This window comes from Giraffa tippelskirchi, chromosome 12 (assembly GCF_054371585.1).
Source record: "Giraffa tippelskirchi isolate mGirTip1 chromosome 12, T2T-mGirTip1v1.2.pri, whole genome shotgun sequence".
Lineage (NCBI taxonomy): Eukaryota > Metazoa > Chordata > Mammalia > Artiodactyla > Giraffidae > Giraffa > Giraffa tippelskirchi.
The window spans coordinates 9,033,084-9,177,262 of NC_137286.1; the positions used below are offsets into that span (position 1 = coordinate 9,033,084).

Genomic DNA, 144,179 nt, shown 5'->3' on the forward strand with positions numbered 1-144,179 from the left:
AGATCCCCTGGAGTAGGAAATGGCAACCCACTCCAGTATTCTTGCCTGGAAAATCCCATGCACAGAGGAGCCTGGCAGGCTACAGTCCATGGGGTCGCAAACAGTCGGACACAACTGAGCGACTACACTTTCTTTCCCAGCATCCTTGCTCCCTCCTTGTTCCAGACTCTGTGCTCCTCTCTCTGAGGACCAGACCTGCTTGGGTACAGCTGATGGCAGCCCACAGCCTACCATGACCCTCACCCTGACATTCGGGCCCCTTCAAGCTGGCTTGATCCCCAACACAGCCTTGACCTCCAGGCTCCAGCCTGAACTCTCACTCCCACCCTAGGATCCATGGACCCCTCTGCTATGGACGTGCTTCTCCAGATTTTATGCAAGGTTGAATTTTGCCTCCTCCAGGCAGCCTGCTGTGATTTACTTGGCTTTGTCTGCCCCCTTAGGAGCCCGTGAAGACTTACATTTGGAACCCCTTCTTTCCCTTGGCTCACTCACCTGTGGGGCAGTTGACAGGCTGTCGGCTGGGACAGAGGGCCGCCTGGGCCCTGGGCTCCCCTCCTCACGCAGGTTAATCTCAGCTCTGCAAGGTTCCAAGGTCATCAGGAGAGAAAGCTGTAAACCTTCCCGAGGCCCATGCCCAGGACTGGCCCAGTGTCCATAGTATCAACCCCTCTTGGTGGACACAGGTTACAAGGCCAGTCCATCGAGTCAGATGTTGGGGAGACAGGGCGCTCCCCCACCCTCAAATAGGGCAGCTGTGAAGTCATACTGGGAAAGGAGGTTGCATGCAGGCGTGGGAATGGTTTCTGGCCCTTTCTGCATCTCCCACAAGCAGTCAACATGAGTTTCCCTGAAGAGCAGCCTGGGGGAGAGGATTACACAGTGTGATGTGAAGCAAGTTATTGTGCCCCTTTATTCCCCTGGCTGCGGGGTTCAGAGCAGTGGTGGCCAGGCCAGGCCTGGCCTAGTGGGCAGGTAATCCTTGTCATCAAGCTCAGAAGGGCCCCACACTTGGTTTAATGCCCTGCGGTCGCCATCTTGATTCTTCATAACTCTGAACAAGAGCTCTGCATTTTCACTCTACAATGGGTTCTGCAAATGAGGTAACTGGACCTGAGGGTGGCAGGTGTTGGTTATCTGGCCAGCACTGAATGACCCTGCTCTGAGAGGGCTCTTCCTGCCAGACAGAGACTAGAAGAGCTGGAACCAGTCCAAGGCGATGGTTGAGGGAGGGGGACTCTGTGCAGCCCAAGGCTTCCTGATCATAAGAGCCTGACACTCAACCCATAAATCTTTTGACTGGTCTGCCCCCTCCTGTGACGGCCCCATGGGTAGCCCCTCCTATATTTTAGGATGTCTGGATGACCTCGATACAAGCTCAGTCACTCATGTCTGACTCTTGGCGACCCCATGGACTGTAGCCCGGCAGTCCATGGAAGGGACTCTGTCCGTGGAATTTTCCAGGCAAGAATACTGGAGTGGGTTGCCATTTCCTACTCCAAGAGATCTTTCTGACCTAGGGATTGAACCCGAGGCTCTTGCATCTCCTACATTAGCAGGCAGATTCTTTACCACTAGCGCCACCTGGGAAGCCCAGAAGCCACTGTAGCTGTCCCCAGCTGTGCACACCAGGGGACTCAGGATGGAAAAAAACCAGAATACTGACCCTAGATAGCTGAAGTTCACATCAAAGGAATGACTCAATGTGCCTAGACTCTTGCATCTTCCAGTCCATAGAAAAGTGCTGAATTTATTAACTTGAAATGCCTGGTTTTCTTTAATTAGCATTAATCTTTTGATGTTCGACTACCTGGTTTTCACGACAAAACTTCCTGTATATCCTGGCTCCCCCCTCACCTCTACAGAGCAATCTCCCGGGGTATCTTAGAGGCTTTCTTCCAGGCTTCAGTCCTCACTTTTGTCTGCTAAATAACACATAATTCTCAACTTTCAGGTTGTACATTTTTTCCAGTCGACAAGGTAACAACAGTACCTACTTTATACAACTGCTGTGGAGATCAAATGAGCTAATATACATGGGAAGAGCTCAGAACTGCACAGAATACCTAGTCAGTGCCACATGTTTGATGTTACCAGTGAATGAATGAATAAAGCTGTTATACAACTGCACATTCACTGTGCCAGGTAGTGCTGAAATTTCCTGGGCTGGTCCTTCAGATACCATTCATTTATTACTTGTATGTCTGTTTCGTGTTTACCATAAGTCTGGCACTGTGCTAGGTGCAGGGAATAAAAAATTGAGTAAGATAAATTTTGCTCACAGATGACTCAGAGTGGGAAAACTGAAAGCTAAGTGAATGTAGCTTCTGTGATTTGCTGCAGGTGATGTGATGGGGCGGAGGTGTGGGACAGGGGAAGAGGGACTCTGTTCTGCCTGGGGAAGTGGGGGGGCGGGGAGAAATGCTTCTGGGATGGGGGGGTCCGAGTAGCTCCAGTCCTTTATGTTTCATCACAGAACAAATTTGGCAAGAGGCAAAATGATACATAAGTGATTCATTAGAAAAGGACGTTTATGCTTTCCAGGTGGCACAGTGGTAAAGAATCTGCCTGCCAATGCAGGACATGTGCGAGACATGGATTTGATCCCTGGGTCAGGAAGATCCCCTGGAGTAGGAAATGGCAACCCACTCCAGCGCTCTTGCCTGGAAAATCCCATGAACAGAGGAGCGTGGCGGGCTACAGTCCATGGGGTCACAAAGAGTCAGACACGACTGAGCACACACACCCATGAGGTTTATAAGGGGGTGGGCAAGAGAGTGCGGCCCCGAGAACTTCGTGGGCTATGGTTTTATAATCAAAGGAAAAGTGGGGAGGGGGAGAAGACCATCTCCTCTCCCTCATTCTTGAGTAGACGTCACTCTTCCAGAGGTCACCCTCCATCATCAGTTCCTCCTCCATGTCAGACAGGGGAAGTTTCTTGTCTCTACAAGGTCAAACTGAGTCTGTCGTGGCACAGTGGAAATGAGCAAAAAGGCAGCGGACTGTGCTAAAATCCTCAGTCATATGGTTTCAGCGTCATGTCACCTTTTACTTACACTATTGTTTTTAGTTTCTGCAGAGAAGCCTGTCATAGGAATCATTAACTTACTGACCTCCTGGGCAAAATGTGGGTCTCAGGCCACCATCGTTTTACTGTTCTGGGGGGCATGCCTCCTGCTTCTGTTGCATGATGTCGTGGTTAAGCAAGCCTGCTTTCTTGAGTGGTTATTAGTTTATGGGGGTCTCCCATACTTTTTCCTTTACCTATGATCCCTTAGTGGGATTGACTATGTAATTACCTACTTTGTCCCTTTGCTCTGTCCCTACGAGAAGGAGCACCAGAAGGGAGACAACGTCGGTGACGAACCTCTCAAAAAGATGAGTCGACAGCATCCCTCAGACAAAGCACAGATTGGATTCAGACACAGAGGAATTAACTGTTTTCTTTTCTGTTTTTAATTATCATAATATAAAATGACAACAACAGCAACAGTGCCAATGGTCAAAGGGACACGATCCCACAGGGCCACATTTTTTACATCCATTAAGGTTATAGGTTTTGAATCAAAAGAGCATATTGAAACCGTACATTAAGAAATAGCCTTTTCACTGTAGTAAAAGCTAGTGATCCCATTGTGAAGCCTGGGGGCTTCAGTAGCAAAGAACTAAAAGAATAGTTAAAATACCTTTTCATTAAGTAAACTACTTACATGTACAAGTTGAATACGAAAGCATTAGTAAGACACAGAAATATTTCCGATTTTGTCGGCATGAAGAATTGGCATCTGGACGGTGGCTAGTTCCAAGAATAAGGTTTAAAACTTTAAATAGTAGAAAGTTTAAACAGTAGAAAGAGTGTCGGTATGGTTTCAGCTGGGGGAAACAGCGTGAGAAAAGGTCAGAAACAAGAGAGGGTGTAGATTTGTCCAAGTCTGTTAGCCAGCTCCCCCATCTCCACCCCTTCTAAGATTTTCCCCAAGAGGCACCTCTCATATACACTGACGAGGGATCGGGTGCCCCAGCGTCCCGAGACTCAGTTACTGGCTAAGTGGGGACACAGGACAAGCTCAGCCCTACTGCCACATCCACTTTGTACAGCGCTCCATCCAGGGTGACTCCCCATGAAAGCCCAAGACGATGGAAAGCGAGAGGACGAGGATTTTCGAACAAATTGCTAGATTCCAATTTGCTGCCTTCCAACTGGAATTTTCTTAACTTGAGGCAGCAACCCTGATCACTTCTATAGCTCAGAAGACTTTTGATTTATTCAGTGACTCACAATCGGGGAAAGAGGCGCTTTGGAAGATTCCCCCAGTTTGGGAACTAGAGACAGCATGGTCCGGCGCTGGGTTTCCCAACCTTAGCACTTGGGGGGATGGACACTTCCTTGTCCCGGGGGCTGGTCAGTGGCATCCCTGGCTTCCAGCTTCCACCCACTAGGTGCTATCAGAGCACACCCACCGTGTCAAGAAAATCAAAACTGTCTCCAGACATTGCCAACGGTCCCTTGGGAGATGAAACTGCTCCCAGATGAGAACCACAGTCCTAGTGGTTGAGAAGCTTCATAGATAGAAGCCCTGGACTCCAGACCCCACTCTCCTGCTCACCAAGGTGACCTGGCAATGCTACCAAGCCTCTGGGGGACTCAATTTCCTGGAGGAAAGTGTGAAAATTTGGAAGTCGCTTCCTGCCAACTTACAGAGCCCAGGTCAGAACCATTTGGATTGCTGGGACAATACTTTAAACTATGTTGATGTTTTTGTTCAGTTGCTCAGTTGTGTCTTGACTCTTTGCGACCCCACAGACAGTGGCACGCCAGTCTCCCCTGTCCTTCACTATCTCCTGGAATTTACTCATATTCCTTTCCATTGAGTCAGTGATGCTATCTAACTATCCCATCCTCTGCCTCTCTATAAGCTATGCACGCAGTGATTCTCTGGTTCATAATGACATTAGGGGAAAGAGAGCTGATGAAATTGACACTGAGGCCACTGGTGGCCGCTCAGCCACGTGGAGGGGGCTCGGTGGCGGGGAGCGCTCTGGATCCCCCCAGTAGTCACAAATTCCCTTTGGATGTGCCTTGTACTTCTGTCAGGACTCCTTCCCAAGGTGGCAGGGGTCTCAAACCTCCTCCTGGGAAGGCGGAAGTCAGCTCGCAAAAAAGCCCAGTAGTAGATGAAAGGCTTCATCAGACAGTTGGCTGGAGCGGTCTGGGCAGGCACGAGTGTGCACAGTGGTCAAAAAGCAGGTGCCCGCACATCCTTGGAACTGTGCAGCCCGACCAACCTCTCCAAGGGCTTTCTCTGCCTTTATTCTCTATCTTGACAAAAAATATATGACTTTTACCGTGACTCAGAACAAGCCATGCGGACTTATATTCCAAAATTTACATAGTCAGTTTTAGGTACTCTTGACCATTCACTCCATTGCAGTCCCAATAGCTGCTGTCTTCTCACTCTGGGAGGAATGTTCCTCCCTGTAGTCACTATGGTCCGCACTGCTTTGCCCCTGCCCACCTCCACCCTCCATCCAAAAACAGGGCAAGATAAGGCTCAAGATCTGATCTCAGAAGCGACTTGCTGGGGACACCCAGCCACCGCTGAATTCTGATTTCCTGGGTTTCTTAGAGGGGCTTCTTTTTCCACGTGGAGATTTTCGACTCCAGCCCTGTGCGCTCCCCGTGCTCCATCCCCTGGCTGTCCTCCACCCTCTCACTGCTGACCAAGACCAGAGCCCCGTGGAGCAGGTGAGGCAGGACGGGTGTACACAGGAGAGCCAGGCTCGCTGCGCTCTTGGGCCAGAGGCGCAGTTCCCAGGGCATCTCCATCAGGGGCAGCCCAGCGCATCCAGGACTTGCTCTGTGTGTGTGTGTGTGCGCGTGTGTGTGTTAGCGGCTGTCATGTCTGACTCTTCACCCCCATGGACCTTGGCACACCAAGCTCCTCTGTCCATGGGATTCTGCATATTTATTTTTGAGGGCAGACCCAGATACGGAATTCCCCAGTCAATGGGGGGTATGGCTGTTTCAGAGCTTCTAGTGCTCAGGGACAAAATTCTCAGAAGAGTGACTAATTCCCCAGCCCTGCTTTACTGCCCAGGAAGATGCCACATATTTGCACTCCAGAGATCAGAGCTTCTCCTTCCATTTGTAAAGGCTTTTGCTCCTGAGACTTGGTGGTGGTGAGGGGGCGGTGGGGTGTTGGGGAGGTGGGTTGCTCAAGGGGAGGGCTTGGCTCTGGATACAGTCCAGAAGATCAATGTCCAGGCCATCCAGACCCTTCCAGACATGTTTACAGGCTGATATGCCTTAAGTGTCAGAGTTGGCTTTGGCAGCTATTGCTATTGTTTAGACTGTAGCCCACCAGGCTCCTCTGCCTATGAGGTTTCTCAGGCAAGAAGACTGGAGTGGGATGCCATTTCCTTCTCCAGGGGATCTTCCTGACCCAGGGATCAAACCCAGGACTCCCGCATTGCAGTCAGACTCTACCAGCTGAGCCATGATGGAAGCCCCAGAAGACAAAGGGGTGAAGGGGGCCAGGTGACAGCTGGCTAATACGATGGATGCCCTTCCTAAGGCTCGGGCAGGCAGTCTGGGGTCCCTCAATGATCCTGGGTGAATGCACAACACACTCAGCCTGGCACCCATCCAGGGGCCTGTCAGCTCTCCATTAACTTACAGCCTGGCCCCAGCTGACCTCCCTAAAGTCCTGATTAAACACTCTCTAAGGCCTCTTGCTGCTGCGAGGTTCTCAGACTGACAAATACCTGCACATTGCCGTCTGCCCCTTTCTAGGATTTACGTGGAAATCCACGCTCTGGGACCAGCCAAGCTCAGCCTCAGAGGCCCGTCCGAGTTTGCTCCATTCCAGAGGGCTTGTCACAGGGGGTGTGGACGCAGGGAGACGCGAGGTAAACAGCGAGCCTACAGTCTGAATCACAGCTGCTCGGCCACAAGGCCTGGCCTCAGCTTCCTCTACAAAAAAAATGACGCTAATCCCCGTGCACCTCTCTGCACCCTCACTCCTGCCGAGGGGTGGTTTGAGAAGTAAATGAGATATGGCTCACGGCACAAGGAAGGTGCGTAGGCTGACAGCAGGAAGAATAATCATGGTTAATGGTGTCACTACTAATAAGGAGAGAAGGTCAGTTTCTTGCAGGAGCAGAGGACCATTTGTCTGGAAGGAGTCGGGCAGCAGTGCAGACAGTGGCCGAGTCTCTCCAGTCTCCAAGGACAGCTTCCAAGGGATGCTAGTGGGCTGGCGGGCAGCCAGGCCTTCCATTTAGAACAAGCTGGAAAGTGGCCTATTGTCTCTCGATCCCAGCGGTACTAGCCAGTTCTCCCCTTGGATCCCGGGGGACTCCCTCAAGGAGATACAAGCTTCTTTCTCTGGGGGGTAGATGGGCAGATGGGGCCAAGGGAGCCTCATTTGCCTCTTGATCTTGGACTCAGGGAAAGGGCAGCGATGACAGAGCAGGAGCCCGAAGAGCGATCGTCTTCCCCGGGGGCCTACGAATCCCCTGGGGACACGCCCGGCTCCAGTGTCCTCTGGCCTGGCCGCTCCTCCAAAGCTCCAAGGACCCCGACTCCTGCCCTCCCAAAGCAAATGTTGCTGCACAAACGCAAACACACACAGGTGTGGGATGTGGGACACCCGTGGCTTGCAGAGGGGAAATGGAGGGGTATAGGGAGGGTCAAGTACAGAGAACATTCCAGAACGTGTAGAATGCCTTCTCCGAGGAGCACCCACTAAAGAGGCAAGTCCCCCCTTCCTTAGCACGGGCCTGTCAAGCCAGGGTGGGCTCAGGGGCCAGCCTCACCAGGGAGAAGCCAGAACGGGAGCCCCAGGCTGGGGTCCAAGGGAGGAGCATCCGTCCCCCTTGCTCAGGAGAGTCTTGGCGCTCAGCGGAAGGCCTGAGCCTGGGGTTGGGGCCCAACCTGCAGCGCTGACCGTCCCAGAATTGTCCTTATCGATTCCGGCTGTGTGAGCCCCTCCTCATGTGGGCCCCCCCCACCTTGGGGCTCTGAGTCAGGGCCCTTCTGCATGTGTCCTGAGAATGCTGGTCTCTGGGCACTTCTCTGGCCAAGGAAAGAGACTTGAGTTCAACTTACTGAGGCAGGCAGGCAACAGGGACCCCCTCTCCAAGAAGGCTGAGCATGCCCCAGCCCAGGATCGTCTGTCCCTCAGACCCTTCCACCTGCAGAGCTAGCCAGGCCACACCACGATGTGGGACATCGGGAAATGGCCTCTAGAGACTCAGGGTCTGGTTTAAAGGTGCCCAGAGATGCCCTGCAGCCACTAAAGGCAGCATGGCGTTCCAGAAAGAGCCTGGCTTTGGGACCAGATAGTTCAGGTTCATCCTGATCGTCACTTTGCTGCTGTGGCCTCAGGCAAGTTATTCCACTCCTCTGAGCTTCCGGTCCCTTATCTGTGCATCGGAGCAATGATGCTCTATAGTAATGCCTGCATGCTCAGTCACTTCAGTCGTGTCTGACTCTTCGCAACCCCGGGGACTGGAGCCCGCCAGGCTCCTCTGTCCATGGAATTCTCCAGGCAAGAATACTGGAGTGGGTTGCCATGCCTTCTTGCAGGGGGTCTTCCTGACCCAGGAATTGAACCCGCATCTCTTAGGTCTCCTGCACTGGCAGGTGGGTTCTTTACCATTAGTGCCGCCAAGGGTAATGATGAAGATTAAATCTGTGCCTGTTAACAGGGCACAAGGGTTGGACAGACTCAAGCAATATGGCCTTTTCTTAACATCCAAGACAGATCCCCTTCTGTGGCCAGAGGGAGAAGACAGCGAGCTCTGCCTGGAAATCTAACAGGCACATCGATCCCCGATGTTATCTGAGTGAAGTTGGAAAAAAATTAACAAAATCACAGCAGATGGAAATGGGCTGACCCTGGATAAGACACCGTGATCCATATGCATGCAAAATTTGGACAAGAAGGTCCCTGAAACTCCTGATCATCTCTAGCCCTGACATTAAGAAGAGAGAGAGACTTGAAAGTTGAATTTAACTAACATTCACGTTAGGGGAAAGAAGACCTCCACAAGGGAGACTCCTGTGCCCAGAAACGCCTAATGAACATGGGGCCCCCCAGGGCTGCCCTGGAAGGTTGGAGGCCTCCTTAGAACTAAAAGTCAACCTTTTCTCTCTTCCCCTCTCTGCCCTGTGTTACCAAACATAGAACCTTCTCACCCAGGGCTGAACCACAGGCCATTTGACAACAGGGAGCTGCTACCTGCCTGGGACAGGGCTGTAGGCTTCCAGGGGATGTGAGGTCAGAAGGCAAAGAATGGGGGTGTTTGGACGGGAGTGAGCCCCATGAAGATAGCTTGTCTCCCCAACCCTGGCTCTGGACCTCACTCCTTGGGTTTGCTCATAAAGACCCATGTCTATCTAAGGAAGACCTTGCTCACGGGGCAGGGCCCGGGTCTTGAGAGAGAAGGTTACTGGAGAAGCAGCTGAGATGCTGTGGCCACCACCCAGCCCTGCCTCTGAGCTGGTCCTGCCTGCAGACGGCAAGGCCAGCTCCACTCAGTGGTTCCAGAAAGAGTCCAGGCAGGGGTGCCACACCCCTTCTCCCGATCCACAAAGGCCATGCTAACGCACAGCACGCGTGACCGCCACTTGAGCTGAAGGTTACGTGAAGGTCAAAGCCCTCTGGAGGTCAGGCTGGTAACCCCATTAACACAGCAGCCCGGGGCCAGCCTCCCAGAGAAGGGTGGCTGCCTCCAGACATTTAAGATGTCCCTTTATCTGTCATCAAGAACATTCCTTTTCTCCTGAGACCACAGCGACAAATTCAGCCTTCTTTTTTTACAATTGTCCCCAAATATGCACGAGGGCTTCTTTACCAGTCTTTGAAGTTTCTCAGCCACAGAGAGGGAGTTTATGGCATTTGTTTCCTTTTGTACAACTGCAGGCAGGAAGCAAGGAAAAAGCCACTCTGGGCTCATGGGCAAGCCAGCCTGTGTCCTAGCTCCTCCTACTCTTGGGGGGACAGGGAGGGCTGTCTTGGGGAGGGGGGTGCTTTGCCATGAACTTTCCTAAGAACGGGAGAAAAGCGAGTCCTTTGCGGTGTGAGTCTCCCCCGGCATGTGGGTGCAGCCAAAGGCCAATGGCTCTGCAGTCTTGAGAGGGCTCCCAGGTTTGCCAAGACTCCCCAGCCACTGATTTTTAAGCCTATCAGGAAACTGACTCAGGCAGACCACAATTACACCTGCAAGAGTGCACGGTAGCCTAGTGGAGTTTAAAGTGTGGGTGTCTTACCGCCCTGCCACCCTGCACACAGCTGCAGAATCATCTGGATAGTCCCTCCCCACCCAGGGCAGCTGAGAAGGCAGGAGTGTGCTCAAGAAAGGGCTGAGGTGGGGCAGAGACAGCCTTGAATCACAGTCAGGAAATGTCCCTCTTGCTCTGACTCCTGCCCTTCCATACTCTGGGACCACAGGCAAGTCACATCCCTCTCTCTCCCACCCACCAATTCACGAGATGCACAGACCCCATCTCTAGAGTTCCGTGACTTCTCAGAGAAGAAAGAGCATCTGGAGCGGGTAGCCAGCATCCACCTGGCAGGTCTAATTTTTAAAGGCGCCTTCTCTTCTGTTTACAAAGACGAGCAAGTCCATCTGGCAGATAAAAATCACCACCACTACCACCCCTGAGATCCATGTCACCAGGAATTCCCCCCATCCTTGGGTTTCATAAGGGGCCAGGTGTCTGGCATCAAAGACGCCATTTCCAGGTCAAAGGAGGAATGTTCTATGATGCTTCCAGGGACCACTGCCAATATTCCGAGGGGCCGAGTGGGAAATCAGATTGGGGTGGAAACACTCGGATCCTGAGGGCCGCCCTTGCCCCAGCACCCCACACCCCAGGTGTGATATTAATACCTCTGGGTGAAAACAAGACATGTAAGTGATGATTTAGTGCCAGCAAGGGATCACCCAATCATGTCTGTATTTTAAACCAAACTTGGCTGCTCCCTCCGTTCTCATGTTCTTGGAATGCAGTTTCAAGAATTTTCCAACCTGATCCTCGAAGGTTTTGCCTTGTCATGCCTCCAGGGGCCCGATGCCCAGGCTTCCACATTTTTCTGGATCAGCAGAACCACAGCAGGGGGTTTTTGAAATCAGGGCGGCTTGGGGGAAATTCCGGATGCATGGTTGCTCCGCCTGAGAGGCTGTGCTCCCGGTCAGAACTCCTGGTTCTGGAACATGGGTGCAGTCAAAGGCCAGCGGGGACAGCGCCCGCGGGGAGCCCAGCACAGGCGGGCCGCCCCGGAGCTCCCGAGGCTCAGAAGGTGAAGGCGTACACCACTCCCACCACCACGATGTTCCCCAGCGTCGCTATGATGGCGATCCAGAGCAGGACCGCGTCGTTGGAGGACCTGGGCGGCTCCTCCAGCTGACCTTGGCCGTTGGAGGCCGCGTGCACGTTGGTGGAGGAGTTAAAGAGGGAGTACTCGGTGCTGAAGTCCTCGTTGGGCGAGTCCATGAAGGCGCCTCCCATCATGGGGAGCTGGGAAGAAGGAGAGAGAGAGAATTAACCAGGGCCGAGGGCTGAAGGCTGCCCGCAGAGGGGAGGGTGGCTGGTCGGGCAGCCCCGCGTGAAGATACAGCGCTAAACTGGCCTTTGCGTCTGGCTTTTTAAAAAAATGACAGTGCATCTTTTCATCTAGAAAAATGAGCACTCACAGCAACCTTCTGAGGCAGATGTTCATGGCAACCTTGCACGTGAAAATATTAAGGTTCCCAGCTGTTCAGCAGACAATCCCGTAGCTAGTTGGCAACCCACTGGGACGTACAGACCCTCCCTCTCTAAACACCAGGCCCGCCGTGACAGCACACATCCTCACATGTCTTTATTCCTCTTCTAACTCTAAAAGTAATATGGGCTCAGCACAGAACATTAAGAACATACAAAAGAAGAGAAAAAAAGAGACTCTCAATTTCACCACTTTGGGATAATCACTTAATATTGTGAAATCTTCCTTTCCAATCTTTTGCATGTGGGCATGAGAGAGAAAACCTTTAAACATGTCATTTTATACTCCTGTATTAAAAAGCCTATCAAAATGCCATTTCACAGTTGTATAATATTCTATCCTAGATACAAGCCATAATTTTATCATTTCCCCAGAACTGGAGATTAAGGAATTTGGATGTTTTCCTATTATAAATATGACAAACCTAGATAGTGTGTTAAAAAGCAAAGACATCACTTTGCTGACAAAGGTCGGGAGAGTCAAGGCTATGATCTTTCCAGTAGTCATACGGATGTGAGAGTTGGACAATAAGGAAGGCAGAACGCCGAAGAAGTGATGCTTTTGAACTGTGGTGCTGAGAAGACTCTTGAGAGTCCATTGGAAAGCAAGGAGATCTAACCAGTCAGTCTTAAAGGAAATCAACCCTGAATAGTGGAAGGACTGATACTGAAGCTGAAGCTCCAATACTTTGGCCACCGGATGTGAACAGCTGATCATTGGAAAAGACCCTGATGCTGGGAAAGGCTGAAGGCAGGAGGAGAAGAGGGTGACAGAGGGTGAGACGGTTGGAAGGCATCACTGATTCAATGGACATGAACGTGGGCAAACTTCGGGAAGTGGTGAAGGACACGGAGGCCTGGCATGATGCAGTCCATGGGGTCACGAAGAGTTGGGCATGACTTGGCGACTGAACAACAACGACAACCATCCTTGTGCATACACTTGTCCATCCGTACACGCTTGCATGTGCGTATGTATTTTTTGGAGCAGACCCAGATACAGAATTTCCCAGTCAATGGGTATGACTGTTTCAGAGTTTCTACTGCTCAGGGAGAAAATTCTCAGAAGAGTGACTAATTCCCCCGCCCTGCTTTACTGCACAGGAAGATGCCACATGTTTGCACTCCAGGGATCAGAGCTTCTCCTTCCATCTGTAAAGGCTTTTGCTCCTGAGACTTGGCAATGGGCAGGTTGGGGGGGAGGCCGCAGGGGGAGTGTTGGGGAAGTGAGTTGCACAAAGGGAGGGCTTGGCCCTGGATACAGTCCAGAAGATCAATATCCAGGCCGTCCAGACCCTTCCAGACATATTTACAGGCTGATATGCCTTAAGTGTCAGAGTTGGCTTTGGCAGCTATTGCTATTGTTTAGACTGTAGCCCACCAGGCTCCTCTGTCCATGAGATTTCTCAGGCAAGAAGACTGGAGTGGGATGCCATTTCCTTCTCCAGGGGATATTCCTGACCCAGGGATCGAACCTGAGTCAGCTCCATTGGCAGGTGGGTTCTATACCACTGAGCCACCAGGGAAACCCCTTGGCAACTTTTAGGCCCATAATAAACTTTTTTTAATGGCACATGAATGAATGAGCACTACACAGTTAAGCCTTCCTTGGATAACATTTACTGAGCTACTACTACTGCCCATGCAGAAACCCAGCTATGGTCAGGCAATGTGCTGGAGATCTTAAAAAACTTTCATTTAATCATTCAGTTCTCCAGCTGCAGGGTACTATGGCACCCCCATTTCACAGATGGGTAAGTAAAGGTCAAGACCACTGCACTCATCTGTGCTGGGGTCAAGTCTGAGAGCAGTGTGTCTGACTATGGGGCCAGGGTGCTTCCCCTTATCTCCACAGCCTTCCCCATTCCTGGATCAGACTCAGTACTGTGTCCCGGCACAGTCACTGCCCCCTGGGACCACGCTCCAGCGGGGACGTGTGTACTGCCCGGGGGACAACGGGAGCAGAGCAGGGACCGCCTCACTCAGCCGCTCGTCTGACTTGTACCAAGGGCTATTAATTAGGGGCCACAGTTCTAGACTCTGCAGTGGTGAGCCAGATGGGGGAGGCCCCTGCTTCTGGGGGTCCACGCTCCAGCTGGGGATGAGAGCAGGAAAGGAGAAGGAGCAAAAAAGAGGGGCAGGAGGGAGGGAAGGAATAAAAAAGAAAGAGTATCTGAGGGGAACCTGAACCATTAGCGAATTCACACAGAGAGGCTGCTTGCAGGCAGTTCCGTGTGCGGCCTGCTCTGAATCCCAGTGGCCTCCTTTTAAAGGATGCCCATGACTGGGGCAACAGGTGCTTTTGAGCACCTGCGTGGGCTGAGAAGAGCAGCCTTTCAGCGGCTCGTGCTCAGAGGAGCTCGGCATTTCATCCCACAGCTCAGTCCTTTATTTAGGTGGGGACTGGACAGTTGTCAATCTGGGAGCTGTAGTGACAAACAGAGGCCACCAGGGGGCGACCAGGACAGGCCTCCTGCTGATCCTTGGTGAGGGTTGCAGGTCACAGGGGTGAGTTCCCTTTGCGAGAATTCATCTGGGGCTGCATTTATATATGGGGCCTCCTTTCTTAGACCTTGCAGTTCTATTTCTAGAACTTTATCCTAGGGAAACAATTATACCAGAGATACACAAAGATGTTGTCTAAATATTACACAAAATGTTCAGTGGAGGGAATTAAATAAATTCTGGTGTATCTATCCAGCAGATTACACAGTCTTAATGATACAGGCCTATACACAAGTCAAGTAAAATACAGATACTACAAACATCATAAATGGTATTAACAGTATTATATTTTTGTAAAAATATTTATACATGTATGTGTGTGTGTGTGTATTAGTTGCTCGGTCATGTCCGACTTTTTGCAACACCATGGACTGTAGCCCACCAGGGTCCTCTGTCCATGGGGATTCTCTAGGCAAGGATGCCGGAGTGGGTTGCCATTCCCTTCTCCAGGGGATGTTCCCGACCCAGGGATCGAACCCAGGTCTCCCATATTACAGGCAGATTCTCTACCATATGAGCCACCAGGGAAGCCCTATACGTGTACACGTGCATCAAAAAAATCTGGAAAGACACTAGATGCGAACTGGTTAACCGAACAGTGGGATTAACTGACATGATCTTTCTACTTATACGTATATTTCTTTCTGGGCTTCCCTGGTGACTCGTATATTTCTTTCTGGGCTTCCCGCCTGCCAATGCAGGAGACGTGGTTCCATCCCTGGGTCGGGAAGATCCCCTGGAGAAGGAAATGGCAACCCACTCCAGTATTCTTGTCTGGGAAATTCCATGGACAGAGGAGCCTGGTGGGCTACAATCCATGGGGTTGAAAAGAGTCAGACACGACATAGCGATTAAACATTAACCTCTTTACATGTGTCTATTATAACAGTGTATTAAATTAACATACTTAGTATATTTTAATAGACAGGATGACAAACACAAATGAGAATAATAATTAACGTATCTTCTATTAAAAATACAATAAAAAGTTTAAATAAAAGAGCTGTGACCTTGTTTTGCCCCTCAGCTGGTGATATAGATGAGACGGGTTACAGATGAATCACACACATCCATCCTAGGGGGTCAGCAGAGGCAGTGATTGACTGTCCTGCAGGGAGGGGCCCAGGCTTTCCCATGAACCTACTCACCCTTCAGATCTTAGCCAATGAGCCTTCTATCCTGTGTACTCCCAAGACCACAACCACTCCTTGGGGCTCCTGTCCCAAGATGCAGTTCTTATCTGCATCCCCCAATGGTCTGGAAGCTTTGAGGGGAGAGCAGACAAGTTACTTCTCATCGAGGAATTCCCAGAGCCTTGCCCAGGGCCTAGGCACAGTGGTGCCTGATAAATCCTGCTGACTGACCGATGAGTAACAACCACCCTCAACCTGGACCAACAATGCTGCTGGCCTATTCTCCCCCTCCAGCATCTCCCCACTGATCCCACCCCGACCTGGGGGAGTACCCTCTCCTCCAGCAGCCCTGACAGGGCTTCTCTAGGGCCTTCATCCGACCCGCCCACAGCACAGAATCACTCAGGTGAGGCCGCAGACACTATTAGCTGGTGGCCTCTTAGAAGGTGGGGCTCAGGCCAGGCCAGAAGCTGTATTTCTCCCTCCCGAGCAAGCCTGGACTTCGAGGTTGGTTCAGCCCCCTTCCCTGACACCTCTGCTGCACGCCCCTCCCCGGAATTAATCACACACCCATTGTCCTCTGCCCAGAGACCATCTCCGCTTCTCCTCCCTCCCCCAGGGCCCTGGGTTCTTAGACAGACCACTCCCTGCCCCCTGACTCCACTTCTGTTGAGATCTCTGGACGTTAGCCTGTTCCCCCGTCTCCTCTCTTCAGGGCATACGGAGGTTCAGTGGGTATTTTCATCCAAATCATTGGGGGAAAAGGCGGGGCACTGGGCAGAACCTTTGGTGGGGGGAGGAGCCAGCAGCCCCCCAGGCTGACAGCCCTGCCACCTGCCTGCAAAGGGGCTGTTAACTTACTCGGTACAGAGGCCTCACCTGTGCCCCTGTCCAGTTCGGTGGGTAGTTAATGCCGTTTCAGTTTCCTATTGCCACAAACTCAGTGGCTTACAATGACACACATCTGACTTCCCTGGTTCTCTAGTGGTTAAGATTCCAGGCTACCCCTGCAGAGGGCACGGGTTCAATCCCAGCCCGCCCACCCTGGTCAGGGAAGTTCCCCTGGGCACTCAGTGTGGCAAAAATAAAAAAATTAAAATGACACACATTTATTATCTTACAGTTCTGGAGGTCAGAAGTCTGACCGCACTCATTATACTGGGCTCCCTCAGACCATCTCCCATCTCAAGACCCTTAACCTTCCTCACGCCCACAAGGTCTCTGGCCACGAACGGTGACCGCCACAGGCCTGGCTAACTGAGGTGGATCTCCCACCACACAGGGGACTCTTGAAGGCAAGGCCACTAATCCCAGGCTCCCTCACCCTCATTCGTAATACAGAAAAGGAGACAAGGACAACTGTGTGGAATTACCGAACTTGAAATCAGATTTCCTACACCTGATCCCAGAGCTCCCGGGCGATGGGACAGCTCGTTCTCCACGGGGAGCCCCTCTCTGCCCTGCACCTCAGGGACAGACAGCTCAGCATCGCAGGAGGTCACAGCTGGTGTCTGATTCTGCTGCCTCAGGGTGCAAGGGAGGGGGTGGGCTCTGGTGTCAGAAAGACTGGGGGGTGAACCCTGCTTCGTTACAGAGAGTACAGCTGAGCGAATCATCTACCCAACTCGCCCCCATTTCCTTCCCTGTAAGTGATGGAGATAATACGGTGGAACCGCTGCATTCTCCCAAGGAGGGAATCCGGTCATCTAAGATACATAGAATGTGGCGCCGGTCACTCAGTCATTCCGAATCTTCTTTTCTTCTCCGGTTTGTGCAGTAATTCAAGACCGAGAGTATGACGTGTATCTCTTATCCAGCTGCTTCAGCTAAAGGGAGGGGGTCGAGAACCTGGCCTTTCCGGGTGTGCGTTTTTGCGCGATCAGCTAATCAGATGCTCCTTTTGTGACTGTACAGACCACCCTCCACGCCCCCACAGGTTCTGTCGAGACCGCCTGCCAAGAGAGGCTCTGAGTCCGGCCAGCACTGTAGCTCAATCCATCTCCTCAGGTTTGTTGGTTTGGATGGTTTTTTCCCCTTTGTGAAACAGAGTCTACTTCAAAGTGCCAGGTAAGACATGAAAATAACTATAGGCAGCAAAATCCCAAGAACAGAAAACCAAAACAGGTGGGCCTCAATTCCACCGTCTGGGAGCTGGGAAGATCTGACCAGAAACTGACTCACGGTGAGGAGGAGGGAACGGTGGCTGACGTCACTTCAAAGTCAGGGGCCCCAGAAGCCTCTGGAAGGTCTTTCTGAAAGCCCCTCCCGCCGGCCAGGTCTGATTTTAAGCCGCTTTCGGAACTGACCTCTGGATGCCACACCTTTGTGGAGATGAGTAACTGGGCCTTCTCACACCCGTGGGCAGGTGCCGTCACTGGACCCCTGAGGAGCGGATGAGTGGCCTGGATGAGGTCACGGCTCAGCTCTGGGGGTGATGATTCCTAACTTCAAACACCAGGAGGTCCATCTTGCAGAAAAGAGCATGAGGAGAAAGAACAAGAGAAGAAGTCTTCTCTTGCTCAGTTGTTTAGATGCTAAGTCGTGTTCAGCCCTCTTGCGACCCCATGGACTGGAGCCTACCAAACTCCTCTGTCCATGGGATTTCCCAGGCAAGAATACTGAAGCGGCTTGCCATTTCCTTCTTCAGGGGATCTTCCCAACCCAGGGATTGAACCCGCGTCTCCTGCTTGGCAGGTGGGTTCTTTACTACTGAGCCACCCGGGAAGCCCCTGGCTCAGTTAGATGCGAAGAATCAGAAGGACACTGCATGGGGTGAGGATTGGGGTGGGAGCAGGGGACTCATTTCCTCATCACATCAGAGATGATCTTGTCAAGATGAGAAAAAGTCTTGTTGGCTTATTGACACGGGGACACCAGAACAGTGTGTTCAAGGTCAGTGTTACCCACACAGACTTCCTGACCGTAACTGCCAGGAAGGTGGGGCCCTTCCCTCTTTCCCACAATATCTTGGAGCCTAGAGCAGAGCAGACACTCCAAACTGTAATACTTGGTGCATGAATGAATTCGAGGGCCATCGGCCGAGAATCCTACAGGCATGCTGAGATTGGGGCCTGGAGCCAACATTTCCTTTTTTGTGGGCTCAAGGCCCATTTCTTCATCTGAGGTTCAGATTTTTCATTTAAAACTGGGGAAGGGCTTCTCTGGTGGTCCCGTCGTTAAGAATCTGCCTACAGTGCAGGGAACACGGGTTTGATCCCTGGTCCGAGAAGATTCCACATGCTTCGGAGCAACTAAGCCCATGTACCACAACTACTAAACCTGTGTTCTAGAGCCGGAGAGTCACAACTACTGAAGCCCGCGTGCCCTAGCGCCTGGCTCCTCAGCAAGAGAAGCCACCACAGTAAGAAGCCACAGCTAAAGAAAGCCGGCACCAGCAGCGAAGACCCAGCACAGCCAAAAATTAATGAATTAATTAAAAAAAATTAAAACGGGGGCAAAAAATGCAGACAGCCTCACAGAAGAAAGGAGATGCTGGGAGGGCCTTATACTATGTGAAAAATACTTTTTGGGAGGAAAAAGCGAGTCTCAAGATAAACTTAGTTATCACCCCTGAAATTAAAAACATGCCTTAAAAATAATCCTATATGTTACGCATGGATCCACACATAGGCAAATGTACCAACAAGGATGGTAAATATATCAGCCAGATTTACAACAGCAGCAGCAGCTGTAATTTATCTGACAAAGGAGGAGATGGGGGGAAAGAGAGTGATTCTGTTTGCAATATGTTATTCTAAGAAATGAAGGATGAGGAAGCATGATTAAATATTAAAAGGGATCTGTTCTGGTTGGTGGGCATATGGATATTGGTCGCCTTCTGGTGTCTTAAACTTCATTACATCAGTTCAATGCTTCGAACACTGGAGAGCACCACACACGAGATGGTGAGGAGCAGACACCCTCGGAAGTCAGGATGGTGCCTCCGCCGTGGGGTACCCGTCCTTCAGTGCTGGGGTCACCATGGGGCAAGTGCCCCCCAGGGTCCACGCAGCGCCCACCCCACCCCCTACAGCAGTGCTGCTTCGGGGAGGCAAGGCCTCCAGGTCCCATCTGTTTCCGCCGACAAGTCAGAAGTGATATAAATCTCCCCTAAGCTAGGCTCCTCCCGGGGAAGGAACAGGAGATGCTTTCAAAAGAAAATCTTCAAAGCGCGGTCACCAGAGCCCAGCCAGACACTCCTGAATAAGGAGCACCCTGCATAGGAGGGGACATGTGTTGGTGGTGGCTCATGAGGGGAGCTTGCTGGCCATACCCTGGGCTCCACCGGACTCTGCCCCCTCAAAGGCCCCCCTCAGGGCCCTGGCACTGCAGGGTCCCGGCCCAGGCACACGTAGATTCAACTAGACTCTGGAGGATGGGGCCCCAGTGTTCACCGCAGCCACGCCCCCCTGGAGCCGGTCCACGCCATGCTTGGCCACACGTGCCACACGGTGACCCCAACACTGGGGATGTAAAAGTTAAATCTGTACTAGACTCAAAACATTCCCGGTAGCTCAGAGGGTAAAGAATCTGCCTGCAATGCAGGAGAGCAGGGTTCGATCGCTGGGTCAGGAATATCCCCTGGAGAAGGAATTGGCAACCCACTCCAGTACGCTTGCCAGGAGAATCCCATGGACAGAGGAGCCTGGCAGGCTACAGTCGATGGGGTCGCAAAGAGTCGGACACAACTGAGCAACTAACACACTAAAACATTCCTATTGTCCTATGTCCCTTTGGGGCCAGGAGACTTGGGGTCTGGCTGCTGCAGCCCTGCCCCCCTTTCCAAGCCTCATTCACCAGGAAGCAGCTCAGATAAGCCATCGCCAAGGTTCAAGCCCAGTGCTCAGAAGTCTGGCAGATACTAAGAAGCCCAGAGTCAGTTATAAATGGCCATAAAGTGAGAGCCTGAGTGGTGAGATTGTCAGATAATCACTTAGATAAAGTCCTTGGAACTAATAAGGACCTCCTGCACAGCACAGGAACTTGACAATATACTCTGTAATAGCCTACATGGAAGAAGAATCTAGAAAAAGAGCAGATATATGTATATATATAACTGATAAACTTCGCTGTCCACCTAAAACTAACACAGCATTGTAAATCAACTAGACTCCAATAAAATTTTTAAAATATTCCTCAGATAAAAGGAATAGGGCACCCAGTTAAATGTGAATCTCAGATAAACAACAAAATAATTTTTTTGTATAATAGTAGTAAAATACTCCGGGAGTTGGTGATGGACAAGGAGGCCTGGTGTGCTTCAGTCCATGGGGTCGCAAAGAATCGGACACAACTGAGTGACTGAACTGAACTGAACTGAGTAAAATAATTTTGTGTATGTGTCTGTGTGTGTGAAGTCGCTTCAGTCGTGTCTGACTATGTGACCCTGTGGACTGTAGCCCACCAGGCTCCTCTGTCCACGGGATTCTGCAGGCAAGAATACTGGAGTGGGCTGTCATGCCCTCCTCCAAGGGATCTTCTGGACCTAGGGATCAAACCCATATCTCTTCTGTCTCCTGCATTGGCAGGCAGATTCTTTACCACTAGCACCACCTAGGAAGCCCTAAATAATTTTAGTATATCTCAAATATTGTAATAGACATACTTTGAGCAAAAAAATTATATTTGTAGTAAAAACTTATCTGACATTCAAATTTAACTGGGCTAACAACCACAGCTGTGTTCTGCTCACCTTCTCCACCAGCCGTGCCAACCAGCAGATGCCCCACATGACCCCAGACACATGTTGTTCTGATGCAGGCAGAAACTAAGAGCTCCAGACAGACCTGCTTTGGGCTCCCTGGAAAGTGGGAAATCCTTTTCTCCTCCCGCTGTGGGTATCAGCGGGAGGGCTCCGCCTCCTTCTACAGAAGCTCAGGGTCAAAATCAGTGGCAGGGCTAGTCTGCAATGACCGCCCCCAGCCCCAGGCTTTGGGCATCTTGTCTATGCATCACATACCTGGGACTGGCATCCAGGTCTCCGGGCCACCAAGCCCGAGAGCCGTCTCATGAAGTCACGTGACACCTGGGGATGCTATCCCGGCAGAGAACTGGCCTCCACACTTGGCTCTTTTGTTCAAAGAGCATAAGGCAAAAGAGCAGCCCTGCCCTTTCATCGCCTGGAAAATCCCATGGACGGAGGAGCCTAGTAGGCTGCAGTCCATGGGGTCGCAAAGAGTCGGACAGGACTGAGCGACTTCACTTTCACTTTTCACTTTCACGCATTGGCGAAGGAAATGGCAACCCACTCCAGTGTTCTTGCCTGGAGAATCCCAGGGACGGTGGAGCCTGGTGGGCTGCCGTCTATGGGGTTGCACAGAGTCGGACTTAGCAGCTCTTTCATCAAACTTGAGAGTGCACAGACCGCCACCTCCTTATGTGTTTCTTCCGTGGAAGCTGAAGTTAATGGCAGTATTTGCCACTTTTGTTGGCTAGTGTTTACACACTGAAGAGTTTTTAATTAAAGACAAACTGGAGGAAATAAAAATAATAGCTACCATTGATTTAGAGCCTGCTCTATGCCAGGTATGCCCTGGACATCTTAAGGGCATGGTTGCATTTTTATCATGAACAACAAACCCCTTGGGTTGGGTATCATCCTCATGTATGTTTGATAGGCAAGGAGAGGAAATGGAGGCAGGTGCTGAGAGAGGGGAGAGGGGTGAAGCATCGTCCCACAGCCAACTCCACAGCCACCGTACGTGGATGCTGATGCTGTGCAGGATCAAGAGGAGAGATGCTTTATTCCCTCAGAGGGGGGAGCCATGCGGCGCCCCCAAATGTGACCGGTCACAATGCCATCCCGGCCAGTGCTGCGTGCACACAGAGAACTTCTTTTTTAAAAGATTTTTTTTAATGTAGGCAATTTTTAAAGTCTTCATTGAATTTGTTGCAGTATTTCTTCTGTTTTATGTTTTGGCTTTTTTGGTTTCGAGGCACGTGGGATCTTAGTTCCCTAACCAGGGATCAAACCTGCGTCTCCCACACTGGAAGGTGAAAACTTAACCACTGGACCATCAGGGAAGTTCCGACATGCGGAGAACCTTTAGAGCAACCTCTGCGTTTATTTGGTGCCTCCCTCGTAGCACGGGACCGCTGTGACATTAGTCTTATGCAGCGGTGACTCTCAAAAAGTTTCCTGACCAGGAATGGTGATGGGTCAGATCCCACCAACTGCAGGGGCCACACTGTCCTTCTAACTTACCCCTGAGCTCTATGTTCCAGGCATTTTCATGAAGCCACCTTGAGGCTCAGGCTGCTCACCTGCCTACAGGTCCTCTACCTGTGCTCACGTTCTCTCCTGCGGCTCTCCTGAGCACCCAGGGGCCCGGCAGGGATGAGCAGGAAGTCCCAATGAAGAGCTATTTCACCCTCACACCAGCCCAGCACCAGGGGGATGGCTGGGGGCTCAGAGAGGGGTAGTCTTTTCCCTGAGCTTGCACAACTACAAGTAACTAATCAGCAACCAGCAACGTCTGCCAACTCCTAACCCCTACTGTCACTCTAGGCTTCATGGCTTTCTCCACTGGGGCCCCACACTAATTCATTCCCACAGCTGATGAAATATTTATTATGTTAAATCTACATTTATTACACTATATTTTATTTATTATATCATGTTGCATTACACTATATCATAGTTAGCTATGTACTAACATTACATGAGGGCTTCCCAGGTGGTGCTAGCGGTAAAGAACCTGCGGGCCAATGCAGGAGACGTAAGAGACGTGGGTTTGATCCCTGGGTCAGGAAGATTCCCTGGAGGAGGGGATGGCAGCCAGCTCCAGTATTCTTGCCTGGAGAATCCCATGGACAGAAAAGCCTGGCAGGCTGCCGTCCATGGGGTCAAAAGAGTTAGGCACAACTGAAGCAACTTAGCACACAAGACTTAGCACATTACATCATGTTATGTTACATTACATTACATTATATTATAGTTAGCTCTGTAATTGGGTTACATTATAGTACATAATGTTAAGTTCGCTATACTATCAGTACACTGTATTATGGCTAGCTGTGTGCTTGTACATCTTTCTTAAGGGCTGAGCTTTTTAAGGACACAAGCTGAGTTTAATTTCTCTTTGAATCCCCGGTGCCAAGCACATCGATTCATACAGACTAGAGGCTAAAACTATTTTTTTATTAAAAAAATATTTTCTCAATTACTTGCTGCACCTTGCACTCTTTGATACAATAGCTACATGGGGGGCGAGGTGGTCCACTTGCTGTGGCTGAATATTTCTAGACCCACAGAAGGCCCAGGAAAATAAGGATATTTTTGGAAAGCCTGAAAGCATTACAGAATTAAGAGGAAAAATCAAATTCACCATCTTTGAAACCGTTGCCATAGAAACTCAGCACAATGCAGCAGGAGAAAACACTGTCTCGTCAGAACCCATCATCTTTGATTACTAGGAATAAAGAGAACACTTGCCTTGGAGACAGAAGAGCCAGACAGCAGTGTGGGGGTCCAGACTTCCAGGACCCTGTCCACAGTGAGAACTCAGAGGCCATCACTTGCTTTTAGAGGAGGCTGGCTAAGAACCTTAAGGAGAAATAGCCAAGACCAGTTCAAGTTGATGCTACCTTACTGACTATTTGTAGTTGAGCAAACACGAAATGATGGGCAGTTTTGAAATTCTCCCTGAGGGAATAGCAGGCAAAGTTTGTCATAAATTAGTACCTATTTTTCCCCAGTGAATTCAATAGCATCTTCTGAGTAATTCCATAGCATCTCAACAACCAACTGAGCGTCCCCTGTCGGGGCCCACACCCTCTCCTGAAGGGGCCCTCACTGTATCAAATTCTCTTTTATCCAGTAGAATAAAATCTCAGGGCCTGAGGGTGATGGCGAGAAATTTATGCTACTGTTCATTCATTCATTCATTCATTCATTGGCTAAACAAGCATCTACTATTCGCCAGGGGGCAGGGGTGAAAGCCTGAGGTGCAAAGAGAAAAAACACGTATCCCTATTTTGGAGGAAAAGAGAAGAAGAAAGGAAAAGAGAGAGAAGGCAGGAGAAAGAGAGGGAGGGAGGGAGGTGGGGACAGAATTAACTAATGAAATAAAATTTGAATAGAGTGCCTTGTACATCAGGGAGCGTGTACATCCCAGAGAGATGGTGGGACGGGGCGACAGCACACCAGCATCTTTACCCCCCTAAGTGGGCCCTTTTGGATGATTTTTAAAACCTCCCCTCCTCTATGTGACAAAATGACAAAGTCATTTTCAGAGTGCTCCCGACAAGAAACAATAACAACAGCATTGGCAGGAGAGACTGCCATCTCCAGGGAATGTTTTTAGTGTTTTAAGACACCAGAGTCTCCTTCAACCTATAAAGGTCCCGGTGAATCGCCACACCCCTCCTCCCCAGGGACATCTGTGTGTGCGGGAGAAAGGGGCAGACATAGCACAAGACAGTTCAGTTCAGTTGCTCAATCGTGTCCAACTCTTTGTGACTCCATGAACTGCAGCACGCCAGGCCTCCCTGTCCATCACCAACTCCCAGAGTCCACCCAAACCCACGTCCATTGAGTCGGGTAATGCCATCCAACCATCTCATCCTCTTTCGTCCCCTTCTCCTCCTGCCCTCAATCTTTCCCAGCATCAGGGTCTTTTCCAATGAGTCATCTCTTCGCATAAGGTGGCCAAAGTATTGGAGTTTCATCTTCAACATCAGTCCTTCCAATGAACACCCAGGACTGATCTCCTTTAGGATGGACTGGTTGAATCTCCTTGCAGTCCAAGGGACTCTCAAGAGTCTTCTCCAACACCACAGTTCAAAAGCATCAATTCTTCAGCGCTCAGCTTTCTTTATAGTCCAACTCTCACATCCATATATGACCACTGGAAAAACCATAGCCTTGACTAGACGGGCCTTTGTTGACAAAGTAATGTCTCTGCTTTTTAATATGCTGTCTAGGTTGGTCATAACTTTTCTTCCAAGAAGTAAGCGTCCTTTAATTTCATGGCTGCAATCACCATCTGCAGTGATTTTGGACAAGGAATGACTAATGTCCTGGGAAGCTTCCAGAAGGTTTTCACGAGGAGCTGTCCCTTGATACGGGTCCTGATAGATGGACAGGGAGGAGTCTGTCAGACAGAGAGAAAGGGTTGATCTGTCCAAATTCTTCTGATATTATGAGATAGGACCTAGTTCACAGTAATCTCACCCCATCCTTCATTGGCTGTGTCGGGTACCATCTTGGAAAGCTGGTGGTGGCTCGCAGCAGCCCACTCCAGACACGTGAAGCTGTGATGACAGGTGTTCCTGTCTGAAGACAAAGACTCATCTCGACATTGAGAAGCCATATCAAAGCCCCCTGCCTGGGCACAGGAGAGAAAGAGCCCAGTGTGGTGTGAAGAAAACAAGGCAGAGAAGATATAAGAAAGTGAAAGTGAAGTCGCTCAGTCGCTCTTTGCGACCCCATGGACTGTAGCCTACCAGGCTCCTCCATCCATGGGATTTTCCAGGCAAGAATACTGGAGTGGGTTGCCATTTCCTTCTCCAGGAGATCTTCCCAACCCAGGGACTGAACCCGGGTCTCCCGCATTGTGGGCAGATACTTTACCATCTAGCTACCAGGGAAGTCGAAGATATAAGAAGCCAAGGCCAAATGCCTAATTCCTTCCAGAGAGCACAGCAGTTCCAGAGGTGGCCTGAACAGTGTCCCAGATTGCCAGGAAAGCAAGTCAAGACCCAGGTGTGACTTCTGTTATTCCCCCAAAGTCCCCACAGACCTGTTTTTGGATCAAGAGGACTTTTTAAGAAGTAACTGCTCATAAGGAAGCCTAATTCCTGATCGGCTGGCATGGCCAAGAGGGCTACTCCATCATGATCCTCTGTCCCTGAGGGTAATATCCACCATCCGCAGGCTTGCGGGGACCAAGAGGGCTGGGACCTTGTCCACAGCTGCAAATCAACAGGTGCTTAAGAACCTCTCTGGCTTCAGCTTAACAAACAAACATCTCTCACCTCCTGACCGCCGCTTCGTAACCTCCCAGAGATTTTTCAAACAGTAGATAAAAAAATTTTCTTTCTATGCGCTAACAGTCAGGGTTTTACTGTGTACTGACACCTTCTTGTTTTGAGATTCAGAAGCACTTGTGCTCTCTTTGAACCTGAGCGCTTTGCACACAGTAGGTACTCAATAAATACTCACTGGCTTGTTTGGGAAAAATCAAGTCTGTATTACGCGCCACGGGCAACCTGTCTGTTGGAGACAAGTCATCTTGGAAATGAGGTTGTATTCTTCCCGAGTATTTAAGGACACTCCAAGGCTAAGGAGGGTCAGGGTGCCCCCAAGAACGCACTTCAGTCCTCTGTGGAAAAACCCTGGTTCAGTTTCAGCTGAAAAGCTTGGGAAAGGGATCTGGGCTTATTCCCTGCAAGATCTGACAAGGATGCCACTCTGAGGATTGGTGTTAAGAGAATCTGATTGTCACCAGCAGCTGGAGGGAAGGGAGGAGAGAGGGAGGAGGAATTTGCTCTAAGAAGAAGCAGAAAATGCCTCCTTTTCCATCAAAAAAGACAGTCCTCTTGTTTCAAATGAGTACAGTAAAAACATACACAGGTTCATGTGCTCAGTCGTGTCTGACTCTTTACAACCCCGTAGACTGTAGCCCGCCAGGCTCCTCTGTCCATGGGATTTTCCAGGCAAGAATACTGGGTGGGTTGCCATTTCCTTCTCCAGGGGATCTTCCTGACCCAGGGATCGAACCTGTATCTCCTGTAGCCCCTGCATTGGCAGGTGGATTCTTTACCACTGAGCCACTTAAGAAACCTAAAGAGTCACACAGGTGACTGTAATCTCCATGTCAGCTTTTGCAACATGCAGGCAAGAAAGAAGGGCAGGTAAATGAAAGGGTGAGTAAGACAAAGAACCACTGGTCCTTTTGGCTTTCTGTCCTGATGAATTGGGAGCAAAGACTGTGACACTCATCACATAAGTGAAGTGGGAAGAAGGGCTGGGGTTCCGGCCAGGGTGCAGATTCAGGCTCTGTCTCCCGTGGAGGGTGTGGCCACAGGCATACCTCCTCACCCCAAGCCCATTTTCTTCACCTGACCTGTGGGGCAACACCCGGACTCCCAGACCATGGGGAAGGTCAGAGATGAGGCGCACACAGCAGGCACTCAGAAGGGAAGCAACTTGTTGGAGAGAAGCAATGAGCAGATAAGAAAGCTGCCTGCGAGGGCTTTTGACTTCAAAAGGTGCCAGAGGTCCAAGGCACCTGGAGAGAGAATTTATCATCAGGAATTTTCCCTGATGGCTCAGTTGGTAAAGAATCCGCCTGCAATGTAGGAGACCCCAGTTTGATTCGTGGATCAGGAAGATCCACTGGAGAAGGGATAGGCTACCCACTCTAGTATTCTTGGGCTTCCCTTGCAGCTCAGCTGGTAAAGAATCCGCCTGCAATGTGGGAGACCTGGGTTCGATCCCCGGGTTGGGAAGATCCCCTGGAGAAGGGAAAGGCTACCCACTCCAGTATTCTGGCCTGGAGAAATCCATGGACTATATATTCTATGGGGTTGCAAAGAGTCGGACACGACTGAGCGACTTTCACTTTCACTTTTCTCATGAAGGAGATGTGTTGTTACTGACATAGAAGACTCAGTAGGGGGGAATTATCTCTTTGAGAATGAGTGAGAAAGCTGGGGAACTGTGCGAGGCGTTTATTTCTTTAAATCTTGCTCACCCGCAGGAGTCACCTGTAATATACTGGTTATACTGTGGCTAACAAGTTCTACTGAAAAGAAAACACAGTAAATTAACCACACACCCACAAGCATCATATTTGCTACTGTAGCTTTGCTCCTCACACTCAGCCTGAGCCACCGCTCTGGGCTGTCCTGGGGGCCCTGTTTGCTGTTTGTCACTTAACCAAGAACAGGCAGCTCTTTGAGTGAACTCACCGACTTAAATCTGGGGCGACAACACGCATGCCCAATGGCAACAGATTATACCAAACCCCAGCTACCCCAACAGAGAGAAAGGGCAGGACAAGGAGCCAGGCCATGCGGATTTCAACATAGGACTTGGCGACCACAGAGCTGTGTGACCAGACACCAATCTCTCACCCTCTCTGAGCCTTATTTTTCTCAGCTGTAAGATGGGACCAATGAGAACACTGCCCTCCTTGGGATGCTGTGAGGACTTCATGAGCTTTCAGATATAAAGATCTGAGCTCAATGCTTGGCCCAGGGTGTTAAGCACAGGGCCTGGCACCACATGGTTAATAGTTTAATAAGCAACCCACTTTCTGGTAATGAATGTTACCACTACTATTATTAGCAGTAGTAGTTAGTGGTTCTTGCCACTTTAGTTTTACTACTTTAAGATGGTGCATCTCTGAAAAGAACTTTTTTAAATTCTGGAATTAGGAGCTCAGTATTTTCCTTCCAACTCTAGAATCTGTAGCAAACAAGCAAGGAGCTGGGGAAATGGGCTGGAGGGGTGTGCTGGGGCATCTGGGAACCCTTTGCTCACTCCCTCCCCTAGAGAGCATCTTGGACACTCTGATGTTTGAAGGATGGACGGGATGGAGGGCTTATTCCTCTTTGGACAGATGTGTGTTGATTGGCTGGTGGTAGGCAGACTCCCTGGGGCTGGTGGTGAGGGGGAGGGAAGAGATGCCTGGCCAAGGAGGAAAGCAAGTGTGTGGGAGAGGCAGGAGGAGGGGAAGAAAGAGAGAGGACGAGCCGAGCCCCGAATTCCCAGCTCACATCAAGAGAGAAGGCAGGGGATGCAAACCAGCTGCTGGAATAAACTCGACCTGCAGAGAAATATCAATAACCTCAGATACACAGATGACACCACCCTTATGGCAGAAAGAGAAGAAGAACTAAAGAGCCTCTTGATGAAAGTGAAAGAGGAGAGTGAAGAAGTTGGCTTAAAACTCAACAGTCAGAAAACTAAGATCATGGCATCCGGTCCCATCACTTCATGGCAAATAGATGGGGAAACAACGGGAACAGTGAGAGACTTTATTTTTTGGGCTCCAAAATCATTGCAGATGGTGACTGCAGCCATGAAAATGAAAGACACTTGCTCCTTGGAAGAAAAGCTATGACCAACTTAGACAGCATATCAAAAAGCAAAGACATTACTTTGCCAGCAAAGGTCTGTCTAGTCAAAGCTAAGGTTTTTCCAGTAGTCATGTATGGATGTGAGAGTTGGACTGTAAAGAAAGCTGAGTGCCGAAGAATTGATGCTTTTGAACTGTGGTGTTGGAGAGGACTCTTGAGGGTCCCTTGGACTGCACGGAGATCCAACCAGTCCATCCTGAAGGAGATCAGATCTGGGTGTTCATTGGGAAGACTGATGCGGAAGCTGCAACTCCAATACTTTGGCCACCTCATGCGAAGAGCTGACTCATTTGAAAAGACCCTGATGCTGGGAAAGACTGAAAGTGGGAGAGAAGGGGACGACAGAGGATGAGATGGTTGGATGGCATCACCAATGTGATGGACGTGAGTTTGAGTAGGCTCCGGGAGTTGGTGATGAACAGGGAAGCCTCGCGTGCTGCAGTCCATGGGGTCACAAACAGTTGGACACAACTGAGTGACTGAACTTACTTACTGTTTCTCCATGAGACCAATAAACGCGCACAACACTGGAAGCTTCTACACCTTGCAAAGCACATCTCCGCTGGCTCTGCTCATTCTGGGCTCACGGTGTAACACCGGGCCACTCTCCATCGGTACCGGCCAAGAGACTGCGGCCCTGGGGGACAAGGACTTACCTGAGGGCCCCAGTAAGTGTGGTGGTGGCGGGAGGGAGCAGCTCAGAACCACATCCACTACTTTCGCCTTCCCGCCATCCCCACGCCCCGACCTCGGGATAGGATGGGAAAGATGACAGTCTGGGCCACGGAGGCTGCACCTGACGTCTGCCTGCACCGATGCCGGCCCAGCGATGGGAAGGAGCAGCGCCAAGCAGACGGAACAGGAGAGCACTGCCCTGGCCCGCAGAGTTCAGGGCATCTGGCTTCCTGAAGATGGGGTTTGAACATGGCCTTGAAGCAGGGGGCACTCTGGGGAAAGCACAAAGGGTTTGGGCAGCATTTGGTTGAAGCAGGGACCAGGGAGGTGCGTGTGAGGCCCCAGGTGAGAGAGAATGCCTGGGTCTGCTCTTAGGGAGGGAGGTTCAGCCCAAGTATTGGGATGTTATCTCACGGGCCAGCATTTCCAACATCACATGGAAATCTCTGCAGCTTGAGTGCCTGGCTGTGTGGGAAAAACTAAAAGTTAACTTTGATTAAAACCTGTTCCGATAAATCCTGCTTTGCTTTAAAGTGTTCTCGGAGCAGGTGAAGTATTAGAGCCTTTTAAGAAGTCTCAAGCAAGGAGACAGACATTTAAAACCCCCGGCAGCATTTTAACAAGTTGCATAGTTTTCAATAAACCAATATTCACAAGGCTTTTAAAAGTCAGAAGGGAGAGTTAAGGGTTGGGGTCAGGGGAGAGGCAGGCAGCGATGATGTCATGAAGGAACCTTCTTCCAGTGGATAAAGCATTACTGGAATGGGACACAGCTATTTCCAGGAGACAAAAGATGTAAGCTGTGTGCAAAAAAGGGGGATAACTCTTCTGTGTGAAACAGGGATGCGAGGAAGTGGTCGAGTGAGAAGGATGTACCCCAAGAACTACTGTCAGGGATGGAGAGATAGTGAGAGTTGTGGGTAACAAGGATCAAGTCCTTGTGGGGCACTGACTGGGAGAGGACATAAGGAAAGGTTTCACTTCTTGATCTGGGGGGCAGTTACAGGGGTGCCTACATTTGTATGTTGGGGTCCCCTAGAGCACCCCACATTCAGTGATTCTCTGGGAGGAAGCATGATCCCCACTTATTACAGCACAGGACACAACGCCAAACCAGCAAAGGGGAAGGGCTCGTGGAGTGAGGAGGTCACAGGGAACCGGGCACAAGCTTGGAAGCCTCCCTCCCAGAGGAGTCACACAGGACGATCCTAATTCCCCAGCAACGGGTTGTGATGAAATATCTAAGATGTAGCCAACTCAAGTTAGCACCCAGGATGGACCCAATCCCAGACTCCCAGAAGGAAAGCAAGCACTCCGCACAAACTGTATTATTTGCAAGAACAGCACAGGCACAGAGAACCATCCTTATCAGTCAGAATCATGGGGACCCCGACCAAGGCCAACTTTGTAAGCAAAGCTTTCCTAGGATGGCAATCAGGCTTGCTATGTAAATTATCTGCGCGATATGTAGATTCACTGGTCTGGGCGCTTAACAGTCGTGCTCCATATTGCCTGTAAGTTATCCTTCAATTAAAAAAACAAACCCAGAAACAAACAATAAAATAGAATCTACAGCTATGTTTGCATGAAATTTGAGAGACACTGGGCCTCTAATCGTGGTTTAAACGATAAAAGATTATCTAATATTTACATAAGTTACCATAACATTTAAGTTAAAACTGTACTGATCTTGTATCTTGTCCTCAAAAGGTCAAGCTTCTATTTACCAAGAAGAGCCACCAGCTTTGCTGTTATAATGACTCTTTTGTTTTCACAGTTCTAAGGGCTGCTGACTTATAACCTTGAGTCTATGGATATTTGTTATCATTTGTTAGAATATTTGCTGTAGAAAACTCTGGGCACCCAAGGTTATGAACTGTTTGCTTCAGAAGGATTTTTTGCACCAACCCAGCTATATGGCTGCTCATGGCTAATTTCCTAAACTGGTAAGAATGAGCTCAGTGAGGATGGTGCTGCTTGAATTAAAATCAGGACCACAGCTAACAGCTTTTGCTGCCTGGCACACAATTATTTTGCAAGTAAAACAGTGTGGCTGACAGATGAGCTTTCAAATGCAATGTTGATTCTCACCCTTCCACCCAGCACCACCCTTGACCTGCAGAAAGAGCTGAAAAATGGGAGCTGATCACGGTATTTAAGATGATGTTCTGGGAGGAGGGGCTGGCCTGAGTAGGGGGCAGCTGCAGTCAGGCTGGTCAGAGGGAGCACAGGGCAGGTCCAAGCGTGGGTGACAGGTGACCCCAATTCTATGGGTTTGTATCCTTGAAACAGGCAGCCCACCTACAAGGAGGGCTCAAGTGTGCAGAACAGAGCATCAGGAGAGGAAGCCCCATAACGGCAGGCTTGAGATGCCACCTCCTCCAGGAAGCCCTCCTAGAGACTGCTTGCGGTGCCCCCACTCTGTGGCCCAGCCCACCCTTCTCTCTGAGTACTGGCAGCTCTCTTGGCTCCTCCACTATCCCTCTGAATGGCTGGCCTTGGTGGCAAAGACTGTCCTCATCACCTCTTCTCTCAAGTCCCAGCAGGGAGCCAGCCAAGCCCGGGGATGACCGTTGAATGAGTTAAGTGGATTAAGGAATGAAAACAAGGCTTGGCAGGAAGCCGTGAGTGGCATCTTCTGCTTATTCTGTGGTCTGAGTGCCTTTGCTCTGCAGGCCTGGGAACTCGTCTGAATGACCCATGCATGTCCTGTGTTCTGTCCTCGGCGCAGCTCTTGTCTGCCAGCCCCCTTCCTTCTCTGCACGTAGAGAGCACCCTTCAGATGCAGCTCAGGAACCTTCCCAGGGCACTCACCCGACATTTCCTCAGCTCCCATGGAGCGGCTACCTGCGTGTGTCACCTGCTTCCATTGTTATCCCTGTCTATACCCTTCAAAATGGCCAGGATCCAGCCTGGCCCGCAGACTGCATCCTGTGTGGCTAGAGGGGGCCCGATTCTCCCCTCCACACCTTGGTTTCTGCTTTGAAAATAAAGGCGGTAATCCCTGTTCCCCTCTCTCTGGACTCCAAGCTCTGTGTTGCAAATCACGGTGGAAATGTGAGGTCACCTATTACTGCCATGCTCTGATTCTCCGCAGACGCTGACCTCAGATCAAAAAACCAACCAGGCCCAACTGCAGAGCTGCTGAGCTCAGGGAGGAAGCCAACAGAAAGAGTCCGTGGCTGCCTGGTGGCCGGTTCAAATCCCAGTCCGCTACTTACTTCACCTTCCTGAGCCTCAGTTGCTTCATCTGAAAAATGGGCAGAATTGAATTTCCACTTGAGACTTTGATGGTGAGGCTTGGCTGTGTTGATTCAGGTAAGGCTCTCAGCAAGAACCTGGCACCTGGCAAACAGCAAGTGTTATCATGGTCAGGACAGTCACAACGACCCAAGGGACCACCAGATCCTGGACGGTCCATTCCTTCAGCCCAGGTCACGTGACTCAAGAGACAGAAACAGCCTCCTCTGTGACGGATCCAGGACACGGAGGCCACATCCCCCCCACTCCCCAGAATATCCACTTAATTTTCCCAACCGGAAGTATGAAAAACGGGCTTGGCTCCCACGGACCCAGTAAACATCATTTGTCAGGAGGAGTTGAGCACATTTTGCTTTTGCAGAAATGCTGCTCCTCCCCGTCTGCCCATGGGACGGTTCACCTTGCTTGCCACTGGGGTGCCATGAGCTACAGGGTCCAGCAGCCTGAGCTACTCTAGGGGCTCCGAGAACATCCCAAGGACTAATCCCTGGGTCAGGGACAGAGCAACAGGCAGCTCCAGCCATCAGGACCTGCCTGCAGCCCACTTTAACAACTCTGCGTGCTCCTCTGGCCCACCCAATATCCCGTGTGTGTTACGTCTCTACTTGCTACACCTTGAAAGCACGGGGCGCTCTCTGAAGCCAGCAGCCTTGCTGACTGACAAGCTGGGAGCTGAGAGGGCCCTTGAACACTGACCAGGGTCCTGGGCCAGGCATGGTGACGAGTGTTTTCACCAAACATGGTGGAGAGAGGTGTGATGGGTTGGTATTATTCGTGGTGCAGTGCACAGAAGTAAAGTGACTTGTCCAGGAAGCGACCAGCCAGGAAGGCTAAAGAGAATTTGGACCAGGATTCCTTGACCTTGATTCCAGAGTCTTCCATCTCTCCACCTAGTAGGAGATTTTGTGGTCCTACCCTCCCACCCCATTTTCCTAGATCAAGAAACAGAAAATAATGCAATCTCATAAAAGGCACCATTTCCTGGCCAGGATCCACATGGCCTTGTCTGATCCTCCCAAGGATCAGACTCCTCAAAGCAGGAAAGCCCATCATCATCCCACTTTAGAGATGAGGAAACTGAGGCTCAGGAAACCGTATGACATGCTGGAATCTTCCAGCCGGTTTCAAGCTCAGGATTCAAACCCAGGTCTTCCTGACTCTGCATCTCAAACCCTTCACCATCAAGCTACACTGAGCTCCTCAATGGAGTCCAGAGAGGGGGTGTTAGTCATCCCGCCCCAAGGTCACACAGTAGGTGAACAGGTCTCCATCGCCGAGGCCAGAGAGCAGGTCTCCAGAGTTCCAAGCTCCTCAACTCTGGACCCACAGAAGGATGCCTTGGGGAGTTAGTTCTGTACTCCCTGCAGGAGGCAGAGCACAGAGGGTCCTGCCCCATGAATGCCCATAAATGGCTACTGAGTGCTGCAAGGAGCCTGCAAAATAAGCTCATACCCCCAAGCCTTCTTTGTTTTGCTTTCCTAAGGAGCAGCTGCAGGGGCCGCTTTGCTCACCAGGCAGCAAGCTCCTGTGTTCAGCCCCACACTGCGCTCAGCAGTCTCAGGCTCCTGAAACAAAAAGGGATCCTAATGGCTCTGCTGAGCGCTTGACACGTGTTCCACACACTCCGTTTATCATCTCCTTTCATTCTTCCTTCAGTCCTGCGAGGTGGGTTCTGTGTTACAGACAAGAAAGCTGAGGCTCAGACACTAACTCATTCGGGTCCCGGAGCCCTGATGTGATCCAGGCTCTGCTGTCTCTGCCCCAGACCCCTCCATCCCCAGCTTTCCAGGTCCTCGCCACTGGCCAATGGGCTGAGGGCCAGGACAGCGTACTCTATCCCATCTGACAGGAGACCTGAGGACTAGATCAGGGGGGATAGTAAAGATGGAGGGGGAAGGAGGACTTCCAGATAATGGTGACTGTGGATTCAGTGAGTTCTCTCCATGGTCTGCTCGATACCATGCACAGCAAGGGTGCTTCAAGGATACTACTGCAAAGAATTCCTTAGAGCACTCGGGGAAAGTAGGAATTATGTCTTTTTCTGGCTATAGAAACTGAAGATCAGAGAGGCTAGGAATTCGCCCAAGGTGGCACAGCGGCTTGGGAATGGCCAAGGGAGATGCAAGCCCAGATCTGCGCAGTTTCTAGGGATAAGTATAAACACATTGTTGGGAGACAATTCTCGAGTCTTCATGTTCTGTTTGCTTTCTCAGTAAAGGCATGCTAGCTCTTGTTCCAGACTATTTTTTCAATGTCTGTACAGCAATGATGTTTGGACAGCAAGCTTAATCTCCTAAGAGACAGCAACAGCATCCCCTTGGGGGCAGAGAGAACATTTGTTACCCAACCAGGATGATCATCCCCCTCTGAGACAATAGTATCTCCCTCTGAGACGAAGGACAAAGGTTAAGCAGGTTGCTAGCAGCTCCCTTTGAAAGAGCAGGGTTTCCTAAGCATGGGGTTGCTCACTGTTACACAAACCCACTGTACAGAATCCACCAGGGCTCTGTCCAGCCCCTGTGGGCCTTGCAGGGCACCGATGTGAACGTGAAGGTCATGTTGCTGACTGTGCTGTGAGCAATAAAGCCCCCTGTCTGGAAGGCTCACATCTTGGGTCAGCATCTTTTACATCGTGGCAGGCTAGCTTGCAAACAAGGTAAAATTTCAGACCCTTCACAGCTCTTGACATATCTGTGCCGAAGTTCAAAAAAATCAGTTGCACAAATTCTGGGAGGGAGAACTATTGAAGAGTAGCACTCAGGAAAGATGGACCTGTCATTGGCATGAGGTAAAGATATAGCATCGTGCAGGGAAAGATTCAGTGCCCAGTGGCCATATTAATGGGTATATCAGAGGTAGATCCAAGGAGGTAATAGATTCTTCTAGAGCATCATGTCTTATTCTGAGAAGAAGACAGAGTCTGACCTTGTGAAGATTCCAGAGAGATAAGTCATTTGAAAAAACAGTTGAAGGAAATAGCCACATTTAATACTAAAAAAAAAAAAAAAAAAAGGATGATGTAAAAATAGGATACAGGATGATGGTTCAAACATAATAATTATTATTGGGACTTAAGCAATCCTGTACAGTTTTACATCCATCATCTTGTTTCATTCTCCTGCCTATGCTGTGAGATAGGTGATACTATTCCCATTTAACAGACAGAAAAACTGAGGCTCTAAGAAGTTAAGCATCTCACTGCAAGTCATGAAGGGCAGAGCCAGGCCTGGAACTCGGGCATTTGGCCTCCCCATCTCAGATGCTCTCTGTGGCCCTAGACAGTCACAGAACAGGCTACCAAGTGCAGACAGGATTAGACTCTCTTCCGAGGACCAATGGGCAGAGTTAAAGGGAAGATGATTTTTGACTCAAGAGAGGAAGTTCATAATGAGGAATGCCCATTTGCTGACCCCTTACCCGGTGCCACATTACCACATTGAAGTCTCAAAATCCTGACTGATCATAACTTATCACAATGACCGTCATCCCACTGCACAGCTGAGAATGCCGGGGCTTTGGAGAAATGGAGTGATTTCCCCAGATGCACAGTGGCAGGGCCACATCGGAGCCTAAGGTCTCCCATGGAAGTCACTGCCTTGCGAGGTGGTGTGAGCTCCCCGTGATGAAGATACACAGAGGGTGGCTCAACCTTCCCAGGAATGCTGGGGAGGGAGGCTGGCATTTTATGGCAGATCTGCCCAGGTTACGTGGCCAGGGTTCTAGAGCGATGCAAACACACGAGCGAGAACTCATGCAACGCGCACACGGCTGGGGCCGAGGCACCCTGGGGTGGAGGAAGAAGGTGGTAGATGTACTTGAAGATAAACTTGAGCACCTGCTGAGGGTGCTTGATGTTGTACAGGCCCTCTGTGAGGGTCCATCACACACGCATTTCAGAGACGGTAGCGAGGCTCAGAGAGCCCTAGGGTCTGGCCCAAAGTCACCCAGGCAGGAAGGGCTAAAACAGGCTCTCTTGTGCTGAATGGAAAACCCTAGTCCTGGGCCCCACAGGTGGCAGACACTCTGTAGGGGCCAAAGGAGGGTGCTGGGGCCTGGGAGTTTGAAGGACGAGGTGTAGGGTGCAGTGGCAAGACTGGGTGCTGTCAGCAACGGGCACCTTCGGGGGAGGTACGGTGCAGACCAAGAAGCAAGGGCCCAGAGGCTGATGCAGCACACGGTTTTCTACCCAGCTCAGGCTTTTATTGATTCTTTGCTCTCTTTTGATTCATTTATTATTTATTTACCAGCTCTGGCCCTGGGACTAGGCAGCAGCAACCCTGGCATAAATGAGACACAAACGTTTGCCTTCAGGGAACCTCAGACACAGGGATGCTCTGATGGAGATCACGATGGACTCTTGGGGGCTCAGAGGAGGAAAGAGGGCTGATTCCTTCCAGAGGGAGCAAGCCCCCTCCCTCACAGGCTCTTTCAGCCTCCTGTGGGCTCTGCCTTCGCCTCTGGTGCCAGCCTGTCTGAGCTCTGGAAGAGCTTGCTTCAGCCACAATCCACTCTGCCCACACAAGCCCCGGGAAGGAAAACCAGGCTAATAGAGGGCTGGGCTGTGGAGGTTTGTGACACAGAGGCACACCTGTTTGGGGTTCAGGTCCCCCTCCACTTTCCGCTTCAACACTCTGCAATCCATCAGCTGCCACTCAGCATTGGCACCAGGGCCCTGGGCTCAGATCCAGCTTGTCTTAGTCCTTCCTGCCTAGACTTTGGGCCAGACCCTCAGGCTCTCTGAAATGGGCATGTAATAGCCCTGCTCTCATAGGGGCATCACGCAGCACAGATCCTGGCCCTCAGCAGGTGCTCAAGTTCACCAGCACCGTCTGTCCCTTCTTCCACCTGAGGATGGCTCCTGCCTCACCTGTGAGCTCGAGACTGAACATGAAAGACTTGTGAAAGTGAAAGTGTTAGCCTCAGTTGTGTTCAACTCTTTGCCACCCCACGGACTGTAGCCCGCCAGGCTCCTCTCTCCATGGGATTCTCCAGGCAAGAACACTAGAGTGGGTTGCCATGCCCTCCTCCAGGGGACCTTCCCTACCCAGGGATTGAACCCAGGTTCTCCTGCACTGCAGGCAGATTCTTTACTATCTGAGCCACCAGGGAAGCCCATGTATTTAATCCATGCTCATATGATGTTGGTGAGGGTGACAGAGATGACAGAGGCTGGTGATAGCTTTTTTTGGCTCCTTGACATCCCCCAACACAGCACGGGAGATGGTCCATGGCATGCTGCCTGCATCCCACCCGCCCCCTCTACCTGATTGATGTGGTTGCTGGGATACGCAGCGGGGCCCAGGTGGAATCTCCGGTAGGAGTGAAGAAGGGTTGGCAGGATGTCAAGGAGGGGGCAGGAGATGCAGGCAGCCGAGCCTCAGCTCAGGGCAGAGAGGCGGGGGTGCAGGGGGCTGGGGAATGCATTTGTCACCTCCCTGAGGTCCCCCTTAAAGCTGCTGGAAGCCAAGCCTTAATACATTTCTAATCACCTCCAAGAGCTCCGTGTTGAGGAGGCGGATGAGGAGCTGTAATGGGGTCTGGAGAGGACTACCGGTCCCAGCTGCTGGCTGCCACCCTGAGTGGGCCTGGGGCTGGAAAACCCTGCTACCCACCTCCTCACTTTCATCCTCCCGGGGAAGGAGGCTCCTCCGAGTCTAGGTGTCTGGGATGGAGGCGAGAGGGAACCGGCCCTGTTCACGAGGCTGCCCAACTTCTGGCTGCCAGACTCAAGCCCTGGATGACTACCTGGCTCTCTCAACGTCCCCGTGGAGTATTCTGTCACAGGACTCGCTGAAGGAACTTAAGCGGCAGTGCGGTGCAGAAAGGAACTGGGGCAGCCAGGTATGGTCTGGCGAAGTCTGGTATCAGAGACTCACCTGTGAGGTTACATTTTACAGCATTCACAAGAGACAGAGAAGTGCTGACCAAGGTTCCACAGTGGGGATGGGGAGGCAGTGGACCAGATTCAGACTTAGCACTATATTCCTTTTCCCCCAATGGGAGGAAAGGAGGAGGGGTGAAACATACTTGTTAAAAACACAGGGCTAGGAAACACAGGGCTAGGAAAATTCTGCTTCCAGCCAAAATTGAGTAACAGGGACTAGATTTACCCTCCCAAGGGAAACAATAAAAAAGAACAAAACACAGGGAAATGTTTTCCAAGACATTGGATATCAGGCAGTGAGGGACAGTGACCTTGAGAGATGGGAAACAAGGCAAGAAAGCCCTGTGGTTGACTGTTTACTGCCTGGGAAGTTTCCAGGCAGTGGAGCAGGAAAGGGGAATCCAGACATGGACTGCGGCATTGAAGAGATGGGACTGAGCGTCTGGGGAGCCTGGGGGCAGCTGGGGAACCAGGAGGCAGAGGGTGGAGAGGAGAGAGCTGAACAGAGATCTGCAAAAAGACCACTCAAATATTTAGCAGAGGACTGGTGAGCACATGTGTGTGACGCAAACACCCAAGGCAGCAAAAAAAAATCACCAGAAAAGATGACAGGGAATAATGCCTGGCATTCATACAGGCCAGAAATAGTATGTTTCCACCAGCCATTTTGAAAACTCTCATGATTCACAGGGTACTGAGAAGAACGCTCAGAGCAGCCTTACCTCGGTAATGGGAAAATATTCCTCTTGGACTAAAGATGGCTCTGGTCCTGCCTAACAAATCCTAAAAGCAAGACCCAAAAGGATCAAACTGTTTCCAAGTAATATAAGTGCATCTCAGAACAAAGCTTGAGAATACTTACAGGAATACAGAAACATCTAGCATCCAATAAGGCAAAATTCACAATGTTTGGCATCCAATCAAAAATTATCAGGCATGAAAAGCAGCAGGAAAATGTGATTCATGAAAAAGGAAAAGCTATCAATCAAAACCAGCCTAGAGCTGAAGCAGATTTAGAATCAGTATATGATGACATTTGAACATTGTTATAATGGTATCTCATATGTTCAAAGAGCTGTGGGAAAAACTGAACATGCTCAGAAGAGGATGAAAATATTAAAAAAAGACCCAAGTTAAACCTCTAGACACGAAAACTACAATGTCTGAGGTCAAAAATACACTGGATGGGATTGGCAAAGATTAGATATTCAAAAAAAGTGTTGGTGAACTTTAAAGATACATCAATAACAACTATCCAAAATGAAAACACAAACAGAAAAAAAGATTTAAAAAAATGAACAATCATCAGAGAGTTTTGAGACTATATTAGTGAGCCTAATATACATGTAAATAGAATCACCAAAGGAGAAAAGAGAGAGGGAGGGACAGAAAAATGTGTAAAGAAATAATAGGAAACTCAGAACAATGATTAAAAAATAATAATCTAATTAAAAATGGGCAGAGGACCCAAATAGGTATTTTTCCAAAGAAGATATTCAAATGGCTAACAGGTACATGAAGAGGTGTTCAACATCACAGACCATCAGGGAAAAGAAAATCAGACCACAGTGAGACATCACCTCACGCCTATTAGAATGACTAGGATCAAAAACAGAAATAACAAGTGTTGGTGAAGATGTGGAGAAAATGGATCACTTGGGCACCGCTAATGGGAACATAAACTGGTTCAACCACTAAGGAAAACAGCATAGGGATTCCAAAATTAAATTAAAAAATTAAAAATTGAGCTGCATATGACCCAGCAATTCCACTTCTGGGTGTATACCTGAAGGAAATGAAATCTCTATCCTGAAAAGATATCCACACTTGCATGTTCACAGCAGCATGATTTACAATAATAGCCAGGAAACTGAAACAACCTGTCTCTACTGACAGATGAACAGATAAAGAAATATCATATACATTAATACATGTGTATAAGAGATCAAACCAGTCAATCGTAAAGGAAATCAACCCTGACTATGCTAAAGCTGAAGTTCCAATACTTTGGTCACTTGATGCAAAAAGATGACTCATTGGAAGAGACCCTGATGCTGAGAAAGACTGAGAGTAGGAGAAGGGCGCGACACAGCCTGAGATGGTTGTATAACATCACCAACCCAGCGGGCATGAGTCTGAGCAAGCTGCGGGAGATAGTGGAGGACAGGGAAGCTGGCGTGCTGCAGTCCACGGGGTCACAAAGAGTCGGACACAACTTAGTGACTGAACCACAACAAATGTGTGTGTCTGTGCGCTGAGTCGCTCAGTCGTGTCCAACTCTTTGCAGCCCCAGGCTCCTCTGTCCGTGGAATTTTCCCGGCAAGAATACTGGAGTGGGTTGCCACTTCCTACTCCAGGGGATCTTCCCAACCCACAGATCAAACCCACATAGCCTGCATCTCCTGCATTGGCAGGCCAATTCTTTACCACTAGCACCATCTGGGAAGCCCCATGTGCATGTATGTATATATATATAATTCAGCCATTAAAAAAGAAGGAAATCTTGTCATTTGAGACACTTGGAAGGATTTTGAGGGCATCATGCTAAGTGAAACAGACCAGATAGAGAAAGACAAATACTGTATTATCTTTCTTGTACATAGAATCTTAAAAAAAAAAAAAAAAAAAAAACACCTCATATAAACAGACCAGACTGGTGTTTTCCAAAGACAGGGGGTTGGGCAACTGGATGAAGTTAGTTAAAAAGTACAACTTTCAGTTATAAGATAAATAAGTTCTGGAGATATAATGTAAAGGACAGTGACTATAGTTAGCAATACTGCATTGTATATACAAAAGTCGCTAAAAGAGTAGACCTTAAAAGTTCTCATCCCAAGAAAAAAAGAACTGTAAATATGTGAATTGACAGATGTTAACTAAACTTATTGTAGTAATCTTTTTTGCAATATTTACATGTATGAAATAATTGTGTTATACACCGTAAAATTATACAATGTCATATGCCAACTATATCTCAATAAAACTGGGAGGAGGGGAGAGAAAGAATGGCAGAGAACTTTCTAAATTGTGATGAAAAGTATCAACTCACAGATATAAGAAGCTCCCAAACCCTTAAGATAAGAAGCATGAAGAAAAGTACACTAAGGTACATTATAATGAAAGTGCTCAAAATCAATAAGGAGAAAACTGTGAACAGCCAAAGGGGCAAAAAAAGGCACATTATGTTTGAAGGAATAGGATAAGCATGCAGCAGATTTCTCAGCGGAAAGAGAAGAAGCAGGAAGATGGTGGAACAATATTTTTAAAACACTGAAAACCAGTCAACTTAGAATTCTATGCTCAGTAAAAAATAAGTATTCAAATATGAAAGCCAGGGGACTTCCCTGGTGGTCCAGCAGCTAAGACATTGATTGCACTTTCAATGCAGAGAGCCCTGGTTCAATCCCTGGTCAGGGAATGAGATCGCATATACTGCAACTAAAGAGTTTACAAGCTGCAACTAAAGATCCTGCATGAGGCAACAAACATCGAAGATCCCCCACGCTGCAGCTAACACCTGGCTCAGCCAAATAAATAAATGAATTTAAACAAATATGAAAGCCAAAAAAAGACATTTTTTTCCCAGACATACAAAAGCTGAAAGAATCCATCACCAGTGTCTTGCACTACTAGAAATGCTTAAGTCTTTTAGGCAGAAAGAAAATGATTAACGCATAGAAATATGGATTTGCACAAAGCAATAAAGAGCGCTGCAAAGAGTACCCATGTGGGAAAATATTTAAGTTTTTTCCTTACTATTTAAATCTCTTCAAAAGGCAATTGACTTAAAAAAATAATAACAATGTAACACGAGGTTTAAAACACATGTAGAAATGAAATGTGCAACAGTGATTTAATACCACAAAAGCTGAGAGGGGAGAAATAGCAGTGTATTATATGGTTCGTATGCTGCATGTGGAGTGGCGTAAGACCACTTGTAGACGGACTGTGATAAGCTAAAGATAAATCCTATAAACCCTAAAGCAACCATCAAAATAACAAAGCAGTTACAGCTAATGAGCCAAGACAGGAGATAACATGGGAGAATTAAAAACTCGCGTTGAATCCAAAAGAAGGAAGAAAGAGGGAAAGGGAAGCAAAGAACAGATGGGACCAAGAGGAAACAGTAAGAAAGTACATTTAAACCCAACTGTAAAGACGATCAGGCTTCCCTGGAGGCTCCGATGGTCAAGAATCTGCCTGCAGTGCAGGAGACCCGGGTTCGATCCCTGGGTCAGGAAGATCCCCTGGAGGAGGGAATGGCCACCCACTCCAGTATCCCTGCCCAGAGAATTCCATGGACAGAGGAGCCTGGCGGGCTACAGTCCACGGGGTCACAAAGAGTCAGACAGGACTGAGTGACTATAACACTTTCACTTTCATATAGACAATTACATTAAATATAAGCGGTTCATACAGACTCTAGTCAGAAGGCAGAGCTTATGAGACTGGATTAAAAAAAAAAAAGCTGAAGAGGCACAGAGAACTGGGTTTGAATTCTTCCAGTGGGCCCTGGGCACCTGACTTTGCCTCACTAAGCCTCAGGTTTTTTCCCCTAAGAAATGGATCTTAAAATTGCCCATTCCATGGGGCTGTCGTAGGATTAGAAAGTGAGATTCTACGTATTATTCAACCCAGGGTCTGCCTGGTACCTCCTGACCACTTGATCAAGGGTAGCAATGTAAAGCAACTGAGTATATGATGGGAAGGTACCGTGACATCTTGAGAGAAGAGAACCGGGGTAGGGTAAACAGAGGTGGGTTTCCATCATCTCAGAGTAGAAAGAGCTGGGTTCATACCCCCCAAAGCCGGGCGGAGCCCACAGCAGGTGCTCCACAAACACTCCAGTGTTCAGTCGGAAATGTGCAATCCATCTCCAAATATCCTGGTCCTCTTAGCCCTGGGAGGTGCAGTTGTTTCAAGTCAGATGGAATATCTTGACTTAAAACACTGTCTAGAAATTTGGTCTACACAACTTATCACAGATTTTTACATCTTCTTTAACTTGTTACACCACGGCAAAACTGTAGCACTATATGCTCTCCTGAGGCAAGTCTAATTAGAATGATAAAATATTTAAATCTTTTAAATGCGAATTCAAAGCACGCGAAGACAAACCCTCTGGTTAAAAACATCTGAGACGATAGACAATTTGTATTTTAATGATAATTCTTGCTTACAGAAAAAGGAGCAGTCACTGGCTGGGGAAAACATCTTCTAAGCAGCAGACTGCCAGACTCCCTAGAATTCTCTGGGCATCGCGGTGTTTCCTCTGGGGAGGGAAAACGTCTGCTGGCTTCCTGCAGATCTTTCAGAATGCTCCCACAGGACTTTGAGAACAGCTACTACCATTTCAAGAAATAACAGACTCATCTCTTCAGCTTGACCAGAAGCCTTTTGTGGGTTTTTTTTTTCCCCTTCTGTGAAAAATGATTAAAATACAAACTAACTATGAGCATCTCCAGGTCCCGGGGGAGGCAGGCTGGAAGAAGAGGGCTGGCAGTGGATGTTTCAGCATCTCAGCTATGATTAGACCATGCATCTGTCTTCTAGAAAGACTCACCCAATGGAAGATCCATCCAGATGCGACTGTGTCTTCCCACCAGCAAGGCCAAGCTTCTAAAAGCTGGGCTACAGAGGGAGAGAGCGGTGGGGAGGCCTGCGCTCCTCAAACCCAGGAAGCCCCCTCAGGTCTCCCCAGCAGGCAACGATCCTCCTTTCCTAGGTTTCACAGCCCTTTTCCCTCCATAATGCAAAAAACTGACTGTCGTTTGCAGCAACATGGATGGACCTAGAGATTGTCACACTGAGTAAAATAAGTCAGACAGAGAAAGAAAAATACTGGGTGAGGTCTCTTATATGTGGAGCCCAAAACAGTGATACAAATGAATTTACTTACAAAACAGAAAGAGACTCACAGACTTAGAGAACAAACTTAAGGTTGGTAGGGGGAAGGATGGGGGTAAGGTATTGATAGGGAGTTTGGAAAGGTCATGTTCGCACTGCTATGTTTAAAATGGATAGCCAACAAGGACCTACTGTATAGCACACGGAACTCTGCTCAATGTTATGTGGCAGCCTGAATGGGAGGGGGGTTTAGGGGAGAATCAGTTCAGTTCAGTTCAGTCGCTCAGTCATGTCCGACTCTTTGCAACCCCATGAACCGCAGCACGCCAGGCCTCCCTGTCCATCACCAACTCCCTGAGTCCACCCAAACCCATGTCCATTGAGTCGGTGATGCCATCCAACCATCTCATCCTCTGTCGTCCCCTTCTCCTCCAGCCATCAATCTTTCCCAGCATCAGGGTCTTTTCCAATGAGTCAGCTCTTCGCATCAGGTGGCCAAAGGATTGGAGTTTCAGCTTCAACATCAGTCCCTCCAGTGAACACCCGGGACTGATCTCCTTTAGGATGGACTGGTTGGATCTCCTTGCAGTCCAAGGGACTCTAAAGAGTCTTCTCCAACACCACAGTTCAAAAGCATCAATTCTTCGGTGCTCAGCTTTCTTTATAGTCCAACTCTCACATCCATATGTGACCACTGGAAAAACCATAGCCTTGACTAGATGGACCTTTGTTGGCAAAGTAATGTCTCTGCTGTTTAATATGCTTTCTAGGTTGGTCATAATTTTCCTTCCAAGGAGTAAGCGTCTTTTAATTTCATGGCTGCAATCACCACCTGCAGTGATTTTAGAACCCAGAAAAATAAAGTCTGACACTGTTTCCACTGTTTCCCCATCTATCTACCATGAAGTGATGGGACCAGATGCCATGATTTTAGTTTTCTGAATGTTGAGCTTTAAGCCAACTTTTTCACTCTCCTCTTTCACTTTCATCAAGAGGCTCTTTAGTTCTTCTTCACTTTCTGCCATAAGGGTGGTGTCATCCGCATATCTGAGGTTATTGATATTTCTCCTGGCAATCTTGATTCCAGCTTGTGCTTCTTCCAGCCCAACGTTTCTCATGATGTACTCTGCATATAAGTTAAATAAGCAGGGTGACAATATACAGCCTTGACGTACTCCTTTTCCTATTTGGAACCAGTCTGTTGTTCCATGTCCAGTTCTAACTGTTGCTTCCTGACCTGCATACAGGTTTCTCAAGAGGCAGGTCAGGTGGTCTGGTATTCCCACCTCTTTCAGAATTTTCCACAGCTTATTGTGATCCACACAGTCAAAGACTTTGGCATAGTTAGTAAAGCAGAAATAGATGTTTCTCTGGAACTCTCTTGCTTTTTCAATGATCCAGCGGATGTTGGCAATTTGATCTCTGGTTCCTCTGCCTTTTCTAAAACCAGCTTGAACATCTGGAAGTTCATGGTTCAAGTATTGCTGAAGCCTGGCTTGGAGAATTTTAAGCATCACTTTACTAGTGTGTGAGATGAGTGCAATTGTGTGGTAGTTTGAGCATTCTTTGGCATTGTCTTTCTTTGGGATTGGAATGAAAATTGACCTTTTCCAGTCCTGTGGCCACTGCTGAGTTTTCCAAATTTGCTGGCATATTGAGTGCAGCACTTTCACAGCGTCATCTTTCAGGATTTGAAATAGCTCAACTGGAATTCCATCACCTCCACTAGCTTTGTTCATAGTGATGCTGCCTAAGGCCCACTTGACTTCACATTCCAGGGTGTCTGGCTCTAGGTGAGTGATCACACCATCGTGATTATCTGGGTCATGAAGATCTTTTTTTGTACAGTTCTTTTATGTATTCTTGCCACCTCTTCTTAATATCTTCTGCTTCTGTTAGGTCTCTACCATTCTGTCCTTTATTGAGCCCATCTTTGCATGAAATGTTCCCTTGGTATCTCTAATTTTCTTGAAGAGATCTCTAGTCTTTCCCATTCTATTGTTTTCCTCTATTTCTTTGCATTGATCGCTGAGGAAGGCTTTCTTATCTCTCCTTGCTATTCTTTGGAATTCTGCATTCAGATGAGTATATCTCCTTTTCTCCTTTGCTTTTCACTTCCCGTCTTTTCACAGCTATTTGTAAGGCCTCTTCAGACAGCCATTTTGCTTTTTTGCATTTCTTTTTCTTGGGGATGGTCTTGATCCTGTCTCCTGTACAATGTCATGAACCTCCATCCATAGTTCATCAAGCATTCTGTCTATCAGATCTAGTCCTTTAAATCTATTTCTCACTTCCACTGTATAGTCATAAGGGATTTGATTTAGGTCATACCTGAATGGTCTAGTGGTTTTCTCCACTTTCTTCAATTTCAGTCTGAATTTGGCAATAAGGAGTTCATGATCTGAGCCACAGTCAGCTCCCGGTCTTGTTTTTTGCTGACTGTACAGAGCTTCTCCATCTTTGGCTGCAAAGAATATAATCAATCTGATTTTGGTGCTGACCATCTGGTGATGTCCATGTGTAGAGTCTTCTCTTGTGTTGTTGGAAGAGGGTGTTTGCTATGACCAGTGTGTTCTCTTGGCAGAGCTCTATTAGCCTTTGCCCTGCTTCATTCTGTACTCCAAGCCCAAATTTGCCTGTTACTCCAAGTGTTTCTTGACTTCCTACTTTTGCATTCCAGTCCCCTATAATGGAAAGGACATCTTTTTTGGGTGTTAGGGGAGAAAGGATACACGTACATGTAAGGCTTAGTTCTTTCACCATTCACCTGAAACTAGCACTGCATTGTTAATCGGCTCTACCCCAACACAAAATACAAAGCTAAACCACTAATTTTAAAAATTAAAATAAATATATAAAATAAACTTAGCATATAATTAATATCAAAAAACCAAAAAAAACTTACTGTCTTTCTAGTTAGTACCTAATAGGCTGAACGATAAGAAATTGTCACTTTGTAGGTCAAAATGGTCAAATATCAGCAACTTCATATGGTTGAGCCTGACAAAGTTTTGGTCCTAGCTCCTTAGTAATAATCTACTTCTCTCCTGGGCTTGGAAATGTACAAGGTATTGCTAAGCTCTACACACACCTGTCTAGTCTAGAGATCCTTACTGCGCTGGCAGTCCCAGGATGAACCCAGTCCACAGACCTATTCTGTTTGGTCCAGGTGCATCCTGCCTCCAAAGGTGTCTGCTATCCATCGTTCCCTCCCCGGGTGTGCCTGCTGCTTCCCGCATCAAGAGGTGGACTCTGATTCCCCTGTCCTTCAATCTGGGCTGCGTTTGGGATTTTCTTGACCAAAGGAATGTGCAGTTTGTGACATTCTGGGACTTCCCCATCTGGAACATAAGAAACTTCGTAGGGTCCACCTGGGGATGCTGAGTGGAGAGGGAAGGCGGTACCAGGAAATGACCGCAAGACCCTCATGTGGGGAGGGGAGAGGGGAGCCCCACTTGCCTAAAGAAACATTTGCAGGATGGAAGTCCAAGTGGAGAGAAAGGTCAGGCTGCACAAAGGTGTTAGACACACAAGGAAAGCTGTGATGCACGTCTAGACTTCAGCCCCGCGGCCCTAGCTGACACCATTGGAGTGCAAACTGCCCAGCCCTCTTCTTCCCAAATTCTGGTCCCACGAAAGAAGTGATTGCTTTAAGCCACTAACTAGCTGAAATGATACTGAAGTGAAAGTCGCTCAGTCGTGTCCGACTCTTTGTGACCCCATGGACGATACAGTCCATGGAATTCTCCAAGCCAGAATACTGGAGTGGATGGCCTTTCCCTTCTCCAGGGGATCTTCCTAACCCAGGGATCGAGCCCAGCTCTCCCGAATTGCAGGCAGATTCTTCACCAGCTGAGCACCAGGGAAAGCAGTAAGTAATTAAATCAGCTCACTTCGTGGTTGGTCAGTTGAATTGGGGGATTAGGCCTGACATAAATACACGACCATGTGTAAGACGGGGAGTGGGAACCTGCTGCCTAGCAAGTAGTACCAGTCCGCAGCCTGTTAGGACCCGGCCTGTACAGCAGGAGGTGAACGGCGGGTGAGCGAGCAAACCTTCACACCTTCATCCACTGCTCCCCACCGGCGGCAGCATCCCCGCAACCCCATCCATGGAAACACTATCTTCCACGAAACCAGTCCCTGGCGCTGTTGTGTACAGCACAGGGGGTTCAGCTCCGTGCTCTGTGATGATACAGAGGGGCAGGGTGGGGAGGGGAAGGAGGAGATATACGTACACATGTAGCTGATTCACTTCATTGTACAGCAGAAACTAACACAACGTCGTAAAGCAATTATATTCCAATTAAAAAAAAATAAAGATTTTAATTAGCTGTCAACATTGGAAAATCCAGACTGCTTGGAAGCATCGGAGTTTTCGGTTTTCTTCAAACACCCACAAGCACCCCAGCCCCCGGCCTGTGTGTCTGCATGCATGCGCACGCTCCTGGAGCTCAGGGCCGCCACCTGTGTGCCCTGCAGGCCAGGCCCCTGCTCCCCGGGTCACCGCAGTCCCCCCACTTCTTGCTCCACTCCATGAGTCCACCTGCCTGGCCCAGTGCCCCCTCCCTGCTTCATGAAGCCCCCTGGCTTCACCTCTACTCCCCCGACCTGCTGCTTGGCCCAAACAAATAACTGCTTGCAGCCCTCATTCCCAACAAGAGACACCATTCAAGTCCCATCCATGTCACGTCACTGCCCTAGCCTGGAGGGTCCTCACTCCTTTGTCTAGATAACCCGCCTCCTTCAAACTCAGCTCAATTCAGACCTCCGGAAGCCTCCCTGAACCCCTAAGCTGGGGAGGTGCCTCTTCTGGGGTACAGGGCAACTGCATTTGCTCCAGCTTGTCACATTATCACATGGCGGGGCCTGTGACCCTCTGCCCCTCAGCGCTCCACAGAGGGAGGGCCTGGCATGAAGGAGATGTTTGCTGAATGACTAGATGAACGGTTCACGAGGAAGGCCATTTTGTCCCCATTTCACAGGGGAGGAAACTGAGGTTCAGAGAAGTGATCTGTCCACGGCCTCTCAAAGACCAGTGGTCACCACACAGGAACCAAGAGCTCACTCTTCAGGGATCTTAAGACCCCATTATAGGGCTTCCCTGGCGGCACAGAGGACACAAATCCTCCTGCCAGTGCAGGGGACATGGACTCGATCCCTGGTCCAGGAAGATCCCACATGCCGGGGAGCAACTCAGACCATGGGCCACAACTACTGAGCCTGAGCTCAATATGCTAATACAGGTTGAATTATGCCTCCCCCAAAGATACAGTGAAGTCCTAACTCCCAGGACCTGTGAATTTGAACTTACTTGAAACCTAGACAGCATACTGAAAAGCAGAGACATTACTTTGCCAACAAAGGTCCGTCCAGTCAAGGCTATGGTTTTTCCAGTGTCATGTATGGATGTGAAAGTTGGACGGTGAAGAAAGCTGAGCACCGAAGAATTGATGCTTTTGAACTGTGGTGTTGGAGAAGACTCTTGAGAGTCCCTTGGATTGCAAGGAGACCCAACCAGTCCATCCTAAAGGAGATCAGTCCTGAGTGTTCATTGGAAGGGCTGATGTTGAAGCTGAAACTCCAATCCTTTGGCCACCTGATGCGAAGAGTTGACTCATTGGAAAAGACCCTAATGCTGGGAAGGATTGGGGGCAGGAGGAGAAGGGGACGACAGAGGATGAGATGGCTGGATGGTATCACGGACTCAATGGACATGAGTTTGGGTAAACTCCAGGAGTTGGTGATGGACAGGGAGGCCTGGCGTGCTGCGGTTCATGGAGTTACAAAGAGTTGGACACGACTGAGTGACTGAACTGCACTGAACTGAAGATAAGATCTATGCAGATGCTATCAAGTGTAGGTGACATTAGTAGGGTGGGCCCTGATCCAGTATGACTGGTATGTGAGAAGAGGAGGAGAAGAAACGCAGAGACATGGGGAGAGGGGCAGGTAACCATGGAGGTAGAGACCAGAGTGTGGCTGCCAGCCATGGACACAGTGATTGCAGACCACACCATGAAGCTAAGAGACAGGTTTGGGATGGTCCTCCCCCAAGCCTTCGAAGAGACCACAGCCCTGTTGATACCTTGACTTTGGACTTGGAGCCTCCAGAATTGGGAAAGCTTACATTTCTGTTGTTTTAAGTCACCAGGATTGTGGTCAGTTGTTACCACAGCCCTAGGAAACGAATACAGATTTAAGAACTTGTTTCAAAATGTACCTGATCATGATCCTTCATGTCCCTTGGAGGCTTGATGATTCCCTGAAGCTGGTCCATGGAGGGTCCTGGGTCCCCCCCATCCCCCAGCATCTGGACTGCTCTGGGAGGGGAAGGACAGGACTGTGGTCAGCGGACGAGGCTCCCCTCCTGGCTCCCCTGCCTGTCAGCTGAACCCCTCTGTCTCTCCATCTCCTCCCTGTCTGTACCCTGAGAATAATAAAGGCAACCACTCCAGCTCAGGGGTGGTCTTGAAGAAGGGAGAACCTCGATTTTCTTTTTTCTTCTTTTAAATTTTATTTACAATACTGTGTTAGTTTCTGCTGTACAGCAAACGATTGAGATACAGATACACAGATAGATAGATAGACAGACAGATAGATATCCTTTTTCATATTCTTTTCCATTAAGGTTTATAACAGCGTATTGAATATACTTCCCTGTGCTATAACAGTAGGACCTCATTGTTTACATAACCCTTTCTTTGCATAACGGTTTGCATCTGCTGCTGCTGCTGCTAAGTTGCTTCAGTCATGTCCGACTCTGTGACCCCATAGACAACAGCCCACCAGGCTCCCCCGGCCCTGGGATTCTCCAGGCAAGAACACTGGAGTGGGTTGCCATTTCCTTCTCCAATGCATGAAAGTGAAAAGTGAAAGTGAAATCGCTCAGTCGTGTCCGACTCTTTGCCACCTCATGGACTGCATCCTACCAGGCTCCACCGTCCATGGGATTTTCCAGGCAAGAGTACTGGAGTGGGTCGCCAGTGCCTTCTCCAAGTTTGCATCTGCTAATCCCAAATAAGAATCTCTATTTTGGAGCAAGTTCCCATCATTCTGGGCCTCAATATTTGAATTTGCTGAATTGATACTGGAGTGACTTCCATGTACAACACGGCTTTTTATGACCTAACAGGGACCAGAGAGCCAAAGATTTGCTCCATCCAGAGAAGTGGGAGGGGAACAGCCATACAGTGTGGGTTTCAGGTCCAGGCGTCAACCTTGATCGCACACTGGGATCAACTAGGGGATGAAAATAAAATATTGACGCTGGCTCCCAGCTCCAGACTCAAACGGGAGTGTCTAGGGCGGGACCTGGGCAGCAGGACTCTTAAAAGTTTCCAGGTGATTCTAATGGTGGCAACATTTGGGAGCTCCTGGCTTTAGACTCGTCACTGTAGGGGCAACAGAAGACAAAGTTAAGAGCGAGTTCTTATGCCCTAGGCCTGTTTTTTTCCTATAGGGGGTCACAACCTAGAAACATGTGCACAGGGCTCCTTGTACCTCTAGTTCATTCCATGTGTTGGCCCAGCACACAGTAAGTTCCTTAAATGTTCCTCCCTTTTCTCAGTCTGGCTGTCTCAGGTTCTCCACATTTCATGCATGAGGGAAGCTCACGGACTTACCCCAGAGCAAGCGCTCCAAGAGTCCCAGGTAGAAGCTGCAGGTTTCTTACAAGCTAATCTCAGAATGTCACTCACACTATTCGTCTTGGTCAGAAAAGTCACTAAGCCGGGCTCAGATCAAGGGGAGGGCAATCAGATCTCCCACCCCCTAATGGAGAGCCAGCAGGCACCCCCGGGAGGTGGGGAAGGAATGATTGGGGCCATTTTTGGAGACAGGCTACCCCACTGACAACACAGGCCTTTGAGGATCGGTCTTCAAGATCTGTGCTTCTCCCCTCCTCCCAGCCCCCAGGGGTCTGGGAAGCCTTGCTCTTCTGGCCATCTCTGGCCATAAAAAAACATATACCCCTGTTCACCGTTCAACCTTCTAGAATCTCCAAGGACCCAGGGACTGTGTAGAGAGGGGCTGGGGTGTTTTTAGGGTTGGGGAAAAGGACAGCAGAGTGCCTCCAAGACTCAGGAGTGAGCTGAGTCTTCATACCTTCAGCACCCACAGCATCTTCTAAACCCAGATCCAGAGCCCCATGTACATACACTGGGGGGGGGGGGTGCATCCACATAAGAGGATCTGCTGGATAACTGATGTCCACTCTTACATCCAAGAACAGTGTCTTTTTGATACTTAATTTCTGCAAGGGGTGTCTATCTAAAATGGCGTATATACTCCAGATATTTTTTAAGCCACAAAGAGAAATCACATTTCACAACTTGGTTGAAGGGGAAGAGACTTGGGCTTTGGAGTCACAAAGATGTGGTTTCTTCTACTCCATCAGTGAATCAAACAGGTGTGCGCTTTCTACTCCATCCATCCCTCCAGCTTCTGGGCTCTGCGGAGGCTGAGGTTTTCCCAGGGCGCTGCTTCCGTTATAAATCGTTCATACTCAGTCATCTACAACGGCTCCCACTGTCTCCTGCTTAAATGTGAACTCATCCCAGGCAGTGAGTACCTTCTACAACCTGGTCCTGGCCTCTGTCTCCCAATTCTACGGTGCCCCCTACCCTCCAGCTTCCTGGAGGATTCTGTGAATATATTCTGGGCTTTCCTACCTCCATGCCTCTCTGCTTTTTTTTTTTTTTGGCCACATCGCATGGCTTTTGGTATCTTAGCTCCCTCACCAGGGATTGAACCCCGGCCCATGGCAGTGAGAGTGCCAGCTCCTAACCACTGGGCCACCAGGGAAGTTCCATGCGTCTCTGTTTAGAATGCCTTTATTCCCAGGCCCACCAGGCGGAATCTGCCTCTAGTTCTCATCCATTAGAACCCCCAGCCTCAAGAACTGATGAGCAGGTGTTCAGGGCCGGGGGCATGTGACACCTCCAATTCACTGTCTTTTCCTGTGATTGTCTTTTTGAGTATATACATCTTGTCTTACCCTCATCCAATCATCTCACAGATGCTTATGGAGGGTCTACTCTATGCCAGGCATTTTGATCGCCCTTTCTGGGAATGGCCTGGTCTGTCATTCTCCACTGCTCTCCAAGGGTCCAGAAAAAATGTACATCCTATTCAACTGTCCGCCAGCATCGCAGTCCCAGTGCCTGACACGGAGCTTGGCATCAGGCTGGCACTCAGCATTAGCCGAACAAGTGGACGGAGGCATTCACGTGTCTCTGTCCAACTGCCCCCTGCCGATGTGCAGGGACAGCAACTTGGTCACATATACCTGGTGGGCACTGCACACCCACAGCTTGGGCTGAGCACTCACTGTGGCCAAGCATAAGTGCTGCGGTTGTTGTTGTTTAGTCGCTAAATCACATCCAACTCTTTTGAGACCCCATGGACTATAGCTTGCCAGGCTTCCTCTGTCCATGGGATTTTCCAGGCAAGAATACTGGAGCGGGTGGCCATGCCCTCCTCGAGGGGATCTTCCTGACCCAAGGATCGAACCCGTGTCTCTTACGCTTCCTGCACTGGCAGGTGAGTTCTTTACCACTGAGCTGCCTGGGAAGCTTGGAGAAGAGATGAGCCATCTTTAAATATGTCCTCCTGGTCCCTTATTTTGTGTCTTTCTCAGGGTGAAGCAATAAGGTGGAAAACCTAGCAGCTTTGCAAATCCTCAAAGCTAGGTTGGAAACTCATGTTCCTCCTTGCTAATGATGTGTCCTGGGTCACTGCTAACCCAATGAAATTGTTTTTTAAATGTTTTTTAAATGAAATTGCTTCATTTCACTTAAGTGTGGTATCCTGATCTGTAAAATGAGGATAATTATACCAACATCACAGACTTGTCAGACGTGTTAGAATTTACTGTAATCAAGTATGCAAGTATGTCCATGTCTGGCACAGGGCAGGTGCTCAATAAATGTCTTTCTACATTTGATGGCACTTCATGTTTCTGTCCTTGCAGTTAGCCCAGGACTGAGCATGTAATCAATGCCCAAACATCTGTCCACAGAAATAAACTGACCACATTAAACATAAATTGTAAACAAAAAAGAAAAAACAGAGCTCAACCTCTGAGCAGGCTCTGCCTATAGGTCTTGAAAAGCCCTAGTTTATTTTATCAAGTTACCATAGCAACTCCTGAAGGTTCAGCCACTCCTAGGGTTAGCAGTAATCAATTTATCCTGTAACCATGGCAACGTCGGCTATTTGGTGGGCTCTAGAGGGGATCTGTTGGTAAAGAATCTGCCTGTAGTGCAGGAGACCAGGGTTCAATTCCAGGGTTTGATCCTGGGGTCGGGAAGATCTCCTGGAGGAGGAAATAGCAACCCACTCCAGTATTCTTGCTTGGAAAATCCCATGGACAGAGGAGCCTGGTGGGCTACAGTCCATGAGGTCGCAACTAAACCACCAGAGGGGGAAGGCAGAGGTAGACATTGTGTGAGCCCCTCTACCCTGTAGAAATAAATTTGGTGACGTCTCCTCAGTCACCACACAGCTACCATCACCGCTGCCTAAAATGATGTCCATGAGACAATATTTCTAAAGATATGTTTAGAACTAAGAGATAGAAAATTAGGCAAAAAAAAGACCAGCATGGCTCATGAAAGCAATTAGCATTATGGAAAACCTGTAAAGAGGCTGCCAAAAGCTGGAATCTGGGTTCCCTTAAGCCAGTTTGGGGAATTCTGCACCCATTCTCGCTTGCATTGGGGACTCACTGTCCCCATGCCCTAGACTGTGAGGTTACTTTTTAAAGGGGCCTCCACCAGGGTGAAGTTTGGGGGGAAAGGGAGATATCCTCTGAAACGCCATTTCCTGGAAGAGTAAACAGCAGCCAGCGGGTCTCCTGCCACACACCCAGGGGACAGAGGGAACCTGGGGACCTTCCTGACACTGGACTCTCAACGTAACCAACCTGGCAGAAGGTGCAAGGTCTGTACTAGGTACTTACAGGGGACTTACTCCCCCAACCCAAACGCGGTGAACCTTCCCGAGAGCCAGACTGCAACTCCGAAAGGCCACAGACAGCTCTGGAAAGCAGGCATTTGCCTTTGTTCTGGCTCCAGAGTTAAGGCACCAAACGACAAGATCACTCCACGATCAGGGCTCCGCGGGATTCTTCTGGAGCAAAACCAAGCGATGAGAGGTCATCTGTTTTGTCTGCCACTGGGAACCTGTTCTGTGCCCAGGAAAGAACAATCGCGCCCGGCACTGAAGGCTACAGACTCAGCACGAAGCAAAACAAGGATAGAGCCGCTGCTGCGCTCTGAGCTCTGGCGCTTGGCGGGTCGCATAGCGGGTCTCGCCGCCTTCCTCGGGCTACAGTCTATGGTCTCCATCAAAGGCGAGAAAAGTGAGGTGGGAGGCGCGGGAGGTCAGAGCAAGTGGCAGATTACCCGGAGCCTCGGGAAGAAACAGAATGGGGAAGAGCCAGGTTGCCTGCCCAACCGGGGCTCGCACGGATCTGGGCTGCCTGGCCTTGAAGGGCTCTGGGGCAACGCAAGGGGGACCCCGGATGGGCCGGGAGGGGACCGCTGCCCAGGCGCCGAGCTCAGGTCAACGCGGGGAACTCAGGCTGGCCCCACCCCCGGGAGCCGCGCTCGCCGACCCAGACGCGCGCACCAGGTGGCGATGCCAGCTCCGGACAAAGGACCGGGACTTGGATCGCCGGCGGGCGCCACCTCCTGGCCTGACCCCTCCCGGCGCGCCCAGCCCCGGAGGGGAGGGCGAGACCGTGGCCCCGAACCTGCTCAAACTTGGCGGCCCGAGGCGCGCGTGGAAGGCGCCCCCTTACCTGTGCGGCCATAAAGGACAGATCCATGGTGTCGCGGCTGCCGCCCGCGCTCGAGTCCTCGCTGTCGCTGCTGCTGCTGTCCAGCCGCCCGCACAGCTGGCCGGAGAGGGCCACGCAGCGAGCAAGGGTTCTTGAAACCGCGCGGCACCCTCGGCAGCTTCGGGGTGGCGGCCGGTCCCGAGCCCGCGCGGTGCCCTGCTCCGGCTCTGCGCTCTCGGCTGGTGGAGGGCGGGTGGGGGGCCTGGAGCCTGGGGGCGGGGCGGGGCTCGGGCTGGGCGGGGGACTGGACGCCCCTCCACGTGACCGCTCCCCGCCCCGCCCCCCGAGGGCGGGGCTCGGCGGAACCCCGGGAGCGCTCCCACTCGCATCCCTGCGGGGAGGGGTGCGGAGCAGTGGGCGCGGGGACCTGCTGAGGCCCGAGGTTGGGTGTCTGGTCCTTACAAGAGCCAGCCCTGAAACCAAGTCCAGCGCCGTGGGCGCCCTGTTCCGTGCTGTAGTGCCCAGGCCTGAGGGGCGGCCAGCAGGGCTTTCATGGGGCTGGCCCGCCAGGGTCAGGGTTAACAGATATTTGTGCCAGCCCTGTGCCCAGGGTCCGGTGTCCTGGGGACCCTGAAGCTGGGCAGAAGGAGGTTTAAATCTTAGCTCTGCTTTTGCCGTTTGGGCAAGGGAGTGGCTCTCTGAGCCTGGGTTTCATCGTCTGTAAAAGGAAGAAAACAGAAGCAGAGAATTGAATGAGATCATGCATCTGAGACATAGTGTCTTCAATAAATGTGAGCTTCAACGTGGCTAACAGCAGAACGGAGACTCAGCTGTGAATGATGCCTTCTAGAATTGCACAGTGTGCAACTTGCACGACTGATACCTTATGGCTCTGTTTCTGTCTTTCCTTACCTTCAGCAAGTATCCCAAACTGAGCAGATGTCGTAGCTCAGATGAGGACGATAGCAGAGATGCCAGAAGGGGCTTATCCTCCGTGTGTGCATGTCTGTGTGATACCCTGACCGGGTGGCTGGACCACAGACGAGCAGGTGGGAGTTTTGTCCTTCTCAAAGGGCTCCCCGGTAGGGAATAGGTTGTGTTACCTGTGCTGCCACCTGTGCTGAGTCCTTGCTGCTGCTACTGCTTCTGGTCCAGCTGCCTGCACAGCTGACCATGCAAGGTCATGCAAGGTCATGCAAGGAGCAAGCCTCCCCCCGCCACCCCCCCCAACACCCCCCACCCCCCGGTGGCAGCAGAACAGACCACAGCTTAGCAAGGGAATGGGACCAGCACCTTACTGACAATGTTTCTGTGCCATCAAAATTCACCCTAATCCCCAATCTGATAGTATTTGGAAGTGAGGGAGAAGCAATTAGGTCACTTGGTCATGAGGGTGGAGCTCTCATAATGGGATTAGTGCCCTTATGAGACACCAGAACAGTTCTTCATTTTAATTGAGTTTATTAATATTTAACTTTACAGTTGATCTTTGTGGAAGAAATGCCTTCCCAACTTGAAACCATAGAGATACTCGATTTTTTAACTTCAATTTTGTGTTTTCATATTTCAACCCTTTTCTTACTGATTATTTTTTGGTCCGGGTTAAGGCAGCAACTTCATCTTTCCCATATTAATAATCTATTATCCCATCCCTTTTATGAACAAGTCCAGCCTTTTTTGTTTGGTGTTGATCAGTGACACCAAGTTTGTCACGTTTCAGTCCAGGGGTGGGCTTGTTTATGGGTTGTCTGTTCTAATTCTTTTGTTGTTGTTCAGTCTGACTCTTTGCAACCTCATGGACTATAGCACACCAGGCTTCCCTGTATATCCCTACAGTAACTCTATTCTGCCCACAGTTGTCAACTTCACTGGGCCATAGGATGCTCAGATAGCTGATTAAACATTATTCTGTATCAGATTTGGGGGAAACTATATCTTTAGTATGTTGAGGTTTCCAGTCCATGAAGACATTTTGTGTCTCCATTTATTTAGACCTTATTTGATTTTTTTCATCAGTGTTCTGTAGTTTACAGCATACAATGCCTGGATGTGTTTGTTAAATTCACACCTAAATATTTCTTCCTTTTCTTTTCTTTTTTTAGTGATTGCAAATTTTTAGGTATTGAACTTTTAATTTTGTTGTTCATGTGTTCATTGCTAATATATAAAGATATCATTGATTTTTTATGTTTGTCTTGTATCCTAGAACCTAGAACTTATTAGTTCTTGGAATTTTTTTGTATATAAATTTCTTGGGATTTTCTGTGTAGACAATTATGCCATCTGCAAATAGGAACCATTTTACTTATTCCTTTCTGGTCTGTTTGTTCTTTATTTCCTTGCTTTGTGCCTTATAGCACTGACCTGACATTTAGGTTCAGTAAGACTGCTGGGAGCAGACATCCATGTTTCCATGTTCTCATGAGGACCCCAGGAGGCGAGCAAAGCAATGATGAAGGTAGGGGGACCAGCCCAAGGTGGTTCCAACTGAGAGGCGGGGCTCACACACCTGTACCCCCTCTGCTCCATGATGACAGTGTACTTGTGAAGCAGGACAGGACCCTGTGGTCCTTCGCCCTCCATACCATGTCCTCTGCCTGCCTTTTGTCTGTGGAAAACTTTCGTCAGAGAATAAATTTAATCAAGAGAAGTGAGAAATGGGAAAACAAAGGAAAATGTTCAAAGGAGACTAAATAATGTACTCATTAAGCATAGTCAAGGATCTTTAGTTCTTTCTCAAGGGCTATAGATAATTTTCTGAGCCATATCCTGTGAGCTGTCACATATACTAAAACTCCAGGTGGAGAAGTAACTCCATGATGACCAAACTGTACTCAGGACATGAACTGCCACAATTCTCAGAACTGGCCTCAGAGAAATGGGGAAAAAATAGACCCTGGAACTGATGATTAACTGTATCTAAAACAACCAAGATGACGCTGGTCAGACCGCCGATGCCCAATTTGAAGATGACTATCAGAGATGACTGTGCTATTTCTGCAGATAGCCCGCCCCGCCCCTCCCCGCACTCTGTCTATAAGAGCTCTTACCCCACTGGTTGCCAGGTGGAGGGGAGTTGGCCTTTGGACAGATGTCTGCCACCCTCCCTGTCTGCCACCCTCCCCCTCCCCCAGCTGCCAGCATTTGAAATAAAACAAACTTTCCTTTCCACCAACCTGGCCTGTTTATTGGCTTTTGAGCGGTGAGTAGCCAGACCCACACGCTCTTCAGGTACACTTGGACCGGTGGCTCATCTAGAAGATGCTCTGCAGAGAAAAGGTTTGTGCAGCTACCAGCCCCTGTAGGCATGACCTTGCTCGGGGGAACACAGACCTCTCCCAGCACTCGGCTCTGAAGAAAAAGAGAGATGGGACACGCTGTAGTCCATACCTACATCAAGTGCGTCTCCTCGGAAGAGTTTTTCCTGCTCTCTGGGCCCCAGTCCCTTCATTTCTAATCAAAAGAACAGGCATAGACCCACCAATCTTGTGTCCATTTTATATTTTTGTGTTATTTATTTTATTTATTAGTTACTATTTTTGGCTGCAGCTGGTCTTCGTTGCCGCGTGTGGTCTTTCTCTAGTTGTGGTGTGCAGGCTTCTCATTGTGGTGGCTTCTCTTGTGGAGCACGGGCTCTCGAGCATGGGGGCTTCAGTCGCTGTGGTGGGCAGACTCAGTCCTTGTGGTTTCTAGGCTCTAGAGCACAGGCGCAGGGATTCCCTCATGGCTCAGATGGTAAAGTGTCTGCCTACAATGCAGGAGACCTGGGTTCGATCCCCAGATCATGAAGATGCCCTGGAGAAGGAGATGGCAACCCACTCCAATACTCTTGCCTGGAGAATCCCATGGACAGAGGAGCCTGGTAGGCTACAGTCCGTGGGGTCGCAAAGAGTTGGACATGACTGAGCGACTTGACAATGTCAATGTCAATGCACAGGCCCAGTAGAGGTGGCATATGGGCTTGGTTGCCTCAAGGCACGTGGGATCCTCCCAGACCAGGGATCCAATCCATGTCCCCTGCATTAGCAGGCGGATTCTTAACCAGTGGACCACCAAGGAAGCCCGTCTTGCATCCATTTTTAACACCTACCATGTCCTGGAGGTGAACAGAACTATTTAATCACCACATCCTTTGATAAAAGAAAACATTCTTCTGTTACCACACTCATCGTGACAAGGATGACCAGAGAACAGAAGCCCAAACTTTTAAGTCAGGCTTTAAAAAGTGTTTTTAAGTCACTCTATTGATGTGTAACTTACATAAATGTACTCGATTTACATACACAGGTTGATGAATCTCGATACACACCTGTGTAACCAGAACTATGATCAAGATATAGAACATTCCACTTTCCCCTAAAAGTTCCCTCTTGTCTCTTTGCAGTCAACCCCCAGCCCCCAACTCCAGCCTCAGGCAAACACTGATCATAATTTCCATAATGATAGGTCAGATTTGTCTTTTCTAGATTTTTCTACGGATGGTATCTTTCAAACTGTACTCTTTTCTTTGTTGGGCTTTCTTCGTTAAGCATAATGTTTCTGAGACTCACTCATAGTGTTGCATGTATGGGTAGTTCCATTTTTTTGCTGAAAAGCATCCTATGTATGGATGGACCCCAGCTTGTTTATCCATTCTTCTTGGCTGAGCTGTGAGCTATTATGAATAAAGCACCTGTGAACATTTGTGCACAAGTCACTGTATAGACATTTTGTTTTCATTTTCTTGGGTAAAAGCCCGAGAATGGAACTGCTTAGTTGTATGTTTATAATTAGCTGCCAGACTGTTTTACCAGGGGTTTCACACATGTTACATTCCCACCAATAGTGTATGAGAATTCCGGTTACTTCATATTGACACCATCACTTGATATTTTATTTCCTAAAGAAATATTTATTTTTATTTCTTTATTTATTTGGCAGCACTGGGTCTCAGGTGAGACACACAGGCCCTTTGATCTTTGTTGTGGCACTCAGGCTCTTTAGCCGTGGCATGGGAGAGCTTAGTTGTGGCATGTGGGATCTTGTTCCCTGACCGGGGATCGAACCTTGGGCGCATTGGGAGTCTTAGCCGCTGGACCACCAGGGAAGTCTCGATACTTGATATTTTCATCATTTTTAACTCAAGCTGTTCTATCAGATATAAGGTGGTACTTTTTTATAGCCTAAATTTGAATTTCCTCAATAATGTTGAACCTCTGTTTTACTTGCTCATTATTGGCCATTTGTATATTTTCTTTTATGAAGGGTCTATTCTAATCTCTGTTTAAAAAAATTGAGTCAATTGTCTTTTTACTGTTGTCATTGTTGAGCCACTAAGTCGAGTCTGACTCTTAGGGACCCCATGGACTGCAGCGCGCCAGGCTTCCCTGTCCTTCACTGTCTGTGGGAGTTTGCTCAAATTCATGTCCACTGAGTCTCTTTACTACTGAACTGTAAGAGTTCCTTATGTGTTTCAGGTACAAGTCCTATGTCAGAGGTATGTACTACACATAGTTTCTCCCAGTCTGTGATTTGTTAAATTTTCTTAATGATGTTTTTCAAAGAAAAGCTCTGAGTTTTGATAAAATTCACTTGGTCTTTTTTTTCTCAATTATGGTTCATGCTTTTTGTGTCCTATTTAAGAAATCTTTGCCTATCTCAAGGTCATGAAGATTTTCTCTGTTTTTCTCCCACAAAGGTTTTATAGTTAAAGATTTTGGGTTTAGGTCTATGATCTATTTTTTTTTTTTTTACATATGGTGTGAAGTAAAGGTTGAGGTTCTTTTTTATTTTGTTCCCAAATGAATTTTCATTTGTGCCAGCACCACCAACTCTCCTTTCTCTGTTGAATTACCCCAGATCAGGATTAGATTAAAGAAGACACAAAATTTAAGGTGGCAAGTACTCTCAGATGCCAGCTTTGTTCTTGTGGGACCTTGAGTGGATCTCCTTAAATTTTAATTCCTAGGCAGCTTGCTGACCTCACCCACTGATTAAGCACCTCGCAGGTACGTCTGCATGTTAGAAATATCACGGAGAAATAGTGCTCTCCCTGGACGACTGCATCCAGGCATATAATGATCCAGTGAGGACTCCCAGACTTCTGTCCTGAGCTCCAGATGGGCCCATCCAACTGTCTATTCAGCAACCTCTGAAAGTTGAAAGTTAGTCGCACAGTCGTGTCCAACTCTACAATCCCATGAACTGTAGCCTGCCCAGTCCTCTATCCATGGAATTCTCCAGGCCAGAATACTGGAGTGGGTAGCCTTTCCCTTCTCCAGGGGATCTTCCCAACCTGAGATTGAACCCAGGTCTCCCTCATTACAGGTGGATTCTTTACCAGCTGAGCTACAGGGGAGCCCAAGAATACTGGAGTGGGTAGCCTTATCCCTTCTCCAGCAGATCTTCCTGACCCAGGAATTGAACCAGGGACTCCTGGATTGCAGGCAGATTCTTTACCAACTGAGCTATCAGAGAAGCCCCTGGATAGCTAATGGCATCTCAGACTTAACCTGGCCAGCACTGAGCTCTGATTTCCACTGGGCTGCATCACAAGCAGGTAATGGCTCTACCCAGGTCCTCCATGTACTGTTCTGCATGTTGCACACTACACAAGAGTGCCAAGCAGAAGGCAGGTAGAGTTAAAATCCAGCCATGTTCCTCTTGTGGAATCCTGTGCTTGGATTAGAGGCCACATCTGTCCCAAGGAAGGAGTGCCTTTGCTAATTCCCCCAAAGGCCTCCTAGTAGATGCAAGAGTTGTCCTTCAGTCCTCTCTTCCTGCACTTCACTCTCAACCCACCAACCCTCTTTTTCACTGTGCTCTGGCCACACAGGCACATTTCCCAGAAGGGGCATAGTCTTTGCTATTCCTTCTGCTTGGAACTCTTTTTCTCCAAATCTTTCTTTTGATGGTTCAAGTTTCATTTTAAAAATCACCTCCTCTGGGAAGTCTTTCCAACCTCAAGTAACCCGTCCTTAAAACAAAAACAGCTTTATTTTTCTCTATAGCATCTCTCCCTTTTTGAGTGCATTTATTTGTATCACTTCATGGCAGATAGATGGGGAAAAAGTGGAAACAGTGATAGATTTTATTTTCTTGAGCCCAAAATCACTGCAGATGGTGACTGCGGTCACAAAATTAAAAGACACTTGCTCCTTGGAAGAAATGCTATGACAAACCTATACAACGTACTAAAAGCAGAGACATCACTTTGCCGACAAAGGTCCCTATAGTCAAAGCTATGGGTTTTCCAGTAGTCATGTACAGATGAGAAATTTGGACCTTAAAGAAGGCTGAGCGCTGAAGAATCAATGCTTTTGATCTGTGGTGTTGGAGAAGACTGTTGAGAGTCCCTTGGACTGCAAGGAGATCAAACCAGCCAGTCCTAAAGGAAATCAACCCTGAATATTCATTGGAAGGACTGATGCTGAAGCAGAAGCTCCAATACTTTGGTGACCTGATGTGAGAGCTGACTCATTGGAAAAGACCCTGATGCTGGGAAAGATTGAGAACAGAAGAAGGGAGTCGTCAGACGATGAGATGGATGGCATCAGCAACTCAATGGACATGAGTCTGAGCAAGCTCTGGGAGATGGCAAAGGACAGGGGAGCCTGGCGTGCTGCAGTTCATGTTGCAAAGAGTTGGACATGACTTAGCAGCTGAACCACAACAACAGCTTGCTTGGAGAGGCAGTCTACCGTGGACTCTGAGAGTCCTGAGCCTCAGGCCACTTGCCTGCTCTTGGTCCTGGCAGCTTGGCATGGAAACAGGGCTAGGGGATGCGTCTTTGCACAGAACACTTAGAGGATTTGGGTTCCAGGGATAGTCTCCTGACTGTTGTTCTGCCAAGTACTGAATGCATAATTCATGAGCTCAGAGAACTTGGGATCCTGTGGGAGAGGAACATTCCGTTCCTTAAAAGACTCTCGACTTGAAGGCCACATCAGGGAACCCAACCCTGTCATTTTGCTTCATCTGGGACCCAAATGGAGAGGGTAGGGTGCCAGGAGACCCTGGAGCAGATGCCCCTTTTCCTGGGGTCCCTTACAAATGGTTTAAGAATTCGTGAGCTTCTCACTAAGCCACCTGATAAATTATTTACAGCACATCACAGGGGTGAAGATGGCCCAGGACCCACCTCTTTATTTATTTTTATTATTTAAAAAATGTTTATTAGAGTATTGATGCTTTACAATGTTATGTTAGTTTCTGCTGTACTGCAAAGTGATTCAGCTATATGCTTACATGTATCTCCTCTGTTTTTTGGATTTCCTTCCCATTTAATTCACCACAGAGCATTGAGTTGAGTTCCCTGTGCTAGACAGTAGGTTCTCATTAGTTAACCTATTTTATGTGCATGCTCCTTTGTCCATAGGATTCTCCAGGCAAGAATGCTGGAGTGGGTTGCCATGCCCTCCTCCAGGGGATCGTCCCAACCCAGGGGTTGAAACCATGTCTCTTAAGTCTCCTGCATCAGCAGGCAGGTTCTTTACCACTGGCACCACCTGATGGTGTTGGCATAGTCACTAAGTGGTATCTGACTCTTGCAACCCCATGGACCAGAGCCTGCCAGGTTCCTCTGAGCCAGAGTGTTTTCCTCTCTAAAAGCGGAGTACTGATTGAGATCATGGAAGGAGTGCCTAGCACTGAACCTGCAGATAGTAGGTGTGCCGTCCGCGGAAGGAGGGAAGGAAAGTTAGTTCTAGTCCATGAGGAGAGGGGAGAGTGTTGGTCTGATACAGAGATTGCACGTTTGCTTATGTTTATTCTAGTTAAACACATGTTCTGCTAGAACAAGTACTCCAGGGGATTACAGAGAAGGAGCGAGAAGAAGAATGCTTTCTTCTTATCCACGAAACACACCAGCACCTAGCAATTGCCTGGCTTAAATAAAGTGCTTTGGGAATGTTTCCCAAATGAACAAACTAATGTGCTAATAAGCACTTACGGTTGAATAAATGAATGGATGAAATTAAGTAGGAGGAGGTAGGAAGTAGAATGTCTCCCCATATCCCCTCACCTGCTTTCCTTTGCCCATGCACATACGTCAGGGCTGACATATAAAATGAGTGATGGGCAGATACTAGAAGCTCAGCTGCCAGGGGCTCCTACAGCACGGAAGGAAAACCTGGAGCTGGATCCCTGGGCCACTGCCACTTCCAGAGAGCTAGAGACCCACTAGAAACACTCTCCTAGCATCACTTCTGGTTTTATTTTTTGTTTTTCATTTTTGTTTTTTTGCCTTGCCTTGTGGCTTGCAGAATTTTTGTTCCTGATCAGAGATTGAACCATGGGTCACAGCTGTGAAAGTGCCAAGTCCTAACCACTGGACAGCCAGGGAATTCCCCCAGCATCACTTCTTAATACAAAAGCAGAGAGACCTTTCTACATTCAGTCACTCACTCCAAAACAATTCTTAAGTTCCCACCAAGAGCCAGGTCTATGCAAGTCTCCCTGGAGGGGTGAACCACAGCCTCAGTGGGCCATAGCTCCACGGGAGGGAAATGTACCAATTCCACAAATGGAGACAAGACCATCACCCAGTGGAACGCAGTACAGATTTGCACTATCTAATATGGTAGCTACTGACCACACGTGGCTACTAAGCTTTTAAAATATGGCCAATATGAATTGAGCTATAAGTATAAAATACAGGATTTGGAGGACTTAGTATTAAAAAAAGTAATGATTTTTATATTGATTACATGTTGAAATGACAATATTATGGCTGTTTTATGCTATACTGGGGCTTCCTAGGTGGTGCTGGTGGTAAACCACTCGCCTGGCAATGCAGGAGACCTAAGAGACACTGGTTCGATCCCTGGGTTGGGAAGATCCCCTGGAGGAGGGCATGGCAACCCACTCCAGTATTCTTGCCTGGAGAATCCCATGGACAGAGGAGGCTGGCAGGCTATGGTCCATAGGGTCACAAAGAGTTAGACACGACTGAAGCGACTTTGCACACAAGTACATTGGTCTATATTATTAAAATCAATTTCACCTGTTTCTTGTGGATTGTGTGTGTGTGCTACTAGAAAAATTTAAGTTGCTTGCCTTGTGGCTTTTTAAATTTTAAGTTGTCTGTGGATTGCATTCTATTTCTCTTAAATGGCACTGGCAGAGACAGTTCAGAGCAAAAAGCTCACCTGTGATGCTGGGGTGGAGTGTCAGAGGCTGGAGGGGTCTGGGCCAGCTTTGTGACCTTCAGGGATGGGCTGGTTTGAGGAAAGCAGGCAGAAAAGGAGGCTTCCCTAGTGGCTCAGTAAAGAATCTGTCTGCAATGCAGGAGACCCGGGTTCGACCCCTGGGTTGGGAAGATCCCCTGGAGGAGGGCATAGCAACTCATTCCAGTATTCTTGCCTGGAGAACCCCATGGACAGAGGAGCCTGGAGGGCTACAGTCCATCGGGTCACAAAGAGTCGGGCACGACTGAGCGACTAACACACACGCAGGCGGAAAAGGAGATAGAGTGCGCCAGCCAGGGGACAGTTTTAAATCCTTCTCCTGTTTCCCAAGCAGAAAAGCAGAGGCGTTTCATGATCTGGAGAAGATAACAGCCTGCTCCACCCTGTTCAGACCAGGGACCTTGACAGGGAGCTGCGGTGTGGATGGCTTAGCCTCCGAAATTCCTTTTTCCCCCCTGCCCCCAGAAATCCACGCACACCTGCCTACATCTCCCATACATGGAGAGGAAAGTATGTCCCTCTCCCCAAACACCCAGCTGAGTTCTTCCACCGCCACCCACACTTGCTTCTCTTCATAGGAAACTTCCAAGGCTCCAGGCACAGTCCCCAGAAGGTAATTGCTGTCTTTGGTTCCTTTGTTGGCTACTCCTCCAGAGTCTGATGAACTCATTTTAATTAAAGCGCTGATTGCATCAGGTCTGCCGGGGAAGGCGGCAGGGCTGTGATGCAGGGAGAGCCTTCCTCCTCCAGCTCTGCCTGCCCAGGCCAGCCACGTCCACTGGTCTGCCTGTAACAACTGCAGTAATGATGATGCTGATGATAGTCATCCTGTGGTTGCCAGGCGGCTCCCGTTGCCCTGCACGCTGATTTCCCAAGTCCTTTTTTGCCCACCTCTTGGCCACTTTCAATAGCAGCCCTGCCAGGGCCATGCGTCTGCACGTTAGAGTCACCGTTCAGAGACATGCAACTTCCCTCAAGTCAGGAGCTAACGAGCGGAAGGGCAGGACTTGAACTCAGCATCTGGCCTGGTGATCTGTCCCCTGTCTCTGCCTCATATCCCAAGTCCCAGGAGTACAAGGGCCCCTAGGGGACTTCCTAGGGACAAAGGTTCATATAGTCAAAGTTATATGAAACTGGGTATCACAGAAAAATAAATATCACATCCAAAATCACAGATGTGAGAGTTGGACCATAAAGAAGCCTGAGCACCGAAGAAATGATGCTTTCACTGTGGTGCTGGAGAGTCCCTGGACAGCAAGGAGATCAAACCAGTCAATCCTAAAGGAAATCAACCCTGAATATTCATTGGAAGGACTGATGCTGAAGCTCCAAAATTTTGGCCACCTGATGCAAAGAGCAGACCCACTGGAAAAGACCCTGATGCTGGGAAAGATTGAAGGCAGGAGGAGAAGGGGGCAATGAGCATGAGATGGTTGGATGGCATCATCAACTTGATGGACATGAGTTTGAGCAAGCTCCAAGAGATGGTGCCGGACAGGGAAGCCTGGAGTGCTGCAGTCCATGGGGTCGCAGAGTCGGACTCGACTTAGCAAATGAACAACAAGGGGACTCAGAACTCGGCCACCTTCTACCTCTGTCTATACCTAGCTCACTTGATCTCTGGGAACCTTGATTTCTACGTTGTATAAAATGGGTTTTTTAAAAAAATTTGTGGACCATTTTTAAAGTCTTTATTGAGTGTGTCACAACACTACTTCTGTTTTATGTTTTGGTTTTTTGGCCTAGAGGCATATGGCATCTTAGCTCCCGACCAGGTTAGAACCCGGGTATCCTGTACTGGAAGGTGAAACCTTACTATCACCAACTTCACAGGACAGTGAAGAGTCCATCAATTTCACCCGCTCCATTGGAACCCCACCCTTGTGCTCCCACAGCTCCTGGTGATGCTCGAGACAGAGTGTGGGCTCGTCAGCCTGGCTCCCCCACTCCCCCACTTCTGCCCCCAGCTTCTTCAGCTTCCTCTCCCAATTTCCCGCCTTGACACCTCTGCCCTGGCCACGCTGAACTCTTCTGCCAGATCCAGACAGGCTGCATTCCCTCTCTCTCCCGTCTCTGCCCAGCATCTCCTTCTGCCTGGAACACGCTCCTCCCTTCCCGTCCCTGCCCTCTTGCCTGCACCCTCATGATCCCTCATGGCCCCATGCTCTCATCTGCTCCCCCAGGAACCTGCCTCGGCCAGGGTAGTGCTGACTTTCGGTGATCAACCTCATGAGCACCTTCACTGATCACCACACTGACCATGTCTCCTTACACTATAAAGCCCCTGGGAGGTACACACTGCGCTTCCCCACTGCTGTGACCCCAGGAGCTGTGTCCTGGACCTGAAGCTAGAGAGAGCAGGGACTCGGGAGCCAGGCCTAGCTTGGAGGCCGTTGTGGGTGGAAAGGTGTCCCTTCCAAAGACAGGCTGAAGTTTAACCCCCAGTACCTGTGATGTGACTTTTCTTGTAAGTTGAGTCTTGAAGTTGTTTTACATTAAAATAAGGTCATTGGGCCCTAATCCAGTGGGATTGGTGTCTTTATAAGAAGAGGAGAAGAGACACAGAGAAACACATGGAAAGAGGGTGGTCGCGTGGTGACGGTGGCAGAGACTGGAGGGGCAACTGCAAGCCAAGGAGAGACAGGACTGGCAGCCACACCACGAGCCAGGAAGAGACAAGGAAGTGCTCTCTCCAGAGTCTCAAGGGAGCAGGGTTCTCCTTGATGTCAGACTTTCAGCTTCTAGAACTAACAGAATAAATTTCTGCTGTTTTAAGCCACCCAGTTTGGGGTTCTTTGTGACAGCAGCCTTAGGAAATTAATCCAAATACCCAGCTTTATAACTAAATCATTAGCTCTCTGCTTCAGTTTTATAAAATGGGGATATAATTACAGTACTTACCTTCTAGAACTGTGAGATTTAAATGATTTAAGGGTGAATCCTGGAAAACAACAGATGTTATACAAGAATTAGATGTTGGAGGGGTGGGATGAGGGGGTGGGAGGGAGGCTCAAAAGGGAGCGGATACATGTATACATATGGTTGATTCACTTTGTTGTCCAGCAGAAATTAGTACAGCATTGTAAAGCAGTTACACTCCAGTAAAAAACAGTAAATTCAAATAATAGAAGATTAATGACAAGGATTAGCTACTATTGTTTATAATAACAGGTGTTCAAAATCTATGTAGAACAAATAAGCAGATGAAAGACACACAGCAGATGTCTGAGAACTGTCCATTCTTTTTTTCTTCATTTTTTTCTGGAATAGCTGCTTTTAAGTCTGGAAACTAACAGTGCATGCATGTTCTCTGTCCCTTGCCACCATCCCTTCTCCTTCCTCTGCTGACAGTGTCCAGGTGTCCTTGGACAACCCCCAGCCTCAGCTCTCCATCCGGGTGACTCAGCTGGAGCTGTTCCTGCTTCCCACTACGAAGGAATCTGGTTCAGAGGAGGACATGGAATCCCAAGTTGGCTCAGTGAGCGTTATTCTTGGAATTGTAACTGGAAAGAGAAGCTGTCTTTCGGTGAGGTCACTAAACTGGTAGAATGTGACTCTGCAGTTGCTAGTAGTCATCTTGCTACCAAAGCCAACCCAGAGGGAAGCAGAGCTGAGAGACAAAGAGAGAAAGTTCCCAATATCATCATTTGAACGCCTGGATCCAATGGTGCCTGAAGGCACATCTATCTCTGGACTTTTCAGTCCCTGGAGAAAATAAACTGGAGTTCTATACCCTGAAACCAAAATATCTGACTCAATATTGAAATTGGCATTGGAAGTGGGATGTTGTGACAGAGCTGAAAATGAGGGATCAACTAAATGGGGAATGGCATGGAGTAATGAGGGAAGCTGGCAGCCCCATGACCGACTGCCTGAGAGCCACTTGCCTGTCTCGAGACTGGGGCCATGTGCCTACGGGTGCTGGATTTTAGGAGAAAAGGATACTAGAACATGTTGGCTGCTTCTTGTGGATTTCAGTAAGTTCTTACAACAAAGAGATGAACTTTGATGAACTAGCACATTCAAATGATGAGTGAGAATAAAATCTGATTTCCCTAAAAGAGGATTGTGGCTCCCCAGGTGGTGCTGATAGTAAAGAACCCGCCCGCCAATGCAAGAGACATGAGATATCGGTTCGACCCCTGGGTTGGGAAGAGCCCCTGAAGGCCGCCCGCCAATGCAAGAGACATGAGATATCGGTTCGACCCCTGGGTTGGGAAGAGCCCCTGAAGGAGGGCATGGCAACCCACTCCAGTATTCTTGCCTGGAGAATCCCTAGGACAAAGGAGTCTGGCAGGCTACAGTCTGTAGGGTCACAAAGAGTCAGACACAACTGAAGTGACTTAGCACACAAAAGAGGTTTATTCTGCTTGTGGTCATTAATCCAAATTGACTGAGCCAGGTAAGCTCCCCCCTCATTGCTGTTATTATTGTTCAGTTGCTCAGTTGTGTCTGACTCTGTGATCCCATGGACTGCAGCAAGTCAGGCTTCCTTGTCCTTCACTATCTCCTGGAGTTTGCTCAAACTCATGTCCACTGAGTCAGTGATGCCATCCAGCCATCTCATCCTTTGTCACCCCCTTCTCCTACTGCCCTCAATCTTTCCCAGCATCAGGGTCTTTTCCAAGGAGTCAGTTCTTCACATCAGGTGGTCAAAGTATTGGAGCTTCCACTTCAGCATCAGTCCTTCCAATGAATATTCAGGGTTGATTTCCTTTAGGATGGACTGGTTCGATCTCCTTGCAGTCCAAGGGACTCTCAAGAGTTTTCTCCAGCACCACAATTCGAAAGGATGAATTCTTCAGTGCTCAACCTTCTTTATGCTCCAGCTCTCACATCCATACATGACTACTAGAGGATTAGAAAAGCCAGAGCTGCCTCCAAAGGAAGTTCATTTTGGGGAAAGAAACAGAGCAAGCCATGTAGGAATCCTAAAAAAGCATGACACCTACCCTCCTCCCCGATCCCTCCCAAGGACCATCTTTGTGTCTTCCGTGTGCCACTGACAAGGATGAGCCTTGTCCTGGGATAAGAAGATAGCCCTGGGATTCAGCCATAGTACAGAGCTAGTGAGCACACCTATCTGCCTAGGCTCTTTGGCAAGGTTACCTGGCTAAAATGGGGTATACTGAGAATGGAGGGAGGCTTGTTTCTAATCTGTAGAATTTCTCCAGGTCATGGCCTCCATAGAAGGACCTCTCCACCCCCACCCTGCTTCAAGCAGACTTCTGGCTCTGGATGCTGGTCCAAAAAGTTGTCCTGAAACAAATAGGATATTTTTTAATTATGATATAATTGATATAGAGTGTTATATCAGTTTCAGGTATACAGTATAACGATTTGATATTTATATATATCGCAAAAAGTTTGACACAATACAACTAGTTAACATCGATCACCACATATTGCTATGGAATTGTTTTTCTTGTGATGAGAACATTTAAGATCTAGTCTCTTAACAACTTTCAAGTATAAAATACAGTATTATTAACCATTGTCACATGCTGTGCATTACATTCTCATGACTTATTTATTTTATAAGTTTGTACCTATTGAGCCCCTTCCCTCCTGCCAACCACTACTTTGTTCTTCAAATCTATGAGTGTGGGGATTTGTTTTGTTTTGTTTACTTATTTTTTCGATTTCACATATAAGTGAGATCACATATAAGTGGTATTTGTCTTTCTCAGTCTGACTTATGTCACTTAACATAGTGACCTCAAGGTCGTTCGTGTTATTGCAAAAGACAAATTTTCCTTCTTTTTTTAATAGATGAAAAGTATTCATATGTATCCACATTTCCCTTATCTGTTTACCCATTAATGGACACTTAGGTTGCTTCCGTGCCTCAGCTGTTGTAAATAATGGTGCAATGAACATATGGATGCATATATTTTTTCGAGTAAGTATTCTCATTTTCTTTAGATAAATACCCAAAGTGGAATTGCAGGGCCATATAATTGTGCTATTTTTAATTTTTAAAAGAGCCTCCTTACAGTTTTCCATAGTGGCTGTACCAATTTACATTCCCACTGATAATGCACGAGGGTTCCTTTTTCTCTACACTCTTGCCAATGCTTGTTATTTCTTGCCTTTTTTTTATAACAACCATACTGACAAGTGTGAGGTGATATCACATGGTGGTTTTGATTTGCATTTCCCTGGTGATTAGTGAGCACCTTTCAACGTACCTGTTGGCCATCTATATACCTTCTTTGGAAAAATGTCTATTCAGATCTTTTGACCATTTTAAAATCAGATTGTCTTGTTGTTGTTTTGGGCGTTTTTTGCTATTGAGTTGACTAGAATCTTAATGAGACTGTAATGTTATTGAATTTCCAGAGAAACTCCAATCTTGGGAAAATAAAAGCCCGAGGTGCTCAACCCTCAAGGGAATCATGAAGCCTCATACCTACCCTAACAGAAATTAGATTGCCAGGGACATATAGCTCCCCAAGGAGCATCCTTCATTATCCAGCAGGGAAGGTAAGATATGAAGGGGATCTTCTCACGTAGGCTTCCCCGATAGCTCAGGTGGTAAAGAATCCGCGTGCAATGCAGGAGACCCCCGTCTGATTCCTGGGTCAGGAAGGTCCTCTCAAGAAGGGATAGGCTACCCATGCCAGTATTCTTGGGCTTCTCTTGTGGCTCAGCTGGTAAAGAATCTGCCTGTAATGCGGGAGACCCAGGTTCCATCCATGGGTTGGGAAGGTCCCCTGGAGGAGAGAAAGGCTACCCACTCTGGCCTACTCACTATTCTGGCCTGGAGAATTCCATGGACTGTATATAGTCCATGGGGTCGCAAAGAGTCGGATACAACTGAGCGACTTTCACTTTCACTTTTTCTTAGGTAGTACAGTCAGGACAGCCCCAAATGACTGACCAAGGAGCTCATCCATCACCAGAAATTAGTCCTTGCTATTATCTAGAAGCTGAATACCATGACAGTGAGAGTCTTATTTTGTTTCTCCTTACCTTCTTTTCTTAAAGTGATTTTTGTTGTTACTTTTCTTTTTCTCTCTCCAATGTTGAATAAGTGATGTGTTATGTGAGAGACTTATTTATCATTCAGCCACATGCTGCTGTACCCCTGGAAACTATACTCAGATCCAATCCAGATGAATGAAATTCACCCAGGGATCATGGTTTCAAATTTGGATACAGACATGCCTTTAAGTTGTCTCTATTTTTGGGGGGTGGGAGAAGGCAGTGTTTGGTTTTACATGATTTTGTTGTATTTTATTAGGTAGAGGCATTTTTGAAGGAATGCTATGTGGAATTGAGTGGTCCAAAAGCAGGATGCCATTGACATCTATTATTTTATTAGCCCAACATCCACCCTTGCCTTTTTTGCTCTCAACACCCTGTTTTTAGCTTGTGGAATAGACCTTCTCAACTGTTGCACAAAAGGATTAGATGAAGTTGACACCTCTTTCACCTCCCAGTTTTTTTTACCTTAAAAATTACTTTCCTTTGACACAAACCTGGATGATCACTGATTATAGTCCACACTCTATTAGGGATAGACATGCTTTTTGAAGGGACTTTCCTTTAGCTCAAATGGTAAAGAATCTGCCTGCAATGCAGGAGACCAGGGTTTGATCCCTGGGTCAGGAAGATCCTCTGGAGAAGGGAATGGCAATCCACTCCAGTATTCTTGCCTGGAGAATCCCATGGACAGAGAAGCTTGGCAGGCTACAGTCCGTGGGGTCTCAAAGAGTCAGACACAACCGAGTGACTAACACACACATGCTATTTGAATGTGCTAGGCTGTGCCAAGTTGCTCCAGTCGTGTCCGATTCTTTGTGACCCCATGGACTGTAGCCCGTCAAGCTTCTCTGTGCATGGGATTCTCCAGGCAAGAACACTGGAGTGGGTTGCCACTTCCTCCTCTAGGGGATCTTCCAGACCCAGGGATCTGACCCGAGTATCTTATGTCTCCTGCGTGGGCAGGTTGGTTCTTTACCACTATTTTAATGAGAGTGAAGCAAACACATTCTCTGGAACTACCAGGGAAAAAGAGATGCCCTCTCCCTTGAGACTATGAAAGTGGCAGAAGGCAAGCCTGCATTTGCTGATGGCATCTTGCTCCTATGAAAGGAGAGCCTTCCTGGAAGCAGAAGTATCAGAACTGACAGCATGAGTAAGACAGACTCATGGTAACACCTCCTGGACTCCTTCCAGGCACTCTGGAGCCCTAGCACTTGCAGCTAAGCAAGCCAATAAGCCTTTTCTGCTAAGCCAGTTTGCATTGAGTTTCTGCTATTTGCAGTTGAAAGAGCCTTGACATAGAGGAACTCAAGGTGTGATTCTTGGAATGAGGGTGGTTGGCGCTAAGAGCACTGGGAATTTTGGCTCAGATGGCAAAGAATCCACCTGCAATGCGAGAGAGCCTGGTTCAATCCCTGGGTCAGAAAGTTCCATGGGAGAAGGGAATGGCTACCTACTCCAGTGTTCTTGTGTGGAGAATTCCATGGACAGAGAAGCCTGGCGGGCTACAGTCCATGGGGTCCCAAAGAGTCAGACACGACTGAGCAACTAACACTTTCATCTTCAGCATTTGCCTCCAACTGCAAGTAAATGACTTGAGGAAACTCCCCATCAGCAATTGCAGGACTTCCATACCTGTGTGAATCCAATAGAAATGCGGACCTAGTTAGCTACCGAGGTGTGGAAATCTTACTGTTTGAATTTTGCTTTTTTTTCCCTTCCATATTGGAGGTATGTAAATGAGTATAGTTAACTTTGGACTTTATTTTGATATGTAATTTCAAATACATATTTTGATATGTAATTTCAAAGTCACAATAAAGCTCCCCATGCACACTTCACCCAGATTCACCAATTACTAATACTATGCTGCATTTGCTCTATCATTCTCTTTCTATGCACAGATATTCAAATTAATAATTTTTTTCTGAACCATTTGAGAATAAAGTTGCAGATTCCATGCATCCTTACTTACAATTATTGTGTATTTTTTAAGAACAAGAATATTCATCTTACAATACAATGACCAAGCTCAGATAATTTGACATTGATATAATACTATTATTTAATCTCTTTGGCTTATTCAAATTTTACCAGTTGTCCCATTTGTCCCAATATGTCCCATATTGCCCATTATTGTCATTTTTATTCTAATCCAGGGCCCAATTTGGGGATTAAGCATTGCATTTAATTTTTGTTACTTTTTAGTCTCCTTTAGCCTGGAGTGCTTCAACAGTTCATCTTTGTTTTTCTAGATATTGGATCTTTTTTTTGTAGAACACTCGTTAGCTGGTGTCTCAGTTGTTTTGGGTTGCTATAACAAAATGCCATGGACTGGGTGGCTTATAAACAGCAGATCTTTTTTCACACAACTCTGAAGGTCCAAGATTAAGGTGCCAACAGATTCTGTGTCTGGAAAGGGCCCACTTTCTGGTTCATAGATGGCTGCTCTCTTCTGTGAAAGAGAGAGCAAGTTCTTTCCAGTGTGTCTTCTTACAAGGACACTAATCCCACAGGAGGATCTCACCCTCATGACCTCATCTTATCCTAATTACTTTCCAAAGGATTTTTCTCCAAATACCATTACACTGGGGTTTTGAGTGAGTAAGTGAGTGCTCAGTCGTGTCCAACTCTTTGCCGCCCCACGGACTGGAGCCCGCCAGGTTTCCCTGTCCGTGGGATTCTCCAGGTAAGAATACTGGAGTGGGTTGCCATTTCCTTCTCCAGGGGATCTTCCTGACCCAGGGACCACCACAGGGTCACAAAGAGTCAGACACAACTGAGCAACTAACACTTTCACCACCACCACTGCTACTTTTAAGACACAATTTGAAGTTATAGACCCATCTCATACTTTTTCTGTCCCAGCCTGGGAACTAGACATTTTTCAAAGAAGCTTTGATTTCCTTCACTGGGACTGATGTTTAAATCAAGATCCCCCAATTGTTGGGCCTTTGAACTTACAATGGGTCAACACTGGAAACTCTGATGAGCTTCTCTGAAAGTTCAGAGATCTTGGGATAAAATGCAGACAATTTATGTAAAATGCAGACAATTTCCAGTTGTTTTAACCACTTTATTTCTAGCTATGGTATGTTGCTCAAAAAATAAAAGAACCACATATATGTGGCAAAGTGCCTGTTTGAGAAATCAGTTGGTGTCCGGCTTCTCTGATTGTTCAGGACACTTAAGGAAGAGTGAAAAGGGATTTGTCCCCTCCCTTGTCCCAACAGGGTGAGCAGCCAGGCTTTGAGTTCCAAGTTGGGTGCTCTCCTGCCTCAAAGAGGATTGAATTTCTTTTGCATCTCAAGATTAATTTCATCTTACCATGGAGGGAGAGGAGTTCATTTCTATGCTTTGAAAAGGGGTATGGAATGGCCCGGAGCTTGGAAGGTACCTGATTCTGCATGTTCCTGGTGTGGAAATGATACTGACCTGGCTTATTGGTCCTCTGTCAATAGAAATTGACTAGAGGCCAGATAAGAAGTTCAGGCAAGGCTTTCTTGGGCTACAAAATCACTGCAGATGGTGACTGGAGCCATGAAATTGAAAGGTGCTTGCTCCTTGAAAGAAAAGCTACGACAAACCTAGACAGTGTATTAAAAAGCAGAGACATCACTTTGCCAACAAAGATCTGTCTAGACAAAGCTATGGCTTTTCCAGTAGTCATGTATGGATGTGAGAGCTGGACCATAAATAAGGTTGAGTGCCAAAGAATTGGTGTTTTCGAACTGTGGTGCTAAAGAAGATTCTTGAGAGTCCCTTGGACTACAAGGAGATCAAACCAGTCAATCCTATATGAAATCAACCCTGAATATTCATTGGAAGGACTGACATGGAAGCTGAAGCTCCAATACTTTGGCCTCCTGATGTGAAGAGCTGGCTCACTGGAAAAGACCCTGATGCTGGTAAAGATTGAAGGCAGGAGGAGAGGGAGTGACAGAGGATGAGATGATTGGATGGCATCACCGACTCAATGGACATGAGTTTGAGCAAACTTAAGGAGATAGTGAAGGACAGGGAAACCTGGCGTGCTGCAGTCCATGGGGTCACAAAGAATAGGACACAACTGAGCGACTGAAAACAACAACAGGAGCTGAAATCCAAAACATTCCCTCATTTGTATAGTGGAAACAATGATAGTGTCTCACAGGATTGTCATGAAAGTTAAATGAGATGATCCATGCCAAGTACTCCGCTAAGTACCTGCCCACAGGACATATTCAATAAAATAGGCTACCATTCTTAACTCACTGGTTAATTGACTTACTTTTGAATTCATTCATGGGGCCTCAATTCCTTGTTCTTTTCAGTGTGTCCTTAAAGTAATGACCTGCTTGACTTACTTCTTGGCCTTTTACTTGGAATGTCCCAAGGATAAAAGTCTCAAGTCATTATTGGTCCAGGTCACCATAAATCATTATCACCTTCAGATCCTCCATAGGGACCTCTGTCTCACACTCCACACATGTCAATCAGCCTTGACATCAACCAGTTGAGAGGGGTGGACTTGGGCATGTATGTCTGGGTCACTGGCATTGCCAGAAAGTCTCCTTCTTGTATTATTTTGGGAAGAGTTCCTTGCAGTCCAATGGGGCATAGTGTGTATTATAGGCATCCTGCCTTCTCTCAGCATTGTATACCCCAGGAGGTCTGGCAGCGGGAGAAGAGAACTTCAGGTCAATGAACTTAGTTTCCGGTAATGGATATTACACTAATTAGGCAGTTGTTTTCCAAGCTAAAAATCATCACTTTGGGGATATAGCCATGTGTTCATTTCGAGCGAGTCTGTGTTATCCTCACGGATGCCTTCCTGGGCCTGCCAACCAGGCAGCACATCTGTGCATTTCACCCTGGGAGGAACTCGGAAGGTATTAGAAAGAGGCCCTAGCAGATGTTTTGAAGCTAATGAGGCCAAAGATAGCTATGCTGAGGGCCCCTGTCCACATCACACCATTTAGACTCAATTGAAAACCATTTCTGAATTGCCCCAGTGGTGACAGAAGGCTCAGAGGCAGTGTATGGGATGAGAACAGCAGTTGAGACCTTCCCTGGTGGCCCAGTGGTTAAGACTCTGTGCTTCCAATGCAGGGGCCATGGGTTCAATCACTGGTTGGGGAACTAAGATCCCACATGCCAGACGGTAGAGCCAAAAAAAGAAGAGAGGCAATTGAAGTGAAAAGACCTTCCCAGATGTTTCCTCCAGACACTCTCTGCGGAACCTGGTGTGGTAGAAAGATCACCAGCTGGACATGAGCAGGTTGAGGCTGTCGTGTTGCTGTAGAGCAGTGGGTGGAGGGATTTCCCCCCCTGGCGGGCCTTGATTAGAGGTCTTCAAGCCTTTCAGAGTTGATGTAGGTCTGTGGTTAAGAACCACATCAGTTCTAGGGTTGTGCCTAAGAACAACAACATCAAGCACAACGTTGTCCCTTGGTTTTGCCTCTTACCATCTGGGCACATTGTTCTGCCTCTCTGAGCTATACTTCTCTTTCTTATAAATGGGGACGATCATACTACCTGTGTCATTGGTGGTAGTGAGGACTAAATGAGATGATAAATGGAGGTGAGCTGCTCACACTTAACTCTTTCCTAAGAAAGAGTTTTATCTACTTTATCTTTTATGCTAGTCACATAGGCTCCACACATGGTCCACATTGTTCTATGGAGAAGATCAGGGACTGTGTTCTTTGGCTCTCCTGGAGTTGCTAATTTTGTCCTCCCTTTTCACATTCTTTTTCCTGGAGATCCTGCTTCATCCTCAGTCCTGAAAAAAGGGCATCTCTGGCACCAGGAGTCCTTTCAGTCCTGCCGGTGGCATACTGGATCCTAACTAGAAGCGGGCATCCACTTCCTAGTATTAAGAATTCAACCCTGAGATGTGAAGCCTGGGTCATCAGTCACGGGAAGCTGGGCTGAATTTGCACTGAGAGAGAACATAGGAGGCAAGCAGGGAGCAAGATATAGGAAACCACACAGCCCAGGAGAGAAATACAGAGATGAGGTTCAGGGAGAGGTTGAAAGGATGGGGAGTGTAGTATTTAGGATCTAAGTTTAGCTGCTGTGGTAGAAAATCAAGACTAGTGTGCATTCTCTATCACAAAATAGTCCAGGTTGGCTTACTGAGCTTTACCCTACAGAGTTTCTTGGGTCCAGGCTCCTTCTATTCTTGTTCCTACACCATCTCTTGGTGTTTCCCTTGGCCCCGTGGTCCAAGAAGCCCCCTCCCTCACCACATCTGCACACTGGCCAGTTCCCTGGAGGAGGCTGGCATACTTCCAATTTCCAGGGACTCCTAACACTTGATAGCCATGAGCTTCTCTCTGACATTTCCATAAGCCCATGTGTATTTGAGCTCATATGAGTAGATTTCCTTGCAATCAGTATGTCTCAGTCACATCCTAATTCTTAAGAAAAAAAAATAAGCCAATGGATCAAATTTTATGACATTTGAATTTTCCTCCCATAATTGAAACCAGAATCAGAAATGTACATGCTATTGCTAGACACTCATCAGAATTAAGCATCTTAGCTCAGACATCAGGCTCACATTATCCATTACAAAGATGTGGGAAATTGACACTATTTTTCCTTATCCTGCCAAACAGAATGGCCAGATAACATTTTCATTGTAGGTAATTCCTTTTTACCTACAGACTTTCCACCACCAGGAGTAGACGAGGTAGCTGAGGCTTCCGGTTTCTGGAGAATGACCCATCTCTGAGAGAACAAAGTTATGAATTGAGTTTTTAAGTACATTATTTTTATACACATAGTCAAGACCACAGTCATGAAAGTCAAAGTGTCAATCAATTGTAAAAGCGAGAATCTTGTTCAGGTTTTAAAAGTTTGTCATTGGACATTACGAGTCAAACCCCAAAGCACTTGATATTAAAAGTTTCTCATAAGCAACAGAGTTTGGAAGGATGTGGAATGATTTAAGAGCTAGCTTCTAGAAAAAGCAGACAAAAAATTAACTGGTGAGGAAAAGAGAAGAGAATCAGGGAGGTCATAACCAGATATTGACTGAGGCTGGGGAGGAGAATATCAAAACTTCAGGTAGGTTTTTGAGGGTCCTAGGACTAAAGGTATTAAGCCTGGCTTCCCAAGAGGTGGCCTAAGAAAGTGCCAAGTCTTGAAGAGGTTTTGGAGTGGCAAAGCAGCAGTGGCATTGGGTATGTACCATGTAGAATTGTCTTATTCAATACTTATGGCAGTATGAAAGTGAAAGTTACTCAGTCATGACCAACTCTTTGTGACCCCATGGACTATACAGTCCATGGAATTCTCCAGGCCAGAATACTGGAGTGGGTAGCCTTTCCCTTCTCCTGGGGATCTTCCCAACCCAGGGATTGACCCAGGTCTCCCACATTGCAGGCAGATTCTTTACCATCTGAGCCACAAGGGAAGCCCAAGAGTACTGGAGTGGGTAGCCTATCCCTTCTCTAGCAGATCTTCCTGACCCAGGAATCAAACCGGGGTCTCCTGCATTGCAGGCGGATTCTTTACCAACTGAGCTATCAGGGAAGCCCTATGGCAGTATGGTTAGTCTCATTTTACAGACAAAGAAAATTGAGACTCATAAAGGGCTTCCCAGGTGGCACTAGCGGTAAAGAACTTGCCTGCCAGTGCAGGAGACACAAGAGATGATGGTTTAATCCCTGAGTCGGGAAGATCCCCTGGAGGAGGGAACGGCAACCCTCTCCAGTATTCTTGCCTGGGGAATCCCATGGACAAAGGAACCTGATGGGCTACAGTCCACAGAGTCACAAAGAGTCAAACGTGACTGAAGCGACTTATCGCATGCGCATGCACACACACACATACACACACACGTTAACTACCTCTCCAGAGTCTCTGTATCAATCAGGATAGGCTAGGTTATGCAAAAGTAACAGAGTTTCAGTGGCTTCAAACAAGTATTATTTCCCATTCATGCTGGGTACTCATAGCAAGTGGGAAGGGGTGCTGTGCTTTCCACAGACAGAGATTCAAGCTGATGGAGTGGCCTCCATCTTGAAAGTTGACAGTTGACATGCAGGAGGAAAGGGAACATCGCAGAATCTCACACTGCTCTGGGACCCTGCTCGCAACTCATTGACAGGAAGTAGCTCCACATCACCATCCAACCACCATCCCACAAGGGGAACATAAAAGACCACAAGGGATCCAGGGAACTGTGCTCTATCAGATACACAGAAGAAGAAGCCAACCGGGTATCCATCAATATCAGCAACGGCCATCACAATTCAAAGATTACTGAGTGGCCAAGTAGAGAATCAAAACCCAGATTTGTCGTCCATCCGATAAACACTCGAGTGCTTTCTTTACCTCCTCCCCTCCCCTTCCCCTTTTCTCTCCCCTCCTCCTCTTCCTCCCTCCATCCCCCTTCCTCTTCCTTCTTCTTTCTCTTCCTTCTCCTTATCATTCTCTTCCAATTACTACATTTTTATTACCTCCCTGGAAGGAATGGCAGTAGCTTCTGGAAACAAAATGATTAAGAATGTATCTCTGCCCTTATCAAGTTCATCGTCAAGTGCAAAAGCCAGATAATGAGACAAGTCACTAAAAGTTGTGAAAAGAGCTAGAATATGCCAGATGTTACAGGAACACAAAAGACAGGCAAATGACCTAAAATTTGGGAGACAGGGAAAGTCTCTAAGAGAAAGAAATATCTACCGAGACCGAAAGACAACCATGAGTTAGTAAGGTGAGAGCGGCGAGGGAGGGAGGGCAGAAGGGTAAAGAGTGAGGCTGGAGATCCAGACAAGGGCCGGATCAGAGCAGGCTTGGAAGGCACGCAAGAGAGTTGGAGCTTTATTCTCAATACGGTGTTGAAGGTTCATCAGACGTCTTTCAAAAGATAACACTGCCAATTGCAGATTAGTGTGAAAGAGGCACAGATATTAAAAGACAAGTGTGAAACAGGTTGTAGTCATTCTGGGACACAGACTGGACACGGCTGTGATGATGAGATAGATAAAACCAGCACGTTCCAAAAACATTTATAAGAGAGAGTTAGGAGGTGGAATCAGCAGGACTGGACACTGATTGGGTGAGTGAGAGGGACATAAAATATGCCCTGGTTTCTGCTTTGACCAACCAAGCAGGTGTTTTTTGCCATTTTCTGAAGTGGGGACCCTGGAGGAGAAGCAAACAGGAGGAAATCTAGAGTCCATTTTTAAGCATGCTGCAGTTGAGGTATACCATGATTGGCCATCCCAGTGGAAACATCTGGTAGGTAGACAAGCATGTAATTCTAGAGCTCGGAAAAGAATCTTGGGGTAGAGAAGGCGATGTCGGAGTCATAGGGCTTCGGGAGACAGAGGCTTGATTCAAAACTGTTTGTGTGTCTGTGTGTATACACACTCAAATAGACTGGCTGGATTCCACTGAATGACCTAGAGGGATTTTATCCTCAGCATTTATTTCACACCTAGAACATGCCAGGCCCCGTGCTAGGCAGGGAGTATCCCATAATGAATAACTTCATCCCCAGTCTCTTCCCTTATGGGTGTAGTGGATCCCTCCTAGTTTCCAGACTCCAAGGCTAACCACATGCATTGTAAAAAAAAAAAAAAAAGTAGTATTTTCATCACCTTGAAAAACCAATGCTTCCTAAGGATTTACAATGAGACACCAAAAAACCTGTGTGAATCATCTGTGCATGTTAAGAAAGCCATCGATTGTAGTAATTAAGGCTTTCCAGCATGGCTTTAAAAACATCAGTATTGTGCCCCCAAAATGCTAGGTAGCTTTAGAATCAAATCTATCAGCCACCTCCTGAAAAACAGATCGAAAGCAAGATAAATGAGCCACAGAAGGGAAATGTATCAGCCAATTCAATGCACCAAACAGCAGACAAGTCTTTGAATTAAAAAGTAACCAACCCTTAGAAAATGAAATTGAGCAGCAGCGCTCAATATTCAGCCCCATGTTGGGCTGTAGAGGAGCGAACTGGCAGGGGAATCCCCGAGGGCGCTCTGGGTTCAGCAGAGCACTGCGACATAGCAACTTCATTTGTAGATGTGTGTCTTAGAGAAATAAAAACACACGGATTAGAGAAACCAGTACAGAATATTTATGGAAATGATGCTATGATAGCAAGCAAAAGAAAGGAAAAGAAAGAACCAACCTCAGTTATCATCAATTAGGAAATGGATAAATACGCTGTGAAATATCCACAGTGTGGGATGCTATGTAGCTCTCTAAAAGTGGAGTGGTTTTCTAAGTACTGACATATGAGAGTTCTATGACGTTAAAGACAACTATTGCTCATGTTTTAAGTGAAGGTATAAGGCACGTAGGGCTTCCCCCATGGCTCAGCAGTAAAGAATCTGCCTGCAATACAGGAGACATAGGAGATGTGAGTTCGATCCCTGGGTTGGGAAGATCCCCTGGAGGAGGGCCATAATTCTTCAAGATCCATAATTCTTGCCTGGAGAATCCCATGGACAGAGGAACTTGGCAGGCTACAGTCCATGGGGTCGCAGAGATTTGGACATCATTGAAGTGACTTAGTACACAAACAACGTTCAGGACCCTCTGAGCATGGGCTCCATGTGACCACACAGGCCACATGCCTATAAAGCCATCCCTGCCTCTGGTAGGGACTGGGGGGTTGGGGCGTTGTTCTGACTAAGCCTCAGTTTTAGGCAGGAGCTCTGTCCCCTGATCCTGGAGATACGGCTTTCTCAGTGATCTTGCCCACCTCCAACTATAGGTCTGGCCAGTGCACAGTGATCATGCACCTTATGCAAAAGTAGAGGGCATTTTTGGGTCCACTTTCCCTTGGGTTTTCACCAGTGCGCTGAGGGTGACAGGGTTTATTGACTTGTGGCAATAGTCATTCCCTCCCTGACCTCGGTTCTCTGAGGGTTCAAGAAGTTATGAATTTACAGATTGTCTGTCATTCTTATTGTTGTAAAGGTGGAAGCGATGGTCTTTCCATTCTCCTACATCCTAGGTGGAGCCTGAAAGTCTGTGAGCATATTAAAAGATTTTTAGCATGGTAAATGGCAGTACAATGACCCTCATCACCCAAATGCAACAGTTAAGACCCTTCTTGTTTCATCTCATTTCATCCTACTCCAGTGGATTATTTTGCAGCAAATCCTATACATCATCAAATTTCAAACATAATATGTCAATATAATATATTTTAAGTCAATAAATATATCACAGCAGTGAATTACCAATTTAATGTGAAATCATTTGTGTTCAAACAAAAATCTCTAGCCTTTCAGATTCATGGACAGAATTCTAGAAAGGGACACAGCAAACTGATATAAGCATTCATCCTTGAGAGAGGAGTAAGTTTGGGCGGGAGTCAAGGGTGACATATGTTTTACCTTGAATATCTTTATTAACAATGAGAATGCTTGTACTATTTGGTTCTTGTACTATTGGGTAAACTAAAAAGTGTAAAAAGGAGAAAGGAAAGAAAAATAAAGGAAATGAAAGAAATCAAAGCAAAGTAAAAACAAAAACTTGGGAATCCAACATGGGCTTGAAGCCCAGCTCTCCTGCCAACCACATGTGTGAGCTTTTGTTATTCAGTTTTGCCTGTGCTGGGTCTCCGCTGCTGTGCATGGGCTTCCTGCAGCTCTGGCCAGCGGGGGCTACTCACTAGTTGCAGTGTGTGGGATTCTCGTTGCGGTGGCTTCTCTTGCTTCAGAGCGCAGGCTTCACGGGCCACAGAATCAGTAGTTGCGGTCCATGGGTTTAGTTGCTTCTCAGCATATGGAATCTTCCCAGGCCAGGGATCAAAACTGTGTTCCCCTGCATTAACCATTGGACCACCAGGGAAGTCCCATACGTGTGACCTTGGACAAGTTACATCACCCTTGAGACTGAAGAGTGGATAGGAATGGGGTGGCATTGGGGCATGGATAAGAATCCCTTACATAGACTAGATGAGTGTCAACTAAAAATTGGCACTTGCCAAGAGCATTTGCCAGCAACTGAACAGTAACAAGGACATTTGCTACCTGCCTGTGCTGCTGTAGCTGCTGACCTTTGAACTCCTTGAAGGGAGTTCAGGGTGGAGAGTGAGGCACTCTGTGCTCCAGAGAATCTTGCGGAACAAGTCTTTAGATAGTTAGACATTTTCAGGAACTGATTTCATGATCCCAATCCTTGCATCTCCTCATATCTAGGAAAGCATTAAATCCCTTCATGGTATCAGCTCTCCATGACTAGCAAAAGACCTTTTGTAAAATGAGTACTTGGTTGCATTGAACTCCCCCTTCAACAAAATTTTGTATATTGGCTTTCCCCCACTGCCTCTTTGGAGCTGCCTCTCAGAGCCATCTGAGGAGCTATCTCCCTGGTTACAGTCCTCATTTTGCCCCCAATAAAGCTTAACTCACAACTCTCATGTTGTACATCATTTTAGTCTACATGATTAACTATAAATATTCTGGCACATCGTAGGCACTCAGTAATGTAAGTGACCTAACTTCCTTCCATGATTTTACCCAAGTATGAATGGGCTTCCTCAGTGACTCAGCATTAAAGAATCCGCCTGCCAGTGCAGGAGGCCTAAGAGATGTGGGTTTGATCCCTGGGTCAGGAAGATTCCCTGGAGGAGAACATGGAAACCCATTCCAGTATTCTTGCCTGGAGAATCCCCTGGACAGAGGACCCTGGCGGGCTCTATATAGTCCATGGGGTCGCAAAGAGTCAGACATGACTGAAGAGACTTAGCACAGAAGTATGCTGCTGCAGCTGCTGCTAAGTCGCTTCAGTCGTGTCTGACTCTGTGCGACCCCATAGAAGGCAGCCCACCAGGCTCCTCTGTCCCTGGGATTCTCCAGGCAAGAACACTGGAGTGGGTTGCCATTTCCTTCTCCAATGCATGAAAGTGAAAAGTGAAAGTGAAGTGGCTCAGTCATGTCCGACACTCAGCGACCCCATGGACTGCAGCCTGCCAGGCTCCTCCGTCCATGGGATTTTCCAGGCAAGAGTACTGGAGTGGGGTGCTTTTGCCTTCTCTGGCACAGAAGTATGAACAGAAACAAACTTGTTGAGAATTAAATCCTAATTCTAATGGGCTTCTTCTGCCCCTGTGTGGTGTGTTTAAGTTATTGCTAGGATTTTCCTAACTCAGAGGGAAATCAGAGTGAACATTCTTTTCCCCTTAAATTGGAATTCATCTCTTTCACCTCTTGATCTCCAGGACCGGTTCTGCAGTATTTTATTTAGGCTTCTATTACTATTGCGTGCGTGCTAAGTCACTTCAGTCATGTCTTACTCTTTGTGACCCCATGGACTGTAGCCTGCCAGGCTCCCCTGTCCATGGGATTCTCCAGGCAAGAATACTGGAGTGGGTTGCCATGCTCACCTCCAGGGGATCTTCCTGACCCAGGGATCGAACCTGCATCTCTAAGGTCTCTTGCATTGGCAGGCTGGTTCTTTACCACCAAGCGTCCCCTGGGGACCCCTGTCACTAGTAAGTGCACACAGGTTCTCTTTCTCCCACTAGCTTGTAAACCCCTTGAAGGCAGGAACTTCTTTAATTCCTTTTCTTTCAGCTTTCGTCTCCCCTCCCCTACTCTCTTTCTCTCAATCTTTATTTCTAAACAACAACACAAATGGGATAACACAGTATCGAGCCTGCATGGCTGCTGTTATCATTAAATCACTTCATCTCTGTGGAGACATTTTGTAAATACTGACTGCTTTTCAGGCTCCTGCGCCCATCCACAAACTCGTGTTAACAATGCCTATAGCTTCCCCACAATTTGGAGAGACGGCTCATTCCCTTGAAGAACATGTAACCTCTGTAGATGGTGAGAAAGAACAATTGCCAAAAACTAGAGAAAGAAGAGCAACTTTGCTGGGGACAGAGGAGAGAGAACAATTTACACAGAGAGGGAATTCAGGCTGCAGCCTGAGGTCTCAGAGGCTGTTCATTGTGTGGAGAAACAGGATAATGAGAGGAAACCCCAACCACAAATAGAGGGCGAGGGGACAGGGAGACCCCAGGGGGACCATCTCAGGGTCCTGTGTGGTTGTAAGGTGTGGGGTGTGGCTGGAGAAACGTCTGGAAAAGTAGCCTGTGGGAGAGCATGGGAGGTCCTTGGATGCCAAATCAAGGAACGTGGGCGTAGAGAACAACAGAGCTCAGTCTGGTGCCTTCCAGATGGCAGAAACCCAACAGTCACTTGTGAAATTGAATTAAATGGCTGTGACAACAAGATGCTTCATTGTTTCTATCTTCAGTAGTCTATTGTCTCTTACTTTAAAGTGGTTTTCAAAGTTTCAGCTCCACCGAGTCTATTTTAACAAGAGGCTTTCTCAGAACACTTTTATTTTTACTATCCCAACATGTGAAATTTATATTCATTATAAAGAAAAGTCTCATGTCTTGACAATGTGATTTTTTTGCTCAGAAGGTAATTCTTAAAAAAAAAAACCCCAAAACACTGCTTTTTAAAAAGAGGCTAGTACACAAGTACGTTTTTTGAGATACAAAAGATTTAGTAATCAAATCCAGATTTTGGAACATCTCAAAAGGAGTTAAGTGCCTTTTTTGCTAGAAGATAAATTTCTCTCAAAAGAGCTTGATTATCATTTTAGCAGTTGACAGCTGGCATTCACCAAAGTTGTCTTCGGGGTTTTAAAGAAAACGGAAGAGAGTGGGATCCAAATGCAGCTGGTTGGGATGGAGGGTAAGCATAAATGAGAATGTGACGCTTTTCTGTTCTTAGGAATACACTTAAAGCTTTATAATTAATAATGACAGGAGACAACGTCTCCCACTCAGAATTTGCTCTCACATTCCCTTTGTTGACTGGTTGTGATCCAAACTCCTACTTGATAGAGAAGCTAAATTTAGTTAGTAGAAAAAAAGAGCAAGGCATTTGACTAGGCGTGTCCCATTAGATGGGAAAATTAGTAAATAAAGGAATTAAAAGATGACAAATTACAACTATTCCATTTTCTATTCCCAAAACTAGCAACTATTTTAAAATATTCATCATTGCTATTGCCAAGGATAGGATTGTTACTGAGGCCAAGCTTGCTTCATAAGAGGCCAATGAAACTGAGAGACAGGGGAGGTGTTTTGAGGCAAGGATAGGACTTGATTCGGGAAGCTGGCTGATCTTGTCCAGGTCTGAAGACCAGGTTCCTTTATGGATTAGAGATGGGAGAAAAGTGAGGAAACAAAGTAAAAAGACCATTAATCTTATAAATATCTCCTAGAAAGGCAAGCCTCAGGCAGGCGGATGTGTCAATTTCTTCCTTCCCGCCTCCTACTGGTGGACAGGATTCTGAACAGAGGCATTTTAACAGGCAGGCAGAGGGGCAGGATTCTCCGAGGCAGGCCATATTGCAAAACAATGCATGACTTGAAAAGCAAGTCAAAGAAACAGTTCCAACATGGAGTCAGAATTGGCTTCTCCCTGCAACAGGATGACGTGGGCACAGACAAATACGGGGGTAGTGGATACTATAGTGTGCTATCTAGATTCCCAGCAGGACAGAGGCACCCATTTCCCCAGCTACCAGGAGTACTGCTCGCAGACAGCTCACAGGTGACTCACACCTGGGAACTGACTCCCTAGGGCACCTCACATCCACTGTCAGGCCTGCACTGGAACACCGAAGGCTGAGCCCTTTGCCTTGATTCAGGACAGTTGGAGGCATTCTCCTAGTGGACAGCTCTTCTGCAATTGCACTGCAGTTCAACTTTTCTCTCTGCCAATCTTACTTGTCTTACTTCCTCCCTGATAAGTGTTTGTGTGTGTGTGTGTGTGTGTGTGTGCATGCGTGCGCTAGTTGCTCAGTCGTGTCCAGCTCTTTGAGACCAAATGGACTGTAGCCCACCAGGCTCCTCTGTCTATGCGATTCTTCAGGCAAGAATACTAGAGCAGGTTGCCATTCCCTCTTCCAGGGGATCTTCCTGACCCAGGGATTGAACCCAGGTCTCCTGCATTGCAGGTGACTTCTTTGCTGTCTGAGCCACCAAGACAAGTGATAGCCCTTTCCCAATAAACCAGATCTGCAACTGTTGCCTGAAAAATGTAGCCACAACCTGAAAGTAAAGTTATTTTATCTGGTGGGGATGTTAAGGACTCAGAGCCGGAGAGACAGCTTCTCAGTAGCTCTGAGAAAACTGCTCCAAGGAGGCAGGAGGGAAAGTCAGGCTATTCAGAAGTTTGCAACAAAAGGAACAGGTAGTCTAAACATCAAGGATCAGGTATCAAGCTAAGGAATTTAGCATTCTATGTAAGGGGAAGATGCAGTCTTCTGGGCTCACTGAATTCTTTCCTTTCATGTGCTCCTAAGATATTTGGGGCCAATCCCCTTTCCTTGTTTACCTTGCTTCTTGCATTCCCCCAGCTCCTCCGCAATCACCATGGGGGTTGGGAATATCCGCTGGATTGCAGTTTTGGGAGACCTCATTCACATTTGGAGGCCAGAAATTGCTGATGGCTGTGCCATTTCTTGTTTATTAATATAGCAGGAGATATGTTCATTTCACACGTCCTCAGTTCAGTTCAGTCGCTCAGCCATGTCTAACTCTTTATGGCTTCATGGACAGCAGCATGCCAGGCTTCCCAGTCCATCACCAACTCCCAGAGCCTGCTCAAACTCATGTCCATCGAGTTGGTGATGCCATCCAACCATCTCATCCTCTGTCACCCACCTTCTTCTCCCACCTTCAATCTTTCCCAGCATCAGGGTCTTTTCCAATGAGTCAGTTCTTCACATCAGGTGGCCAAAGTATTGGAGTTTCAGCTTCAACATCAGTCCTTCCAATGAGTATTCAGGACTGATTTCCTTTAGGGTTTAACTGGTTGGATCTCCTTGCAGTCCAAGGGACTCTCAAGAGTCTTCTCCATCACCACAGTTCAAAGGCTTCAGTTCTTTGGCACTCAGCGTTCTTTATCGTCCAACTCTCACATCCATACATGACCACTGGGAAAACCATAGCCTTGACTAGACAGACCTTTGTCGGTAAAGTAATGTCTCTGCTTTTTATTAGCTATCTAGGTTGGTCATAACTTTTCTTCCAAGGAGTAAGCATCTTTTAATTTCATGGCTGCAGTCACCATCTGCAGATATTTTGGAGCCCAAGAAAACAAAGTGTGTCACTGTTTCCATTTTTCCCCCATCTCTTTGCCATATGATGGGACCGGATGCCATGAGTTTAGTTTTCCGAATGTTGAGTTTTAAGTCAGCTTTTTCACTCTCCTCTTTCACATTCATCAAGAGGCTCTTTAGTTCTTCTTCACTTTGTGCTATGAGGGGATGTCATCTGCATATCTGAGGTTATGGATGCTTCTCCCGGCAATCTTGATTCCAGCTTGTGCTTCACACCTCCTACACCTGTTTTAATCCAAGACAACAGCCACAAGAAAATAAACATAGTTCTGCTTGTCAAATCTATTAAAGATTTCCTTTGTGAAGTCTTGTCTTGGTTCTGCATTTATAAAATATTTTCCACCATGAAACAAATTAATGTGCATCTTCTAATTCTCTTGAAAGTGAAAATGAAAGTGAAAGTCGCTCAGTCGTGTCTGACTCTTTGCGACCCCATGGACTACACAGTCTATGGAATTCTCCAGGCCAGAATACTGGAGTGGCTCGCCTTTCCCTTCTCCAAGGGATCTTCCCCACCCAGGGATCGAACCCAGGTCTCCGACGTTATAGGCAGATTATTTACCAGCTGAATCTAATTCTTTTAGTGCTCCATATTTTTATGTCACTCTTTAATTCATCTGGAATTCATACCAGCATAATGCCTGAAGTCGAAGCTAATTAAATCCTCTCCACCACCCCCTCCATACTGTTGACCTTCAGCACTCATTATAGAATAAACCACCTTCAGCTCCACGGATTTTGAATGACATGTGATTTGATTCACGAGTAGAAAGTCTGAACATCTTAAACTGAGAGCTTTCTAACTTGGTGGGTCCAAGGACCGGCAAGATTCATATGTAGCCAGCAGGGGGCTCTAGCGCATAAGAAATGGACCTATGCTAACTTGCTAAATTTCCTCCTCTCCCCTCCAAAGAGTTTGCTTTATATGAACAAAATGAACTCTGATGAAGAAAGAGGGAGACTTTTCCAGTTTCTGACTGGGATCCAGGGGGAGAGGCCTCTTTCTGCTGCTTAGGGTATAAAGAACAGAGCCCAAAGAGTCTGATGGAGGAAGTGGAACTCCTCTCAAGCATCCCCACACAGAATAGTCTGCATTAAATAGTGAGTTTCCTGTTATTAGAAGGGCTCAGACAGGGGCTCCAGAAACATTTCCATTAGCCTTTCAAGGACCCGAAGTCCAACCACCAGTGTCACCCCAGGGTGCCTTTATATAAGCTACTGTACTTGAGTTTATAAAATTCACAGTATTAATGACATCCTTTGATGTCATTAAGCCATCATCTTCCCTCTGATTATTAAGGTTCCCACGTGGATGCCTTCACCCTTGAATATTGTAGCTTGCATAAAACCAACCCCCTGCTCTCAAATTCCTGAGCTGAGATCATATGTTTTCTCAGCAGTGATCCAGTAACTCTTTTGTGTAGTGATTTGAGGCTTGGCAGAAGGACCTTACCTGTCCCCAGCTCTCCCTCATTGCAGCACCTGCATTGACATCGCCATGGACTTATTTCATTGGCTCCCAAGGGTGCTTTATTCAGTGAACATGCCCTGCAGGAAGAACAGCAGGGGCTCCACCAGCTGACCAGTCCTGGGCTTTAATGGTCAGCCTAGAACTTAGGACCTCAGATGATTGTTCTGCCATCACACGTCTGTAGATAAAGGGCCATGGCCATGGCAATGCAGGCAAGGAAGAAGAGTGGCTTCTAAACCCAGCTTTTCCCCCAGCAGACACAAGCTGCAACTGCAGGCAAGGCAAAGTGGGAAGCTGAAGTGGGAAGGGGACATTGACCATCTGGGCCTTTATCTCACATTAGACTGAGATCAGCTTTGGCAATTTAGATGGTACAAAATTCAGGAAGTTGGTCTTCTTGCCCTTTGTTGTTCACACCATGGTCGTCCCAGATTTTCAGTGGCACACAGTACCTGACACACAGTAGACAGTGCGACAGTGCTGACTCATTTAGTAGGAAATTAGAATAGTGCAGAGCTACGTTTAACAGAGAGGGGACAAAGCAGCAAGTACAAAATGAAACTGGAAATAGAAATAGTATAAACTTTGGAGTCTGACTCACCTGGGTTCAAATCCCAGCTCTGCTATTTGCTGTGTTTCTCAGGCCAGTCACTTAAACCTCTTGGAGCTTCAGATTTGGGAAGCTGAGTTGGGAACCTCAACCATCTTTAAGATGATTGGAGTTTGTGTATGAAGTGCCTGGCACAGAATAGATGCTCAGTAAACAGTAGCCATTGTAATGTAAAGAGCCTTCTTTGTCTGGGTGAATGTGTTGGTGGCTCAGACAGTAAAGAATCTTCCGGCAGTGCAGGAGACCTGGGTTCAGTCCCTGAGTTGGGAAGATCCCCTGGAGAAGGGAATGGCAACCCACTCCAGTATTCTTGCCTGGAAAGTTCCACGGGCAGAGGAGCCTGGAGGGCTACAGTCCGTGGGGTTCCAAAGGGCAGACACGACTGAGCAACTGAGCACAGTGGCTGCCTTCACCCTTGACTATCTGAGCTTGTATAAGACCAAGCCCCTGCTCCTGAATTCCTGAGCTGACACCATAAGAAATTCCAAAGATTTCATTGAATATTGAGGGGGAACAACAAGGAGCAACTGGAGTGTGAATCTTGTTTGCCCACCCTGTTCAGATGTCTTGGCAGAATTAGAGTCCTGCAAGGCCTGTCCTATTTCATGGGGACTTCCTAAGAGAGAACTCTCTCAGGCAACCCTCCTTCCTAGTTCCTAGGTTTCTTTCCCCAGCTTTCTTTCTAGGCTTCCTTACTTTTGAATGTTGATCCAGTTTTGCACACTCGGGATAAATCCCACTTGTTTGTGGAATATGATTCTTTTTATACACTATTGGGTTCAATTTGTTAACATTTTGTTGAGGCTTTTTGCATCCATGTTCATGAGAGATAAATGTCTTTGTCTGGTTTTGGTAATAGGATAATGCTGGTCTCATAGAATGGGTTAGGAAATATTGCCTCTGCTTCCATCCTCTGAAAGAGATTGTAAAGCATGGGTATAATTTCTACCTTGAATGTTTGGTAGAACTCACCGGCGAACCCATCTAGATCTGACATTTTCTGTTTTGGAAGATCATTAATTATTTTTAAAAAATGTATTTTAACTGGAGGATAATTACGATATTGTGATGGTTTTCACCATATCTCAGTATGAATCGGCCACAGGCATACATTTTTCCCTTCCATCCTGAACCCCCCTCCCCACCACATCCCTGCCAGATTCAATTTCTATAATAGATATATGCCTATTCAGATGGTCTGCTTCTTCTTGTATGAGTTCTGTCAGGTTGTATATTTGAAGGAATTGGTCTGTTTCAACTTGGTTATCAGATTTGTTGGTGTTGAGTTATTCATAGTATTCCTTTATTATCCTTTTAATGTCCATGGAATCTCTAGTGATGTCCCCTCTTTCATTTCTGATAGTAGTAATTTGTGTCTTCTCTCTCTCTCTTTTTGTTAGTTAGGCTGGCTAGAGGTTTATTAATTTTATTGATCTTTTCACAGAACTAGTTCTTGGTTTCATTGATTTTCTCAATTGATTTCCTGTTTTCAAATTCATTGATTTCGGCTCTAATTCTTATTATTTCTTTTCTTTTGTTTACTTTGGATATAATTTGCTCTTTTTTTTTTTTCAGTTTCCTGAAATGGAAACACAAATTGTTGATTTTATGTCTTTCTCGTTTTTTAACCTTTATTCAGTCTATAAATTTCCCTCTCAGTGGTGCTTTTCCTGCACCTCCCATAAACTTACAAGTTGGGTTTTCATTTTCATTTAATTCAAAATATTTTAAAATTTCTCTAGGTTTATTTTTTGATCTATGTTAGAAGTGTGCTGTTTAGGTTTCCTTACTTTTAAGAATAAGACCCCCTGGTTGCAGGAGATGTAGCAGGGTGTGGTTGGTTGCCCAGACTTGAGAACCAGTGTAGCCCAGCTGCTCACTTTGCATGGTCTTTCAACATACCAGAAACCATCAAGTAAAAAGGGCTCCTCTTCCTAAATACAAAGTCACACAAACCAAGGCTGGTGAATAACTCAAACTGATGTATGTTCTGGCTCAGGGAATACAGAAACCACAAAACACAGATCTTGGACTCAGAGAGTTCACAGCTGAGACGAGAAGGCAATACTTACGAAAGGCAGGTGTGCAGAAGGGTCCATGGGCTCAGGGTAGAATTGGTCTATTCTATCTGGGAGCACAGAAAAAGCCCAGTTTGAAAAAATGGACAGGTGTGCATCCGGTGAGTTTGGGAGGTGGAGATGCATGGAAGTGTCTGTCAGAACGGGCATTCCAGATCAAGGAAGTAGTGCAGCAAAAGTTCAGGAGAGAGACAACCTGGCTTCACAGAAAACCTCAAACCTGGCTGTAAGTCAGCATGGGAGTGGAGAGTGCAATGAAAACTAGACTGGGTTTGTCTTTGAAAATAGTGGTATTTATAAATGCATTTATACATTTATTTATATAAAACAAATACTATTTATCAGTTGGTAAAGAATCCGCCTGCAATGCAGGAGACCCCGGTTCGATTCCTGGGGTGGGAAGATCCACTAGAGAAGAAAAAGCCTACCCACTCCAGTATTCTTGGGCTTCTCTTGTGGCTCAGCTGGTAAAGAATCCGCCTGCAAGGAAGGAGACCTGGGTTCGATCCCTGGGTTGGGATAATCCCCTGAAAGTTTACCCACTCCAGTATTCTGGCAGGGAGAATTCCATGAACTGTATAGTCCATGGGGTTGCAAAGAGTCAGACACGACTGAGTGACTTTCACTTTCACTCTTCAAAAGTATAAAACAAAGTAGACCTAAAATGTAAGGCTTATTTTATCCTGGAGCCCAGTCTGGGTCTCAATTTCTCCATCAGTAAACCGAAAGTCATTTGGAAGCAATCAGTAGTTTAATTGTTCTAGCAGTTAAATTATATTTCACCCCTGCCTCTAGAGAACTTTATGTCGTCCTTTATAAGTAAACAAGACCATATGAAATGTTCACTGAAAAGTTAAGCCCTCCATGGGGACTGCTTGACTCTGGCCCACTTGGTGTTTCAGAAGTTTTGGCAGAGGGATTGTTTTAAAACTTGAACCGTGAAAGGCTTCCTCAGCCTGGCTATATGATTTCCTTGGTAAGATGATCCTCAAAAACAGCCCTTTACTGATACATTTGCTTCCAGCTGGGTCCGTGCATCAGTAACTGTACCTAGAGCTTGTTTCTAAACTAGTTCCCAATCTGCATTATTCCTTAGCTCCCTTGGCCCATGTTCCACCCAAATTAATGGGGGTCCCACTGAGGTCATCTGGAGCAGTAGTTGGCAACCCACACCCTTACTCTGATCTCTGCTGTGGATTGATCTTTCCTGGAAGGTTTGGCGGGACTTTGTACCTTAAAGGCTCTTTTGATCCCATTTCTTCCTGTTTTGGATCTAGAAACAATTGGTTTTTTTCATCCCTGCAAGGCCCCTAATTTCTGGACTCTCTATTGCCCTCTTTTTTTTTTTTTTTTAATCTGAGCTTATCTGTTCTTATAATATCTTATCAAATCCAGTCATTAGTAACCAACATATATCATTAGTGATATTTTTCCAATTCTTGCCCTAGAGTTGCCATTTCAATAAGCCCCAGGGTCTGCCTCCTAGGTAACTGCAAGCAACGGTTTGACCTTATGCTGGCATCACCAACTTGATGGACGTGAGCTTGAGCAAGCTCCAGGAGTTGGTGATGGACAGGGAAGCCTGCTTGGCATGCTGCGGTCCATGGGGTCACTAAGAGCTGCACACGACTGAGCGACTGAACTGAACTGCGCTATTTTGTAATACAATGAGTTGATATAGTTTCATCCTAAGTCTTAATTTTTGTCAGTGCCTATCACCTTACCAGTGAGGAAAGGTCACTCGTTTTAGATTTGCTGTTTCAGCAGAAGTCCACTTCTTGTCCCAATTTCTGTTGTAGTTAGGATGATTAATGCCAGTTGCTCCACTTATACGACCATTATAAGGTCTTGGGCGGCAAAGACCAATGGCTTAGGATGAGTTCCCTGGAAACAGGCTTTGAGAAGGAGTTGCATGCGTAGTGCCACTGGAGAGTCCTTCGAGGAAACACACCTGTGAGGAAGTGAGGAATGAAGGGTCGGGTGGAAGGAAAAGTTGACTTGTAATGTGGTTACCTGGAGGTCTCAGCCAATCATCTGGGGAGCTCTAGAGCTGGAATGACCCATCATTGTCCCAGCCTGGAGCTAGAGAGTAGGGCCTATGTGTCTGATGGGCACTGGCCATCAGGAGAGAACATAAACATGGCTGTGGATTAACCCAACTTGGAAGGCAAGGCCCAGTGAGGGACACAGCTGTGAGCCATCAGCATCCAGGGGGCGTGTTTGTTTTATATTTATTTACAGCTGCGCTGGGTCCTTGCTGCTGTGCACGGCGTTCCTTTGTTGCCGCGAGCAGGGGCTACTCTCTGTTGCGGTGCCTGGGCTTCTCACTGTTGTGGCTTCTTTTGTTGCAGAGCACAGGCGTGGTTGCTGTAGTGTTTAGTTCCTCCACGGCTTTTGTGATTCTCCCAGATGGAGAATCGAACCCGTGTCCGCTGCATCAGCAGGCAGATTCCCAACGACTGGAACACCAGGGAAATCCCCAGGGGATGTGTTTATTATCCCTGAAAGAGGGGACCTGCAAGGGGACACCAAAGTGTCCATCTGAGATAATATGAAGGTTCTGATGTTCCAGAGCTGGCACCATCACTGACTCTAGCTCCCTGCAGCACCGGAGCAGGCTGACTCCAGTGGACCCCTGAGATGAAGAGCATTTGGTACTGATGATCCTAGCTGTCTCAAATCACGATGGATTCTTCTCTTTTCCCTTCCATTCTCAAGAAGGGCCTCTCTTTTGCAGAAACTAAATAGGAATCATCCTGGAAGAGGATTCAAGGAATTTTGAGTTTGTGCATTTCCCCGAGATGCAGTGGAGGAGCCAGAAGGAGGTGAGGATGTTGCCGAGCTGAAACAGACCACCTGATGGAAGAGAGGTCCTCCGTAAATGGTCCAAGAAACACATGATTCAAAAATTGGGAAAACCTCTGTGCCCAAAGGTAGTAATCCTAGAATCATTTACGAAAGGGGAAATCGGAATGAAGCCAACCATCCAATAATAGGAAATATTTGAGTAAATGTGGGCATGAAATCAGGAAACCAGACTGCCGAGATGGACCTGGCTTGGAGCTCACCTTTGACCTCCTGAGTGTGAATGCACTGTCCAATCAGCCCTCATGCCAGGGGATTCACAGGTATTAAAAATAACATACAGCAACTAAACACAACTGAGGATGTTAAGTGGATACGATATTTAGCAGGCTAGCACATTCAAAATCTCAAGCTCATTGAAATTCAGTCATTAAAGTATATATGCAGGTGAAACAGGGCAGAAAGGAAAATTTTAAAAAGAGGCATTATAAGGCTGTAGGCACTGTCTTTGGAAGCTGAGAGGCTGATGAAAACAAAGAAAGACTTGGGCGAGGGGGCTGCGTCTTAGGGCGGGGAGGCTGAAGGGAGGTCAGGGGAGGCGGGGGGTGACCCCAGACACAAGCTTTCGGGGTGTGGGAGCAGAACTGGTGTCTCAGCCAATGTCAGCGCAAGATCAGCCAAGCCAGCTGACTCAGAAAAGAAGTTCACTGGCTGTAGGTGAGCATTCGTCTTCTTCATGAGGGTCCCAGCTGGCCATAAAGGCCTCTCTCTCTGTTGCTTCTCTGAGCCTAAATTTTCCTCAAAGACCTCCCGGGGAATGGCAGCCAGCTGAGGCAGAATTTTACTATCCCTTGGTCCTTGGGATAAATCTTATCTACATATGTTGGATGAATGAGGCTCAGGTAGGTTAAACCACCTGCAATAATGTGATAAAACTGGAATGAGAACTCAGATGTGATCACATTAAGTTTATATTCTTTCAATGCCTGTCTTTGCCTCTGTCCAAACTGGGTATTGTTAGAGCAGCATTCGTGGGTATATATACACTTCATTGGGCTTCCCAGGTGGGGCTAGTGGTAAAGAACCCACCTGCAGGAGCTGCAGGAGATGCAGGTTTGATCCCTGTGTTGGGAAGATCCCTTGGAGGAGGGCAGGGCAACCCATTCCAGTATTCTTGCCTGGAGTATCCTATGGACAGAGGAGCCTGGTGGACTACAGTTCATGGGGGTCATAAAGAGTCAGATACAATGGAAGCAACTTAGCAGGCGTGCACACACCCACTTCATCATCCCATCATCATCCCATCAATATCATATCATCACCATCACCATCACTATCCCACCACCACCATCATGCCATCATCTTCATCTTACCAGCCCACCATGTGAAGGTCTTGAGAGCAAACTTAAAGTTTCCCGGAGAATAAGAAATTCTGCTTTCAGACTGCAGCAACAACTCTTGCCTGAGTTTCTAGCTTGCCAGCCTGCCCTACACATTTCAAGTCCCATAATCATGTGAGCCAGTTCCTTAAAGTATATCTTTTTATATATCAGCACTGATATTGACTGGAGAAGGAAACAGCAACCCACTCCAAGTATTCCTGCCTGGGAAATCCCAAGGACAGAGGAGCCTGGCGGGCTATAGTCTGTGGGGTCGTAAAAGAGTCAGACATGACTTAGCGACTCAACAACATTGATATCAATATAGATAGATATAAAGATACATATAAGAATATAGATATACAGATATATATGGATAAAAATATACATATGTACATATACATATGTAGATAGATATATAAAGATATATGCAAGGCTATATATGTTTACAAATATACCCATGTATAAAGGTACAGCTATCTTATTGGTTCTGTTTCTTTGGAGAACCCTGACAGATACACCTGGTCTAGTTTCCTCATTTGACCAGTCAAGAGAGACTAAAGGCCAGTGCGGGGAAGTGACACACCCAAGGTCACACTTTGAGTTGGTAGCTAGATCTTGGGTATCCAGACCCACAGGCCTGGGCTCCTTTTTGTTCCCCCGGTGGAATGTTTTCTGAGACCCGTGAGAGTGAGAGCTCAGCACCAGAGGGCCTGCCATGCCTCTTTCATCCCCTTTCAAGCGCACCCTTTCATCCTGTGCAGAAGCAAAGAGGTGCATGTTAAAGTAGACTGGTTTCATGTCTCAGAACTTCAGCCCCAGAGGGAAGGAGGGACATTTTCCCTGATTCTCATTTCCTTGAGATTTTGTACAATTTTGGTCATTAACTTTGAGGAGCATTATCAGGCCGTTCAGTCCCCTGGGGGGCAGTAATGATGTCTATGGAGCGTAAAATGCTGTTGCAGGTAGAAAACTCCAGGCAAAGAGGGCATTCGGCATTGGGAGCTGACCCAGTTTTTCAGAGAGCCCGAGAGGATTTGCTGTGCTTAAAATCCACATTGCCATTGTCCCTTGTCAGGGAAATTTCCCCTTGTCATTGCTTCTGCAGTCCTCGCCCTGGACAGTACATCACTTCCCAAGAAACTCCACGGCTTCTCTCCCACCCCACCTGAGGGCAAAGAGCTGGGGGCCCGTCCTTTGCATGATGAGGCAGAAGTACTGGACTGAGAGTCAGGGAGCCTGGTATCCAGCCTCAGATCTATCCCCACTGAGCTGTGCAATTTTGCTGAAGTCACTTACCCTCTCTGAGCCTCCCCAACTTTCCCTCTTTCTCTTGGAGCTCTGAAAGCCCATGGTCTATACTGTAGAGTATTTGCCACGTAGCTTGATCAGTCCCTTCTCTGAGACATGCAGGGTTGCATGGCAGTAGAGAACTCCCACTCTGGGCAGAGATTCAGTTTGAGTCTGTTACGGCACTCATCAGCCATGTGATATGTTACAAAGCCTCAATCTCTTTATCTGTAAAATGAGGCTATCACAAGGATTGCCCCCGAAGGCTCTTGTGAGAAGTAAGTAAGTTAATGTCCTGGTGGCTCCTGAATTTTTCTCATGATCACTATCCAGTGTTCCTCTCTCTCTCATACTAAACTGTGGGTCCGATAGCAGGGGCTTGCTAATCATATTTTGCCTTTGATGTACAGCCAGGAGCATAAAAGATCTTCAAGAAGTGCTCAGTGATTAAGTAAATGAAAATACTCACTCAGGGATTATTAAATGACTGAGAATATGCAACAATGAATAAATGAATGAGAATATGCATTAATGAACAAGTGAAAGCTGGATAGGAATATTCTTAGGGATAATTTTGACCTCCGATGTTCAAATATGTGTTTGGCAGTACAACTCTTTAATGAAACAAGATGGTCTGCAAGAGTCTAAGATGTAGAAGAAGAAAGCGAGGCTCTGACTCAAGTGGTGGTGGGATGTCTGGACTCTCCCAGCTCAGCCCGTCTTTCAACCTCTCGTTTTCCTGTATGCTGCAAGCATACCATCCCTGGATTTCCCTGAGCATTGCACAAAGATGAATTTTATAAGACAGTTTTAGCCTAACGTTTCCCATTACCCATCCCACAACCCATCCATCCTGAACACATGCTCCAAAAACATTAAAACCCCTCCTCACAAAAGAATTCTCTGTGCTGTTATTTATGGTGGAAAAATTTGTCAACAACTAAAAAGATATAGCAGGCTTCCCAGCTGGCTCAGTGGTAAAGAATCCACTTTCCAATGCAGCATATGCAAGTACAGTGCCTGGGTCTGAAAGATCCCCTGGAGAAGGAAATGGCAACCCACTCCAGTATTCTTGCCTGAGAAATCCCTATGGACAGAGGAATCTGGCAGGCTATAGTATGTGGGGTCGCGAGAGTCAGACTCGACTCAGCAAGTAAACCACAAAAACACCAAAAAGATAGGCAGTAGGAATATGCAGTAGAATAGCTATGACAGACCTAGACAGCATATTACAAAGCAGAGACATCACTTGCTAATAAAGGTCCATATAGTCAAAGCTATGGTTTTTTCAGTAGTCATGTATGGATGTGAGAGTTGGATGATAAAAAGGGCTGGGCACCGAAGAATTTATGCTTTTGAACTGTGGTGCTGGAGAAGACTCTTGAGAATCCTTTGAATAGCAAGGAGATCAAACCAGTCAATCCTAAATGAAATCAATCTTGAATATTCATTGGAAGGACTGATGCTGAAGCTGAAACTCCAATACTTTGGCCACCTGATGCAAAGAGTCAATTCATTGGAAAAGATCCTGATGCTGGGAAAGATTGAGGGCAGGAGAAGGGGGTGACAGAGGATGAGATTGCTGGATGGCTCAAGGGACATGAGTTTGAGCAAATTCCGGGAGATAGTAAAGGACAGTGAAGCCTGGCATTCATGGGGTTCATGGCGTTCATGGGGTCAGACACAACTTAGCAACTGAACTACGGCAACAACAAGGGATATTTACACAACAAAGTAAATTAGGAAATCCTGCTGTGTGGGATTAAACTGGCTGATAACAAAGATAATTCTGAGAGTAATCTGCAAAGCAGGGAAAGACTGAGTGAGGATTGGAGTTTTGTCAAAATACACCTCCATCTGAAGAAGACATGCAGAGAAACACAAGGGAATTAAGAGAGTGTTAGGCTGGACTAGAGGCATTCTGACCAAATGTTTCCCCTTACTTCTTATTTCCTTTATTGTTAGCAGAACGTTGCTTGTGCAATATAATTCAGGACTTAAAAAGGATGATTTTTTTAAACAAAAATATTGACTGAAAAGTGCTTATTCTTTACTTCTATATTACATCTATTTCATAAGAGTCCAGCATACATCAAGTTGAAAAAGGTATTAAACTGCATCATGTGTGTATGTTGTGTGTATGTGTGCATACATGTGTGTGCATGTGTGCACGGGGGTATGTGCATGTGTGTGTGAATTCGTGTACATGTATGTATGCACTCATGTATGGGCATGCATATATGTATGCATATATATACATGAGTGTGTGTGTGTGCCTGACCCAGCATCTCAGAGGCAAGCCCACGTGATCCCCAGCCCTGGCTCAGCAAAGTGGCCACAGGCCTCCCTCTGCCTCCCTTGCCAGTCTCATTCCATTAGCCGAGGTGATGCCTCACCAGGCTGGCACTCCTGGCTCAGAGTGTTATTAAATACACAGATCGTTCCTGGCCTATTCTTAGTCCTGGCAGATTCTAGAGGAGGAAAATGAATTCTGCCTCTGCTTAGGAACAGCAAGTTCGTTCCAAGTAGTGTTACCACAGGGAAAAGCAAATGCTGTAAAGGCTTACAAAATAACCTGCAGTCCTGGACAGAGTTAGGCTTTTTTTAAGAAAAAGATTTTAAAAGAATGTCTGTGCTTGGCATGGTGTAGTACAAAGGTCATGACCCTTCCAATAAGGGAGACCTCGGCTTCAATTTCACCACTGCCACTTTCAGCTGCTGGACTTTGAACAAAATATTTAATCTACTTGAATACCTCATTTATGACTGTTTTCTGTAACAGTGTTATGGAATGAATGTTCATGTTGTTATTGTCATTGTTTAGTTGCTAAGTTGTATCTGACTCTTTTGAGACCCAATGAACAGTATGTAGCCCACCAAGGTCCTCTGGGAATACTAGAGCGGGTTGCCATTTTCTTCTCCGGGGGATCTCCCTAATTCAGGGATTGAACCCACGTCCCCTGCATTGCAGGTGGATTCTTCACCACTGAGCCACCAGGAAGGCTTGAGTGCTGGTGTACCCCCTTCCCAATTCATACGATGAAGCCTCAACCCTAAACATGACAGTATTTGGAGGTAAGGGCTTTGAGAGATAGGTTAATTTAGATGAGGTCATGAGATAAGGAGCCCCATGATGGGATCAGCACCTTCATAAGAAGAGGAAGAAACACCAGAGCTTCTGCATTCTGTCATATGAGGACACAGCAAGGAGATGACCATCTGCAAGCTTGGAAGAGAGCTCTCACCAGAACCGAATCAGCTGGCCCCCAGATCGTGGATGGTGCAGCCTCCAGAACTGTGAGAAATAAACGTCTGTTGTTTAAACCACTCAGTCTGTAGGATTTCATTATAGTAGCCTGAGTTGACTAAGACAAATGGGGATGAATATATTTAATTCTAAGTTGGAAGGGAGGATGAAATGAGATAATGTACAAAAGCATTGATGACTGTCCGTAGGCACATAGTAGGTGCTCAATAAATATTAGTCCCACATTCCTTCACATTTTGATGAACTGCAGAATGCTTCTCTCTTCTGCTCATTTCCTTGTACCATTGTCCCTCCTAATATCTAATAGAAATAATGATAAAGATGTAGAATTGGGAAATATGTGACCTGACTAGCTCTTTCTCTCCCTTCTGTATTCTAGTTGCCTCACCTGCGGGGTCCAGAGGCAGCTGAATTCAAATGAGGCCCTGGACTTTGTGGCAATTACAAATGTTATCCCCTATGGGATTGAACAAGGACCTAGAGATCACCTTATGGGAGTTCCAGAATGAGAACTGGATATTTTAAGATGCCCAGTGGAAAGTGCTTGATCCTTTGAGACCTGAGGACGCTGGGAGGATGAAGAAAAGACCAGTGTTTACCTCCATGTATGGATTTGGCTCCCTTGGCAACCAAGTGCTAAAGAATTAATAGAACAAAGGGCTAACTCTCTTTTGCTCTTGATGTTGGACAGCACATGAAGATTTGAGCTCAGGGAGGCTCCTGTAGGCAGGAGACTTATTTAGCAGGGGGCTCCCCATTGGTCTACCACCAATTCTAACTTCTCACCTGCAAAACTTCTGCAGCTTAGGACATATGAATAATCAGACTAAACTGGAGCTCTAAAAAGGGGACAAAAATAACCTATTTAAGGGGTCCAGAGCCTGAGAGAGGGAGATAAATCATGATACATGGAACAGATACCTAGTGAAATAGAGGGCTGGTAAAGACAAATGACAACTTGAATTTTAAAATGAAAAGGATTGTAACAAGATGTAGATGATAGTGTGAATAAGACTCTGGGACTGAAAAATGTGATCTTGAGGCTAAAAAACAAATAGGAGATTTTGGTCATGATTGAGACCCAAGTCTAAGCCATTGCTTAGAGAGACAAGCACTCAAAATATTTGAAATCTTGGGAAAAAATTATAAAGACTTGTGAATCACAAGATAAAGAATAAGAGACCAGAAAAAGAAATGCATAGAACTTAATACATGAACAGTAAGAACTTGAAAAAAAGGAAAAAGGGATAGATGGAGAAAAGACAAGGTAAAAATAACAGAAGACAAATTTTATGAGTCACCTCCCCCCTCCTAGAGTTTGTGGATTGAAAGGATTTGCCAAATTCCAGCTAGGATTAATAAGAAAAGGCAGAGTCTTAGCATATCCTGCTAAAGTACTCCAACTCTAAAGATAAAGAGAATGCTCACAAGCTTTGGGGCATAAATAACAAATTACCTACAGGGAAAAAGAATCCAGCTGACATCAGACTTCTCCTCTGCATCAACCAGAAGACCAGTGACAGTGGAGCATCATCCACAGACGGTTGGTGCAGAGGATGGAGAGGCCAGAGTCCAGGTTCCACCAGAGACATCCTTCACCAGAAGTGCATACCCACACGATCCGTCTGAAAAATGACCCGGTTACGCCCTTCTCCAGGGGATTTTCCCAACCCAGGAATCTAACCAGGGTCTCCTGCATTGCAGGTGGCTTCCTTACCAGCTGAGCTGCCAGGGAAGCCTGATAATGATGTTCACTAAATGAACTCAGAGACCTCAGGATTGAGGACATGAATAGGAAGGAAGCAATGGTGAATAAGTGACATGTAATAAAAATATGTTATATATACATATGCATGTAGTTAAATATAAATGAACAAGGTCAGACTGCCTGGGCATGTAATATGTTTGTTGAATAAAGACTCCTGAAATAGGAAGGACAGACTATGCTACACAGCTGAGAGTATATAAAGACAACTCAGCAAAATCTAGGAGCTGGGAGTGATGGGGGTGAGAGAGAAGAGTAAAAGCACCCTCACAGTCTTATGTGAATTGGGTAGAAAAGTAGAAGCGGAAACTGAAAATATTTCCAGCACCCATCTCACTGGGTGAGGAGGAATTATGGATGACATAGAGCATCTTGGTGGGGATATTGTGTATCTTTGGTGGGAAGGAGACAAGTTAACAGAGTAGTTCCAAATATTTGTAGCAAATATATACTCAGTGAAGAGAGTAGGCAAAGGGTAAGTAGGTACTAATGACATGGAAAGGATAAGAGAGGTTCCAAATTAGCAACGGGAAGAAATAAAATGAGTGCATGCGTGCTAAGTTGCTTCAGTCATGTCCAACTCTTTGCAACCCCATGGACTGTAGCTTGCCAGGTTCCTCTGTCCATGGGATTCTCCAGGCAAGAATATTGGAGTGGGTTGCCACGCCCTCCTCCAGAGAATCTTCCAGATCCAGGGATGGAACTTGCAGCTCCTGCGTCTCCTGCATTGCAGGTGGATTCTTTACCACTCAGCTACTGGGGAAGCCCAATAAAATAATAAACATAAAATAAACTGTAAGGAATAGAATCAAGTCTATCAGTGATTACACTAAGTGTGAATGGTTAGATTTCCCCAAAGACAAAGGCTTTCGTATTGGATTAAAAAGATAAAATCTAACCAGTAATAAATATTTAAAATAAAGTGAATGGAAAAGATGAAATGTTGCAAGATGAAAATACAAGAATCAATGGACTTTGTCTCTTCCAATAAGAAGCAACTAGAAATGGAAATAGGAAGAAATGTTTCATTTACAATAGTGATAAAAACGCTAAAATATTTAGAAATAAACATAATAAAGAAGGACAGGATCTATATGAAGAACATTAGAAAATCTCATTGAGGGATAGAAAACCAAGTTCTGATCAAAGGAAAGAATATCATGGGGACTTGCCTAGTAGTCCAGTGGTTAAGTCTTTGAGCTGCCGAAGCAGGGGTCACAGGTTCCATCCCTGGTTTGGGAATTAAGATCCTGCATGCCACGTGGTGTGGCAAAAAACTTAAAAAAAAAAAACTGAAAGAATATTGTGAGTTGAAAAACTATATGTTTTATCATTAAAATGCCAGTTCATCTAAAATAAATATGTAAATGAAGTAAAATTTCAATTAGAATTTCAGAATCATTTTCTCTCCCTTGGATAGGTTATTGAACAATATAATATATACATTTATGGAAAAATAAATGCCTAATAATTGCTCCCACACATATTCCAAGTGGATGTAGGCATGAAAAAAGGATCCACCAGATATGTCAAAGGTATAAATGAAAAATGAATGACTTGCCTAACGACGTCAGAGTAGCTTACAAAGCCACTGTAACCAAATCAATCTCATATTGGGTTAGGACTAGATCAATAGATCAGGTGAACAGAACTGAGCATAAGCATGCAAAAATAGGTCCCACTTAGTATGAAACTTAAATGGTAACTCAATAAAGGGGAAAACGATTTTTTGAACAAATGATGATACAGCTGGTTATCCATTTAGAAGGAAACAAAATTGAATTGTTATTTTAGATCATACAAAACTTTTAGATGAATTGCAGACTGTTTCAAAAGATAAATTTAAAATTTGCAAGATAAACTGTATCATCTAAGGGTGGGGTAAGAGAAACTTTCTGAACAAAGACAAGTAATCTGCATGCTATAAAAGGAAAGGTAGACATATTTGGTTACATAAAAACTTTAAATATATATGGCAAGAAATCTCTTGAGAACAAAGTAAGCATACAAATGGTAGATTTGGAAAAAAATACGCATCGCACATGTGATAGTCAATATATTTACAACATGTTGTTGTTTAGTTGCTAAGTCATGTCTGACTGTGACCCCATGGACTGTAACCCACCAGGCTCCTCTGTCCATGGAATTTTCCAGGCAAGAATACTGGAGTGGGTTGCCATTTCCTCTCCCAGGGGATCTTCCTGACCCAGGGATCTAACACATGTCTCCTGCAGTGGCAGGTGGATTCTTTGCCACGGAGCCACCTGGGAAGCCCTATATTCAACATATAGTCAGTGCTTTAAAATTTGATAAGAACTAACAACACAGTAGAAAAAATGAGTCACCTATATGAAGAAGCAATGTCTACAACAGCAAATGCAAATGGCCAAAAATTAATATGGAAATTCACCAGCAGTCAAGAATATGCAGATTAAAGTTACAATATAGCACTTTATCCTCCAAAGCCTAGTAAAGCTCAAAAGAGTGATAATTGTTGCCAGAGAGCATTCAGAAGAAAGTCTCTCTCATACTTTGTGGGCGGAAGTGGGAGTTGTTACATTTCAGGAAGGCAATCTGCCAACATCTGTTGAAATTAAAAATTTATGTAAACCTTAACCTTGCAACCCTATTATGGGGAAAATATTCCATAGCCATGAAGCCACCTGCATGGTAGCTCAGGTGGACAAAGATGTCTGTGGCAGCATCTTTCACAGGGGAAAAGGCGGGGGCAAAACTGACTGTAATTAAGCAGATACTTTTTTTTCTCTTTGTAATTAATCAGCTTCAAGGCCCTAATGCTCATAAAATTTGATGACACTTTCCACTTATATTAGCCTTAGTCCATGCTCTCTTTCTGGGGCATTTGCCGTTTAACAGGGTACCAGAGACCAGTAGAAATGGAACTGTTCAGGGGGCCGGAGGGTGACCTGTGATCCTCTCAGGGGAAGCTGCAGGGAGGCTGGTGTGAACCCTGGGGGCTGTCTGAGTCATCAGGGCCTTCCTCTCCAGGTTGAGGGTTGGACGCTGTCTGCAGCCAGTGAGTCCCTATGGCCACGTGATAACAGCTGTGTTCACTGAAGAAGGGACTGGATTCAGGGAGGCCATCTATCTACTTCAGCATTCTGTTCTCTGCTTCCCAAGGCAATCTTAACTGCAGGAAGCCATGAATAGGCTTCAGAAGGTCACATTCACAGCTTCCAAGCAGACACAGCTTTTGAGAGGGAGGACCACCATTCAACCTACTGCAACCCCCAAGCCTTCTTGGGTCCTCAACTTACACCAGCTATGCCATGGGGGCTGGTCCAGGTGCTGATGCTGATGGATGCTGGGAGCAGGGCCTGGCTTTGTCTCCTGGGGGAAGACAGCTGGGTACATCCTGAAAACAATGTTTCTCATAGGGTTAAGGGTCCCTTGGGTGTGAGCAGCACAGAGCTCTCCAAAGATTCTTTTTCAAATCGCCTCAATTTTCCCTTAGGCTTTTATTCCCACCAGACCTAAGGGAGAAATAAAGTGTGAAAAATGAGCTGCTTCCATCCTTTCCTAAATACCAAGTAGATTTTTAAGTGTTTCTTAAATATTCCAAACATGGGTAAAAGTCCAGAACAAACGAGATGCCGCATCCATGCATTGCAAGGAGACTTGGAAATGCCTCTTTCAGAGAAGGACGGAAGGATGGCAGGCCTTACATGGACCCTTACCTTCCAGTTCAGAGAGATAGCATCCATAGTAGTTTTTTGTACTTGGCTGGGCTGATCCTCAGAAGCTGAGTTTTCAGGGTGATTGTTAGTTTTTAAATTTTTATTTTATTCCATTTCAAGTTTTTTTCTCCCTTGATCTTCTCTTCCCAATCCAGTTGTCCTCTCCCTTCATACACATTCATTCTCACATATTCGATGTCCTTCCAAGCATTTATTTACTTGTATAACCCAAGGAAATTAGATACCAATATTTTGGGAATATACGTGTATCTTTCATAAAATGGATAATATATTAGATTCTATTTTCTGCATGCTTTTCGCTCTATATGCTGGTTTAGAAATTCAGCTGACTCCTATGTAGATGTGTACAATACATGCTCGTTTCCATCCTCCATGTGGAAGCCTGGGCTACTTTTCAGTCCCTTGCCACTGTAAACAAGAGTGCAATGAACAACTTTGAATCTGCCTCCTTGAGTTCTTGGGGACAGTTCCTCTGGGATTTGAACATGAACGTGGACTTATTGGGTCACTGAAAAGAAACTTACCAAGATGAATACCTCCAGGCTTCTGCTCTGCAGAAAGGCTCTTCCACACCTCACTCACATCAGCATCACAGGAGAGCATCACTTTGCTCGCATCCAGATCTACACTTGCATCACCCAACATTTCTATTTTGCCAGCGTGCAGAATGGAAGTGGTACCTCTTTCAGATTTTGCACTTCTTTGAATACTGAACATCAGTTGTCTGGTCCAGAGCTGGTTACTTGACCTTTTGTCCCTCAGTTTCCTCATATTAAGAAACGGTGAAGATTCACTGAGTTAGCTCATGTAAAGCCTGTATACTATGCTTGTGTGCACATGTGCTAAGTCACTTCAGCTGTATCCAACTCTTTGCAACCCTATGGACTGTAGCCTGCCAATATCTGTCCATAGGATTCTCCAGGCAAGAATACTGGAGTGGGTTGCCATGCCCAGCTTCAGATGTACTATGCTTGCAATAGAGTAAATGCTTGATTAATGTCAGCTAAGCACAGTCCATGGATGTTTTCCAGCTTGATTATGTCCAGTGACAGGGAGCTCACTACTGAGGCACAATTTACCTGAGATCAGAGAGGAGTGGGCAGCAGAACCAGGTTCAATTCAAGGGGCCTGCCTTTAAAGGAAACTGCCCCACCTTTAGTCCTGGTTGAAGAGACAGAAGTTGGTGGGTAGGTTTGCAAGACATAACGGCCCCTGCCACACATCTGGCCACAGATGGGCACAGTCTTCTGGGCATTTCAGTCCAGGGTCAGTTGATGATGGGACTGGATGGAGACGTAGTGCATATTCGGGGGCTGGTGGTATTGGAGACGAGAAGGAGAGAGAGAGATGCAGAGAGACAGAGATAGAGAGACAGGCTGACAAAGGAAGAGATAGGCAGAGAGATAAGAGAGGAGAACGAGAGAGAGAGAGAGAGACAGAGAGGGAGACATAGAAGAGCAGTGAGACAGAGAAAGAGACAAAGAGATGGACTGACAGAGAGACAGAGATACTGGGAGAAGAGAGGCAGAGAGAGACACAGAGACAGAAAGACAGAGAAAGAGGGACAGATAGAGAGAGACAGGTAGAGAGAGACTGAAAAAGAGACACAGTAAGAGCAAGTAAAGAAGGCTCCTAGCTGCTCTCCTGAGCCTTGGTTCCCAAGTGTCCGCCTCTGAAAATGAAAGTGTTTGTGGTTCAATCGTGTCCACCTCTTTGTCTGTCTATGGAATTCTCCAGGCAAGAATACTGGAGTGGGTAGACATTTCCTTCTCCAGGGGATCTTTCTGACCCAAGGATCAAACCTAGGTCTCCAGCATTGCAGGCAGATTCTTTATAATCTGAGTCATCAGAGAAGCCCCTATCCCTACACTAAAATCCCCCCTTTTAATGTCTGCCAACTTGATTTTCAGTCCTTGCAGACAAATCCTCCCTGATTGAAACCAATGGGTGGCAGGGACCTGGGACCCTTATTTCTCATTCTACCCTCTGGCAATCACCACACACAAAGAAAGTACTGGCGGGTTAATGTCTTGCATAGCTGTTCTATCAGAGCTGGATTAGTTCATGTTAGTTCAGTTGCTCAGTCGTGTCCGACTCTTTGCGACCCTGTGAACCACAGCACGCCAGGCCTCCCTGTCCATCACCAACTCCCGGAGTCCACCCAAACGAAGGGAAGTGAAAAGCAAAGGAGAAAAGGAAAGAGCTGGATTATTGCAGGGAAAAACTAGGTGCAGTTTTCATGCCCAAAGGCAGATGCTGCCAAGTCAACCTATTTCCAGGATGGAATGGCATACAGACATTAAAAATAATAAATATGATGATTATACAGGCAAAGACTTCCCTGTGAATGAAAGAGTTAAGTGAAGAAACATAGGAAGCAGGAAGAGCTATTGATTACAAAGACATAAAGGCATGAACACAATGTTGACAGTTAAGAATGATCAGCAGAGGCCCTGGAGAGATACAACTGGTGGTTTTGTTAAGATAACGCAGTTTTGTTTTGTAATGGTGGTGCACAAGGAAGAATACAAAATAATATTCTTTGGGCCAGTACTAAAATATATAACTTCAAAATTTTTCCTGATAAAGCACCTTGAGTATTGAATCCACAGCGTGTCCCAATAATGCCTTTGGTGTGCTCTGGGCCCCCAGGCAGGACCAAAGGTAGAGATAGAAAGCCAGGCATTTGGAACCAGGAAGACCCAGGGTGAGTTCTGGGTCCACTGTTGAACACGTGTGAAGTGGTTCTTATCTGCCCTTGATCCACCCCAACCTAGCGGTTGATGGACTCGACTCTCTGCACACAGTTGATTTCTCTCCTCCTTCTCACCCATTCCTTTCCTTCATCAGCTCCAGAACTTGAGCACTTGATGTTGACACTTTAGCTTTTGCACAGTTACCATGTTTCCTGCTCGGCACTGGGACGCAAAGATTACTACACTGGATCATTCCAGGGTTTCTGCATTGAGTGATGGACAATCCAACCCAGACTGGTTCACATAGTAAGGAAATGCATTCCCGGCAGGATTAGAAATCCACGGTTGGAGAACCTAGACATTCTTCCATGGTGTCATGGAGGATACAGTTTCTCTCGCCCTGTCTTCGGGCATCCACGAAGCTGGATATGCAAAGGCTGGTTTTCCTCATGGTCAAGTTGCCGTTGGGCCAGTGATCATCCTCATTCATGGCCAGTTTGAGTTGAGGAGAGATGAAGAGGTAGAGATGTAGATAGAGATGAAGAAGGAGGGAGAGGAGGAGAGGGAAAGGAAGAGAGAGATTCCCTGCCAGCTCTACAGGTAAGGATCATGTCTTCCTTCCCATTGGACCAGCTCTTGCACATGCCACTGAAACCAATAATCTTCTCCAGGGCAACGCCATTCCAAGTGCTGATTGGGTTAGCCCTGGGTTCATGACCAATCATCACCAAGGAGAATGAAGTCACCACAACAGCTTGGACTAATGTATGCCCATCCCTGGCCTGGAATCACTTTCTCAAATTTCATTCTGTTGTACAATGGGGGGACGGGGGTGGTAGAGCTATTGGGCAATCTTAGGGTTCTCAACTTAATGGAAGCAGTAAGTACATTCCTCTAGCACAGGAATTAATGGGGGGGCACATGACACCCACGTCTGGGGTGCAGAGGGATGGATGATTCAGGCTGGGATCCTGAAAGATGCCTGGGAGTCCCCAGGGGACTAAGGAGGTGCAGGGGAGCAGGGGAGAGAGGAAGGACATTCCCAGGAGGGAGGAGCAGAGGCAAAGACACAGAGCTTTGAATGGCCACGCTGTTAGGACATACGCCTAACTGAGATGTTCACTGAGTCCAGAGCAAGGATACGGGTTAGGATGGGGGGAAGGCAAGTCTAAAGTGGCAGGATGACACAGACTTGGTGCTCTGCTGTTGGGGTTAAGCAGCCTGGGCTTGATTCGGTGAGTCAAGCAGAGCCACATGGTCTCCAATAGTAGCCAGTTACAATCAGATTAGTGTTGTTCCAAAACCACACCTCCTTGTTGGGGGCCTTCAGACCCTCATTTGACCATCCAGGTGGGAGCCTCCTAAAGGTGGGGGAAGGCTCATCTCTCCTGACTTTATCATCCTTCAGCTGGTCAGCTCTTGTATGTGTCAACCAAATACCTTATCTGCAGGAAGGGCTGTGACTCACACCGGTGCTTCTGCGAACCTGACGTCAAGCTCTCTGCTGTGAGGCTTTACTGAGCAGCGTGTTTCTCCACCGCAGGCAAGTGACAGCCAGTGACTAATGTGTGGATGCAAAGGTGTTGCCCAGAGCTTACACTGCAGGGAAGATGAATAGAATCAATACTTGTCCTGCTTATGAGTCTGAGGGGAAGCTGATTTTAAACCAACTGTGAATCATGATGTTTATTTTCTCTTCTTGATGAGACTAAATAAAGAACTGTCTTAAATCTGACCTGTGAGCCCTACCTGCTCAAAGGGGTCCTCTTTTGCTTTGTGAAACATTGAATAATTGTAGTGACTCAGTGGTGCGTAGTGTTCTTGATTTCTGATTAGTATCTTGGTCGCTCTAAGTCTCTGTCCCTCTGGCTATCTCTCTGCAGCATTTCATGTGGATATTCTACAAATATCTTTGTCAGGCATTATTAAAGATTCAGAGGATATGAATTTATAATTCCTAGTCTTATTGCTGAGAATTTACATTTTGCTGAATATTGCTGAGAATTTGGGAAGAAGCCACAATAACACACTGAAGGTTTGTCATGTGAAATAGTAATGCCAACTCTAAGCACAGGCACCTTCTCAACCCCGGCTGGGCCGTACCCCCAAGGAGATGTTCCTTGTCTTGGCCTACAGTGATGCTCTTGGGAGGATTTGGATCAATGGAGAAGTTAAAACAGTGTCCATTGAGCACCTCCTTGGTGGCTGGCCTGGGCTGGGGTCTGGAGATACAGATGAGTTAAGGACAGCTCTGTCTTCAGGAAACCCAGAATTCAGGCAGAGGGACAGTATACCAGATGTGGCATGCAGCATGCATGCAAACAAAGTCAGTTCAGTTACGTCTGACTGTTTTCGACCCTATGGACTGGGGACGGCCAGGCTCCTCTGTCCATGGGATTCTCCAGGCAAGAATACTGGAAAGGGTTGCCATGACCTCCTCCAGAGGATCTTCTCAACCCAGGAATTGAACCCGCATTTCTTATGTTTCCTGCATTGGCAGGTGGGTTCTTTACCACTAGCGCCACCTGGGAAGCCCTGGCATGCAGCATGAGCAGCAAAATACTACTTGTCCTCAGCAATCAGATTTAGCTTGAGGCTGGAAAACCCCCTCTGCTTCTTGGGCCACAGAGTCCCCATGTGTACAGGTCTATACCTATGACCTTCCCACCCATCACAGATCCAGTCTGATTTCATTTTCAGGAACCAGAGCTGTCCTTGTCCATTGTTCAGTTCAATCGCTCAGCCGTGTCCAACTCTTTGCAACCCCATGGACTGCAGCACTCCAGGCTTCCCTGTCCATCACCAACTCCTGGAGCTTGCCCAAACTCATGTCCATTGAGTCGGTGATGCCATCTAACCGTCTCATCTCTGTCATCCCCTTCTCCTTCTGCCTTCAGTCTTCCCCAGTATCAGGGTCTTTTCCATGGAGTCAGTTCTTCACATCAGGATGCTTCAGCATCAGTCCTTCCAATGAATATTCAGGACCGATTTCCTTTAGGATTGATTGGTTGGATCTCCTTGCAGTCCAAGGGACTCTCAAGAGTCCTCTCCAATGCCACAACTCAAAAGCATCACTTCTTCAGCACTCAGCTTTCTTTTTGGTCCAACTCTCACACGCATACATGACTACTGGAAAAACCATAGCTTTGACTAGATGGTAAAGTAATGTCTCTGCTTTTTAATATGCTGTCTAGGTTGGTCATAGCTTTCCTTACAAGGAGCAAGCGTCTTTTAATTTCATGGCTGCAGTAACCATCTGCAGTGATTTTGGAGCCCAAGAAAATAAAGTCTGTCACTGTTTCCATTGTCTCCCCATCTATTTCCCATGAAGTGATGGGACCAGATGCCATGATCTTAGTTTTTTGAATGCTGACTTTTAAGCCAGCTTTTTCACTCTCCTCTTTCACTTTCATCAAGAGGCTCTTTAGTTCTTCTTCTCTTTCTGTCATAAGGGTAGTGTCATCTGCATATCTGAGGTTATTGATATTTCTCCCTAGGATCTTGATTCCAGCCTGTGCTTCATCCAGCCTGGCATTTTGCATGATATATTCTGCATAGAAGTTAACTAAGCAGGGTGACAATATACAGGCTTGACATACTCCTTTCCCAATTTTGAACCAGTCTGTTCCATGTCCAGTTCTAACTATTGCTTCCTGACTTGTATACAGGTTACTCAGGAGGCAGGTCAGGTGGTCTGGTATTCCCATCTCTTTAAGAATTTTCCACAGTTTGTTGTGATCCACACAGTCAAAGGCTTTACTGTAGTCAATGAAGCAGAAGTGATGTTTTTCTGGAATTCTCTTGCTTTTTTGATGATCCAACAGATGTTGGCAATTTGATCTCTGGTTCCTCTGCCTTTTCTAAATCCATCTTGAAGATCTGGAAGTTCTTGGTTCACATAGCGTTGAAGCCTGGCTTGGAGAATTTTGAGCATTACTTTTGAGTGTGTGAAATGAATCCAACTGTGCGGTAGTTTGAGCATTCTTTGGCATTGCCTTTCTGCGGGATTGGAATGAAAACTTAGCTCCAGTTCCTGTGGAATCCAGTTCCTGTTCCAGTCCTGTGGCCAATGCTGAGTTTTCTGACTCCTAAAGAAGGCAAATCAAGATGGAAGTTTCTGGGAACAGAAGAGTCCCAACACATGTCTCAGCTGCTCTCTATTACACCCCATCCCAATCAACTGACCTCTTCTGAGCCCAGCAGTTGCTGGGAGGGATGAGCAGTGGAGGCTGGACGGTGAGAGCCAGGCTGTGGCTACCCTTGCATATTAGGAGAGAACAGCAGACTCAGGACATGTTTTTCCGTTTCTTACCAGGAACTTGGGGTCCAGCAGCCTAGGAGACAGGTCAGGGCACTTGGCTCAGAAAGATCTATGAAGTCTCAGTTAGACTCTCTGCCCCAGATTCCTTTCCTACACTCAGGGATAATGTGACGATACCAGATTCAGAACCCAGGTCTCCTGACGGCACTGAAGCTAACTCATTGCCTCACCCACTGTCACACGCTTGCACTTAAACACACATAGATACCCTACAGTAAAATGACCTTGCTAGAAAATTCTACGAGGGCTGCTTTTGTAAGGTTGCTGATGCCAGCCGTGCGTTACACCGGGATTCATGACCTCCAGAGGAGAGGATTTCGATCTGGGGTCAGAGACAAGGCTTGACTACCTGGAGGTTTTGTGTAGCAAAGTTTTATTAAAGTATAATAGAGATAGGGAAAGCTTCTGAGATAGACATCAGAAGGAGGCAGAAAGAGGGCCCCCTTGCTAGTTTTTAGCAAGGTGTTTTATGTTGGGCTTCCCTGGAGGCTCAGTTGGTAAAGAATCTGCTTGCAATGTGGGAGACCTGAGTTCGATCCCTGGGTTGGGAAGATCCCTTGGAGAAGGGAGCTGCTACCCACTCCAGTATTCTGCCCTGGAGAATTCTATGAACTCTATTGTCCATAGGATCGAAAAGAGTAGGACATGACTGAGCGACTTTCTCTTTCACTTTACGTTTGTTCAGTTCAGTTCAGTCGCTCAGTCGTATCCAACTCTTTGAGACCCCATGGACTGCAGCACGCCAGGCCTCCCTGTCCATCACCAACTCCCAGAGTTTACCCAAACTCATGTCCATTGAGTCAGTGATGCCATGCAACCATCTCATCCTCTGTCGTCCCCTTCTCCTCCCACCTTCAATCTTTCCCAGCATCAGGGTCTTTTCAAAAGAGTCAGCTCTTTGCATCAGATGGCCAAAGTATTGGAGTTTCAGCTTCAGCATCAGTTCTTCCAATGAATATTCAGGATTGATTTCTTTTAGGATGGACTGGTTGGCTCTCCTTGCAGTCCAAGAGACTCTCAAGAGTCTTCTCCAGCACCACAGTTCAAAAGCATCAATTCTTCGGCACTCAGCTTTCTTTATAGTCCAACTCTCACATCCATACCTGACTACTGGTTATGTCTGTTAGAAAGCTATTAAATGAGATAAGAGAGACACCACAAGGCTGAAGGAGTTTCATCAGGCCTGTCCCCAACAATATGCATTTTTGAGATCAGATGGCATGAGGTCATCCCCCACACCCACCCTGGCCATAAAACAATTGATAGGAATACTAGTTTGTTGAGCCATTATCAGCCCAAGGTTTGAGAAAAGAAAAAAGTTAGTCTTGGGGGGAACCACTTTGAAGAGAGGCAAATTCCAAAGCATATACAACATTTCATTAACATAGCTTAAGAAAAACATTTCCGTAAGAAAATCACATTGGTTAGCTCAAGGCAGAACAAGGTGTTGTCAACACAGAATTAAAAGAAACCTCTTTTAATTTGGTGTCGAGAAGGAAAAAAAAAATCTGCCATTGCAGTTTATTTCCTCCTGCCTCTGGTCTTCCTGCCTGTTACACTCACTTTTCCTCATGTTACTGTAGGAATCAGGGTAATATGAGAAGGGAGCCTTGGGTTGGCAAGTCACATAATTGACGCCTTCTGGAATTTCTCAGCTTTGCCTTCAATCCCCACAGTGTTTGTACTTTAGGAATTTCATATTTACTTCCATATTATGCACAGATTACCTGAGGGAGCATGGAGATGTTACATGTAATTATGGTGAATCATTTAGCAAACAATTAGGGATCAAGAACAAACAAGTCACTCTTTCCAAAACCCCTTCTTTAATCACTTTGCATATCCCCAGAACCTGGAGCAAATATTAAGATAATTAATCACTGCCAGCCTGTCAGTCATAAGGACAGCGTTCCCAATTAATTATGTGGAGTTGATGCTCAGTCCTGGAATGAATTGAAGTTTTGTTAAAGGTCACACTCTAAATCCTCTGTGTAAGGAGAGATTCGAGTCAGTTCCAATGCTTCCTGTAGGATTATCTGTTCTGGGCTTGGCTGTCATCAACAACAAACTCCACACGATCTAGCTGTTTCATCAGAGCACCTTCTCCATGACCCTGTATGAACTTCCATGCTTGGAAGAAGCAGGAGAGACTTTCCAGTAATTTCTCAGAGGTCAAACTGTGGTACTTTTGTTATATAAGGGCGCCTCGGAGAATCAGACAAGTCTGGCAAAGCCACTAGCATTCGGAAGCAGAATGAGATAGTGCCAGGTGGTAGATCTGCCCCATCAGGGTCTGAGGCTGTGCTCCAGGCAAGAATACTGGGGTGGGTTGCCATTCCCTTCTCCAGGGGATCTTCCAACCTAGGGATCGAACCCAGCTCTCCTGCGTTACAGGCAGATTTTTTACTGACTGAGCCAGCACATGGTGGGAGCTATTAAATATTAGTTTGGATGGATGGATGAATAAATAAATCAAAACTAGATGCCTCAGTCCTTGTCACAGAAGAGGTGTACGAATTTAACACCTTCTCCTCCCTGAGAAGCTTTCAGTGGCACCCTCTGCAGTGGGGGCCCTCCCTGAACCTCCACAGCCCCCTTCACCTCCATCCCAGCTCAGACCACACCCTGGAGAGACTGTTCATCTCTCTGTCTTCTGGGAACTGTGAGCTCCTATGAATGGGGCCTGTCGTATTCACTTCTGCATCCTCGGTGTCCACCTAGGACATGTAATAGGCATCCAGTAAGATTTTGTTGACCAAATGAAGGACACTGGAAATTATAAACAAGCAAACAACAGAACAACTGAGTATAGAGCAGTGGTAGATGAATGTGCGTGCAAGCAGGAGATGGTCCCAAGTGGAAACAGAAGGACACTGGAAATGGACCAGAGGGGTGGGGGGGTGGGGGGCAGGGAAGAGGAGCTGCTGCTAATGAGGCAGCTCATCTTGGTATGTTCAGGGGCGCTGTTGGGAGGGCAGGGCTGGAGGAAGCTGTGGCTGTGTGGGGGCCCCTGCGTGTTTGGGGTGATTGGCTCATAGGACTCTCTGCACTGAATGCAGGGAATCAAGTTGTAGATTTCTTCCTTGACCATCCAAGTCACCGTGGCCCCAGGTCATGGTTACTGGTTTGACTGGCAGAAGCCAAAGACCTCAACTCTAAGGGAATGAGCACACAGTGTCACATGAGTTTCAGTGTTTATCTCCCTGAACTCCTAGACCCTGAACGTTGCTGGCTGAGCCCTACTCTGGCCATTGTGGTCCTAGCTGCCCTGTCTGTGCCCATCTTCCATTTCATCGGCTTCCTCCCGACCTTTCCCATATTGCCCAGCCCCCAAGACTCAACCTCCAGCTGTGCAATCTGAGAGGAAGCATGGCCTCTGAGGGACAGGAACTCTGACTTGGTTTTGAACCCCAGCCTTGCCATTTCCTCAGTCTTCTCATTTTCAATTTCACCTTTAGTGAAAAAAAAAATTATATTAAACAATACATCTTAAAGCCAAGTAAAGGCTTAAAGTTAAAGATGGAAGACTGAACTCACGTGTTCAGCTTTGCTGTCTTCTGAAATCCCATCAAAGCTATAGTAAAGGGATTTTCAAGAAGGCTTAGATCATCAAGGCTAAAGGGAAAAGGAGAAGTTCTCCCTTGCCTGGAAAATCCCAAGGACAGAGGAACCTGGTGGGCTACAGTCCATGGGATCGCAAAGAGTCATATAGAACTGAGGGACTAGCATGTGCACACACACACACACACACACACACACACAGGATACTGTTTGGGGGAATAAAAATTTTTGGAAATGGATGTGGTGATGGCTGTTCAACAATGTGATAGGTTTACACTTCTCCCAATACCCCATTTTGTTTATCCATTCATCCATCCGTGGACACTTGGGTTGCCTCCTTTTTTTTTTTTTTTTTTGGCTGTTTCGAATAACGCTGCTGTATAAAGGAAATCAGACCTGAATATTCATTGGAAGGACTGATACTGAAGCTGAAATTCCAATCCTTTGGCCACCTGATGGGAAGAACCAACTCACTGGAAAAGATCCTGATGCTGGGAAAGATTGAAGGCAAGAGGAGAAGGGGCCGACAGAGGATGAGATGGTTGGGTGGTATCACCAACTCAATGGACATGAGCTCGAGTTGGCTCCAGGAGTTGGTGATGGACAGGGAAGCTTGGTGTGCTGCAGTCCATGGGATCTCAAAGAGCTGGACATGATTGAGTGATTGAACTGACTGATATGTGGGTGTACAAATATTTCTTTGAGTCCCTGCCTTTGTTTCTTCTGGGTATACCCCCAGAAGTGGAATTGCTGGATCATATGGTAATCCTGCTTAGTTGTTTGAAGAGTCACCATACCATTTGTTCAGTTGCTCAGTCGTGTCCAACTTTTTGTGACCCAGGGACTGTAGCCAACAAGGCTCCTCTGTCCATGGGATTTCCCAGGCAAGCGTACTGGAGTGGGTTGCCTTTTCCTTCTCCAGGGGATCTTCCCAGACCAGGGATCGAACCCACATCTGAAGAGGAGACAGCAGCAAACTGGGGACCTGGAACTGGAAACTGGTGAACAAATAGACAAAATATAAGTGATTTAGCAAATCAGATGCACTAAACCCTAAGTCACACTGGCCTGAGAAACAAAGGATGAACACTGCAGAAGGAGTGTGTGGTACTTTTGGAAGTGGGGGTGATTTGGGGCTAGAAGCAGGAGGAATGGTTGAAAGTTCAAGGAACAATTAGACTTCCAACTTCCTTTTGCTGCTTCATGTTACTGGATAATTCCCTTTCCTACTCCAGTAGAAAGTGAGAACCTTATTCCCTGAGGAGGGTAAAAAGGGGGCTCTGACTTGGGGTGTCAAGGATGCCATGCTGGAAAACAGGGGGATTTGCAGAAGAACATTACATGCTGGAGGATCACCAAGTACCAAGGGCAAGAGGGGGAGAGTCAGCCTTGAGTCCAGTCAACAATCACACCTTGTAGGTGCAGAACTTTACAAAAGCTGTAAAACTGATTAGAAGTGAGTTTGTTGTTTGACACACATTAGGATGCTTTTTTTTTTCAAGCAGAAAATAATACATATTGAGGAGGATGTAGAGAAACTGGAACCCTTGTGTGTTGCTGATGGTCATGTAAAATGGATCAGCTGCTGCGGTAAATGGTATGGTGACTCCTCAGACAATTAAGCAGGATTGCCATATGATCCAGGAATTCCTCTTCTGGGTGTATACCCAGAAGAAGCAAAATCAGGCACTCAAAGAAATATTTGTGCACCCACATATACAGCAGCATTATTCTCAATAGGCAAAAAGTGAAAATGACTCAAGTGTCCATGGATGGATGAATGGGTAAACAAAATGGGGTACTGGGAGAAGTTTAAACCTATCACACTGTTGAGCAGCCATCACCACATCCATTTCCAAAAGTTTTTATTTCCCCAAACAGTAACCTTCTGTGCGTGTGTGTGTGTGTGTGTGTGTGTGTGTGTGTGTGTATGCACACGCGTGCTTAGTCCCTCAGTCGTGTCCAACTCTTTGCAACCCGATGGACTGTAGCCCTCCAGGTTCCTCTGTCCATGGGATTCTCCAGGCAAGAATACTGGAGTGGGTTGCCATTTCCTTCTCCAAGGGTTCTTCCCGACCCAGGGATCAAACCTGCATTTCTTTCGACTCCTACATTGGCAGGCGGATTCTTAACCACTGTGCCACCTAGGAAGCCCCCAAATAGTAACCCTATACCCATGAAAACAATAATTCCCCAGTCTCCCCTCTCCTCACAACCATCATTCTATTTTGTCTCTATGAAGTCGACTACTCCCTGTACCTCATATAAGTAGAATTTTAACAGTATTTGTCTTTTAGTGACTGGCTTATTCCACATATCATGTCATCTACCAAAGACTCTAGCCAAAGTAGAAATTTAAAATCAGAGAAGTGAGGAAATGCAGGAAAAAAGAAATATTGTTAAGCAAGGTAAAAAGCCACTAAACAAAGTCAAGGACTTTAAGTTCCTCCTTAAGGGCTGTAGGTAATATTCTGAGCCTTATCCTTTGGGCTGTCTTATAGATACTGAACACCCACCTGAAGACTGTAAATAGTGCTTCAGTGAACATTGGGTACATGTGTACAGAAGGTTTTAGAATTTACATTCCTTGCACTTCTCTTTAGGAAGCTATTGGAGGATGCACTGATTCAAAATGAGGGGCTGAGTCTTGGGAGAGCAAGGCACGTAACCAGGAAATGGGGTACAACAGAAGGGGACTGTTGGTAGAGGAAGATCCCCGGAGTTCAGCTGGTGAAGGGTAGTCAGTCCAGATCAGGGCAGGTCTGAAGTTGAAAGTTCCAAGAGAGGTTTCTTCATGACAAAATTCTTAGATCCACCTGGCATGTTTGGACATATCTGGAGAAGACTTAGGTACCAGGAGAGTCCAGGGTTGACTTAGTGATAAGCACATTAAAAAACCTAAGCAGGGTGTATAGAGGAGGAACAATGAATGACAGTTCGGGTTGGGTGAGAAGAACACTAAGATGGAATCAACTGTTCAAAAGATTGACTGAGGGGAATATTTGTTAACTGCAGAGGGGCGGGGCAGCAGAAGGCAGGTGTGCCCTTAGAAGGCATGCAGTGTGGATCCACATGAAGGCGGGAGGAAAGGAGGGAAGTGGGGTGGGAAGAATCTAGACTGTGATGCAGCGTTCAGAAAGAAGCAGCTGAAGTGATGGGGAGTTTTCCAGCCAAAGATGCCCACCGGAGGAGTTTTGTGTGGTGGGAATGGGCCTGTGCTCAGTCACTGAGATGCAGGTCTGAGGCCTTGGAGTGAACGTGGAGATGGACCCAGAGTGGGAGCAGTGAGGTCATCTGGCAGTTATGCTCCCCAAAGTGAAGGATCTGAGTGGTGTGTTTTCATGGCCACTGCACCAAGGCAAACACGCACATGTCTCAGGTTGGTTTTATATTCACATTGTGGCTCAGCTGGTAAAGAATCCGCCTGCAATGTGGGAGACCTGGGTTCAATCCCTGGGTTGGGAAGATCCCCTGGAGAAGGGAAAGGCTACCCACTCCAGTATTCTGGCCTGGAGAATTCCATGGACTGTATAGTCCATGGGATGGCAAAGAGTCGGACACGACTGAGTGCCTTTCACCTTCACGTTCACTTTCACTTGTCGTAATACAAAACTGGCTGCTGGTCTAAATAAAATGGCAAAAAATCACCAAGTTGAGTTGATGAAGGCAGGAAACGTGTGTGTGGTGGGTGTGCGAAGGGGTGAAAGAGGACTAAATTCCATTGTGGAAAGTGAAAAGACGATGCTCCCAAATCAAGCAATAGAAATAAATTAGATATGGAGGGGGATGTGAAAAGAATTAGGAAAAAGAATTAAAAGTGGTTGTCCCTGAAAAGCAGGACAGAGAGAGAAGGGAGAAGAGAGTGGAGAAGGGCAAACACGTATAAGTGAAAACAAGAATTCGGAAGCTTGGTAGAGTACTCGGTGCATAGTTGGTGCTCAGAAAGTGATCGTCAAGGTGATGATGATGATGGATTCGATGCACTCAGTGTTTGACGCATATTAGTCTTCACTTGTTATATAATAGCATTTCCCTCCTTGAAGAGCGAGCAATTAGCCATGGCTGTTCATTCTCAAGGATTCTATATCAAGCGATCAGAGCCTTTGAGTATCCACCTGCCTCTCAAACCAACCACCTAATGGGAGCCAGAGCTGGTGGCTCATTCCACATTAACTTTTACAATGTGTGGACATCTTCCCTCTCTTTCCCAAGCAGGTTGAGTCTGTACTGCGGAGCAAACCTTTTGTTGGTGCAGGAGAGGAGGATGGCCTGTGCGTTTTAATAAGGAAAAAAAAATGCCAGGGGGAATAGCTGCTGGCTCAGGTGACGTCAGCCCACAGATGGGTCTGGCAGGTAAGCTTGGCAGCCCCAGTCACTCCAGCTGTGCCCGCTGTCAGAGCCAGGCACAGTGGGGGGAGCACAAGAGCTTCCATGCACACCTGGACATCAACCTCAGTACACGGGATCACAGAGGGGGAAGCCTAGCTTAGCTGAGCCAAAAGGATGTTCCTAAGAAGGTCTGGGTGCTAACCCCAACAGCTGGAGCTGGAGCAAAGCAAAACCAGGGGAGTCTGTCCAGCTCAGCTCATCACCTAGGGCTCTAAGGTTCCACTGCATTTAAAGATGGAAAGCTCGGCCCAGCGTGCAGCTGGTTACTGGCAAAAGCTCTTGAAAACCGAAGCACGGTACCCCGCTGTGTTCTGAACACTGGGTTCTAAAACAGGCTCTGCTCTGTAGGACCTGAGCCATCTCCTCCCCTTTCTGGGCTTTGGTTTCCCCATCTACAAACTGAGGGCTCCTCTTTATCTCTTCTGGAACTTGCAAATTTCTGTTTGGCACAGTGCCCCCACATACAGCTGGCCAGTTATCCACATCTCTAGAGTGAATGAATGATCACCCCCTTTGAGGACAGTAGTTTGGAAGGAGTGGTCCTTTCTACCTCTTAAGTGTAGGAGACACAGAATGCAGGAGGGTTGCAGGGCTGGCTGGGGAATTTACGAACGAACCGGGGATCCCTAAACGTGGCTGTCTGCGACCTCCTAGGGTGGGGGAGAGACCAGCTACACGCTCAGAGCGAGAGCGGCAGGCAGATGCCTCTGTGTTACCGTGGCAACAGCAGCTGGTGGGAAAAGGCAGCCAGAGGATGCCAAGAGTAGCTTTTTTTTCCCCCTTCTTGTTTCAAATGACCAGCTTTCCTTCTACAAAGGAGAGAGGAGTAGCAGTTAGCAGAGAAGAGGGGCTAAACAGAGGGGAGACTCGGGGCGAGGGCAAAACTCACCCGTAAAATGGGTAAGCAAATCCATTCCTTTTTTTTGAAAGCAAACTGTCCAAGTCTGTTTTATGATATGAGGACAGCTGTAAATTTCAACAATTGTGGTAGTGACTCAGCAGCTTCTGTGTGGTGGGCTCCTTGCTCAGCCCTTGACACATGTGATTAGTTTCACCCTCATGGTAGCTGCAATCAAGACAGAGGATCAGGTCCATTTTACAGTCTCCATAGGGAGACTGGGCTTCAGATAGGGTAAGTGCCTGCACCCAAGAGCAACACAGCAGTACAGGAGGATCGGCATCCAGGTTTGGCTTCAGAGCCTGTGACTTATGTGTGAGTCCTTAGTTGCTCAGTCATGTCCAAGTCTTTGCGACCCAATGGACTGAAGCCCACCAGATTCCTTTGTTCATGGGATTTGCCAGGCAAAAATACTAGAGTAGGTATCTATTCCCTTCTTCAGGGGATCTTCCCAACCCAGGGATTGAACTCTCGTCTCCTGCTTTGTAGGAGGATTCTTGATCCTCTGAGCCATCAGGAAAGCTGCCTGTGACATACCTTTTGCAAAATTGTGTGGTATGACCCAGGGTAGCAGGTGGAAAACCACAGTAATTGCTCTTCATTTTCCTTCTTAAGTGATAATTTCAGGGTGGGAGCCCTAGATCCACACTCTGTGAAAATATTTGCTTCCTATCCCTGAAATGGACTGACTGTTCTCTGCTCTTAGAGTTGATGTAGTTGCCTGTGGTGGAGAGGGGAAGGATCAGTGGAGTGGGTAATGCATGGGCTCTGAAGGTCAAATCCGGCACTTAGCAGGTGTGGGCCCTGAGGCTGTGCCTCGGTTCTTTCTCCTGTCAGTGGAGATGGTCATGGACCTTTTCGTAGGGCTGTAGCAATGACTAAATGCATTAACGCACGTAGAACCCACTGGAGCATCTGACCCATGGCACTTACTCAACAAATAACTAGTTATTTTACAGAACACTCGTTCTGTAGGAGAAGGAAGGGAAGCGAGAGGAAGGGCGATTTCCCAAAGACCCACAGAGAACCAGCCTCCTGGTTCTTAGGGTGGATGTGATGCCCACCACGCAGCGGGGTTGCTGACTCGCAGCTCTGGGGCACCAGACCCTCACTCAGAGTGCGTCCAGCCTCCGGTCCCAGACACAACCAAGGCAGAAGGAACACAGTGCTAGGGAGCTCCCAACGGGGGGAAGAGCGTGACTATTTGGAACCATAAACCCAAGGAGCTGTGTTACGGTGCCCACTGCTCCATCTTCCTGGAATTAAGGTTTCATCAATGAAAGTTACTGTAATTCATTATGTATGTTATTCATGCCATCACAATTCAGTAATCGGCTTGGACTATCCCCTTAGTTCACTAAACAGACCATGTTTCTTAGTCCATTGCTCTGGTTTCAGGCAGGGTGAGGGTCCCGGGGGGTTAGAAGAAAAGGCAGGTGTGAGAGGAGAGCAGGATTCCCGGCTCCAGGAGACAGGTCTGAATGGAGAGCTACATACAAGTGATGGGGTTCACGAGAGAGCCCCTGGCAAAGAGAGTAGGATCTAAGTAACAAGAAGGCATTGAATGAAGAAAAGCAAGATACACCCTTGAGCACCTACTAAGTGCCCAGCACCAGGTAGGAGCTTCTGCACACGTTCACTTGCTAATCCTTTGTGGTGAGTATGTTGGCCCCTGTTTTGCAGGATGGGAAAATCGAAGATCAGAAAGAGAGCCAGAAGCTTGTTGGTGGTCAAACAGGCATGTCAGTGCTAACTGCCATGCTCCAGACACCAGAAGGATGTGGTGGGGTCTGGGAAGACTGTGTGCTTTTCCTGAAAGTGGGAATGGAGATGTGAGTCTTTGTGATACATATGTGAAAGGTCAGAGGTGAGGTTCTCCAGAAACACTGACTGTTGTGTACACAGTACATGGGTTTTCCAGGGTGAAAGAGAAAGAAGTCACCCCTTTGCACAGGGGAATCAGTATGGATAGTATTCCCTGGATTCACTGGGGTGAGTAGAGTGGAATGTTGTACAAAGGTTGGCAGGGGCCAGAGGGCTGGCAGAGGCTGGCATTCAAAGCCAAGTTATCCATCTTTCCAGGGTGGAAGAGCCAGCTGGGTCACTGCCAGCCACAGGTTGGTGGCAGGTCTTTGGGGGAAAGGTTACCGTATCTGTAAAAAATATGAACTCTTATTATTAGAAGGGGATGCTCTGTTTGCAAAACACTTCTCAATCACTTTCAATTTGGGAGCTACTGGGTGCACGTTTACTAATGCCCGAGCATCACATTTTGGTTAGGGGTGAGAAAATGAAAGTGAAAGTCGCTCCGTCCGACTCTTTGGGACCCCAAGGACTATACAGTCCATTGAATTGTCCAGGCCAGAATATGGAGTGCGTAGCCTTTCCCTTCTCCAGGGGATCTTCCCTACCCAGGGACTGAACCCAGATCTCCCACATTGCAGGTGGATTCTTTACCAGCTGAGCCACAAGGGAAGCCTGGTTAGGGAGGAGGGGAGCTGCTTTTTGGTGATTCTTGCAAAAAGGAACAACATGAAAAGGGAATTATCGCTACAGAAACCAGAGTTGCTCTGGAGAGCAGTCAGGACATAGGAGATCAACTTCTGGGGTGCGGAACAGAGCAGGAAGCACCCCTCAACACCACCTGGCCCAATCTGCCATTTAAAGGGGCTGTTTGAGAATCTGCAGTCAGACTGTGGGCTGTGGTCTGCAGGGTGTGTCTCTTGTCTGGTCACTGAGCAGGCAGGACTGGTGGCTAAGAGGAGCCAGGGCCAGGTCACTGACTGCTTCGGAGTCACTGACTGCTTGGGGGTCCATTGCGAGGACTGAAGTGGGCATTGTGGGTCTGTTACACGGGGCACAGGTGGGTGTGACTCCTGTTGAGTCCTTTGATGAATGTTGGTGGCAGGACCACAGCCAAATGAGGGTGTAACTGAGCCCACACGTGGGGTGACCTTCCTCTTGGGTCTGTCACCGGGGCCGCAGTCAGTGAGTCTGCCGCCTGAGCAAAAGTCTGCCTTTGCCACACAGCCCTCCTCTGTCTTGGGCTCTCCCAGGGTTTCGCAGCCTTCTCCCTGGATCTCAAAGCTCCCCCAAGGCACTTTTGCCACAGATGGCTGCCAAATCATTGTTGCTGAGGGTGATCAGCCCCCTTGCTGATGCTACTCCTAGAGGTATCCCATTGAGAAGTGAAGATACCATTGGAAGGACATCCTGCCCCAGGCTATTTCTCCTCGCATCTTATTAGCCAGTACACTGTGTGCTTTATTTTTCTTAAACCAGTTGTGGAAGAGGAATAATATTATCATCATGGTATGTATCAATCAGGAATCATTGCTCAGCCATAAAAAGGAAAGAAATTGGGTCATTTATAGAGATGTGGATGGACCTAGAGTCTGTCATAGAGTGAAATAAGTCAGAAAGAGAAAAGAAAATCCTATATTAACGCATATAATATGGAATCTAGAAAAATGGTACATGCATGCTCAGTCATGTCAGACTCTTTTAGACCCTATGGACTACAGCCCGCCAGGCTCCTCTTGTCCATAGGATTCTCCAGGCAAGAATACTGGAGTGAGTTGCTGTGCCCTTCTCCAGGGGATCTTCCCGACCCAGGGATAGAACCTGGGTCTCACATGTCTCCTGCATTAGCAGGCAAGTTCTTCACCACGAGCGTCACTTGGGAAGCCCGGGGAAAAAATGGTACTGATGAATGTGTTTCCGGGGCAAGAACAGAGACACAGAAATAGAGGTCAGACATGTAGACACACGGGGGAAGGGGAGGGGAAGGCTGGACGAATTGAGATTGGGATTGACATATATACACGACCACGTGTAAAGCAGACAGCTAGTGGGAACCAACTATAAATATAAAGCACAGGGAGCTCAGCCTGGTGCTCTGTGATGACCTAGACGGGTGGGATGGGGGGGGTGAGAGGAAGATTCTAGAGGGAGGGGATGTATATAAGCATACAGCTGATTCACTTCATTGTACAGCAGAGACTAATACACAATGTTGTAAAGCGATTATATGCCAATAAAAAAAATTTTTTTTGAAGGGATCATGTCCTGGGCTGGAAAGGCCATATCCTCCCCCAGAGTCTGAACAAAAGGGATCTGTGTTGCAGAAAAGAAGAGAGGAATGACTCTGGGGGTAGCTGCAAAGGTTTGCTGATTGCCTTCACTGTGCCAGCTCTTGAGCTGGCCTCTTTCATATCGCTTCAATCACATCACCCTCTCTGCAACATGCAGGCGGGTATTACTGTCCCCATTTCCTGAAGTTGAAGCCCAGAAAGTTGAAGAGTGATTTGCCGATGGTCCCACAGCTGGTTCCTGGGAGAGCTGGGATTCGAATCTGATTCCACCTTCGGGAACCACCAGGGTCCCCTGTGGGGAAAGCACTCTACCTGCTGATTTGGACAGGTTTTGCAAAAGTAAGAAAAACTTCAGCTTTGAAATAGCTGGCTAATTGAAGGAAGAGAAATAAAATTGTATTCCCTTGCTGGAGGTAATCTTGTGTTTTAATAAAATAGTTTAAAGGAGAGAGAAACAGCTTCCTGTTGGCTGTTGAGAAGCCTAACTTTGAGCTGCTGAAATATTTACTCTCCTGTAATTGTTGGCCATCCCTCAGGCTCAGGCAAACTGCTGCGCAGGAGAAAAGAACCAGCGGCGACTCCATGGGACTTTCATAGGAAGAAACTGATGCCAGTGGGTACCGTGGTCCACTAATGGGCTCCTTGGGGGGCTCACTGAGGATTTATTTCCGGGCAGAATCAATTTCTCTTTAGAGGGAAGAATCTCGGCTGCCTCTTGCGGAGGAAGTGGAGGTTAGATCTTGCTAATTTTGTTTCTGTATGGCTGGCAAAATTCCCCCCAGGCACATGGGCTGTGCTGGCAAATTGCTTTGGGTTTGAAGATGATTTTGTTTCTAATTCAGATGCAGTCAGTTCATTTTAACTCCCACGTACTGGAGGCATCTACTCTGTGCCACACCCCATGTCAGGAACCACCAATACATATCTGGAAGGTCCTGTCTGCCCCCAAGGGCTCTGCTGGCAGCAAAGAGAGGATGCTGATAATCTAGGACAGTGTTGGGATGGGCTGTGGGTGTCCTCAGAGGTCAATTCTCCCACCTGGGGAGAGGCAGGGGCAGGAAAGGAAGGCTTCCTGGAAGAGGTGAAGCCTAGCATTAAAGGAAGAGTAAAGGAGGCTATTTCAGTGGGAGGGAATAATCATGACAGCCTAAATGGCAAAATCACAAAAGCCTAAACATGTGTTGCCTCCTCTACCCCAGGCACATACTGTATAACAGTAAAAGGAACAAACACCATCCTAAGTGTTTTGCATTTATAAAAGTATTTAATTCTCATAGCAATGTGTGGAAAGCATTTATTATTGCTCTTTTACAAATGGACAAACAAGCACAGAGAGATGAAACAACTCAGTGAAGCTAAATATATGGCAGAGATGGGATCAGAAGTTAGGCAGCCTGGCTCCAGAGCCCCCTGCCCTAAACTACCAAGCAGGACCATCTCTCTTTATGTATCACACATGTAAAAATTGTTTAAACACTCTATACATTTACTGGGTTTCCCAGGTGGCACTAGTGGTAAAGAATCTGCCTGCCTGCAGGAGACACAAATTCGATCTCTAGGTTGGGAAGATCTCCTGGAGAAGACATGGCAACCCACTCCAGTATTCTTGCCTGGAGAATCCCATGGACAGAGGAGCCTGGCAGGCTATAGTCCACAGGGTCTCAAACAGTTGCACATGACTGACGCGACTTAGCCCACACATGCATTTACTACTGCAGCAACATGTATGTGCACATGAAAGTGAAGTGAAAGTGCAAGTCGCTCAGTCGTGTCCGACTCTTTGCGACCCCATGGACTGTATTCTTGCCTCAGGCAAGAATACTGGAGTAGGTAGCCTTTCCTTTCTCCAGGGGATCTCCCCAACCCAGGAATCAAACCAGGGTCTCCTGCACCGCAGGCGGATTCTTTACCAATTGAGCTATCAGGGAAGCCCATAACCATATATAAAATTTAATTTGAAAAGATTAGAACTTACATTTTCTTCCAACCTGCCGATGGCTTATCTTGGCCATCTACACTGTTGAACTAGCAGCTTACTGGAAGGAAATAAACCACAGTGGGTTGGCATTAGAGCACACCAACCAGGGAGAACATATGTTCTGTAGGAAGTGGCATTCAGGATGGGAAAAAAAAAAGTATCTTCCGTTGTTTTGAGGTCTCTACACTTATTGGAATGGTCTTTCTGACAGTTCTTTTCTCTTCTACGATGTTGAAGTGAATGACAATCATGTCTTATGGATGCAGAACTCTACAGTTTACTAAAACACATCAAAACCCTCTTTCGCCTCTCACTACCACTTTCAGAAGGAATCAGGGCAGTGGACGTAGTTTCCAATTCACAGACGAGGAAAGGAGGCTCAGCGATGTGAAATGATGCAGCATGGATCACAGAACAGGCAGCGGCAGAACATCCTAAGGAGCAGAACCAGAGAGACAGGTGGCTGCCAGGAGCAGAAGGGAGGCTCTGAATGGAGACTGTTAGGTGACAAGTGGATGCTAAGTGATTTTAGGAGAGAATAAAGACATACAGGTGGCTATCGATATTTCTTTTTTGGACGCCTAGTGATTCATAAAATCATGCCACCTGAGGTGCAGAGGTGATCAGAAGTGCACTGGGCAGAAGGGCTGGGGCTCTTAAACCTGTTGAGAATAACCTGGAATAGGAAGAGACCAAGAAGCATCTCATCTTCCTTGGATGGTGACAGCTTCACCCAAAATATTTAAGCAAAGAGGCTCAGGAGTTAGGCAGGCTTGGATTCAAAATCAGGTGTTTATTCTCTCTGAGTCTCATCTGCGAGCTGAAGATCCAAAAGAACCTATTACATAGCATTAACTGAGATGACATATGTAAAGATCATGTGATAGTGCCTGGCACAGGGTAAGTGCAATTTATTTGAGTAATTGTCACTACAAGTTCTTGGGATGCTTAGCAATAAGGTATATAAAAGGTTTCACTTGCTTATCAGTTGTGCTAAAAGGCACTTACTACTGTGATAAGAGCTAATGTTTATTGAGCGATTTCTATGTGCCAAAAACCACTCTTGGTTTTTCCAGTAGTCATGTACAGATGTGAGAGTTGGACCAGAAAGAAGACTGAGCACCAAAGAATTGATGCTTTTCAACTGTGGTGCTGGAGAAGACTCTTTAAAGTTCCTTGGACAGCAAGGAAATCAAACCAGTCAATCCTAAAGAAAATCAGTCCTGAATATTCATTGTAAGGACCGATGCTGAAGCTGAAGCTCCAGTACTTTGGCCACCTGATGCAAAGAACTGACTCTTAGAAAAGACTCTGATGCTGGGAAAGATTGAAGGCAAAATGAGAGGAGGGTGGCAGAGAATGAGATGGTTAGATAGCATCACCGACTCCATGGACATGAATTTGCAAACTCTGGGAGTTAGTGAAGGACAGCGGAGCCTGGTGTGCTGCTGTTTATGGGGTCACAAAGAGTCGGACAAGTTAGCAACTAAACAGCAACAACAAATATCTCTCAAAAGATCTTTCATGTATCGATTAATTTAATCATCCCAATGACACTACAAGGTAGGCACTGTTTTGACAATAGAGTCAAATAGTGGATCAGGAAGCTCACAGAATTTGAGTAACTCACCTAAGGTCTACACCGCTAGGATTTGAAGTCAAATCCTCTAGAAACTGCACTCAGCCACTGTACTATTCTGCCTCTTGCTGTTTAATATCACTCCTACTGTTGTGACATTCTTGTCATTATTCTCTTCTATTATTATTCTCACTGTGATGCTTCCCATCAGCCATGGGTTTTTCAAGAATAGCCTTCTTGTAATTGATATTTCCCCACTGTTTCCTTTGTGTAGTTTGGGTCTACTACCATCACATGAGCAGTGAATAATGGGGAAGATTCTTGGTGGAGTATCTTGTTGAGGACATATGTGGGTTACATTCGACTGTAGTTGCTGCTGCAAAGACTTACCTACTTAACAGAAGACAGAGGTCCCCAGCTGTCATGGAAAGCTCCTTCCTGTCCCTGAAATGGAACATGGACTTTTGGTTAATGAAAGGGAACTTAACACAAACTGCCAAATTGGTTTTTTGTTGTGTGTGTGTGCTCAGTTGTGTCCGACTCTTTGCGACCCCATGGACTGTACACCACCAGGTTCCTCTATCTATGGGGATTTCCCAGGCAAGAATATTGGAGTGGGGTGCCATTTCTTCCTCCAGGGATCTTCCCGACCTAGAGATTGAACCTGTGTCTCTTGCATTTCCCGCATTGGCAGGCAGATTCCTTACCACTAGCGCTACCAAGGAAAGTGAACTTAACACAAACTGCCAAATTGAGGAAGGTCTAAAAAATAATAAAATATTTGGTTAAAGCATGACATTGTGATATTGGATCATCTTTCAATTGGCTTTCAAAATGACAAGTTTTATAGGATTAAACTTAATAGAGATGTAAAGGCAGTGTTTAGAGAAAGCAATGGAGAAGGCAATGGCACCCCACTCCAGTACTCTTGCCTGGAAAATCCCATGGATGGAGGAGCCTGGTGGGCTACAGTCCATGGGGTTGCTAAGAGTCGGACACGACTGAGTGACTTCACTTTCACTTTTCCCTTTCATGCACTGGAGAAGGAAATGGCAACCCACTCCAGTATTCTTGCCTGGAGAATCCTAGGGACGGCGGAGCCTGGTTAGCTGCCGTCTACGGGGTCGCACAGAGTCGGACACGACTGAAGCGACTTAGCATAGCATAGCATAGAGAAAGCAATAAATGATTTTGCAGAACCCTGAAGCTAGCCATTTAGGGAGCTAAGGCCACTGCTAGGTCTGAAGAAGCAAGAAGAGGGTGTGATTGCCAGAGCCCAGAGACAGAGAGATGTATGAAGAAGCCCCCCTAAGAAGAAATGTGGCCTTGGATGAGCCCATAGTGATCCGCCAGGGAGGAAGCAGGGGGAATAAATTTCTGGGTGGCCTCTTCTCAGTTCCTGCATTCTCCACTGGGGCTCCCCACTGCCTGAACTTAACTGGAAGCCAGAGGCAAGGGGGGCTTTGCCGCGGTTCATAGAGTTCAGCCTCTGGGAACACAGAACAGAGTGGAGAATAGTAGAGAAAGATTTGGAGAAGCGAATGGAAGCCATTCAGGGCTGCTAATAAGTGATGGAGCTGGCAGGAAGGTCCAGGCAGCTTGGTCCCAGGACCCACATTTGGAACCAGCACCTCTCACTTTGAACTTGGCAGAGAGAGCTGGGTCCACAGAGTCACCAGTGCTGCAAAAGCACCTCTTGGGGATTTCCACAGAGTTTCTCAGGCACTAAGCCTCACCCATGAATTATTCACTTTTCATATCAATATTTGATTCCTAACAAAAGAGCTGACTTTAAGAGTGCTGTGGTGCAGAATGGAGCCAATCTGAGCCCAGGGCAGCAACCAGCTCTTTGTAGGTCCGATTCACCTTTGGCAGTTAAATGTTTTGGAATAGATAAGGGTCCATGATGTGTTTCATAATTATTTTATAAGTTGAGGCTGGCCATCAAGACAATGGTATATTTATGAACATCAATGGCATCCAACCAACTGAAGGCAGCTCACTCAGACCACAAAATATCAACTCTGGGAAGACTCAGATGATCCTGGAAATTGAAAGTTCATGCTTTGAGTACATTTTGAGATGAAAAACACCAAAACGCCGGGTTCTGGGACAACCCAGTGTTACTAGACAGTGGCAGAAAAAGGTGAGAGTATTTGTTCTAGTGTATGTGCCAGTAGACTTGCCAGAAGCTGAAAACAGCCCCATGCTCTCTCTACCTTTGGTACCTTTGCAGTTGATGTTTTGTCTGCTTATAACATCCTCTACCTTTAATCAAATGACCAAATCTTAGTCTTCAAGTATCACCTTTTCTATGAAGGCTTTCATGATTTTTCCCCAGGCAGAGTGAAACCTTCTCAAGTAATATGATATTTACCTGTCTCTTCCCACCTCCAGACTGTGACTTAGCTTTACCCCATAGTCAGAGACCATGTCACAGTCATGTCTAGCCTAGCAGGAAGCCTGGAACATAGTAGCTGCTCCATACCCTCTGGATGGGTGGATAAAAGAGTTAATAAAGCCTGCAGTTTCAGAGGAAGCTATATTTAGTGTTGGGGAAAGGACTCAATAAATTTTTGTGAGAAATCCAACTGAAAATTCCTGTCTGTTCTTTGGGTTCAGTAGGGAACTTCAGCTGCAATTCTGAGCTTTAAAAATTGTACATGTGGCAAAAATGTGCAAGAAATATGTGTACTGGAGTACTGGGTTTGTTCCCAGTGTGTGTGTGTGTGTGTGTGTGTGTGTGTGTGTGTGTGTGTGTGTGTGATTCTAGTCCCTGGGGGTCAGTCTATGCTTAAGTTTCTTTGTCTATAACATGTAGATAATCCTACCTAGGCTTCTGGGCTACTGTAAGTTTTAAATGAGATGATATATTGATATATGAAAATTGTTGGGCACATATTCAACAATGAATGATTTCTTGCTCCCTCTTTAGGCTGTCTCACCTAAGATTCCTAACATCAAGTGCAGGACTCCATGTGGTATTGTTGCCAAGGCAACGTGAAGCAGATTCCCAGAGCACCAGCCAGTAGGCTACGGCACGTTTCTCACACTCCCCTTAAGGTTTTCCCTTCCCACTGCCTTGGTAGTGGCCTAAGGCCCTAAAACCTCTCATCTCAGCCTTGGTCCTGAACTGGTTTAGCCTCCCTGGGTCTCATTTTTACCCCTTGAATCCATCTCCCATACTCTAGCCAGAGTTATGTTCCTAGAGCACAACTTAGACCAAACCACTGTGCAGCCTAAATATATATCAATGTCTCCTCTCTCCCAACTGAGCTGAGTCCAGGCTCCTTGAGACAGCAGTCAACACTGGCTGACATCTGGCTCCAACATTCCTCTTTTTGCACACTTTTTCCACTCACCCAATGCTCTGAGAGTGGAATTTCTCTTTTCTTTGTGTAATTCTGCCTGTCCCACATTTGAGCCTTTCCCCTTGCTGTTCCTTTGATCTGGGATGGCCTTGGTCCCATCTTCATGCTAAGAGCAACTTGGCTTTCAAGAATCAGTTGTATAATAACTAGAACTGGAGGCTATCTTTCCCTTCTTGATACTTAAAACATTCTATGTCTCTCTCCATGACTCACATAGTACCACAAACCACCACCATCACCACCACTACTGCTATAGACTGAATAGTGTATCCTACAAAAAATTCACATATTGAAATCCTAATTCCCATGCATTAGAAGGTGGGCGCCTTTGGGAGTGGATTAGCTCATGAGGATGGAGCCCTCATGAATAGGATTAGTGTCCTTATAAAATAAACCTCAGAGAGATCCCTTACCCCTTCTTCCATGTGTGGACACCTCAAGAAGATGCCATCTATGTACCAGGAAGATGGTCCTTGTCATATTGAATCTGCCAGTGCCTCGATCTTTTGATTTTCTAACCTCCAGAACTGTGAGAAATAAACGTCTAGGATACCACCCAGTTTGTGGTATTTTGTTATAGCAGCTCAAATTAATTTAGACCACCACCACCATTACTGTTGTCCCCTTTCCTCTCCTCCACTTCCTCATCATTGGGTTCGATCCTTAGGTTGGGAAGATCCCCTGGAGAAGGGAAAAGCTACCCACTCCAGTACTCTGGCCTGGAGAATTCCATGGACTGTATAGTCCATGGGGTCACAAAGAGTCGGACACGACTGAACGACTTTCACTTCACTTCACTTCAAGACTGGCTTATAAAGTCCTCCCCAACACAGTCCTTGCTCTTTCTCTTTCTGCCACTGCCATCAGGACCAAGAGAAGGACAAAGCTGTAAGATGTAAGGAGGCTGGGTCCTAGAATTACCATATGGAACAAGGAGCACTGACTTTGAATTATGACAGGGTAGGAAATATACTGTGTTCAGCCAACAAGAATTTGGGTTCTGCTACTGCAGATAGCATTCCTTACCCTGACTAGTATACCAGAGTTTGGGTAAAAGAGCAAAGTGTGAATATGGGATCTGCTACTTGTCAGTCATATGACCTTGGTCAACTTGCAAGCTCTTTTTTCTCCTTTGTGAAACGGGGATAATGAAACCATCCACCTCATAGGGAGCCTGTAGTCTAAAATGAGCTCATGAGCTTAGCATAGCACTTGGCACAAAGTAAAGTGCATGTCAGTGTCTGTGACTGTTAATGTTATCCTCTGCCTGAGGTGTTGGGTCTTGAAACTTCTACTTTGCTTCCTGCCTGGCATTGCTCCTTGTGTTTCATCTCTTTTGGGAAAGACATAGAGTGAGGAGGCTGCAGTTTGTTGCACCATCTTAAATCACTGCATCGGCACAGAGGGCAGTGTTTGTACGAAGAGAGGGCCGCTGTAAAGGGCTGGGAGCAAGGGATGTTTCTTAGAGGACGTGATGTCCAGAGGGCTAACTGGGTGTTAATTTGCCCTAATTTTTATCCATTCTAAGTGATTCATTTCCCCTAAGTGATTGGGTTCTGACAGAATGTGGTCCACTGGAGAAGGGAATGGCAAACCACTTCAGTATTCTTGCCTTGAGAACCCCATGAACAGTATGAAAAGGCAAAAAGATAGGACAATGAAAGATGAAACTCCAGGAGTTGGTGATGGGCAGGGAGGCCTGGCATGCTGCAGTCTATGCAGTTGCAAAGAGTCGGACACGACTGAGCGATTGAACTGAACTGAACTGACTGAAGTGATTGGGGGTGCACCTATAAATGATGGCATGTGGTTAAGTAACGGGCAGCATTTTTTTCTTTCTTAGAGGCACATAAAATGATGCCCCCTAGACATACAGGATTGATGGGTGGAGGTGCATGTGGGAGGAGAGGGGAATGAGCTTCCGATGAAGTGGGGGCGTAGGCAAAGACCCTGAGGAGGGGAGAACCTGGCCCCATACGAGGGGCTCTCATGCCCAGGGGTGGAGGCTTCTCGCTGTGTTGCAGATTAAGCATGGAGCTGCTATCTTACACAGAGGGATGCGCATTCTTGAACTTTGGTAGCAACACATTCTGCTGAGATGGAAATGAGGAAGCGTTACTCTTGGCACCCCCATAAAGTCTGGGAAAAAGAGGGCCTGGGCTGCCTATGGTGACTGTACAAGGGGATTATACCACCCCCACCCTCACCCTCCCCATCCTGTCCTACAACTGTCATCTCCTTCTGTGGCCCACATCCCAGTCTGCCTTAATGAAGATTTATTCCCTAACCACAGAGATCCATGGGAAGTTGGGGGCTAGATCTTATTCATTATTATGACCCCCCCAATCCCGCCCTGCAGTGTGGTGCATAATGTCCTGCACACAGTCGGTGCAAAATAAATAGTTGCTGCATTGAATTAAATGAAAGAAAACCTGAACTCCCACTCCAGGTCACTACACGTTACAGTGATGCTTCACACTGACACTTGTAAACAATCTGGTTCAGGGTGATCCTGACCATGAACAAGTCATTGTGAGCAATCAGCTTTTTTTTTTTTTCTCTTAGCATTTCTTCATTCCTGTCTCTAGGAATGGCAACACAGAACCTGGGGAATTTTTTTTTCTCAGATCCTAACTCAACATTGGAGATATCATCATTTCTAGGATTACAGCTGTGAATTTAGAAAAATAATAATAATAGAAATTCATTGAAAAAAGGCTTAAAGAAATTTATTAGTTCTTGCAATGGAAAATCAGAAGCATGCTATCATCAGGTATGGCTGGATCAGGGGGCTCAGATAAGGTAATTTCTAGTAGGCTTCTTCCACATAGTGTTCCTTCTTTAGATTTAAGAGGCCCTGAATGAACACTGTGGCAGACGTTACTCCCAGTCTCTGTAGGAGACCCACATTACCCCGAGTCATCTCCTTGAAGGCCATCTTTATAAATGAAGTGGCAAACATTCCCTGCCTTCCAAGTCCTTTCCAAAGAAATACTCCCTGCAAGCCCTTCTCCAAGCTCCAGATTTGACCCATTTATATCCTCAGTGTGAGCAAAGGACTATCTCAACACTCATGTTGACATCTAATATCTGTTGTACCTGGCTGCTTCACTCAAAGCTATTAGACATCCCATTATATAATTTCTGTGCAGCTGCAGGCAAAGTTGGAAGTGGATATTGATCTTAATTTAGTTTGATCTCAAAGCTAAGATAACTTAGAATGGATCAGAATGAGTGATGGAGACTTGGAAGTTCTGCTCATGGGATTGAGGCAAGTATACCTCATCCCCAAGTCTCTGTTTTCCCATCAAGATGCCTTCACAGGGGTGTGACTGAGATTCAACAAGGCAGTGATTTGCACGGAGCCATCGTAGGTCCTGGATCATAACAACAAATCACTGTTGTTGGATAATCACATGTATGAGAACTGACTTGATGCTCACAACAAGCCAATGTGACAGGCTCCATTGTTAACACTCCCATTTCACAGGCAAGATCATTACAGCACAAAGGGGTTGAATAACTTGCCAAGGTCTTCTGGTTAGTGAGTGGTAAAGATAGAATTTGATCCTACAGAGGTGAACTCTAGGACCTTGGTCTTCATCACTGTGCCATACAATCTCCTGGTAAGTTGTAGCTCCTTTGCCCCCATCCCTTGAATTGAATTCAGCTGACTTTGCTTCAGTTCTCCCTGCCATACTGTCCACACCTAGCTCCATCTTCATTATAGCTTGACAAGTTACACAGCCCTGTGAGGTTGATTGCACCAAAAATTTGGAGTTATAGCTTATGGATGGAGGTTTGGAAGAGTTTGCACAAATCTGGGTTTTGGAACAAATCTGGCTTTTTATATACATGACAGTCTGCATGCCAGATTTATGAAGCCAATATATATTTGCCATTTGGACGAGGATTCTCTGGGGGATAAAACTCAGTGGCTGGCTATTAACAAAGAAAACAAATATATCACACTACTTGGCAGGAAAGAGTGCCGTACTTCCAAGTGACATCAGGAAAATGGGTTGTGTCTTTTTTCCCACCAACTGGCAACCACATTCTCTACAGAGGGAGCCAGCCTGTAGCCCAAAGCAGCCTCTAAGGTAGGAGCCACGCTATGCCTGACCCTTCTACCTGGTGTCACTAGGGAGGCAGGTGGTTCTCATCTGGTCATGACACCTCCTGAGACTATGACTCTGGGCTATTATTTCCCCTGCTTGAGCCTGTCTCCCCACTGATAAAACAGAGGGAGGAGTGAACCAGAGGATGCTGAAGTTTACCCTGCAATGTATGATTGCAAATCCAGAGTCTGTGCATAGTACACAGTCAGTGGTTTGGATGCTGAGGAGCATCCATAAGACACCAAGCAAGATGGAAATCAGCATTTTGCAATCAGAGGTGTTAAGTAAAGGATGGGCAGGAGGAAAGGTATTGTTTGGGTTCTCAGGATCTCAGAAGAGGTTTGTATCTCTTCTAGCTCCTATCCTATTGTACATATACCCTGACACAGAGTGAGAAGAGACGCTGGGCTGTTGTCTCACGTTGGACCTTTTTGATTGCTAGAAACACGAACTTTTTTTTTTAAGTCCTTAAGACCACAGCCCAGAAAGGGAAGTGATGCACGTGGGCCTGAGGGACTCCTATTCTTCTTCGGATCTTACTGGACATAAGCTTCAGTCTCTAGGACCAGCTTCCTCTCATAGCCAGAAATCAAATGAGCTGTGCAGGGTAGTGGCTAAGTATTTCAATCTGCCTGGGCTTAAATTGAAGCTCTTCTACTTATTAGCTTTGTTCCATTAGCAGATCTGTTAACCTGCCCAAGCCTCAGTATTCCCAATTGTAAAATGTAGATGATACATGAAACTACCCCAAGAAAGTGTTGCAAATACTAGTGTTCAGTAACTTTTAGCTATGATGATGATGATAATGATGTCACAGCTTTGCCATTCAAGCCACCAACAGTCTTCCTAATCTTTAGTCTAATTGTTATAGAACAGTCTTCCTAATCTTTAGTCTAATTGTTATAGGCTGCTTTCGGACCATTCAAAGCTGATCACGTGGAAGGTTACTCGGATTGACTCACCCATGAGCCAGTCAAGAGAAAGGGGGAGTGTGGAGAGGCAGGACTTGGAAGAAGATGACAGCTCCTCACTACAGTCATGTCTACTAACAGCGAGCAGCATGCAAAAGAAGGAATTCTGTTTTTGCAAACAAGACTGTAGGCATCCACTGCAAGATCTGGTAGCAGATTCCCCGTTAACTAACAAAACCACCATTTCAGGACCTCTCACATCTGAATACGCTTTTAACAAGGCTCTGAGTCGGGCACAAGCAATGTATTCACAGGGTCATAGGTCTGGTGAAAGTAATATATTTAACCACAATTGATTAATACTGCTGTTTCCCATCTGATTTCCCCTCCATCAAACCTTCCCCTGGGTCAGGTAATATCAGAGTGGCTGTGAGCATATTTAGTATCTGGCTAAAGGGATGTTGAGTTAGGTACACATTTATTTTTAGTTTTGTGGAATAAATTTATGTCATTCAGTCTCTTTCATATACAGTTAAGCTATTGATAGCTCACTCCGTGCAGAAAGAGTTTCCAGGAAAATTGTCACTCATTTAACTGACTTAGCTGGCATTATGACTAAAAGTACAAGGCCAGAGATCGATTCTTAAAATGAATACAACCTATGGCACCCAGCACCAGAAATATGTGAACAAAGGAGGAGAAATAAAGTTTGAAATATATAAGGAAGAAACTTATCTGGAAAATTTCTGATTCCTTCAAGCTTCCAGAGTCTCATAGTCTGGATGGTTTTAAGCACACATGACAACTTAAAATTTAGAGCAGGAGTAACGAGGTCTGCATAGGATAGAGCTGTTTAAGTCTTGCAGTGTGGGCGACATCCTGACATCCTAAAGAGCCTAGCAAATATTTTGGAAACTCAGAAGCCATAAGATGCAGAAACTTTATTCTAAATGTGGGTGTGTAGTTGGCATTTAAAAATTTCATTTTCCTAATGATTAATGACATTTTCAAGTGATTATTGGTCATTTGTAAATTGTCCTTTATGAAATTTGTCAAGTCTTCTGCTCATTAAAAAAAAAAAAAAGGGTTTGCCTTTCTATTAGTGAACTGCCTATGATCTTTGTGTATTCTGATGACATGATTAAATGTATCATGAACATTTTCTTCCAGTCTGTTTCAACTTTTCTAATGGTGCTTTTTGATGAACAAAAGTTTTAAATTTTATAAAGTATAATCTATCAGTGTACTGTTTTCTAATGAGTGCTTTCTGTGCCCCATCTTGGAAATCTGTATTAATCTCAAGATTTAAGTATTCCCTTGTGTTTTCTTTAGGAAACTTTATAGGTTTAGCTTTTACATTGATCTTAGACTCATGTCAAATTAATTTTGTATACTCTGTATGAGACAGGGAGTAAAGGTTCAGTTTTCCCCTCCATATGGATATTCAACTGATTGAGCACTATTAGTTGAAAAGATTTTAATTTCCCCATTAAACTGCACTAGAATTTTGTAAAAAAATCTATTTCCATACTAGGTTTGGGCTCATTTCTGGCTTTTCTATGCTGTTCCATTGATCCCTTTGTTGCTCTTAACATCAAATACCAACACATCTTGTTAATTCTAGCTTCTGAGTGAGTCTCGAAGTTAAGTGATGTAAACCATCAAACTTTGTCTCTTTTTTTAAAAAATTAGTTTTCATATGTCCTTTGAATTTCCATATAAACTTCAGAATCACTTTGTTTATTACTACCCAGAAAACTGAAATTCGATAGGGATTGTTTTAAATGTATAGGTCAAACTTGGGAAAACTGAAATCTTGACAATATTAGCTTCTGGGTCCATGAATATACAATATCTATTTATTTAGAGCTTTAAAAATGTCTCTTAGCAAATATCTATAGCTTTGATCATAAACCTTACATATACTTTTGAATATATTTTTAGTGACATCATACTTTTTTGCATTGGTATTTTGTTCCCAATTATTTGGGGGAGGGAAGCATTCAGTTTTTTACCATTAAGATAATTTTAGCTATAGTCTTTATTTATGGATATCTTTTAGCACTTTGAAAAAGTTATGTTGTATTCCTGGTTTGCCAATAATTTTTGTTACAAATGGGTATTTAATTTTTTTTTAATAAATTTATTTATTTTAGTTGGGGGCTAATTACTTTACAATATTGTAGTGGTTTTTGCCATACATTGACATGAATCAGCCATGGGTTTACATGTGTTCCCCATCCTGAACCCCCCTCCCACCTCCCTCTCCATCCCATCCCTCTGGGTCATCCCTTTGCCCCAGCCCTGAGCATTTGTCTCATGCATCGAACCTGGAATGATGTTCTGTTTCACATATGATAATATACATGTTTCAATGCTATTCTCCCAGAACGTCCCACCCTCACCTTCTCCCTCAGAGTCCATAAGACTGTTCTATGCATCTGTGTCTTTTATTCTGTCTTGCATATAGGGTTATCGTTACCATCTTTCAAATTCCATATATATGCATTAGTATACTGTATTGGTGTTTTTCTTTCCGGCTTACTTCACTCTGTATAATGGGCTCCAGTTTCATCCATCTCAATAGAACTGATTCAAATGTGTTCTTTTTAATGGCTGAGTAATATTCCATTGTGTATATGTACCACAGCTTCCTTAT

General features: G+C 46.7%; 1 protein-coding gene across 1 annotated transcript; it reads right to left on the reverse strand.

Annotated features, from left to right (window-relative positions):
• Positions 1 to 3,433: 3,433 nt before the first annotated feature.
• Positions 3,434 to 58,126, reverse strand: C12H14orf132 (chromosome 12 C14orf132 homolog). The gene is made up of 3 exons (XM_081547253.1): positions 58,055 to 58,126; positions 56,973 to 57,587; positions 3,434 to 11,527 (listed from the first exon to the last, which is right to left on the reverse strand). The coding sequence occupies exons 1-3, from the start codon at positions 58,124 to 58,126 to the stop codon at positions 11,303 to 11,305; spliced, it is 912 nt and encodes a 303-aa protein (XP_081403379.1). The 3' UTR covers positions 3,434 to 11,302.
• Between the last annotated feature and the right edge of the window lie 86,053 nt (positions 58,127 to 144,179).

Coding starts and splice junctions, on each gene's coding strand:
- C12H14orf132 (XM_081547253.1), bottom strand. CDS start 58,126: ATGGTCAGCTGTGCAGGCAGCTGGACCAGAAGCAGTAGCAGCAGCAAG. Junction 57,588..58,054: donor CAGCACAGGTGGCAGCACAG/GTAACACAACCT, acceptor CCTTCTGCCCAG/CTTCAGGGTCCCCAGGACAC. Junction 11,528..56,972: donor TGTCCTTTATGGCCGCACAG/GTAAGGGGGCGC, acceptor CCTTCTTCCCAG/CTCCCCATGATGGGAGGCGC.